We start from the raw sequence: 121,023 nt of genomic DNA, 5'->3' as shown, positions 1-121,023 counted from the left end.
TATAGGATGAAATAAAAGGAAGGTGAACGAAGCAGATGTGGAACAAAACCTGCTGGAATGTATGGTCTGTTTCAGTTCGCTAAAGTTCTAAGTAAACAGTAACAAGAACAAAATATTGATCATCAGCGCAATAATTCCATGGTAGCAGCAAATAACAAACTTGCACTTCAGACAGTAATAAAAAGAACATATTATAACATGAGCAAGGCTGTTCATGTTATAATCATGATAAACTGCAGTTAAAAAAATTCTCAAAACTTGAGCTGAATTTCTTTTAATTTAAAAAAAACACTTAAATTAGCAATTTAAAGATATTGTGGAATGCACATTAAGAATGAGATTCACAATATTTTGGTAGCATATTGAGGAAAACAGGAACTTTCCTTTCTATTAGAAGAGGTTGCTTGATAATGCATACACTACAAATAAAAATTAGCATCAAGGTACCTTAACAGAAGCAACAAACATTCACCACTAATTCAGACATGTAACCAAAATCATTACGACATTCACATCTGTCAATAACAACCCAGATCTGCATTATGGGATATTTATTTTGAACTATACACAATAATAAATGGGTATCCTTACAAAGTGTACACAGTGATTATGATATTTGTATTCTTAAAAACCTCTTGAATTATGGCAGAAACCTTGTCCCACTCCAGGTTGTCCAGCCCACATCCGATCCTGCAGAGAAAAGAATACTGCTTATTACAGTAAAGTATAACCATATCTTAAGTTACAAAATACAATTAGAATAAAAGAATGCTAAATCCATGACACTCGGTATATCATGTATAAATTGCTGAATCCACATGTGGGTTATAACAGATCCGAAAACTAGGCCAGGTTAGAATGGAATCTCAATGAACTGAGACAAAGAAAAGTATAAAGTAATGTACGGCATGCCAAATAGGTGTCAGTGAGCAGAGGAGAAAGGAAAAACAAATGCAATCAAACTGTTCCTGAAACTACCCACAGTCCAAAAGAAAAGAAGAACTAAAGTCAGCAATGGAAGTCTACCAGAAATTTAAAAAATAATCATCAACACTCAACTGCATTCTTGTGACATGGACACCAACATGTCCGTATGAATCTAACTGAATTACCTAGAGATAATAGGGACTGCCGATGCTGGAGTCTGAGAGGTAACAAGGTATGGAACTGGATGAACACAGCAGCCCAGGCAGCATTAGAGGAGCTGGAAAGCTGACCTTTTGGGTCTGGGTCCTTCTTCAGAAATGGGGAGGAGAACACGACTCTGAAATAAACAGGGGGTGCGGGGTGGTGATAGAAGGTGGATAGTAGAGATAGGTGGAGAGAAGACGGTCAGGTCAAGGAGGCTAGGATGAAGGCAGTACAGGTGAGCGAAGGTAGGGATGAACTACCTACCTCTCCCTTCTATTTATTTTAGAGTCCCCTTCACCTCCCCCATTTCTGGAGGGTTCAGATCCAAAACTTCAGTATTCTTCCTCCTCTGACGCTGCCTGGCCTGCTGTGTTGATCCAGCTCCACACCTTGTTAAATGAATCACTTGGCTTGTTCAATTATGCACATCAGTCCTGACCCACTGAATAATTTAGCTTATGCCATGCCTTCTACTGATCTAGTAAAAATTAGCACTATATTTTAATTACTGTAACACAAGTCAGCTAACATGAAAATCCACTTAAAACCAGTTATTGCTGTCGTTGACATTTTATTGAATTCTCTATCATCTCTTTTGTCTGAACTTTAGTGAAGAGTTCACAAACAAAATCAACTAATAGTTTAATTTTAAAACTAAATTTAATCACTGCCTTTAAACTTCAAAATTACAAATGACTCTTCAGAAGGCCAGTTGGTTGCACACCGGTTGTACTACCACAGTCAGTGAAGAGTCTACTTCACATCCATGCAGATTTCTCATTGTGTCTTATAAGCATTAAAAAATCCAATGTGGACAGAGCATTGTCAGCTTTCTATATTTGTGCTCTCTCCTTTTGGCTTACACTAACATGCTCCAGTAACCACAATAAAATTGTTAATGAGGCCTTCTTCATAGCTGCTACGTGTGCAATGATTAGTCTACAGGTTTGAGGTTGTGAGAATGATCTTACTCCAAGATACACATGGTTAATAAACTGACGTTAAACAACAGTGTTAATACTTTGAGCCTGATGGCAACTGATAATACTGATGTCGGTTTTCATTTTCACATCCCATTAAAAAAAAAACCTCACAGTACCGCCTTTTTATATCTTTAATACATCCTTCAAAACATTCAACTTCCATCTACATTCCTACGAATCTTAAGCCTTATTTCCCACCTTCTCGAAGCGTTGCATAAATGTGCAAGTCAGGGGATTAAAGTTGCATACAGGAAAATAAAAAGTAGCAAGAGAAGATATGAATGCTGGAGGCAATTAGGGGAAACAGAGTAAGCAAACTGTTGAGAAATCTGATCAGGATGGGGCATTAGTACACTGGAAGACAAAAAGGAGTATATATTCATTTGGACAAGGAACATATGAAATGAGACTGTGTGGGGAATGGAATACCAGAATCTCAATTCTGAAAAGAAGTGTTGGAAGTTGTGAAATGTTCACTATGATATTTTGACTTAAATCTAATTTATCCAGGAGTACCAAATAGACAATTGTGATAAAACTGGTAAAAGCAACAAATTTAAAACTTTTCCATCATTAATTACTTGGGCATTGATAATTGGAAGACTCCATTGCTCAGGCAGTGGTTCTTCATGGTCTTGAGGCTGCTCTGCAAATCATCATAAGTTGGTTTATCAGATGCCACCTTTTTAGTGATCTATAGAGGAATCAAATCATTCATAATCAGACAAAAATAGACAGTAATGACCAAGATATATTAAAAAGAGAAATTTTCTTAGGTTTGTCCTTCAATGTATTCAATCCCTCAAGTTTAAGTGAATTTCAAAAAAAAAAATTTATGGTTGCAGAACATATTTTAACCTTGTTAAATCGCATTTATAATTCAACAATAAATTGGCATCTCTTAAATAACTATAGGTGTTCAGGAAACAAAGCATTGGGTAACACAACAGCAGAATATTACAAGAAGATTACTGACAGAAAAGCTGAAGTTGATAGCTTTATTGCCAAGGCTTAAGTTTTGCACACAAGTCAACATTTTTAAAATAGAGATTGAATACTACAAGTTTAGGGAGCTTATCTTCTGGTTAACAAACTTTTCTAAAAAAAAGTAATCATGTTAAGCTCTGGGGAGTACGATTAGAACCTGTAAAATCATGCAGGCAACACATCTTAAATTTAGTAATTCTGTTGAAGTCTTGATATCAAATAATCAATTTCTATAAATTTATCTTCTATGTTATTTGGCACATTTAAATTATCTAAGTATCACGGAAGTGATAAATAACGAATCCATTATTCAATTACAAACATAACTGGTTCCAATACCAAGTAGTAAATGTATCGCTGATCTTTTTGCAGCACTGCCACCTCCCCAGTCTTCTTTTCTGAAAGAAAAGAACCAAATAAAATTGTAGCGTTAAATAAAACTAGACAGAAACAGAACAAGTTGATAATGCAAAATGAATTAACTCATTTCATTACACTAGCAAGTAGAAATCCACTTTTAAAAGAGAACAAAAAACTAATAATGATGAAGTTCATATTCAATTCGGTCGTAGGCATGGGGAATCTTCTAGTTACATTATCAGTTGGATACATTCAAATGGGTCATGGTATAGGTCATAGCTATGTTGTGCTCTCAGAAATCAGTACAGTAACAAACAAATTTAATGCAGTCAGGTAATGTAGATAAGCTGCATGACGGGCGTTTACTCTGTAGCGGAAACAAACAGGTTTTCCACTAAAAACTGTTATTTATTTCTGTGCATGTTAATTTACACCACAGTTTTCTTTTAAAATTGTCTCAAAAACACTTTCCCAGCAAGTCTCAGGGGGCAAAATTGGCCCTTCTTTTTTGTTAAAAAATTGTTTATAGGACGTGAGCATCATTGGCTTGGCCAGCACTTATTGACAATTCCTAACTGCCCTCAGGAATGTGGCAATGAACCCCCACTTTAAAAGAAAATAGTTGCAGTCTGTGGGGTGTAGATACACCCACATTGCTGTTAGAAAGATAATTTCAGGATTGTGACCCAGCAGTGAAGGAAAAGTGATCTTTGTTTCAAGTCATAGCAGCACGACTTGAATGGGAACATGCAAGTGCTAATGGCCCCATGCATCTACACCACATGACCTTCTCGGCAGTAGAGGCCATGGACATAGCACATCCTATGAAAGGCCAACGTTGGTAAGTTGAAGTGCATCTTATGGATCGCATACACCGGGCATCGTGCGATGGTGGTAGGAGTAAATGTTCGAATGACCATGGAATTCATATGACAGTTGGGTGATTATGACTAAATACTGGCAAGTCCATATGTGGACAAAACAACACTGCAATGGAGTTGCTATGGTGATGGGCCCAAGTAAGTTTTAACATTGTAAAATTCTTGCAAAAGCTAAAGCTCTATGCTATAGATTTGTTGACTTTAGCTTGATGTGTATGTTTGTGTAGCCAGCTGTTCAACCTCCCTGTAGGTTAATTATTCTTAGCATAACTACCACAAATGTCATTCTTCATTATAACTTGCGCTTCAAATAATAAAAAAGGATCTATTTATATACTGCCATCTCAATTAAGGTTAGAAGAAAACTTTTCAGGCCTGTTGACTAGGTAATGATATTTATTGATATGTAAAAGATGGCTAGCATTTTAAAAAATTATTTTCTCCATGTTTTGCTCAAACTTTACTTGCATGTATTTTACTAACCAGGGAAGTATTAATTGAGCTGCAGATTTTTATGTCATTTAGAATTCATGTATATTATTTTAAATTTTTTTTGGTTTGATGTCCAGCCTTTATAAAAGGTTTGGCTGGCAGTAAATTTATCAGCCCAACATCTTTTGAGTATTTCAAAGATAGCTGCAATTCTACTTTATAACGCTATAAACCTTTCAAATTAAGGTAATAACAGTAAAATCATGTTCCTACTATTGTTTGTCAGAAGAAATGCTGTGAAAAGGTCCTAACTGAGACAGAATGGCTTTGAGATAATGGGAACTGCAGATGCTGGAGAATCTGCGACAAAGTGTGGAGCTGGATGAAGAGAGCAGACCAAGCAGCATCACAGGAGCACAAAAGCCGATGTTTCGGGCCTAGACCCTTCAGAAAAGGGGGATGGGGAGAGGGTTCTGAAATGAATGGGGGGGGGGGTGCAGACCAAAGATGGATAGAGAAGATAGGTGGAGAGTACGCGTGGGGAGGTAGGGAGGGATAGATCAGTCTTGGGAGGACGGACAGGTCAAGGGGGCGGAATGAGGTTAATAGGTAGGAAATGGAGGTGCGGCTTGAGGTGGGAGGAAGGGGACATTTTGAAGCTTGCAAAATCCACATTGATACCATTGGGCTGCAGGGTTCCCAAGCGGAATATGAGTTGCTGTCCCTGCAACCTTCTGGTGGCATCATTGTGGCACTGCAGGAGGCCCAGGATGGACATGTCATCTAAGGAATTGTTGGGGGAGGGGGGAAGAGGAGGAGGGGCAGTTGAAATGGTTTGCGACTGGGAGGTGCAGTTGTTTACTGCGAACCGAGTGGAGGTGTTCTGCAAAGCGGTCCCCAAGCCTCCACTTGGTTTCGCCAATGTGGAGGGAGCCGCAATGGGAACAGCAGATACAGTATACCACGTTGGCAGATGTGCAGGCCAACATCTGCTTGATGTGGCAGCTCCTACATAGCCACAATGCCACCTGAAGGTTGCAGGAACAGCAACACATACTCCGCTTGGGAACCTTGCGGCCCAATGGTATCAACGTGGATTTCACAAGCTTCAAAATCTCCCCTCTGCCCACTGCATCCCAAAACCAGCCCAGCTTGTCCCCACCTGCCTAACCTGTTCTTCCTCTCACCTATCCCCTCCTGCCACACCTCCATTTCCTACCTACTAGCCTCATCCCGCCCCCTTGACCTGTCCGTCCTCCCCGGACTGACCTATCCTCTCCCTACCTATGCTCTCCTCTCCACCTATCTTCTCCTCTGTCTATCTTCAATCCGGCACCCCCCCCCGCCTCCCTATTTATTTTAGAACCCTCTCCCCATCGCCCTTTTCTGTTGAAGGGTCTAGGCCCAAAATGTCAGCAGAATGTCTTTCTTCCTAACAGCTGCTGAAATGATCTGCTTTGCAATCACAGCACTTTTTTTTTGTTTCTAACATTCTATATTCTTTGACCTCAACATCATTTTTCAGCTTCTGAGCAAAGCAACTTCCCTCCATCCAAACAAGCAATTCTTTTGTGATTTTGAAAGACACTAATCACATTTCCAATATTTCAGGATGAACTGAATCATAATGCTATGGTCTAGAATTGAAAGTGGTGAAAGAATGAGCACAAGCACATGGTCTAGCACAAGGGATTTGGAAATAAGGATCCAATTCTCAATCCTAAAATGACGGCAATGGACTCACAACTATGGTGAAAATACTAGAAAAGAAAAAAGGCTAATTCCACATTGATTGAGGAAAAAGACAGACATGTGGAAGGGTCATCGTGGAAGGTAGCATAATTGGAACAGAGCCATACGTGGCCAATTCGTAATGTTCTGTGATATTTACCTGGTGTGACCATTGTGCAACTCCAAACCCACAGCAATGTGGTTGATTCTAATCTGATCCCTCAAGCAGCTAGTCGAATCATAGGCAATAAGGAATGGCCAATAAATTCTGACCTTACCAGCAACATCCTTCTCTCACGAATGAAAAGTTTTTGAAAAGATGTGATAGAAATGGAGAAACTGCAAGAATAGAGTGGAGTTGTGCCAGGAAACAGACTCAAGGTAATTAGGTTTCGACTACAAAAACAGAAGTTGCTGGAAAAGCTCAGCAGGTCTGGCAGCATCTGTGAAGAGAGAGGAAAAAAAAAAATCAGCGTTAACATTTCAGGTCTGGTGGCTCTTGCTCAAAAATTGTTGGTGGCTGGGAAAATGTCAGTTTATATGCAGAAAATAGGGAGGGGGTGGGGTAGAGAGTAAACGCCAGGATAGAGCCCAAACAAAGAAGAACAGTTGGACAAACAAAGGAATTGATAACAGTCTGGCTGCAAGGGTGAGTAGTTGTTAATGGAGATTGTTAGTGACTGACAACAGGTGGTTTCTAATGGCAGGCTATGTGATAACAGGATAATAAAATGTGAGGCTGGATGAACACAGCAGGGCAAGCAGCATCTCAGGAGCACAAAAGCTGACGTTTCAGGCCTGGACCCATCAGAGGGGTCCAGGCCCGAAACGTCAGCTTTTGTGCTCCTGAGATGCTGCTTGGCCTGCTGTGTTCATCCAGCCTCACATTTTATTATCTTGGAATTCTCCAGCATCTGCAGTTCCCGTTATCTATGTGATAACAGGATGGTAAGACAGGCTTTGCACAGAGATAATAGGAACAGAAGATGCTGGAGAATCCGAGATAACAGAGTGTGGAGCTGGATGAACACAGCAGGTTCAGCAGCAGCTTAAGAGCACAAAAGCTGACGTTTTGGGCCTAGACCCTTCATGAGAAATGGGGGAGGCAGAGTGGGTTCTGAAATAAATAGGGAGAGAGGGGGGAGGCAGATCGAAGATAGGTGGAGAGGAGACAGACAGGTGGAGAGGAGACAGACAGGTGGAGAGGAGACAGACAGGTGGAGAGGAGACAGACAAGTTAAAGGGGCGGGGATAGAGGCAGTAGAGGTGAGTGTGGGTGGGGAGGCTGATGAAGGGTCTAGGCCCGAAACATCAGCTTTTCTGCTCCTAAAGATGCTGCTTGGCCTGCTGTGTTCATCCAGCTCTACACTTTGTTATCTCGGATTCTCCAGCATCTGCAGTTCCTATTATCTCAGTGTATACCTGATGCTTTGTTACCAAAGCTTGCTGACTGTCTGCATTCTGAAACCCACCTAGGGAAGGAGGGAATGAGTGGTATTATGCTCCGTACTTGGAACCAGCCCAGTCTTGTATAGCATCATGTCTAACACGCCAGCACAGCGACGTTGGTCAGGGGTGAGATGCTCACCAGGAAAAACACACTTGCCAGGTGGACCATTTGAATGCATTCAGCTAGATTTTATTGAATGACCATGAGTGAGATAGGAGTTGGGCCCTGAAAATTATTGAACTCAATATTTAGTCTGGAAGGCTGCAAGGTCCCCAAGCAGAAAAATGAAGTAGTGTTGTTCTTACAGCCCCTTAGCTTTTCTTGGGTTACTTGGCACAGCTCCCAAACCAAATCAATAGCTTCCCCCACCCCAGCACTTTTCAAAAGTTATGTTTGTGAAGCTGGGATTTCTCTAGTCTTTGTGCAAAGACCCAGGAATGAAAATTGGGGTCTTGAAGAAACCAAGTTCAACTGCTTATTACCAGAGTTAAAGCTTGAAGCAGGAACGATGTAAGCCTTTAAGGCATGATTATTTAAGGGCCTGAAAAAGGATTAAACAAATAAAAAAGGTCAACAAAAAATTGATATCAAAAACTGATGAATAAACAGCAACATGGGTCAGACGAAGATTGAAACACCTTGCTGCTTCTGAAGGAAATGGCTGCTTGATTTGTTTCTCAAATAGCAAGACACTGGGTGGATTTAAAAAAATTTTCATTCATTAAAATGACTTCTGAAACTTTACTGTCTTACTCTGATTCTGCAGCTCCTCAACACATCCAAATTTCTTCTTGAACAAGACTGCTATGCCTGCCTCCATTTCACAATCTTCGCTGATACAATGCGCCAGTGCATCCTTCTCTGGGCATGAGAACAGATCACCTTTCAGGTAACGAATCTCAAAGTTCTGCATAGTCAGTTAAAAGGAATCATTAGATATTAAACATACTTGAAAGGTGTGCTATTTTCACAAATCTTTTTGATAGTTGAGTATTTTTCAGTTCAAAGCATCCATGCAGTTTTTTTTTGGGGAGAAGGGCAAAGACAAAGACAACAAGAAATTGGAAAAACGATAAAAGGCCATTCACATCATGGATCTTATTCACTTATACTCGTTCTTTTTAATCACACTTTATTAATAATGGAACTGGAAGCCTTTTTTTGTGGCCACTTAAGCAAGGTACTACAGAATTGCTGTTAACTGAGCACAATGCTTATTAATATAAGCTGATAACTTGATGTTTAGACAAAGTTTCCAAAACCATTTGTGTATTAATTCAAAACACTATTAAACAAAGGATAAAAGAGCCAAATAATCAGTGACCAACACTTACATTGCCCTCTTGTGGCTTCTCTGAAGAACTAGTCATTTTTCTACTTTATTCCCCAATTTAGTTTGTCCTTCCTTCAAAACAGAAATATAATTGTTTAAAAATTGTAATCTTAATTCAGTCGTGGATGATTATTAGCAAGCTCACGATTCAGAATGACATTGATTAGAGTGTCACGCCAAAAACTTCAGCTCAAGACCTACATTACAGAAGTAACAAATAGGCCTGTATAAGATAATAAAGTGTGAAGCTGGATGAACACAGCAGGTCAAGCAGCATCTCAGGATTGCGCTCCTGAGATGTTGCTTGGCTTGCTGTGTTCATCCAGCTCCACACTTTATTATCTTGGATTCTCCAGCATCTGCAGTTCCCATTATCTCTGACACAAATAGGCCTGTGTTTGTCAAGGGTGTTACTTCTCTGTAATGTAACATCTCAACTCTGAAATACAACATGGATAACAGTGAGAAAATTGGTATGTTGTTTGAAATCACCAGGAAGGAGCTTCACAACAGCAAGAGTGAATTGTCCCATTTTCCAACTCAGTATTAAACAGCGAAGCAAGATTCTGAGCAGTGAGCCTAAGATGCCGATTTGTGTGTATTAGCATACAGTAACATCTCATTGTTACCTAATTCTATACATTTGAAGATTCTCATTCTCTCAACTACTGGATAGAGACAATAATTTCTGACATAAAAATGGAGGAGCATACCTAATGACTCTAACTTGACACTTGCTCCTCTAGCCTCCATTTTTGGCACATAGAGGCCATTTGGTCCATTGAGTCTGCACCTATCCTCAAAACAGCATCCCACCAACCCACTGCCCCATTCTATCCCTCCAGCCCTGTATTAACCATGGATAATCCACCTAGCCTACGTACCCCTGGGCACGACGGGGCAATTTAGCATGGACAATTCATCTAAACTGCACATCTTTGCACAAAGTATGGACAGTGACTGCACGCAATCCAAGCTACATACATTGGCATTCTATTGCACCACAGCATCACAACACATCTCAAGTCCACTTACAATATATGTCTGCACTTCCATATTACACTTTGAAGCATAGCAGCGTCGTCTATTGGAATGCTGCTGCTAGGGAAAGGGTGTACGTATCTCAGGGATCCTCATTCCCTTTGTGACCACTTAACTTTGTCTTTATTTTAGATGCTCACAGCACCCCAGCATTGCCCAGACGGCTAGAGCTGAATAGCCTACTGCTTCTGTTTTACAATGTTACATCACTCAGTCAAGGCCAGGCAACTTTATATGGCTGTCAGTCAAGCATGTATGATTGACATAGTACAAAAAAGCAGCCTATACAGCAAGCATACTGCACATGCTTCAACCAAAGGTCCATATCTTAATTTAAAGGGGAGTACAGAGGAAGGTGCAGCCTCCATCAGAAGTTAAGTCCAGGCACACTAATTCCAGGGCTTTGTCCAATCTCAGTCCAGGGACTGGCAAAAGCTTCATCTTGTTTTCCCTGTGCTGTGCTCAGTTCTGCAGCCCAGGCAGTAGGCTTTTGCTGGCAGCCTTCATATGCAGGGAAGATGAACTGTACATTCATGGCATTGAGGGGGCCATAATCGTAATTCAGCTGGAGTTAACAGAAAAAAAACAGTTCCATTCCATTAATGTGCAGGTCATTCATGATTATTGGTACCAGATCCTAGAACTCTGCACAGGTTCCTCAAGAGCTGCGATTAGACCTATATTCTTGAGAACACAAATTGTCAGGCCATTTTAGAGAGACAATGTCTTACAAGGATGGTTATTGGCAGACACAGACATCTTCTGTGACCATGGCTGATTACTCCATTTGGCCACCCAAGGCCAAGATTTACGTGCAGCCCATTCACGGTCCAGGCCATGATGAAACAGATGATTTCCCAATGTGATGGTAGCGCCCTGAACAATGTTAAGACATTGGGCTATGCTGGCCGCTGAGGAAATGAAAGCAGTGACAAAGAGACAGTATTGCAACATAGGACGTGGCCAAGGACGGGTATGTTGTGTGGCAGGATTTTAAAAAGTGCAGTTGTAGATACAGCATACAGTTACATAAGCAATGAAAAAAAAGTCAGCTGTGCTACTTATGTGTCCCGACAAATAATACCTTGTGCCTATAGCAGGAGAACATCCACAATGAAGGAAAACTCTGAACTGCCAATGCTTGACCAGGGGCAGTGTTAGAAGCTTTGAAGTAGCAACGTCACAATTTTAGCTTGCGACACCATTTTGGTTCTGGCTGTCACTTTGAAACTCAATCTTTCTGTCCAGCCTCACCCAACGTCCACTCCAAATTCCCTTCGCAGGATACACAAAAGTTTGCAGTCTTTTAAAATCATCCAAATTGCTCCACCTTTTGTTTGTGCCTCAATTGTTAGTTGTGATTTGAAAATTTGATACTGACATACAATATTTTCCCCCTGTAGTAATGGCAAAATGCATTTTAGATGGCTTTTGTAGGCTGCCTCACCTTTAAAATAAGCTTACATATGATCAAATGCACTCTTACTAGCAACATAGTCATCAGAATATGCAGTGCTGTACGTACAAACTGAAAATATTTTACTGCAAATTGCTATATAGATTGTACATGAATTTTGAGTTCTAAATACACAGCCCACAAACTCATTTCCAGTGTTAGAAGTTTAGTTCTGCCTTCTTTAATACTTGCTTAAAAATTTCCCACATTAATTTGTATTAGTTACCTACAATATAGGTCTTTTAGTCAACAGGAAGCAATTTTGCACCATTGTGTAGCCAAATAACATCTCCTTGGGACAGAGACAATGAAATTCCTGGAAGTACAAACAAGCCCGTTCCTAACTCATCAAGATGAAGGATAATCAGTCAAACATAATGATTAAGGCTATAGAAAATGAATGACTTTGTTACAAAAATAACAGCTGAAAAGGGAAAGCTATGCAAGTCTAGTCCTCTATATTGTCCAGAGCTTGAGTGCAAAGGAGAAACTGAATTAGTATCAACAATTTCTCATTTACTCTGTCCAGATTTCCCCATGAATTTGAATAGTTACCAGATTTCGTTGAAGGAAAACAAGTCTTACTTCTCCAGTCTGTTAAACTAAAGTTCAGCTCTGGAATCACCCTTCCTAGTGCTGTCATGTTTTGCCTAAGAGCCAAAGAGCTGAGTGCAATACTCAGTTGATGCCGATCAGTGTTCTGTACAAAATTTAAAACACTCATGTTTGTATTATTGTTGTGTTAGTCCCTACTAATAATTCCTATGACACATCAAGCACTCTCAATGTGATGTCACCTTCATTGACTTTTGCACAAAAGATCTCCCTGCTCCTGCACCGTTTTCAGAACTGTATCCTTCATTTTATACTGTCTGTCTGTATTCTTTCCTAACAAAAGGAACCCCATTTCTGTTCGTTAAATTTCACAATTTATTTGCTGATTCCAACTTATGTCCTTTTTGAGAAGTTCTACATGAATCTCCTCATTGTAAAGCTTGGAAGTATTGTAAACATGGAGGACGTAACTTCAAAGTTGACTACTACGTTTAAAAAAGGGTCTAGTCATTTTATCAAGAGCAGGGATCCTAACTCCAAATCTGCTGGAACTTTATTTAAAACTTGGAAGATTTAAAATGTTCTCCATTATTGCATCACTTTCACTTCGCCAATGAAAATGAACTGTTTTACTTAGCTCTTCTATTGCTGGGGTGGGGGAGTTCTAGCTGCTTGAACTAACTCTAACTTTGGAGAAAGGAAAACATAGCAGCAACTGAGACATAGAAAATAGGAGTAGAAAGCCTCTGGCACCATTCAATAAGGCGCAGCTGCTGTGCTTCAAATTCCACATTGGCATGCACTCCAATATTACTCAATTCCCTCTCAACCCTCATTACCCCCTACCTCCAAAACCTCTTGCTGAAAACCTTAAATTATGTACAGTGTCCAGATCTGGCTACCCAGTAATAGGAAGGATATTATTAATCTGGAGGGGGTTCAGAAGTGATTTATTAGGATGTTGCCAAGTATGGAAGGTTTGAGTTTATAAAGAAAGGCTGGGTAAGCTGGGACTTTTCCCGTTGGAGCATAGGATGTTGAGAGGTGACATTACAAAAGTTTATAAAATCATGAGGTGTATAGATAGAGTTAATAGTGAGTGTTTTCTGAAGAAGGATCTAGGCCTGAAACGTCAGCCTTCCAGCTCGGCCTGCTGTGTTCATCCAGCTCTACACCTTGTTATCCACAAATCAGTAGTGTTTAGCTAGCAATATATATTTGCAGCACAAATATTTCATCAACTAAATTATGTTCCATTTTGTTTTTACTGCTGGTTGATGCTAAAGCATTCATACCCATCAGTGGAGAGTAATAGTACAGAAAAACTTGGCAGTTGTCTGGGAGCTGATTAGAGGAAGTCTTAGTGATAGTAAGCCATATCACAAAGGGCAGGGAGCACTACAAAAACATCTGAAGCCTGGTGGACAGCTGCAGAAGCCAGAGTTTTAGCCATCCCTCAAATGAGCAATATTAAATGGAAAAGTCAGCTGTCAGGTTCTCACCACCGCACAGGACAGCCTCTTTTTTTTAGGAAAGCAATGAATACTCCTTCCTCAGAAAACAAAAGACACAAAGACAGAGCATATAAAATATCAATTTTTTTTTAAGAATAAAGGAGCACAATGAGCTCTTTCCTCAGAGTGTGGGAACAATTTCCCATTTGTGTGAAATAAAACCATAACAACCACCTTGGAAACCAGTATGGCATTGAAGATACAAGCGAGTAGAGTGATGGGACTGAGGAATTACCTGAAGCCAAGACACCAAACAGCCTTTTCTGTACGTAACAGTGATTATGTCTTAATGTGCGGTTTCAAACCACTTTCAGATATCCTGACATGGTGAAAGGCATTATACATATGCAAGCTTATAAGTTTCTATCTCAGCATGACCTCCAAAATAGTTGAGAAAAAAGTTAATTGCAGAAGGATCCTTTTTTCAGTAGATTATGAATAACATTCTTCTTGCACACTGACACTCAGACAGAACTGCTAGTTTCTATTGACACAGTGTTCAGAAACTGGCCATGGGGGAAGTTCGGAAGTCTGCATTTCCTACTTCCTCCCCATGAGCTTCTAGGTTTTGTAAAAAATTTGTACTCTACATTTCTTGATTGCTGCATTCAGGACTTCATTTGTGTATTGCTAGGTTCTTTGAATTTTCACAGGTCTTTGCACTTTACAACATTTGAAGAGGGAAGCTTTATCAGATCACTGGAACAACTATTTATATCCTGCACCTCCTAGCTACTCTCTGCCTAGAAAAGCAGGGCAAGACAAAAATTTAAATTTTGGTCCTTTAATGCACGCAAGAGGGCACACAGTAGACTACACACTTCTGCCACAGTGTGTTAACTCCATGTTATTACAATTGGCTTCTGCTATTGCCTTCTTCGCAGCTTGCTCAATGTTCTGTAGCTATCTTTTTAATCAAAAACTTTCATCTCACAGAACAGGCTGGAAGCCAATCCATTCCAAAAATTCTGCTCACATTTTAACTGTAGTTAAAAGTTCTAACAGTAGCTGAAACAATAAACATTCATAAGACAACATCAATTCTTTCCATCTCAAAATGTTAAGGATTGTTTATACAAATTCCAGGAGCCACATTTTTGCCAATTTCAAAACTGGAACCTGCATCAAGTTTTGTTGATATGCAGACATTTAGTCTGAGATGCACCATTTACAAATAGGCGAATAGGGTAAAAAAAATTAACTACACCCACTTTTGGAGTCACAGGTAACCAAGTGAAAAGAAAGTTTAATTCCCTATGTTCTATCTCTTTAACTTGACAAAAAACTGTCAGTTCCAAAGGTGGCCATTTGGCACACCATACCTGGACCAGTTCTATTACGTAGTACAAATCCTTTACAATAGCTTTTTCTGCCTTTATCCCTACACACCATTTTATCTAAATAATCATCCAATGCCTATATTCTTCAACTGAAACAGGCTCTACATTTCCTGGCTTTGCAGGATAAAAAAGGTCAGAATGAAAACGAAGTGAACATCATACACATGATCTAAAACTGGTTAATGCATCCGTGAATCAGTGCGCTCAGCTGCAACAAATGAAATACGACGCTGTTGATGATAATGCCAGGTTCTCAAAATTTACTACTAATTTTGAGGAATTAAGGAATGAACTACCACAGACAAACTCAAGCCATGTTTGTTAAATCTATGATGGAGAATCACAAGACTGATTAGACTTGAGGCATTTTATAGCTAAAATAGAATCAGTGTGATAATTACCTTGTATTGCTACTGCTACTCTGGGGCAGAGAAGTGGCAATATCATTCCAAGCCAGGATAGTGTATGCCTTGGAGGAGGACATGTGGCTGGTGGTGTTTCTATATCTCTATTGATCTTGTCCTTGTAGGTGGTAGAAGTCACAAGTTTGGAAGGCATTATCGATTCTGTTTTAGTACTTGCTGTAGCTTCTTCTCAGTAAAGAATGTCTGTCAAGTGCTTCATATCCCTGGCACAGCTGATCTGGCATGAGTGCCTCTCCTGCCAATTTATTTGTACATTCAATTTGTTATTTTTATTTCACTGCAAACTGCAGCTGGTGTTTTTGAACATTCGAAGTGTGCAATTACAATCCCTTTTGAATGCCTTTCAGCCCAGATGTGTGACGCTTTCCTGGTTAGGCGGTTCACCAACTGTTCCCAGTGAAATGCCCTTGCACGCCTGGTTTCACTCATTTCAAACCCCTCCTCAAAATTATGGCTTAGATATCTCAATTCCAACATTACTTAAAATATTTCCTTCAGGGATCAGATATTACTCAAGAGTTAAGCACTTATAATTTTTTTTTTACAAACTAAGCAGCGACATATAGTGGCAGCTCACACATAAGACATGAGCAGTATATGTATTTGTATGACCAAGTAAGGATAGCCTGCAATCCCTGATTGGACAAATGGAAGGAAATAGCTGAGTCTCTGCTTCAGCTTCCTCCATGTGCCTGTTTTTCAAGCAGATTGAGGTGTTAGGCTGCAGATACCATGAATTCACTGGGACGTGTCCTTCATCTATTTCATCTTTTCCTTCTTAAGTGCCTAATTATGACCACAGCTGTCAAATACTCCATCTCAAACATGCAATTATATTTTCAAATATGAGTGTCAACCAGCCTAACTGTCCAGAAGGCATTAAGAGTCAAGTGCATTGCTGTAGGTCTGGAGACATATGTAGACCAGACCAAGTAAGGATAGCCGTTTCCTTCCCTAAAAGGGCAGTGAACCAGATGGGTTTTTTGTCCCCCTGACAATTTACAATGTATTCAGGCACATTACAAGATTCCTTATTCCAGATTTTTACTGATTTCAAATCCAGGTCCGCAGAACATTGCTTGGGTCTCTGGATTAACAGTCCAGCGACAATACCACTAGGTACAATAATGCCTGTATCATGTTCTACAACATTATCTGGCAACGCTATAACACTTTCTCAAAAGAACATACCTTGCAAAGACGTCGGAAGCAGTAGGGGTCTCGTTAGCCAAATGATAGCTCCAACACATCCTCACATGTTAAAGCTGTCTATTGTCAAACCTTATGATTCACATGAGGTGGGAGGGCATGAAAAGACATGAAGTTAGCCTGGCTGACAACATCAAAATGATAATGGCAAACTCATCCTTTTCAACCCTGCAGTCTGGACAGCATTCTAGCATGGCACTGAAAGCATGATCCAGAACTAGCTACGTTTCTTGCCAAATTATTCCAGTATACCAACTGGAATGGCACCTGCACAGCTCAAGTAGACCTTGTCCACAAAAAGCAGGTCAGATTGCTATGTCCTTATAATCTACTTGTGATCAAAGTAATGGAAGGGGAGGTCAACAGTTCTAGCAAGTGGCATTTGTTCAGCAGTAAACTGTTTGTGAAGCATCAGGTCATCCAGCAGAGTCACTGAGCTCCTGATCTCACTGCATTCTTGTCCAAACATGAAAAGAGATGAATTCTATAGGAAGGGGAGAATATCACCTTTCACATCAAGGAAGCATGTTGGCCAAGTGAAAATGTTACAAGCAGATGAGGGTGAAATTGGCTGATTTTAAACTCCTCTTAGTCATAAGATTTTCAAACAAAGCACTTGATCATCATTTTTCAATTAAAAATTTAAGTTAACCAAAAATAGACAATTTAAAGTTTGAGACCAAAACAATGTTGAGTGTTATTACTTATTAAAACCAAAGAAAATAAAGACAATAGGACATCAAACATGGGTAATAAGCCGGAGTCTCAGGACTGCAGAAAGCATCAAAACAGATTAGAAAGATCAAGCAATTGTAGTGTCAAAATACTCAAGTCCAACGATGTAGAGATAGTAGGAACTGTGGATGCTGGAGAATCTGAGATAACAAGGCGTAGAACTGGGTGAACACAGCAGGCCAAGCAGCATCACAGGAGCAGGAAGGCTGACGTTTCAAGCCTAGACCCTTCTTCAGAAATGCATTTTTGGGGTAAGCTATGCCATTAAAGGAGGGCATTCCAGGATTTTAATACAGTGAAATTAACAGAAAGGCAATATATTTTTAAGACCGAATGGCCAGTAGCATTAGGGATGAATTTGTAGAGGGTGGCGCTAACATGTATCAACTGCCCTTGTCCTTTGACAAGAAATGATATAGGTTTTGAAGGTGCTATCTGGCTGAATTTCTGCTGTGCATCTTCAGGATGGTACACAGTGCTACTTGAGTGTGTTTTGGTGGTGGTAGGATTGAAATGCTTGATGTGGTACCAATCAAGTGGGCTGCTTTACCCTGGGAGATTAAGATTCTTTAATCTTATTAGATCCAGCAAAATGGAGAGTATGCTATCATATTTGTGACTTGTAAATGGTGGGAAGCTGGATGAACACAGCAGGCCAAGGGTCTAGGCCCAAAATGTCAGCTTTTGTGCTCCTGAGACACTGCATGGCCTGCTGCGTTCATCCCGCTTCACACTTTGTTATCTCGGATTCTCCAGCATCTGCAGTTCCCATCATCTCTGATCACACTTGTAAATGGTGGACAGGCTCTGAAAAGTCAGGAGGTGCAGTACATGATTTCTAGCCTCCAACCCACTCTTGTAACCTGTTATATGGGGGCTGTTCAGTTCAGTTTAGTTTAGTTTGTTGGTCAAAAATAAGAATCAAAAACTGAACTATATGAATATTCTGGTAAAGAAATGATCAGAAAATGGTAGATGAGAATCAAAAGCCAGTGGTGACTTACACACCTTTGAATCAAAAGAATAGTAAGTAATATTTCTCACTTTAGAGAAATGTCTGGGTAAGGGTCAAGGCAAATATGCTTTAATATTCAGACCTTGAATAATTCTGGTCAAACAGTACAGCAGCTGTACAGGATTTCACTAAGGTTGCAATTTCCCTCTCTAATAAATCTTCAACCAGCAGAAAGGTCAGTGCCCTCAATGGAGAATTTTATAAATATAAATATATATATATTTTCTAAATTCGAGAGCTATGGAGCATAATACAAGAATGAGGGACAGCCATTTCGATAAAGATACTGGGAAACATTTCTACACTCAAAAGGATGGAGAATGTTTGTAACTCTTCTGAAATAGGGAAGTGGATCTTAATCAAAAGTAGAAACCAAAAGATCTGTGGATGCTGTAAATCAGCAACAAAACCAAAAGTTGCTGGAAAAGCTCAACAGGTCCGACAGCATGTGAAGGTTAAAAACACCCAACGTGTGGGATCCAGTGACCCCAGTTTTACGTGTATTTTTTTTTGGTTAAGCAGAAGATATTAACGGAACGTGGGCCAAAAAACCCAGCAGAGATAATGGGAACTGCAGATGCTAGAGAATCCGAGATAATAAAGTGTGGTGCTGGATGAACACAGCATGCCAAGCAGCATCTTAGCCTCTAGGCCCGAAACATCAGCTTTTGTGCTCCTAAGATGCTGCTTGGCCCGTGTCCAAAGATTAAGTATATGGCTTAAGGCCACACTTATACATGATCTTTATTAATGGCGATACAGGTGAAAGGGCCGAATGGCCTACCCCTCATTTTTATGGTCCTCCATGAGGTGTGGGATTTCAAATTTATTCGCAACGCTATGCCTTTACTGAGCAGAAGCGATTTTATAGTTAAGTTTTTTAAACAAACATTCCACGTTGTTACTAATTGCGCAACGTTCCTTATTTATTTCATCATTGCCAACTTATCTTCAGGGAAAAAAAAATCATGGTATCGTTGTCTACCTACGGGACGTACGCCCTTTCACCATTAGATGAAACGCTAAAAGAAAACTGAACTTTACAATCTCCAATTTGGACAATACAAAGGCTGCAAATTAAAGAAACATCCCCATTTCCTGTCAGCGCCATTTTCTCAAATAATTTCGAGTGCGTTTTCGACATTAATGGCGTCGCTCAATTTATCTCAAACTTCAAAAGCACTGGAATCGTCGGCAAAGTACGCTTTCTTTAAGATCAAGTTGCAAACAAAAAAACCCCACCAATTTCGATATGACAAACGACGGATTAGATTTGTTGACCACACCCACGTACCTAAATGGCCACTGCACTCCTAACAATATCAGTCCGCGACGAATTTCCCCCTCTGCGCCCGCGCGCACTCTTTTATTTCCCTGCTCCTTCCAGAAACGTCCTCCGATCTTAGCCTCAACCGAACCTGCTTGCCGGAACTGGCTGACCGCCTCCTATAGACTGACGTGCCTACGAACCAATGGGAAATGGGACGCTGCTGTATTTACATGAGGAAGCGGAGCTGCCGATCAATGGCGAGTAGCCAATTGGGTTTGGAAGGGGGTGGTATTCCGTGGGTATGAGGTTAGGTTGAGGCGCGGGCGAGGGCTCATTCGTTTCCTCTGTGTAAAATCGGTAGAGAACCCTATCACCATCGCTGCACTAGAAAGCGTCGAACGCCATGTTTGTGAGGAATAACCACAGCGTGTGAAAATTTTCCTTTTTTTTTGCTATCGCCAACCAAAATCACCAAGAACAAAACCGGCGGAAAAAGAGGGGTATCAAACTCTTTAGAACCAATACGCAAACAGTTTAACCAAATAAGAATTCGCGTAAGATTGAACGCTCTTGTGTTTTTTTCTTAAAAAAGAGAAAAAACTGTTCTCATCAAATTTACCGTGAGATTTTTATTTATTTATTTTTATCAACAGTCACACCAGCAACGTCTCAGTGAGACATTCTCTATCAGTCTTGTACTGTTGTGTGGGGAAAATGGCTTTTGAAAGCCTTTTCTCCAACCCCCCAACCCCAGTTGACAAAAATGATGTTCTAAACATGACAGAGTCTGAGCTTGCAGGGGACGAAAGGTCGAGTAACATTCTTATATATCAACCATTCTAAAATTATTTTTTTAAAAAAATAAGTTTAACATTGCCATTCTTTCTCTCTCTCTCTCTCTCTCTCTTTTGTCTCTACCTGTTTTAATTTTTTAACATTTTTCTTCCGAAAAAAAATCAGTTCATGGGAGGTGAATTCTATACAACTTGTATTTCTTTCTCTCTTTTCTCTGTAGATTAAATGTTTCGCTGGGGAGGGCTTTCACTCGCCCTTTTTCTTTTTAAAAAAAATCAACAGTTAAAATGTGTGCATGCTTGGCTTTTTAAAAAAAAAGAAAAAGTCATTTGTCCACTTTTTTTATTAAAAGAACACTGCTCAACGTGGTAAGTTTTATATATCCAAACAGGGAGGAAACCATTCCTTTATTTATTTAGGAAACCATTTTATTTATACGTAGTAACGAGGTTGAATTGTTTTATTTTTCTTAATTTTCGGGCCCGTGAAACCTCTTCTCGAAGTCGAGTTGGATCCGGTTTCATGTCTCATCGAATTATAGTCTCCATTTTGGCAGTGAATCTTTATGTAAATCAATGGCGTGACCGACATGTTAACGTTCAGTTTGTTGCCACCACAGAAATACCCATGAGCACAGAACAAAGAAGTCCCTTTTCAAAAACTAATTGCCAAAAAAACAAGCACCATCACGTGGATTTTAAAAAAAAAGTTGGTAAAGCAAAAGGATTCGAACATTATCCTTTCACCTTGGTTTTTTTTTGAAAAAGTGATAATACAATGTTTGCACTCAACTGTTACATGAACTTGTCACAGTGCTATTTGTAGGAGCGCTTTAAAAAAAAGCCCCAAGAACATTACTTGGCGTTGTTGTTTCAAAAGTGAGGGGAAATTTAGGTCAGCAGACAAATACTAATTCGTTATTGAAATGGTTTTCTACATTTATTTCAAACTTTAATGCGTTATTACTTGTTTAAAAAATATTTGCAGATCTTTCGATTTTAAACTTACTCTGCACTTGTTTGATACTAATACTATTGAGTACACTTTTGTACTTGATTAACATACTAGTGCAGACAACAGTACTGGGACCTTGGCAGCATAGTCACAAAAGTAATTTAGTTTTTGTTTGCTTCCTCCATATGTGAAAGCCGTGAGGTTCAGTGAGTAATTTTAACATTAGGCAGAGATTTGGAATTTTTAATGTTTTTTTTCCCAATGGATTAGTGTTGGACCAGTATAGCTTCACGGTATTCGGTAGTTTCTTGTAGCATTTGATCATTGGCTGTTAATTTTATGTAAGGGTAGTTGATAGTTTTACTTTTTTTTGCAGCTGGCACAAAATTGACATTTGAGTTTCACCATCTGCAATCTAAAAGAATAGCCATCCATTTGTCACTCATTTTAATAATAGTCATAGAGTCATACAGCATGTCATTGAGAGTCTCACCAGCATTGAGTTACTAATTTGGAAAGATTACTGAATGATGTGAGGAGGGATTGGTGCACTGAATAAGATTCTGTTTTGATCATGAATGTACTTCGAATCTGATTATCTAGTGATAATTCAGAATTCCAACAGTTGTGTTCAGCAATTCCATTTTGTGACTGGCAGAGAATAAAAGGTATTACTTAACTGAAGAGAGAATGCTGTGGTATAGAGGGATTTTGGGTGTCCTTGTATATGAATCTTAAGTTAAAATACAGGCTTAGTAAGTAAACAGGAAGAAAAATGGAATCAACAACAGAAATTGCTGGAAAAACTCAGCAGGTTGGGCAGCATCTGTGGAGAGAAAGCAGAGTTAATGTTTTAGGTACAGTAACTCTCCGCATGGGCAAATGGAATATTGCCCATTAATTCAAGGGTATAAAGTACTCTACAATACATGCAACAACTGTACAGGGTATTTGTGAGATTGCAATTACTGTGTACAGTTTTGGTGTCCTTAATCAAGGAGGCGTATACTTTCATTGGAAGCAAATCACTGAAGATTCGCTAGCTTGACTCCTGGGACTAAGAGTAGACAAGGAGAATGCCTCAATAAGATCACAATGTAGGTGTTGAGGGAATACCCGCCCTTCTGAGGGAATCTGGAGCTTGGGGACCTAGTTTCAAAATCTGGAGAATTTTAAGAACCAGGATGAATAACTTTCCTAAGAGGGCAATGTTTTTGGAATTCTCCCCAGTTAGCTGTGGTTAATTGACCCATTGAATATATTCTAGACTGAGTTTGACAGATTTTTGATTCACAATGGTGTATTGTTTACGGTGAGCATGCAAGAAAGTGGAGTATTGGCTATGATCTTGTTGAACGATGGAGTAGCATGATGGTGCTAAATGGCCTTGCAGTTTCTTGGGATGTTTGCATAGTGAGGGCTCAAATATCAGACAGACTTTGAGTTCAAAACAGTTACTTTTGCTAGATTTCAATTTCTAGCATTGAAAGATGACCATGAAAACTGACAAACTTTGTCTGAAGAGAAACAAAACCTACCATTCCCACGTCAGATTTGCACGTGACAAGCGTCCTGCATTCCTTCTTCGAAACTTAACACCCGCTGATTTGATACTACCAGCCCTTTATTTCTCAAAATTAGTTAAGAATTGGGAAATAAAAATTGTTTCTCTCATCTTGAGTGGGGGGGGGGGGAAAGAACTCATCTTTTTTAGCTCTTTTGTTATTGACATCACTATGAGATGTAACAAATGTTCATAATTTCTTTTAATAATGTTTCACTTTTGAAGAGGAGACATTCTTTCCTATCAAATTTGATACGTCAGTGTCATTTCTGGCTCACTGTTAAAAGGCAGTAGAGATAATTTCGGAGATCATGTTCCCTCATACCGTATTTCCTCATATTTGTTGCTAAATTATTTGTGGATATATGGACATCTGAGAGGACACCATTTCTATAATGCATTGCAGTCATAGAAATAAAGTGCAGAAGAACATCATTTGTTCTATTGAACCTGTGCAGATGTTAGTTTTTCAGCGAGTGTTATCTGCCGTAATCCCTTTTCGCTGGTGATTCCCCATGGAATCAACCATAGGTAAGCTCAAAGCTAGAAATTTCTTTTCAATCTAAAACAGGTACTTGTTACATTTGGAAATGTTTCGGAAGTGCAGTGATCGGATTATGGATCAAATCCGATATGGGAATGGTATTTAGCATTTGGTTTGCTAAACAACTCTATGCCCATCTATTTAAAATTGCAGTGTCATTGTTCATCAGTAGGTCTTCACCGGCAGAAATGTCTTTAAGTTGTCTTTGGAGTAAAACGGTGATGGGAGTCTGAGAATATAGTGTGATTGAGTGATAGAATGTGGTTTTCCTTCATAAGATGAAGATGCAGTAGGCCATTTAGTCCGTTAAGTCTCTACCATTCACTGAGCTCATGGCTGATCTGATTCTCAACTCCACTTTCCTGCCTTTTTCCTATAACCCTTGATTTTTATTTTGACTGATTTAAACATCTGTTTATTTCAGCCTTGACTGCATTTAATGATCCAGCCTCTGCAGTAAATAATTCCACAGATCCTTAATTGTCCTTTGGTGGATTAGTAACTAGTGCAGATTAGTTACCGAGAAAAAGAGGAAGAGCTGCCACGGGTGAACTTGTATACCTCTAGTTTGGCTGGAGAACAAAAATAAATTATTGTTATCCTTTTGTTAAAATACTAATGCAGTACAACTTTGTAAGTTTCCAGCAAAGGTAGCTTTGCATGAATATCTGCTGTTTTTAAAAAAACTTACAAAATATGTACTTAATGTTACCTATTGTTAATTTAATAAGGTGTACTGCTACACTCAGATTGTCCTTGGAGGAAAGCTATACTTGTGTATTGAAATTAATGATGAATAAATAGCAAAAATGATCAAAATTAAGCATTCTTATGGAAAGTTCAGTAATACTTGCAAGCTAGTACAAATGGTACACTATTATTCACTACATTAATTGATTTATTTTGTAACTCAAAAATACATGATGCAATGACAGTTGTGGGCCTCAAAATGCAGTCTTAAGAATACTGTAAAAACTTTATCCTGACTGTTTATCCATTTATAGACCTTGTCCTTAACTTTGGGAAAGGGCTGTACTTCATTGTTTTAAAAGATTTTTATACAATTCATGAGCTGAATTAAAATATCTATCATATTTAGCTCAGTACTTGTGCATTAGCAAACATGGGTCTGTAAAATTTATCTGTGTGGGTGGACATTAACTTTGTTCCAGCCAAATTTCTAAATTTTTACTTTGTGGTATTGTGACATACTGTACATTAATACTGCCCACTGAAGCATAGCGTTCTGCTTGTGACATGTTCATACATGCTAATAATGCTCAGGGCCTGCTGCTGAAATTTCCATTTAATCTTTCATTTATTAGCTTCCCTTTATGAATTTTATTTATTTCCATGGTCCTGCCTTAGTTGTTTTGGTACATGTCCATGATTTCTGATATTTAAAACAAAACTATAATGCTGATAAAAATGATTGTAAGTTTCCTTTAAAAATTTAGGTTTTACCATAGTTTTCAGAGCTGATGTGAAATAGTCATCCAAGATTCTGCAATTTAACATCATATGAATGAAACTCAGACTGTAGAGGTGAAGTCTGTTAAATGAAAATTCTTCTTTCTTTCAATAATTTAATCCTGGGATTAAGATACTACAGTGGCACTTCACAGTTTTAGTTTGCATTTCTTCCGTGCTGGGGCGGCACGGTGGGTCAGTGGTTAGCACTGCAGCCTCACAGCACCAGGGACACGGGTTCGACTCCAGCCTCGGGTAACCGTCTGTGCGGAGATTGCACATTCTCCTTGTGTCTGCGTTGGTTTCCTCCGGGTGCTCCAGTTTCCTCCCACAGTCTAATGATGTGCAGGCTATGTGGATTGGCCATGCTAAATTGCCTGTAGCGTTCGGGGTGTGTGGATTATAGGGGGATGGATCTGGGTGGGATGCTGCAAGGGGTGGCGTGGACTTGTTGGACCTGTTTCCACACTATAGGGAAATCTAATCTAAACCTGTTTAGGGATTTCTCATTTCATGAGCTAGGAAGGGAGGTCTGACACCAGTGCTTGATGTGCCAAAAGCTTTTCTTCACGTATTATCTGACCTAAGTCTCTGTGGCCTTTATTACTGTTACCAGGTTGGGTATAGTATCAGAAATAGTAATGAGCTTGTTCCACCTACCTTTCTAAAAAAGCGCTGTCAGGGGACTAGCTTTCAGACTGAAAGTTCCCAGTAGCATTTGACTACAGTCCCTTAGCTGATCACAGGTGTACTTCTAATTCTTCAACAAATTAGTAAGGTCATAAACAATTTTATCTGTATGTTTTTATTAAAATTTACATAATGCATTCTTCCTTTATTACTACATTGATCAATTGAAAATGTTGTCAAAAACTGCAAATGCTAAATTTAAAGAAATGCAACTTGTTTCTCATTGGGCAATGATATATCAAATCAATCACTCAACATGAAACTTGTATCAGAGAGAGGGGAGAACCATGTCTTTTCCACCTGGTCTGTTTGAACGCAACTGAATAGTTCTTTTGGGATGAAGGGGGTTGGGTGGAAAGTCTGTTTCTAACCTAAAGAAGGGAGAAACAGCTGCCTCTTCCTGTTATCAGTGTCTGCACAGGGCCTTGGCATCTTTGGACACTCGGGACAGGATTTGTTGAGATCAATACCACGTCTGCCTCCAATAATGACTAAATTGCCAAAATCACTATGAAGATTTAATTGGAGAGAGGTCATTTGATAAGATAGAGGAAAGTAGCAAAAAGATTTGAATCCTTAAGTTGAAGCTGTGCTTCATGAGTGACTTGAGGTAGATGAATCTTAACAAATATGGTAATAATTTATCAGAAAGAAAGAATTCTCTACACAAAATGCTGCTTCAAACTGTCACACTGTTCTTAAGCCATTCACTTGTTAAATGTTAAATTTTCATAGCATAGGGAGTGCTAGATCTGGCGATTCTTGTTTTGTCTGAATAATTTTTTTTGAAAAGAATTGTACGTGAATGTTTAACAGCTAAGACATTTTGGTCATTTCTAAATTCAGTTGCAAAATATTAGGTATTTTTCATCTTAATTGTACTGTTGACCTGCTTCAAGTGTTGTTTGAACTGAGATGCAACTGATGTTTCAGCTCCCACAATCTAAAAGTAATTTGCATTTTTAGTGTAAGTACTAGCAAGTATCAGATACACGAATCCAATAATAACTGGTCATTACTGTTCACTTTTCAGTATATTTATGCAATTATAATTTATTTCTGGAGTGCAGTACACTGGACAGTTCTTGCTAGTAATGTAAGTTATTGTAGGAATGCATTTGCTATACGGTAGTTTTAAAATATACTAATTTCTAAACACATTCCTTTAACTTTGAAGTAAATTTGATAAAAGATGTTTGGCCACTTAATTAATAACCTGTCTAAAGTTCAGTTGGTATACCTCAGATTCTTAACTAATTTGTGAGTCTACTCTGAAAATCTTTTTAATTTTGAAGCTATTTGCTTTGATTTCCTTTTAGCTGTATCTGGCTGTGACACACTTGAGAAGCCATTCGCAAGATTTGACTTAGTGTGCCCACGGGCTCTTCACATAAGCATCATTACCTCTTGTCAGTCTTCTCCCTGATATTTTTATCCAAATGATCATCTAATGCTGTCTTGAACACCTCAATTGAATCTGCCTATACAGTATTTCTAAGGATTGTATTTCACTACTACTTTACCCACATTATCTTCCTTTTTTGCACATCACTTTAAATCTATGTCCCTTTCCCCTCATTCTTGTTGCTCTTAAAAACAGCTTTGAAGTCATAGCCATGTTGAAGTTGTAGACTTGCTCACTGAGCTGGCATATTTGATTGCAGACATTTCATCCCGCTGCTAGGTAACATTGTCAGTGCGCCTCCGGTGACCTGTTGGAGTTCTGCCTGCTTGTTAATTATATGCCTTGGTTTGCTGGGGCGGTTAGCAAACAGGCATATAAATAACAAGCAGGACAGAACACCAACATTTCACTGGAGGTGCACTGACGCTGTTACCTAGCAGGGTGATGAAACATTTGCAATCGAACACACTTGCTCGGAAAGCAAGTCTGTACCTTGATCCACAACCCCAGCTGCAAATCTTCTCAAAAATTTCATAGCTATGTTTTTTTTATTCATTTGTGGGATAAAGGTGTTGCTAGCTGGTCAGTATTTATTGCCTGCCCCTTGTTGCCCTTAATAAGGTGGTTGTGAGCTGTCTTCTTGAACAGCTGCAGCCCATCAGTTCTGAGGAACGGTCATTGGACCCGAAACGTTAACTGTGTTTTCTCCTCCACAGATGCTGCCAGACCTGCTGAGCTTTTCCAGCAATTTTGATTTTGTTGCAGACCGTCTGCTGTTGGTTGACCCACAATGTCAGTACGGAAGGAATTCCAACAATAGTGACGGAGTGACAGTATGGTGAGTGCCTCGGAGGCAGCTTTACAGGTGGTGGTGTTCCCACGTATTTGGTGCCTTTGTCCTTCTAGATGGAAGTGCTCCTAGGTTTGGCATGTGCCAACTGAGGATCTTTGAATTTGTGCAGTGCAGCTTGTAGATGGTACGCAACTGCTACTGAGTCTGTCGGTAGTGGAAGGAGTGGATGCTTGTGGATATAGTGCCAATCAAGCAGGCTACTTTGTCCTGGTGGTAGTTAAGTTTTTTTTGTATTGTTGGAGCTGCTCACCTATTCGAGCAAGTGGGGAGCATTCCATCATACTCCCGACTTGTGCCTTGTAGATGATGGGGCTTCAGGGAGTCAGGAGGTGAGTTACTTGCCACTAGCCTCTGATCTGTTCTTGTAGCCACTGTGTTCATGTTGAGTTTCTGGTCGATGGTAACCCCCAGGATGCAGTTAGTGACAGATTCAGTGATAGTAACACTATTGAATGTCAAGGGGTGGTGGCTAGAATGCTTCTCAGTAGTGGTGGTCAAAGCCTGTCATTTGTGTGGCACAGATGTTACTTGCCAGCTGTCAGCTCAAGCCTGGATATTGTCCAGATCTTGCTGCATTTGAACATGAACTGCTTCAGGATCTGAGGAGTTGCAAATGGTGCTGAGCATTGTCAGACATCTCCACTTCTGGGGGAGAACATCATTGATGAACAGCATCAGTATAGCACAGAAAAGGCCCTTTGGCCCATGGAATGTGCCATCCTATCTACACTAATCCCAATTTACAGTAATGGCTTATAGCCTTTAATATTATGGCTTTGCGAGTGCTCATCCACTTACTTCAGAAGGTTCTGCAGTCCGAGGCAATGCATTTCAGATTCCTATCTCTTGGAATGCATCTTTCTATTCCCTATTTTCTCCTTATCTACTCTGTCCTCCTAACTGAAATTTCTCAAACCTGGAACAATCTTGTAACTTGCTTCTACACTGTAGTATGCATCCATGCCTTTCTGTTAATGTGCTGCCAACAACTGTACACAGTGCTCTAGCTGAGATTTAACAGGAGTCTAATGTGAGTTCAGCATTATTTCCTTGCTCTTGTACACTATGTTTCTGTTAATAAATCCAAGCTTTAACTGCTCTGCCACTTCCAATGTTTTGTGCTCACATGCACCCAGGATCCTCAGCTCCTGCACTTTTTTTAGATTAGATTTCCTACAGTGTGGAAACAGGCCCTTCAGCCCAACAAGCCCACACTGCCCCTTGGATTATCCCACCCAGACCTATCCCCCTGTAACCCACACACCCCTGAACACTGTGGGCAATGATCCACCTAACCTGCACATCTTTGGACTGTGGCAGGAAAGTGGAGCACCCAGAGGAAACCCACACAGACACGGGGAGAATGTGCAAACTCCACACAGACAGTTACCCGAGGCTAGAATTGAACGCAGGTCCCTGGCGCTGTGAGGCTGCAGTGCAAACCACTGCACCACCGTGCTGCCCCTATTTTTAGCACCCTTATTTTGTAATGTCTTGCAATTTTCTTCCTACCAAAGTATGTCGTCTCTTAATTCTCTGCATTGAACATCATCTGCCACCCATTGCCATTCTCCACTGACTTGTCAATATAATTTTGCTGTTCTGTACTGTCCTTTTAGTTTCCAGATCTTCCAAGTTTAATGTCATCTATGAACTTTGAAATTGTCCCATACTTACTAACATCCAGATGAATAATATATAACAGGAAAAGCACGAGTTCTGATGCAGATCTCTACAAATCTTCCTGCAGCCCAAAAAAATACATTAACCATCACTGTCTGTTTCCATTCTGATCCACTGGGATATGTAACTTTATCTTCATGCACAATATTTGCATGCTATTTTTGCATGTGTTCTCATTTGGACTGTTTTGCTTGATAATATGGTAAGCTTTTCAGCTGCAATTGATTCAACATTGGAACATACCTTGTGTGATAATTTAAACTGTTTAGTGATCCTGCAAGTTTCTGTCAGTACTTAAAAATAGCAATGTTGCAAAAAATGTATTTTAATTTACAGTGTGCAATGATCAAAATCCCTATTGAGGCAGCCTCAGTGTTTTAGACAATTGCATTCTGGAATCGCCTTAAAATCCACAGTGGTGATAATTGATTGACACAGAACAGGTGTTAGAACTTTTTCCCTCCATCTGATCTCATCAGTCAATCCTCTTTATTCTTTGCTGTTTTACCGGTGTCCTTATGCATGTCAGTGCCATTTACCTAGAAGTCCTGTACTTGCTGACAACCTGGATTTGGCTCCTCCTTAAGCAACACCTTGATTTTTAAAATTCTCATCAAATCTCAGTCCCTCTGTGGCTTCTTCCGTCCCTTTTTCTGAATCCATCTCCAGATCAACAGCCTCCATCAGAAATCCACAATCCAGTTGGTGTCTTCTTCATTCCCTAACTTAGTTACTTCACCGTTGGTAGTTGTGTCACCAGGTGCCTAGGAATGAAGTTTTTGAATTCTCTACTTAAACAACTCTGCCTCTTGTTCAACCTTTAAGACACTATTTAAGATCTATCTTTGACTTGATTTTGGTCATCTTTCCTCACATATTTTTCCCTAATAATGGTACAGTGTCCAAGTTTGCTTTGTGAGTCTTTTATGAAGGATCTTGGGATGCTTTATTCCATTATGGATACTATACTAAATGAAAGTTTTTGTTTGTGCTTTCAGGCTCCATTGTTGCCGAAGTAGGTTCAATGCATTGAGTCTGTTCTGCTGTTCACTGTGATCGCAGCAATCTGATAATCCTTAATTCTATCTTTTCAGCCTTTCCCCCCCGATCTTTGGTTCTTTTACCAATTAAATGTCAGCCTGTCTTATCCATGTATATATTATGACCTAACCTCAATAGCCCTCTGTGTTAAAGAATACCATAGGTATACTGAGAGAAATTCCTCCTTCGTCCTGCCTTAATTTGCCAACCCCTCCCTCTGAGATTATGTCCTTTGGTCCGGGATTCTCCCTCAAGGTAAATGAACTTTCTTACCTGCCCTGTTAGGACTCCTAAGAATCTTGCATGTTTCGGTAATGTCACCTGTCATTCTTCAGTGAGCTTCAGTGATTAGTTAGATGTAGGTGAGATGGGCTTCAGATCGGTATGACAGGTTGGCACAACATTGGGGGCCGAAGGGCCTGTACTGTGCTGGAATGTAATGTTCTGTTACAGGCCAAATCTAATTAGGTTGTCATAACACAGCCCCTCTATACCTGGGATCATTCTAATGAACGTTTTCTGGACTGCTCCTACTGCTGGCATATCTTTCCATAGATAAGGCAAGCAAAATTGTTCACAGTACTCCAGGTGTAGTCTATATAGTCAAACTGGTGCCTTGTATACTTTCAGCGAGTGCTGCCTATTTTAATACTTGTTTTTTTTTTAGAAATCTGTACTCTTTGAAATAAAGAGCAACAGTCCATTTGCCATCTCTTACCTGCTGAATTTGTATACTATCTTTTTATGATTTCTTGTTAAATTCTTTTTGTTCTATTTCATAACAGTTTCATACTTTGCTTCTGTGTTGCAGGCCCAGAGGTATGTTTGAAGGGTATTCACCATTGTAATTTCAGAAACATATCAGCTATTTTCAGCTATTGTGAACCTTCACAAACTGCACGGTAGTAATGATCAGATAATCTATGTTATTGGTCAAGGATAAATATTGGACTAAAACCTGGAGCAGATTTACTACCATTCTTTGCAGTAGTGTCCGAGAATTTTTTTTTTATATCCACCTGATGCACTGAGATCCTAGCTCATCCAAGAGACGTAACCTCCAAATAGTTCAGTATTGATGGTTTATGTGGATCATGAATACCAGAACAAACCTGTTGGACAGAAAGGCCACTGTTCGTGCTGTAATTTCTAAAGCCAGGTTGTTGATATAACTTGTTTAAGTAATAGATTCTGGTCTCTTAGTATTTCCTGTTTTATGCAGTTTTATCTATGTTTTGCCATTTCACTAACTCGTGCACTTTTTTTACTCCGCCTAAGTGCTCCTCTACATTTTTGTCACAAGCTGTTCTGTCTTGATTCTGATAATACCTATGCCTTACGATTGTTCTAATCCTCATTATATTGCTCTAATCTCCCATCTTGTTTTTTTTATCTTACTTTCTACATCAGAAGTTCTATTCTCTGGTTTGAAACCAAACTGGCTGTAGTTTTAGGAACATAGCATACCAGGCTTCAAGATAGTTAGCCTGGCCTTGCAACAGTTATCCAGACTCCCTTTGAACCGTCCCCAAACTGTCCTTGAAATGTATTATTGGCATATTGTTTGGCAGATCCACTAATTATAAGATATATAGATTAATATTTCTGCCAAGGAATGCAAGACTATGGGGCCAAGTGCTGGAAAATGGAATTAGAATTCTTAGGTGGTCTTATTATGAATGGCACAGGCAAGATGGGCCGATGGGCCTTTTTGTGTGCTGTTGACCCCCCTGACTGTGAAGTTGTGTTAGTTTTAGAAACTCAAATTTAGCATATAAACATTTATTAATTGGTCATTCTATCTGATTGTCCCAGCAAAATGGGTTTTTCCCCCTTAGAATGATCATGATTGATCTAACGAATAACTTTTATTTGGTGTTTATGAATTTGTATTGTTTAAGTTTGCAACAAAAACAGGATGATGTTTTTAACATTTTCATTGGTTCGTTGGATTCTTAGTGCTGTGTTGGTTCTATAAACTTAGCATAACATCTTTGCAACCTGAGGTGTTGACTTTGTGGACAAATCAAATGTGGTAGCAGATTAGATTTTCAATGCTCAGAAGTTGTTGAATCCCTAGATTCTTTAAGAAGTTGCCTACAGTTTGCATTAAACACAGTTATTCAAGCTTTCAGAACATTTTAAATAAAACCACTGAAACAAGATCTTTCAGCTACAGTTAGATTTTTAAAAAGTTGCTGTAGTTCTTTGATCTGACATTGGAAAATAGCATATAAGTAGTACAGTATTATAAAATGGAGGTGAGCAATTTTTTGGTGGTTATTAAAATTTGATAAATAGTGTAGCAATGGTAACATAACTGAACCAGTAATCAACAGATCCAGGCTAATTCTTTGAGGACAAGAATTCAAATCTTACCATGGCAGTTGTGGAATTCAAATTCACTTAATTAACCTGGAATGTAAATTTGTCTCACTAATGCCAGTGATGAAGCTATCATTGATCCCATCTCATTTACTACCATAGTCTAGGAAAGAAAGTTTGTCTACAATACTGTGGTTAACTGTTAATTATCCTCAAATGACCTAGCAAACCACTCAGTTCAAAGGTAATTTGTATAAAGACCAGTACTTGCCTTGAATGTGAAGATGAGATGATGATAAGTGGAGACCTTAACTTGTCAGTGAAAATTGAAGTAAATAGACAAGTGAAAAGGATCACGTTCTGTGGCTAGACCATCGCAAAAATTGGGAGATGTGATTGTGGGAACTAAAGAACAACAAAGATAGCCAAGCCAGTTTTGCCAGGATGACGGTGGTAACATTGAAGAAACTGAACCTGAACCTTAGCAAAATAATGCTGAGGTCTTACATCTTATCCTTTGTCCTATATATGTCTGAGAATATTAATAAGCTGAAGGCATTTCAGGTGTTGACATGTCAGAAGATATTCTGCATATCCTAAACAGACAAAAAGATTAAGAATGTGTGCGAAATGGTCGGGGGGAAGAAAAGAGGAACTTAGTACATAACACAAAAGAAAGGAAGTTGTAGAATTTTGGGCACATTTGTCAGTGCAGATGGTAGACTAAACATGGAAGAAAAGACAATGAAAAATGTAGGCGAGAGATGCAGAGGAGAAGGCAGATGATTGGTATAATGGACTGGATGTAGCTGACTTATGTGGAACATGAAGAGAAGCACAAGGCAGATATCTTCTGGGAAGATGATGACATCAAACTGTGAACATCATAGCAAGAGCATCTTGCTGAACTTGCACTGAGCAGTCTTATGGGCATTTCTGCAAACGGCATGGATAGTGGCAATTTCTTGTCATTGAGGCCAATCCTGTGGGAGCAGTTTTTCTCTCTCCTAATAATTTTTGAATCAGGTCATTGTTTTTATTGAATTGGTTTTCTGCTTATGAGAGGTAGGGCCAAGGAACTTTTGAGCCCTCCAGTGATAGTGCATTTTAGCAGTACAAAGGTGCATTGTATTTTCTAAGCAGTTCCTTTTATGACTTCATAAATTTGATGCATTGAGACACTCTGAACCTTCATTATCTAGATGTTTCTAGGGTATACATCTTTCATTATCTGTGAAATGACATTGGGGTCAGTCTAGCGGTCAGTGCTGCACATGCCCATCCTGCCTGTTCCTCTGTCTATAACGACATAATTGATAAGATTCCAATACATAGAAGGTAGTGTACCCAGGATGTCTTTTGTGATTTAGCAGTTTAAAACTCAGGTGGTGGTTAAATACTTGTGCTTGGCGCATACCTGCAAGAGGAGACCATGGCTGTTGCAACCCTGTATTTTTTTAAAATCACTGATCCCTGGTGATGAGCAGCAACTTTTGCGTTGTAAGGCTGATCGGATTGCTTCTCTTCGGCGCGATAGTAGTCAGGGAATGGAAACCAAAATGTCGTTTATCCTTGATTTCATAGAATTGGCCATAGTCAAGGGCAAAGATACCTAATGAAAGTTATATGCCTGATGCCATGCGTGGTGGACTTAAGCACAGCATGCGGTTATTGGTACCCTTGGAAAGGCAATTCACCTTAACTGACTAGATTGTGATAGCAAAGTCTATTCCACCTTTGCATGGTTCTTATTTTCCATGGTTGTTCCAAAATAATGTATTATCTGTCCAGATTTCCTTGAATTACTCTCTTCCACTTCAGTGATACTATTCTGGTTGGGGTGCTTTTTGGGTTTTGTACCCACGCAGGGTCACCAGCAAAAGTACTCTTTTCACAGGTCTGTCCGATGTACATTGCCCATGAGTCTGCTGATGTGCTGTGCATGAGTGGTGGCTGGTGTTATCTTCATGTATTGAGATTGCCATGATTGTTTTGTTGGGATCTCTTTTGATGGGACTGGCTAGGAAAATGAAGCAGACAGTGTTTGGGCCACCTTATCTTTATTTATCCTCATATTAGAGAGATTTGCTGCGTCGTCTAGAGAAGAGTTGCTTAGATGCAATGGGGGCTGCCGAGCTCCATTTCTCACTTCCATCTAAAAATGACAAATGGCCTGAGCTACCTAAGTGCAGCTTCAAGGCTACGGATCCCAACATATCCATTCCTACGTTGCTTGCTCATTGCTGCAAAACTTGTAACTGATAGATGATTGACAGCAGAATGGCAATGAATATCCTGTGTTTAAATTAAATTATAGTAAGGGAGACGTGTGCATTGTCAGCCTCACTCTCTTGCATTGGCAGCAAGATGAGTCTAGGCAGCTTGAGACAGATCCAGATGCAGCGGGTCACTAGGAGGTCTTGTTGAGCTCTGCACTTTTCACGACACATTGACATACCTTTAGGACAGTTGAATTTTAGATTGGTCTTGTTTACCCAAATTGCCAGAATCAATCTTCACATTGTCAGTGTAGACAAATTCCTTTATTGATTTTTGTTTTATTGTCCTGGCACATAAGTACAGTGAAAAGCTTTGTTTGTGAGCAGTACAGGCAAACCATAGTAATCTAGGGCATAGAGATCGTAGAGTGATAAAAGATTTGGACAGAGAGAGGTATGTAGGATACACTGCATAGGATGTTCGTGAAACAAGATCAACATTATTTGAAGTTAGAGAGTCAATTTATCAGTCTAATAACAGCAGGGAAGATGCTGTTCTTGACTCTGGTGCATATGTTTAAGCCTCACTGCCAAAGGGAGGAGACCTATTATGACACTCATCTAATTTGGTCTGCTGATCAAAGCAGTCACGTCTCCGTAAGCTACTAATTTACATGAGCGATTATTTAGACTCATGGATGAGCTCTTACTCATAAATAAGGGCATTCCAGTTAATCGGCTCTGCATTATAGTCTCAATTAACTAAATTCCATTTCCCTTTTAACTTTGTTGCCAGAATTATGATGGGTGTAAATACAAACTGTTGTAATGTTGAATTGATACCACCTATGTTATCAACTTCTAAGACTATTATGTTGGGAAATTATTTGTCACAAACTGGTTTCTTAAAATAATTTTTACTACTAAATTCTCTGTTGGCAGGTTGAATGATTTCAGTGAAATAGTAGTTACCCCTGTAGTTTAATTCAAAATGCTCCACTAGTCCCCTGGATGTTACTTGTAAAATTGGTGCATAGTGCATCAGTATTTCTGCTTGACTGATTAGCTTAAGTGGGTCAGGATGTGGGCATCTCTGATTAAGCCAATGCATACCCATCCTTGATAACAAGGTGTAGAGCTGGATGAACACAGCAGGAAAGCTGACGTTTCGGGCCTAGATCCTTCATCAGATGAAGGGTATAGGCCTGAAACATCAGCTTTCCTGCTGCTAAGATGCTGCTTGGCCTGCTGTGTTCATCCAGCTCTACACCTTGTTATCTTGGATTCTGTAGTTCCTATTATCTCGCATACCCATCCTTAGTTGTTCTTGAGAAAATTGTGAGGCTGATGACTTAAACTGCTGAAATCTGTGTGGTGAAGATCCTATGAAAGATGTTCTTGATGTCTGAGGAGTCCTGAACTCGGGGACACTGTTTAAAGGTATGGCGGAGGCAAGTTAGGACTGAGACGAAGAGACATTTCTTCGCCCAGAGAGTGTTGAGCCTGTGGAATTCACTGCTTTGGAAAACAATTAAGACCAAAACATTGGATGTTTTCAAAAAGGAGTTAGATATCATTCTTGGGGCTAAACGGATCAGAGGATATAGGAGAATGTGGGAACAGGGTACTAGGTTGGATGGTCAAAAACGATTATATTGAATGATAGAGCAAACTAGAAAGACCGAAACTGTGATATATGTTCAAGTCTGGATAGTGTGTAAATTGGAAGGGAACTTGGATATGATGCTGTTGCATGTACCTGTTGCTTTTATCTTTTAAGGTAATGGAAGTCACAGGTTTTGCAGATAGTATTAAACCCAAGGGAGTGACTCTGATACAACTGTTAATAGTAGATTAGTGTTCAAGCAGTCTGTGTTGGCAAAATAGGGTGTCAATGTTTTAATTGCTGAGCTGAACTCCTCCATGTAAGTGAAGTGTACTCATTTACATTCCTGACTTCTTCATTTGAGGTTTTCATTTCCTCTGTTGTTTTGGAAATAGATTGCTGGCTGAGGCAGGCTGAATGGAGATATTTGCATAATGAATTCTATGGTGCTCAATGTGGAGAGGACTTCTAACCAAAAGGTTGAGAATTCAAGATTCCTGTGGATTTGATCATTTCTAGGATAACAAGTTAGCAGTACAATGCAGATTAGTTGATTATGACCATCTGTTTTGATCAAGCTGTGAAACTGGTATTGTTCCAGTATGAAATTTCTTAGCAAGATTCCATCAGTGTTTTTTTTAAACTAAAACCGCTAAGTGGATTGGTTGGGCATAGATCTTGTGATTTTTATGGGAACACAGTGCACACAGAATGGTTGCCATATGCCAGAAACAATTGGACAAGAGAAATCTTGTGCACTTATTCTTTGAAGTCATGCAAGTTCTCCTTCATTGCAGGATGCATTTATGTTCTTACATGGTACACCAAATCATGTCAATTTATAAAGTGACAGTGACTATTTTTATTCATTTAAGGGCTGTAGGCATTGCAGCCTGGCCTGCAATTATTGCACTTGCTTTGTTGTCCTTGAAACCCAAGAAGGCACAGGGAGAATGTGCAAACTCCACATGCCACCAAAGGCTGAAATTTAACCTAGGTCCCTGTGAGTGAGGCAGCAGTGTTAACTGTTGTGTCACTGTGTGGTGGTTAGATTATCTCTTATTGGAGATGGTCATTACCTGCCATTTGTGTGGTGCAAATGTTACTTTCCCCTTGCAGCTCAAGCCTGGATATTGCCCAGATCTTGTTGTATTTGAGTATCAACTGCTTCAGTGTCTGAGGAGTTGTGAATGGTGTTGAACATTGTGCAGTCATCAAATGTTCTTAATTCTGACCTTTATAATGGAAGGAAGGCCATTGATGAGTCTGCTGACGATGGTTTGACCTAGGGCATTACCCTGAAGAACTCCTGCTGAAATGTCCTGGAGGTGAGATGACTGACCTCCAGCAATCACAACCAGCTTCCTATGTGCCAGGAATGACTCCCAGCCCGCCCATACCCATCGATTTCAGCTTTGCTAGGGCACTTTGATCAAGTTGGTTGAAAGTGGCCTGTCATTCTCACTTTACCTTTGGAATTGAATTTTTTTTATTACGTTTGGAATTTGATCAGGAGCTGAGGTAGCCCAGGTGGAACCCAGAGTGGTGTCCATAAGCTGGTGCTGCTTGATCGCGCTTGATGACACCTTCCATGATTTTACTGATGATAGAGAGCAGCATGATGGGATGGTAATCAGCTGACTTGGATATGTCTTGCTTTTTATGTACAGGACACATCGGGACATTTTCTATGTTGCCAGTGTTCTGCTGTACAGAAGGAACTTGGCTAGAAGAGCAGCCCATTCTGGAGCACAGATCTTCAGTACTGCTGCTGGAATGTAGTTAAACATACAGCTTTTACAGTTTCCAGTGTCCAACCATTTCTTGATATCATGAGTGAATTGAAGTGGCTGAAGATTGGTATCAATGATGATGTGGACCACTGCAAGAGGCTGGGGTGGATCATCTACTTGGCATTTCTACTTGAAGTTTCTTGCTTCAAATCTAATTCCAGAACTTGAGTGCAAATATCAAACTGACACTCCAGTATGGTACTGTTACATAGTCAGAAGTCCTTTTTGTTTTGGATAAGATTAATGTGAGGTCCCATCTGTACCCTCAGTTGGATGTGAAGAACCCGTTGCATTACTTTGGACAAGAGCAGAGGAGTTACCTCTGGTGCACTGGTAAATATCCTTCAGTCAGTATCGCAAAGAAAAGAGTATTTCATCATTATCACGTTACTTATGGGATCTTGCTTTGTGCAAATTGGCTGGTGTGATTAATACATTTGCACAATGGCTAGAAGCAGCACTTAATTTGCTGTAAAGCACTTTTTAAATGTCTTAATTGTCATGAAAGGTGCTCTGTAAATTGATGTTTTCTGTTGCATATACTTCAGAATTGCAGCAAATATTAGGTATTCTTTACACAGAATGAGGCTCTCTTCTTCCAGTAAGATTTCTGAGATAATATAAATGAGATGAGTGACTAATTAATGAGCTTTTAAACATTTCCATTGAAGAAGCAGTGTGCTACAGATTTCCCCTTTGCTCTGTCTGTGTTCCTTCCTCAGAGGTGACTCTGGACAGTCACCATTGAAAACTTTGCTATTTTCTCCCCAACACTGTAATGCTGGAATGAAATAATTTTCTGCGAATCCTGAGCTTCCCATTGATGGAAAGAGAGAGAAAACCAGATGGCATTGAGATAAAGTAATTGCGAAGATTGCTAAACATGATGTTTGGAAGTTTGTATATCTCGTTGTTAGGATATGTCCCTGAATGTACAATGGGGCAAATTCAGTTGTTTCAAAAGACAATTGGATGATTATCTAAACAGTAGAAATTTGAGCGGCAAAAAGAAAAGGTTGAAACAAAAACAAAGCTGGAAAAGCTCAGCACGTCTGGCAGCAGTTCTGAGGAAGGGTCACAGGAACCAAAATGCTAACCCTGTTTCCTTCTTCATAGATGCTGCCACACCTCCTGAGCTTTTCCAGCAACTTTGGTTTTGTTCCTGATTTACAGCATCTGCAGTTGTTTTGGTTTTTTAAGAAAAAGTTGGGGAGTGGAGCTAGCTGATTTCTAATAGAGCCAGATTATACACCTTGGATGAGTGCTTTTCTGAACAGTCACCATTAAACGATTCTATGGTCCAGATCTTACAGTCAGGATTGGAAACTTTATTTTTATAGAATCATAGACTCCCTACACTGGAAACTGGCCATTTGGCCCATTGAGGCACTTTGACGCTTCAAAGAGCATCCCACCTAGACCCACTCACCTACCATATCCCAGCAATACTGCATCTCATATGGTTAATTCACCTGGTCTATACATGCGTGGGCACTCTTGGCAATTTAGCATGGCCAGTCCACCTCACCTGCTCAGCTTTGGACCATGTGAGGAAACGGAGCATCCGGAGGCAATCCGTGCAGACACGGGGGGAATGTACATACTCTACACAGGTAAGTCACCTGAGGGTGGAATTGAACCCAGGTTCCTGGTGCTGTGAGGCACCCGTGCTAACACTGTGCCACTGTACTGCCTTGATCAGAAGAAGATACCTGCTCACTTTCCTCCAATATTTCTATATAATCTTGCAGTGAAGGAAACTTCACATCTAACTCAGTTTGGAATTCTCCCCGGAGCAACACAGGATCTGCAATCATACTCCATTTTTATGGAACCAGCTGTTTAGTATGAATGTGTCATTGTAGAGGTGGATAAGGTAAATGAAATCATGGAGAATAGGATCGTAGAGTGTCACCTGCGTGTGGTACAGGATAGAATGGTGAGGTTAGATCAAAGAGGTGTAGGACGTCAGTGATGGTCTGGTTGGTGGAGGAGTAATGCTGGCTTGGTTGTTTAGTGACCTGGGACTGGCCATACTGTTTGTTGGGTGACTATCCAGGTAAGTAAATCAGAACACTTTGAAGTTTCCTGGTCTCATTCTGAGTTAAAGGATTCTGAGCGCAGTAATTACCAATTGAAAGTAGTCATTTCATTGGTACATTTTGAGGGGTCCCAAAACATACCTGGCAAATGTATAGCCAGTCTTCACCTAGTGACTCTGACTATCCAAAGACCAGAATATTTGGGCCTCTGTCAAGTCTGCTTTCTCTTCACTTAAACGTGTGTCTCCTATTTCGCCAAACTCTACTCTCTAAGCATTGGTCTATTTGTTATGATACAGTATTCCTACAATATTGCTGAAAGAAGGATTTAAATAGATTCATTTTGCTGAGTGAACTTCACATCATGTACATGGTCAGCTCTTCAGTAGTTTAATTTTCTTACGTAGAATTTTGGATTGTATTCATTAACAGATCCTGGTATCAATTTACAGAACAGTATTGTGAAATCAAAGTTATTTTGTGCTCACTGGGAAGTGAATTTGGTTTTACTATTATGCATTGATAGCAAGTTCAGATTTGTCTTAAGTGTGAACCTTCCACATTGAAGAGTTAGTAAGTTAACAGAACTTATCTTGTTTGTTGCCATTAGTATTGGCCAGCAAGATGCAACTGAGATTAACGAAAGGAGCAGTTTTCCATTATTTGAATGATGATACAAATTGACAAATCAAGATTTTTTTTTAAAAAGCCAATTCGTTTAGAAAGGAACATAACTTTCTACCCAGCTGAAGCTCCAGTTCAAATGTGGAAACCTTTCAGCATGATGGTGATATTTGCAATTGCAGAGAGGATGGTGAACTAGAAGATGGTGAAATAGATGATGATGGACTTGAAGGAAACCCTGAAGTGAAGAAAGATTCAAAAGAAAGTGAAAAAGAGGACAAATCATCCCATAGACGATCAAAGAAGAAGAGAAAGCGAGAAAAGGAAAGGGAAAAGAAAAAAACAAAAAGGAGAAAGAAAGAGAAGCACAAGGTAATGTGCAGAGATGACCCTGTTCAACTAGAATTTATTTAATGGATAATTTAATTATGGTAGAAAATAACTAAATATTACATCTTATTTATAGTTGGACAGACTCGGATTGTTGACGCTAGTGTGTCAGGGGCTGAGGTATAACTTGGTAATTGAATTGAATGAGCTTTATAATAAATAAATAAAGGTAAGTGTATGAAATTGAGGGGATAGCATAGATTGATGGTGTTTTTCTCTCCAAAGTCGAAATGTTACTAGGGGGTGTAGTGAGAGGTGAAAAGTTTGAAGATGTGTGAGGCAGACTATTGTTCACTCAGGATGTCAGGAGCCTGGAATGTGCTGCCCCGATCGGTTGTGGAAGCAGGTACAACAGCAATATTTAAGATGCATTTGGACGAACACATGAAGAGGCAGGGAATAGAGGGACATGGACCATGTGCAGACCGGTGGGATTAATTTAGAATGGCATCATGGTTTGCACAGAAATGGTTGGCTGAAGGGCCCATTCTTGTGCAATATTGTTCTGTGTTGTGTACCTGTATTGTATTTTTGTCTTGTTTTTTGCAGCGACATTCTCCTTCCAGTGGTGACTCAGATTTCAGTTATGACTCTGATATTGATGCTGAAAGATCATACAAGAAAGGTCCTGTTTCCTACCGAGAATATGATCCTCCTTTCTCTCCTGTAAGTAACTAAAAATATTTGTGGTACGGTCTCCAAGTAGGAAGGTTGTATTTTTGTGCTAACCTAGTACGTGTACTAATTCCCTTAACTAGGGTTGCATAACCAAACAAGCCCCAATTTGAAGAAACTTCCAAGCATGTGTAATTTTCTTTTTAATCAACTGAAGAAGAAATGTTCTTGGGTAATGTCGAAAAAATGTGACTCTCCCTCTTATTTCAAAGCGCACATATAAGCTAAAATCTTCCTAATATTTGGAATGCTCTGTTCATTGTGTGAAGTTGATCCTTTTATTTCATCTCTCAACTAGCCAGTTACTGGACTACTGTTACTCACGTTTTGACTTTGTTAAAACTGTCTCTCACTCATTTAACTTCATTTCCTTTAATGCTACTTACTATCCCTTTTTGGAGTCTACAGAGTAGTGTCACTGAGACTTTTTAAATAATCTATGCCGCAGAAATTGTGTAGACCTGTTAGGTGGTTTGATGAATTCCTTTACGTACTTTTTAAAAGTAGATGAAGAATTTGAGTATTGCTGAAAATGTGGAAGCTTGCACTCGTAGACTCCTAGAGTCATCGATTCGTACAGCACGGAAACAGACCTTTGGTCCAACTCATCTGTTGTGACCAGATACCCCAGTCTGACCTAGCCCCATTTGCCAGCATTTAACCCATATCCTTCTAAAACCTTCTATTCATATACCTATCCAGATGCCTTTTAAATGTTGCAATGTACTTAGCTCCATCGCTTCCTCTGGCAGCTCATTCCATACACACGCCACCCTTTGCGTGAAAAGGTTACCCCTCAGGTCCTTTTTAAATCTTTTCCCTTTAAAACTATTTGCTCTAGTTTTGGACTCTCCTCCTTCCCCCCATCCCAGGAAAAATATCTTGGTTAATCACCCTATCTGTGCCCCTCATGATTTTATAAACCTCTGTAAAGTCACCCTTCAGCCTCTCATGCTCCAGGGAAAACAGCCCCAACCTATTCAGCCTTTCCTTCAAAGTCAAATCCTCTAGTTCTAGCAACATCCTTGTAAGTCTTTTCTGCATCCCTGGAAGTTTAATAACATCTTTCCTGTAGAAGGATGACCAAAATTGTACATAGTATTCTAAAAGTCGCCTCACCGTCATGTTCGCTGCATCGTGGCATCCCTACTCCTGTGCTCAGCGTTCTGACCGATGTAGGCAAGTGTGCCAAACACCGTCTTTAACACCCTGTCCCAGTAACTCCCTTTTCAAGGAACAGTGCACTTGCACCCCCTAGATCTGTGTTTGGCAACACTTCCCAGGGCCCTACTATTATCTGTATAAATCCTGCCTGGTTTGCCTTAACAAAACGCAACACCTCACATTTATCTAAATTAAATTTCATTTGCCATGCCTTGGCCTATCTGAACTCTGACACAACCTTCTGCACTGTCCACTGCATTATCTACTTCGATGACTCCTGCGAACTTACTAACCATACATCCGAAATTCACATCCAGTTCACTTATATAAATAACAAAAAGCAATGGGCCCTCCACCGATCCTTGTGTTACACAGCTGGGTACAGGCCTGCAGTCTGGAAAACAACACTACCATTACCCTCTGTCTCATAACTTCAAGCTAAATTTGTATCCAGTTGGCTGGATCCCATGTAATCTAACCTTACTCACCAAACTACCATGCGGAACCTTGTCAAACACTTTGCTGAAGTCCACATAGACAATGTCTACCACAGTGCCTTGATCAATCTTCTTTATCACCACTTCAAAAAACTCACTCAAGTTAGTGTGATGTGATTTCCAATGCACAAACCCAATTTGGCTACCCTTAATCAGTCCTGGCCTTTCCGAATCCCCACAAGTCCTGTCTTTCAGAATCCCCTCCATCAATTTACCCTATTGATATAACGGTCACTGGTTTATAATTCCCTGGCTCTTTTTAAATAATGCGCTACCTCCAATCTTCTGACACCTCGCCCATAGCTGTCAATAATACAGATATCTCAGTAAGGGACCTGGCAGTCTCTTCCCTAGCTTCCCACAAAGTTCTGGGAAACATCTAATCAAGTCTAGGGGATCAATCTACTTCTATATGTTTTAAGACTTCCCGTACTTCCTCTGATGTAATAAGCACTCTCTTCAAAACATCGCTGTTTATTTTCCCAAGCACTGTCTTTTCCATGTCCTTCTCCACAGTAAATACTGACACAAAATATTTGTTTAGACCCTCACCCATCTCCATGGTTCCATGCATAAATCTTTAAGGTGCCCTGTTCTCGCCATAGTTACACTTCTGATTACTTATAGTCTCTTTGGATTCTCCTTAACTGTTCGCTATCTCATGACCACTTTTTACTCTCCTGATTTCCCTCTTAAATATACTCCTACTGCCCTTATACTTGTGTAGAGAGTCACTCTGTCTCAGCTGTCGATATCTGACCTATGCCTCTTTTTTCTCGACCAGAGCCTTAACTTCTCTAGTCATCCAGCATTCCCTGCACCTTCTCACGAAAAGGAACATGCTGTGCCTGAACACTTGCTATCTCATTTTTAAAGACTTCCAATTCCCAACCATCCCTTTACCTGTGAATGATCTCCCCCACTCACTTTTTTACTGAAGTTCCCGTCTAATACTATCAAAATTGGGCTCACTCCAATTTAGAATTTTAACTTATTGATGAATTTTCTCCTTTTTCATCACTATTTTAAAAACTAATAGAATTATGATCACTGGCCCTAAAGTGCTGCTCCCCTAACACCTCTGTAACTTGCCCTGCCTTATTTCCCAAGAGGTCAAGTGTTGCTCCCGCTCCAGTAAGTACATTCATGTACTGAATAAGAAAATTTTCTTGTACATTTTAAAGAAATTCCTCCCCATCCAAGCCCATAACACTGAGTAATTCATTCATTGGGGCAATTTGCAAGAAATACCAATACATTAAAAAAATCACATTTCTGCTTTGAGAGGAGAGTGCTGAAGTTCTACTACTACCTTATGACTAGATTTAGGTTTGTTAAATTGCTTGGAATGCACTACCTTTCATTATACTTGTCTTCATGTGGCTGAATTGCAAGACTCTGTGTTACCGTCTAAGTTATTAAAGGCCTAGTTTAATATCCTCTTATTCTATGCATCTTTGGCCAAGTCAGAGTAGATGTCCATACTTGTATCTTAATTTTCTTCCCACCCCCCCACCCCCTCATACATATACTCCTGTCAGTAAGGGATTGTTGACCTTTAAAAAATGTTTTGTCTGGTCACTTTCATCAGTATTTCCTCCTTTCTTCCTCATTTACTTCAAGATGTGTTAGGTGTCACCATGCCATTCTTTTTCTCCAAGTCCCTCCACTGTTCTTGATGATTAGTTCATAAACACAAAGGTTAATAATGTTCAAAACTCCATGAAGTCTTCAGCCCTGTGGAAAGGAAGATATTTTCCCCCCAACTTAATGTTAGTGTAAAATTTGACATAAAACTGTGTTACCAATCAGGTTATTTTGGTGATGTTGGCCACCAGTATTTTCAGAATATCATTTTTCCTGTGTTTTTCATTTGCATTGCTTTCTGTCTAATTCTAGGTGATCACTTTAATTAGTGACTGGCATTGATTTATGTTTGTCAATATAATTGCCATCACTTGGTGATCATAATTTGCAGAAATAATTAAATTTAAAAAAACTTTGAGAAGAAACCCTAATTTGATCTGGATTTAGGTTATTAGGACCTCCTGTTCTCATTAGAGTCAGAGAATTTTCTTGTTAAAGTGTACTGAGTGTTAAGGCAATACTGTTGTTAAATTTTAGAATTTCTGCTGTATGTAGTTCTAACTTTAGTTACCTTTCTTTCAGCATGCACAAGGGCCTGGAAATTACATGAAATCTCCTTCGCAGAAATGTTACAATAACAACAAGGCTGATAACCGAGATTATGCTGAGTATAGTGACTACAGTGAGGAGAAATATGATGCCTATGAAGAAGAGGAATGTGATGACTTTGCTCATGAATTAAAGCAGTACAAACAGGCAAAGGAAGCTTCAGCGGTTATGACTCCTAAAGGGTCACCAATGGGACAGATGCGAAAGCCTGGAATGAAAGGTACCCAGAAGGATTAGTCACAACTTCAAAAGCACATGTATTTTTGAACTGCACTGCATGTTGAGGCTTTCAAGAGAGATACGTTATTGCATTTAAAGTAAAAATTTTGATCATTTGTGTGTGCAAATATTTCTGCAATAATAGATTTATATTTATTTTCACCGTTACTATAATAAAATGTCCAGGGCACTTCGCAGGGGCATTTAAGCCATGTTTGATACAGTTAATGTAAGCTTTTGGACATGTTCAAATTATCAAATTTTTTTCTCAAGTGAAATGAGGAAACAGTGTTTCCACTGGCTGGGTTTCAGTAAACACCATTAGAAGGTAATTAACAAAAGAAATTAAAATTTTCTATGCAGAATGACTGCTTTTTTAAAGCCTTGTAGCATGTGGGCGTTGCTGGCTGGTTTAACGTTTATTGCCCATCCCTAATTGACCTTGAGGTGGTGGTAATCTGCCTCCTTGAACCACGATAGGCCACATTCCCCAAGTTGACTGTCAGTGCTTGTTAAGGAGGGAATTCCAGGATTGTGACTTAATGCTACTGAAGGTATGGCAATATGTGTCAGGATAGTGATTGGTTTAGAGGGGAACTCTGACTTGTTCGTGTTGCCATTGTCCTTACCTGGTAGTGGTTGTGGCTGTAGAACGTCCTACCTGATGATCTTTGGTGAATTTCTGTAATGGCTCACAAGGTATAGAGTCATACAACGTGGAAACAGACCCTTCGGCCCAATTTATCCATGCTGATCAAATTTCCCAAACTAAACCTGTCCCATTAGATTGCGTTTAGCCCATTTCCCCCTGAGCCTTTCCTATCCTTGTACCTGTCCCAAGTGTCTTTTAAATGTTGTAACTGTACTTGCATCTACCACTTCTTCGGCAGCTCGTTCCACATGTAAACCGTCCCTGTGTGAATAAGCTGCCCCCCCCAGGTCCCTTTTAAATTTTTCTCCTCTTACCTTAAAAATATGCTGTCTAGATTTGAACTCCCCTACTCTAGGGAAAAGACCTTTTGCTATTCATCTTTATCTATACCCCTCATGATCTTATAAAGCTCTAAAAGGTCACCCCTCAACCCCCTGTGCTCCAATGAAAAAAAATCCAGCCTCTCCTTATGACTCAAACCCTCCATTACCAGCAAAATCTGGGTCAATCTTTTCTGTACCCTTTCCAATTTAATAATATCCTCCCTATGTCAGGGTGACCATACGTATACAATGTACTCCAAAAGTGAACCTAACAACATTGCTATACAACTGCAACATTACATCCCAATTCCTATTCTGTGTTCTGACCTGATTACAGTCTTCAGGATATTAACAGGAAAAGACAGGGTAGATAAAAGTCAACTATTTTCACTGGTTGGGGATTTTAGAACTAGGGGGCATAGCCAGAAAATTTGGGCCAAACTGTTCAGGAGAGATGTTGGGAAGCACTTCCGCATGCAAAAGGCTGTAGATGTTTGGAACTATTTTCCACAAAGTTGATACTGTATCGCTGGTTATTTTTAAAACTGCAATGGATGAATTTTTGCCAAGCAAAGATTTTTAAAGGATATGGACCAAAGGCAGGTGTATGGAGTTGGGACACAGATCAGCAATTACCCTGTTGAATGGTGAACAGGCTCAAGACCTATTGAACAGGTCTACTGCTGTTCCTGTGTGAGTTGCAGGGTTGAAAGAGTGGCAAGGAAGAAGTGCAGGGGAATTAGGAGCATGTAATCTACTCCAAATTCTTCAGATGACCGTTGAAAGATGTTAAGAGCTTGACTTTCTACACATCCTGGAACTGTTGGAAGCCTCTCTAACTTCCTTGTCGGTGCTGTTGAGATTGAGCACCTCACTGTTTGTGCATGTCACATTTACATGTTTCCTAACACCGCAGAATGCTGATGCATTGTAGCCTCTTGATATATCAGTACAGAATGGTTTTAAATAACTCTCAAACTGCCTGAATTAAGCAGTCATCAAGAATTTGAAAAATCTTCTTATTGAATTTGTGTACAATGAGGTTACAGAATGTTTGCTTTTGGAAACTGAGATCCATCCAGTGCACTGAGTCTCTACATTTGAAATATTCCAAGCTCAGCTGCAGCATCAGGTAATACAAAGTAAATCTGATCAGTTTATGTATCCTAATTCTAAGATGAGTACCTAGTTTTTGCTTATTTAGTGCAACGACATCCCTTTGGCTTTTTTTTATGTAAGACTGGCAACTTATGAATTTGTAGATGTTTTGGACTTTGCCATCTTGACTAACAATTAATAGACAATATCTGGACCTACTTCATGTAGTTCAACAAATAGAAGAAGCTTTCATTCCATGAATCTGTCATTTTAATTTAAGCATCTTAAGTATCAGCCATCTTAAGTATCAGCCATCTTAAGTATCAGCCATCTTAAGTATCAGCCATCTTAAGTATCAGCCATCTTAAGTATCAGCCATCTTAAGTATCAGCCATCTTAAGTATCAGCCATCTTAAGTATCAGCCATCTTAAGTATCAGCCATCTTAAGTATCAGCCATCTTAAGTATCAGCCATCTTAAGTATCAGCCATCTTAAGTATCAGCCATCTTAAGTATCAGCCATCTTAAGTATCAGCCATCTTAAGTATCAGCCATCTTAAGTATCAGCCATCTTAAGTATCAGCCATCTTAAGTATCAGCCATCTTAAGTATCAGCCATCTTAAGTATCAGCCATCTTAAGTATCAGCCATCTTAAGTATCAGCCATCTTAAGATCTGACTGATTTGCAAAGATGCACTCGAACTGAAAAATGGAGCATGAGAGCTGTAGTTTTTTAGTCCAGTTTGTATGCTCCCTGGCAGGAGAAATTCACTGGTAATCTATTTCCCATAAAAAGGAAACTGTAGATGTTGGAGCTGCCAATGTTGTAGCATACAGTTCTAGAATATGCAGGATTGGCTGATAAAGGCATATGAGATTAGAGGGTACAAAAGAAACTTCGAAATTTGATTTGATGTGAAATTGTTCCAGGTATTATGCAAAAAGGTAGAGGTAGAGGAATTGGTCGGGGCCGTGGTATGAGAGGACAACCGAAACAGAAGCGCAAGGTTTGGGGTCCTGGAAGAGGAGCTGATGGTGGTATGATGGATGCTTCTGATGAGGTAAAGAGAAAGGTAGTAACTAACTTACTGTTGTGACATCCTTTGCCGTAATGTGTTAATTTAAGACATTGTGTTCTGTCACTGGAACCTGAACTGAATGGAAGAACACTCTGCTGCAAAATACAGTGGAACAGTCTCCCAAATCAGGCAGTTAAAAATCCTGTGGTTTGAGAGCTCTGTGCCATTTGTTGTGCAATGTGCTGTCTGGTGAAAATAATCTTCTTTATTGCCTTTTTAAAATTTATACTTAGTCATTTACCCCTCGTGCAAAGAATATTTCTCAAAGGAAAGGGTATGGCAGTTTTTTAGTGTGAAATGATAGTAAAGACAGTGCAAAGTTTAATGTATTAACCCGTCAGACTATTCGACTTACATGATGAACTTAGCCACTGGTTCTAGTATTTATTACTTGTAATGTATGTTCTCTAAACAATAATTCTTGGTAGTTGAAGCACCTTTGTTTTTTAATTGCGTTGTTTAAATTTTTGTGGTGTGGTTCTGCTTCATAAATGTTTCAGTCTGCCCTTCCTCTTAAATATTTGGCATTATAAAAGATTGACTTAATTCAAAACTGTTCAAAATTCTTGGATTGTAAACATAAAACGATTTTAAATTACCTGCCAAAAATTGAATTGCAAGTATAACCACTGTTAACTTGAAAAGGCTCGATTTGTTGGTTGCCCTTTTAGAAACATGGTATGACACAGCAATGCTAGAGGCTATATTGGCTCTTCAGAGTTCAATAAAATTCTGATTTCGCTGCAAGTGCAATCAGCTTCACTTTATTTACTTTGTCGAAATTGTTGATTTTTGAAAATCACAATCAATCTTCCTGTCTCTGTACTTAAAGAGAATGACCCAAGCTTTTTTAGTTTCTCCACACAAGTCTTCTATCCAGGTACATTATGCACTGTTTCTAAAGTCCTGGTGTTTTTGAATGGTGATGATCTAAATTTAGCACTACTGTAGCTGAGACTTAACCAGTGTTATAGAAAGATCTGATTTAACTTTACTAGAGGAATAGAATACAGAGTAAGTTAAGGATTGAATATCATTTTCCAGTAGCCTTCTCTATTTGTCCTGCCGCTTTCAAAGATTATCTGCTTATACTTTCAGGTCCTACAATCCTTTTAAATTTGTGCCGTTCATTTTGTCCTGTTTTTCCTCTCCTTACTAAAATGTACAACTTCATATAGGCAGCATGGTGGCTCAGTGGTTAGCACTACTGCCTCCCTGCTAGGGGTTCCACTCTTGAGTGACTCTGGAGTTTTCACATTCTCCCCATGTCTCGGTGATTTTTCTCCAGGTGCACTGCTTTCCTCCTACAGTTCAAAGATGTGTGGGTTAGGTGGATTTGCAGTGCTAAATTGCCTGTAGTATCTAGGTGGATTAGCTGTGGGAAATGCAGGATTACAGGGATAGGAGATAACAAAGTGTGGAGCTGGATGAACACAGCAGGCCAAGGAGCATCTTAGGAGCTCAAAAGCTGACATTTCGGGCCTGGACCCTTCATCAGAAACAGTTGTGGGGGGTGGTGTAAAGAGTGTTCTAAAATAAATAGGGAGAGAGGGGGAGGCGGATCGAAGATGGATAGAGGAGAAGGTCATTTAAGAGACTGCTGGACATGGAAATGGTCACAGAAATTTGAGGGTGCATACATGAGGATCAATGGTCGGCACAACATTGTGGGCTGAAGGGCCTGTTCTGTGCTGTACTGTTCTATGTTCTAGCTGGAGAGGAGACAGACAAGTTAAAGGGGCGGGGATGGAGTTTGTAGAGGTGAGTGTAGATGGGGAGGTAGGGAGGAGAATAGGCCAGTCCCGGGCTTGAATGTGGACTGTAGCCCATAATCATCCCCAGTGGGCTACAGTCCACATTCAAGCCCCGGACTGACCTATTCTCTCCCCCCCCCCCCCCCCCACCTACACTCAGCTCTGCAGGCTCTATCCCCGCCCCTTTAACTTGTCTGTCTCCCCTCCACCCATCTTCTCCTCGATCCATCTTCGTTCCACCCCACCCTCCACCTTTTCCAATGAAGGGTCTAGGCCCGAAATGTCAGCTTTTGTGTTCCTAAGATGCTGCTTGGCCTGCTGTGTTCATCTAGCTCTGCACTTTGTTCTCTTGTAATGTCCAGCATCTGCAGTTCCCATTATCTCTGATTACAGGGATAGGGTTCGGGATGCTGTTTGGAGGTGTTGACTCGATGGGCCGAATGGCCTGCTTTGCACTGTATGGATTTTATGATTCATTCGTTTACAAAGCACAAATGTGGAGCAGAGTATGACTATTTATCTGCGGATGCTGTCAAATCTGTCAGATTTCTGTAGCATTGTTTTTTTTTATTGAGGAGTGTGATGGAGTGTTCTTCACTTATCTGCATGTATGATTCAAGAAACTTGACCTGCTGGGCTTTTCCAGCAATTTTGTTTTTGTTCCTGATTTACCGCATCTGCAATTCTTTCAGTTTTCATTTAGATTTTATTTGCGTCTGAGAAGTTTCTAAGTATGTAGCTTCTTACTACAAGCTACTGCTACGGTTCGCACCCTGTTCTCAAGCTGTGAATGCATATTTTCAAGTTTGTTTGTTGTGTCCTAGTCCTGATGAGTGCAAGACAAAAAGGTTCAACTTGTCTCCTTTTAGCAATGCGTAAGTTTTGTACAACCAAGTAAATACCAATAGTTAGCACTGTAGGCTGAAAGCAAGAGGTGACATACAGAATGACCACTATGCACCACACTTACTACATTGCATCAACAGAATCAGTAAGAGACACACCTCTTGGTCTTTTATCTAGGGTCACTTTCCTCAGTTACCTCGATATGTGGACCTGGTAGCTTCTATCCTGGGAACTGCCAATCTTTTATATACTTCCTAATTTTCATCCAGTCAGTATCACTGCTGTTGCCTTTTTTACTGCTACTTTGAAACATCCTGTTGTGAACATTCATTTACACCTGTATGCCATATGTAAACACAAGCTTCATGACATTATTTTTATCATTATAGAAATGATTTTATTTATTCTAAATTTTTTTCTTAAACTGACACTTTGGGTAGGGACAACTTTGGGATTAAATGATTAGGAAGGTGAATTATAGGTTAATGTATCAACAATTCTAAGAATTTTAAGAAGTTGTACGAATTAACCTGGATTTAGTAGCATTGAGCTACCAGTTTTGCACACTGGGGAAAAATGTTTTCTTGTTTTAAGCAACATTAGTGATATAAATACCGTATCTGGCAGGATGGTTATGGAAATACAAATTTTCCTCGGAAGAAGAAGAAAAATCAAGATTTTTCATTCCATGGTGAAAAGATTAGAAAAGGAGGCATATGCAAGTATTTTCTGGAGGGACGCTGTACAAGGGTAGGTTCTGTGTTGTAAAATTTGTGTCTGTCATGTTATCTTAATCATCTAGGTAAGCTACTGGGATACATCAGCTAGAAATGCAATTAAATGTAATACAGAATTTCCTTCTCATTTTCAGTCTTCCCCTCCTATTGCACCACATTCCCACCTCATCCACTGCCGTTGTGATTGTGAATGTAGATTGTGGGTGGTTGCCGTTTTCAGGCTCTTGTTCATACAAGTTGGATTTTTGTTGGTGAACCCATATCCATTGAATAGAAATGTCAAGTTTAGACATGCATTGAACAGGAATGGTTTACAAACAATTAGCAACATGTCTTTGCTGAATTGGAAGCAAATCATAAATGATGTTTGCCAGACATTCATGAAATTGCCCAACTGCTGTAGTCACTGTTCAGGCAAAAACAATTTACTGTGGAGTTTGGATATAACATGCGTAAATATATCTCCCAAATTCAGTTATGGCGTGAAAGTCTCATTGTGTCCAAGTCTTATTTACCGACGTGACTAGGCCCAATCCAACATTGTGCTGACTCCCCCACTGGCATCTGCCCCAACCCCTACCTCTGAAGGCATATACTTTTGCTCTGTGATAGCTAGTGATTTGATGATGTAGTAGTCAATAAAGCTGTTTTAAAACAGCACTTCATGTGAGACTTTATGAAAGTTGGGCATGGTTTCTGTGTAGATTTTCTGACTCTTGCCTCCACCACAATGGAAGTTCACCTATAATGTGGTTTCACTTCTTGGATCCTGACATTTGTATTTTAACAGACTTTTACTGTTTTAATTTGGATGAAGTGAGTTGAGGAATATTTGTTACAATACAGAATGAGGCATGTGTCTGTCATTATTTTGTTGTAGAATAGAAACTTTTTAAATCACTTCATACCGGAATACACAAATCTTTAGTTTATTCACAGGCATAAGAAAACCTACACAGAGGATTGCATACATAGATGTACCTGCGTAAGTCAGATGCCCACATAGATTCTTGTCAGTTCTTAAGCTGAGAACTGGTTAACACCTATAATATTAGCCGCCTTACTTGATCATTTCAAGGTACACAAAAGTGGTAATTTTTCACTTTATGTTCCTGAGAAGAGTCGAAGAATTGCAATTTGTAAAATAAAACTTTCAAAAGTATTGTATTTTTTAGCTGCATCAAATTTGCCATCTTTGATTTGCAAATGGAATGGATTTTTTTTAAAGGGGGACCAGTGCAGGTATAGTCATGATGTTGTCATACAGAAGAAGAAGGACATCTGCAAATTCTACCTAAATGGGTTTTGTACCAAAGGAGATAACTGCATTTTCATGCATGATATCCTTTTTCTTTAATAGTTGTGTATCTGTGTAGAAGCATTCATTCTCTAATTTTGGCTTTCATTAGACCTTTTGTGTTCACGGGCTGATCCTCTTCTTTGAAATTTGTCTCATTTCAGAACAAAGCTGTGAGTTTCATTGCATTGAATTGTTCAAGTAGCTGCTTCCATTGAGCTTCAAGAATATTTTGATGTCTGTACTGAAAATAATTGAAACTAGTGATTTCTTGATGATTCTATAAGTTTTAGAAGCCAGTCCAAGCATTTAATACAGCCTTTATATGCAGAAATGTTAATCCTCAGAAAATACAAATTAGGTACAGAAGAAGGCCACTAGGCCCTTTTGAGCCTTCTCTGCACTTGTACTCCACGCTGCTGCCTACCCTGCTAACCTTTTCCCTCTTTATTCATCTAAAATCTGTCTGTCACTATTTTAAAAATATTCAACAACTCTGTTTCCACAACCTTTTTGAAGAAGAAAGTCCAGGTGTTAGTCGAATGACTTGGAGTTTGAGGATTATCACATCAACCATGATCTCATTGGACTTGATGAGGTTAGATAGTCTCAACACTTGTTTGAGAAACTGGTAAACATCTAAACTGAAAGCAAAGTTATTAAAACCTGACTGAATGTTAAATGCACCATTAAAGACCTTTATGAAGGTCGTGGTAGATAGTGAGAAAATTTGGTAAACCATCTTTGAGGCTTTTGCTAGAGCTTAGTTATTTCAGTAAGAGATTTGAATTATTCATAACACAATGAGCTAAGAACAACTTTGGGGTGTGGGCGAGGGTGTGGTGAGGATCTTGATTACCCTATCAAGTGATGCCAATCATATCCATAATCATCAGGGAGGATGGTGACATGATGACCTCTTATGTCACTGGACTGGTAGTACAGAAGCCCAGACTATTGTCCTCGGGGTGTAGGTTGAAATCCCATGGCAGATGGTAGAATTTAAATTTGATCAATATATCAGGAATTGCTTTTATTGATAGTAATCATGAAGCCATTGTCAGTTTTAATGAAAATAATTGTATTCACCTTTCTTTTGGGGAAAGAAATCTGTATCCTCTAGCCTATGTGTGACTCCCGCCTCTCAGATGTGGTTGATACTTTCACTGATTTTTTAAATAAGTTTAGCAAACCACTCAAGTCAACGGCAATTTGGCATTACCAGTCATACACTTGAAGCTTGAAAGAATATAAATATAGTTGAGGATATATTCATTTCAGCCACAGAATCAAACAATAATTTTGAAGGCAGGAAGTAATTAATTTTCTGTTTGGAGCAGCCCAAACCATATCGCATTGATGTGAAGGTGGACTGTGGAGGTTAGGGAATAATCCTGTGTTTTGGTTTATCTGGGTGTTTTCTCTCACCACTAAAAGGGCCACATGCAGTTAGTTTTGAAGCAATCAGAAACAGAAATACTGCATATGCTGCGAACTACCTGTGAGACTAGGAGTAGAGAAGCCACTAAGAATTGGGTGTATTTCCGATTTTTAAGTCAATAAGCAAGAAGGCAAGTGAATCTAGTCCTTGAGCTGACAAGTTATCAGCAATGCGGTCTTAAAAGAAAGTTAGAGAGTTGCCTAGCCATAAAGTCAAGTTGCTTAGAATAACTGGAACACTGACATGAAATCAAAATGAATTCTTGGGAGCTTTGACGTACTTCTTGGGCACTGAAGGAATCTCAAAATATAAGGGAACTTTTTATTTCTGGGGCGATAGTGCAGTTGAACTGGATTTATAGTCTTAAGATTATATCAATACCACTGGCTTTGTTTTTAAATCTACAGTTTGTTTAAAAAAAAGGGGTAAATCATGGAAAATTGTTTGATCAAATTTGGTTTTTTGAATGGTTTGTGTTCTCTATGTAACATGTTGCATTTCATTAATTGAAAAACATACATGTATGCTTAATATTTTGTGAACTTTCTGAACATTCTTTCCCATAGACTGCCTTGTTCTTTTCAAGTTTTTAAATGTTTATATTCCTTAATGTACTTTTACGTGAATACCCATGCAAGTTCTACCACACCGGAGCAAAGTGCTATCAAGGAGATAATTGCAAATTCTCTCATGCTCCACTTACTGAAGAAACAAGGGAACTATTAGACAAGGTTTGTCAACAACTGCATGCAATTTAAAACATCATTTATTTCATATATAACCATATTGAATGCTGTGTGGCAAAAATATATCATATTGTGTCTCAGATGTTTGCTGATCTGTGGTGTATTAGCAAATCTTAACACATGTAATACTGAAGATGCAAAGTTGACTTCAGCATCCTTGTTACTTCCTATTTCAGTGACCAACCACAGCTTGCAGTGAGTGTCAATAAGTGAGATTTTAGTATCTTGGATGCTGTAAAGTCAGAAGTGTTGATTCTTTTTGAGTAGTGCTGAAGTTTATTTTAAGACTTTTGAAGAACCATCACTTAACGCAGATGCTGGACTGAATGAAATATTGATTTTGTATTATCATTTTTAATGAAATTGGGAATTAGATTTGTGTCTTGGTAATTGCATCACAGGTTTACATTGCCTATGAAAAGTGATGCCATTGACCGTTTCTGGGTGTGGCCATTTCACCTAATTCCTGAGAGCATTATTGACTTAACAAGCATTGGTAATTCTGTATTTGTATTGCCAGTAATTATACAGAAAGTGTGTTCAATTGTTTATGCATTTTTTTCCTTAAATTTGAAACCATGTTTAGGTTAAGTCCTAAACTTCGAAACAAGTGTTTGTTATCATATAGCATGATACTTGAGTTCTGATGAAATGAGGAAATGGGATTTGGGTGTATTACTTAATTGTTAATTGGGTGTGAATTGGTTGTATAAATATGGTGAGTTAGTAATTAGTGGGATAAGAGTTCTATGGATTGGTTAAGTGAGTAAGTGCTCTCACTAAAAGTGTACACTTGGACTTCAAAGACAGTTCACCGATGAACGTCAACGCTTTCACACATTTTGCAATTATTTTGTTATATCCATGCCTGTTTCACAAATCGAGTCATTATATTTTATCAGGTGCTGAACAATGAAAGTATAAATTACGACAATAACAATGATCACAACAGTACCAATGATTTTGATAATTATGAATATGATTATGAGTATGTGTATCATGAAGATGATGATAAGCTTGAAGTTGAAGAACTTAGGAAACAAGGTATAGCTCCTCTTCCGAAGCCACCGCCAGGAGTTGGATTATTACCAACTCCTCCACAACCACCAAACTATCCTGGTCCAATGCCAATGGGTCCTCCTGGCAATCAACCACAACCAACTTCACCAGGGAGGAAGATTCCCTCTATATTTGATATTGTTGTACAGCCAACGAGTGTTTTTGTTCACAAGATGGGACGAAGGTATGTTGATTTGCACATGTACTTTTGGAATAAAAGTCAGTAATCAGGCGTTAATTTGATGGGCTCCCAACACCATTCAAAGCAAATTCAGTAAAATATCTGTGTATATGTTGCACATGTATAGCCTTTTCTGATTTGAATAGATACATAATATGGTACTGCTATGTACTTATTGCAATTGTTTGCACAAGTCGGTGCTTTCCTTGTTTACTCACATTATCTAACTTAGACTTGATATAGATCCATTTGCACTAACAGCTGTTTTCAGTGAAAAGATATTTCACTTTGTACTGATGCTTGGCTAGGTGCAGTCTATTTCTAATCTAGAGTTGAGACTATCCTAACTGCAGTGAAATTATAACAAGCCTCAGTCCAGTTTATATTGCAGCTAAACAGGTCACAAGTCTGCATTTATATAATGGGAGTTTTGTGCAAATATAAGCCCAGACTAGGCTAAACTTTTTGTTGTGCAAATGTACCATAGACTAGAAACAATAAGCTTAATTTCTAGATGGTTTATTTGTTTTCACAATGTGGTAACGGTGTTGAAGGTATTGATATTCTGTTTAAAGAACCAGTGCTTTGAGTTAAATGCTGATTTTTTTTTTCGATTGAAAGCCGAGTGTGGTCTATTGTAAAATCAGTGATTTTGAAATCTGTGGGCATTTTAAATTAGTTTTCTTCATATTTAGAACATGAGTGTTTTACGGTCCTCAACAATTGCTTTGTTCAGAAAGTGATAGGAAAAAACCCAGCAGCGCAATATCGTCTTTCTGCCAGGTTTTATTACAAAATGACTTTGATTTTGTGGAGTAATAATGGGAACTGCAGATGCTGGAGAATCCAAGATAATAAAATGTGAGGCTGGATGAACACAGCAGGCCCAGCAGCATCTCAGGAGCCCAAAAGCTGACATTTCAGCGTCAGCTTTTGTGCTCCTGAGATGCTGCTGGGCCTGCTGTGTTCATCCAGCCTCACATTTTATTATCTTGATTTTGTGGAACTGTCTTAAATGACAACAAAGATTTTGCAAATTTTAATAAATGGTACATTACTTTTGAACAGCAGTGCTGTCAATGCCATTATATTGATTTGATCAGTCATTTGGGAGTAGGAGTTTGGGGTTAAAGACTTGGGTAGAGGGATGACAGATGGAGTTTAATCTATAAAAATGTGAGGTAATGCATTTTGGGAGTTCTAATCCAGATAGAAAATAAACAGTATATGGCAGAACCTTTAAGAGTACTGATAGGCAAGATGGATCTGGGTGTACGGGTACACGGGTCACTGAAAGTGGCAGTGCAGGTGGAGAAGGTAGTCAACAAGGCATACGGCATGTTTACTTTCATAGGCTGGAGCATTGAGTTTTAAAATTGGCTGGTAATGTTGTAGCTTCACAGAACCTTAGTTAGGCTGCAATTGGAATATTATGTTCAGTTCTGGTTGCACTATCAAAATGATGTGGTGGCTTTGGAGAGGGTATAAAAAAGATTTACCAGGATGTCGCCTGGTATGGACGGTATTAGCTATGATATTGGGGAAACTTGGTTTGCTGTCACTGGAATGGCAGAGGTTGACGGGCGACCTGATAGAGACCTACGAGATTTTGAATGGCGTGGACAGAGTGATAGAAGCTTTTTCCCAGGGTGGAAGAGTCAGTTACTAGGGTGCATAGGTTTAAGGTGCGAGGGTCAAGGTTTAAAGGTGATGTACGAGGCAAGTTTTCTTACACACAGGGTGGTGGGTGCCTGGAACTCATGCTGGGGCGGGTAGTGGAAGCAGATATGGCAATGACTTTTAAAGGGCATCTTGACGAATACATAAATAGGATAGGAATAGAGGGAATATGGTCACCAGAAGGGTAATGGTTTTGGTTGTCACAGGCAGCATGTTGGTGCAGGCTTGGAGGACCGAAGGGTCTGTTCCTGTGCTATAATGTTTTTTGTTCTGTTCCCTTTGTAGGAAAACAAGAAATCTACATATAATGCTGGAGGCTAACATGTGGGAAATTTTCTATTCCAATTTGAAGTTTTTACAGTAATACAGGGTTTCATGCATGGGCTTATTCTTTCTACAGTCATCTGCGGTCATAATAACCTGTGGTCAAAAACTATGCCGTGGTCGACCATTCAGATACAGAATAGAATTAAAGGGGTGGGAATGCAGGATTTTCTCAACTGGAGCTGATGACCTCCAAAGAAATGGGAGAAAGCAGAACCTTGTATAACACACATCTTGAGGCATTAATTATAGATTTGATTGAATTCTACTTAGAATAATGACGGTATTTAAAAAATAATTGAGCCTGACTTGGAGAGTGTGGAGTAGCAAGGACATTAACTGGTAGATTAAATTGCCTCTCTGGTTGGCTCAGAAAAAGAGATGGCTTTCTGTCTGTTTTTCATTAACCGTTTACTCTTTTGTAGGCCGCAGATTTGTAATTCACCATCACCTCCACACCCGCCATTTGAAGAAAACCAACTGCCGCCTCCCCCTCAGATGTTTGGAGCAGGTCCAGGTCCAGAACAAAACATGATGCCTCCAGGACCCAGTGGGCCTTCAGAGTCTCCTGGTAGTTTTGGTCCTCCTTGTCCTCCACATAGTATGCCAGTTCCACATGGTCTACCTGGGCCAGTCATGCCTTCAGGCTTACCTGGACAGCAAGTATTACAGGGCCAGCCTGGAACATCAGTTCCTCCAGGACACCCTGGTTTACCACCACCTCCCGGATTTCCTGGTCCACCAGTGAATGCAGGACCAAATGAATCTCCAGGTCATATGGGATTTCAGGGAGGTATGGTGAACATGCCAATGGAACATCAGGTGCTGCCCTCTCAAAATCAGGCGCACCCACAATTCACAGTTGATGCATCTCAACAAATGCAACAAGAAGGTTCATACCAGCAAGACATCACGTACCAGCAAATCCAAAATCCAGTGGACTTCTATAACTCCTACTATTCCCAGAAAATAGTGCATAGTTTGGAGCAAGAAAATCATATGGGAGGTATGAAATGATTATCACTCAATTAAATGAACATGTTTGAAGATGTTGCTTAAAGGTACAGTGTGTCACATTTAAAATAACTATGGTTCAGACACATGTTCAACATCAAAATAAGTATTCACATTTTTAAGTCAGTCTTCAACTAAAACTAATCAGGTTCTTATCATACAGTTAGGAAAACATTCCCGTATCCGCTGATGTAATAAATAGTTTCAAGTGACCAGAAGTTAATGGTCCACAATATTGAAACATGCTTTATGTCAAACAGAAAAGAGTAGAAGGCAATGCTGATAAGTTTAGATGAGTAGTGGTCGAAAACCAGCATGAAACAGATGAGCCCACTTTTTTTTGTAGCAATGTACTTAGTTTAACATGCATACAAGGCTACTCCAATATTGCAATACAGTGTTTTAAAATTATTTGTTATTTTTGTTGTGCCCATGTTATCCTGTGCCAAACCAGATTTCTTGCTTGTAATCCTCAAGTTGTGAATTAGAAATCTCAATAGGATTTTGCATTCCAGTCAGATGAGTGGGCAAACAATTTAATTTGGACCAGTCTGGCTTATCTCTGAGACTGTTAATGCATTGGTCATTATCTTCTAAAATTCTATAGATTCTGGAATTATTTCCATGGATAGAAAGATAGCAAATGTCACTCCACTATTTAAGAAGTGAAAACCGAGAAAGCAGGGAACTGTAGATCTAGATAGTGTTACATCAGTAGTAGGGGAATGCTTTAAGCTGTTTTAAAAGGTGGGGAAAACAGGCACCTTCGTGGCATGGTACTTAGCACTGTTGCCTCAGCACCTGGGACCCAGGTTCGATTCCAGCCTTAAGTGACTGTCAGTGTGGAGTTTACACATTCTCCCTGTGCCTTTGTGTGGTTCTGCTAGGTGCTCCAGTTTCCTCCCACAGTCCAAAGACGTGCAGGTTAAGTGGATTAGTCATGGTAAATGCGTGATTACGGGGATAAAGTGGGGTCTGGATCTTGGTATGATGTCACTGAGGGTCAACACGGGCTCACTGGACTGAATGGCCTCTTTCTGCACTGTAGACATTCTGTACTATGATTCTGTAATGATTTGATAGAGGATAATAAGCCACGCATTTGTGGTTGCAAGGTTGGTAGGAGCAATCGATGTACAGAGCATTTATAAAATAATGAGGTTAGAAAGAGTATTTGTAGAAAGGATGAACTTGTTGATAAATCGCTAAAGGCTGATGTTCAGGTACAGCAAGCTATTAGGAAGACTAATGGAATATTAGTTTTATTGTAAGAGGATTTGAGTACAGGAGTAGTGCAGTCTGTTATCCATTATAAAAGAGCTTTGTTCGACTGCACTTAGAGAACTAAGTCCAATTTTGCTCCCTTCATCTTGGGAACAATCTATTGCTGTGGTGGGAGTGCAACTAAGGCTTGTCAGATATATTCCCAGACAGTGGCACTGTCCTATGAGGGACAATAGAAAACTATTATCTGTAGTGTTTTTGAAGAGTGAAAAGTGATCTCGTTGAAACTTGAAGGAATAGACAGGAAAGATGCATGTAAAATATTACCCCTGGTGGGTGAGTCGAGAACCTGGAGCACAATTTAAAAATGGTTTGGTGGGGGAATGTCACAAAGTCCAAGATGAAGAAATTGTTTAGTCAGGCTTGTGAACTTCTGGAATTCTCTGCCGTGGAGGGATGGGAAGCTTAGTTTTTAAGTATAGTTAAAGTAGTGATTGATTGCCAGTGGTGTACAGAGTTATGGGGATAGGGTGGCTAAAAGGCATTGAAGTTTGGATCAGCTAATATTGTGTTGAATGATCTACTTCTGTTCTTTTATGAATTTATAATTAACAGGAAATGATTCTATACCTACGCCAGGGCAAGAGAAAGAGAAATTAATCTGAACATTGCAACTCTTGTCATAACATTTTATTGTAATTTCCTTGTAACATCCAGTTTGTAACCCATTAATGTCATGCTGGATTAAAAAACAAATATGTTTTATTTTGTCTTTTAAATATGCAGATGGAATATCAAATTTGACATCTGAGCAGAGGGATCATCAGTCTTACTTGGGCACAGATGATTCCAGAGACAGTGACACTGAATCAGATGCCAGCAGTTCAACAGGTCGTAAGCCGAGTGTTACTGTTCCAGACTTCCTCCCAGCCAAACAAAAAGCTTTATTTCTAAGAATTAAGCAAAAGCAACAAGAAGACGGAGGATCAGACAATAACCAGTCACAGCTGCTACAGAACCGGGACGAAGGTTGGTCTTTAATGCTGTTAATTTGATTGTTTTGGCACTAAATGGTGATTACTGTCTTTTATTTCCTAAATTGTTTTATTTTAGTTGCACCAATTTTTAACCACCTTGACCTGAAGGTACAGACAGTGAGATGGTAGGGTGGCTCAGTGATTAGCACTGCTGCCTCTCAGTGCCAGGGACCTGGGTTCATTTCTAGCTTTGGGTGACTGTGTGGGTTTCTGTCAGCTGCACCACGCATTCCATGCTTGGGTGGATTGGCCATGTTATAATTGCCCTGTAATGTCCAGGCATAATCTGGTTACGTGGATTAGCCATGGAAAATGCAGGGTTATGGGGATTTGGGGGTGGCTTTGTCCAGGGGGGGATGCTGTTTGGAGGGTCTGTGAAGACTCAATGGGCTGATAGAGGCCAATCCTCGCTGTAGGGATTCTGTGATTCTGTATAAGGTCTTTTTGGAATTTGTGTGCTGTAAGCGTCACAGTACCAATTAATCGGTTCTTGTGAGTGCATTAGTCGCCTAAGTATTGGTAGATTGGAAACAAAAGATCCAAAACTAATTCTTCTTTATTCATTTGGTCGTTATGTAGAAATAACTGCAGTTTGTTTCACCTTTGGAATGGGGTAGAACGTAAGCAGCATTGGCTTCTGCTTCAGTAGTCTTGTGGTCTTCCTGCTAGTTGTTCTGTGCACAGCCCATTTGGACAGCTGTTTGATAGATTGGAAGAAGCTTACTCTCTCTTTGATTAAATGCCATTTAATTGCGAAGTAACCTTTTCAAGTACTCCAGGCTCAGGAACTTTAATCTTGAGGGTATAAGGAGAAATGCCAGCATCACATTTTTGTATGTATAGGGCGTATACGTGGGAAGGGTCTTATTTGCTGTTATGGAGAGTATGTGGACTACTCATATTAATGTGCATAGTGAAGTCCTGCCATTTGCATGGGAAATGGAGTATCTTGCAAACAGTGAGCATGTTTGCTTATTGGAGTAAATTAGGTAGCTTCTGACCATCCATAACTTTGTGATCTACAAATACCATGACTGCAGAAAAGTAGAATTTTGAAGTTCCAGAAAGTCTCTTCTCCGATAAAGTGGCCAATTTTGGGAAAATAAAAGTAATGAATAATGGTAGAAAAAGATCATTTCAGTGATGCGGATTGGTAAGATATGACTGTCATTAGTCAGACTAAAAGGTACATTTGCAAGGTGATGGTTATGTAGATACAAAAATTAGACGAGAAGGTGAGATCATATGGTGCATTCATTTATAAAGGCAAACATGAATTAGTCATGTCTGAGATCAAAACGATAGCGGATTTAAACATCTCATAACAATGCAGCTGGGTGGAACCTATGTGTAGTACTGTATCCCATGACAATTGTGAATGTGTAAACACTGATGCCATAGTCATGAAATGATGCGCAGAATGCCTTATGTGGGTGAGCAAATTTGCAAATGACCAAGACACACATAATGAGGCTTTACTGTAATCAAATGTCGTTCAGTTACTGGATTTGTCATGTATCCAGTTCCCCAGCTCAATGTTGGACACTGAGTTTTTATTTAAAAGTGTAACATTTAAAAGTGAGGACGTCTCTTGATTTTTTTTGTTAGATGGTCAGAAGATTTTAGTATGAAACAACAAGAAAATCTATAGTTTTTTTGAATAAGATTATTAAGAGGATTACTAGGGAAAGATTGGGACCTATTAGAGACCAAAGGGGCAGCATGTGATTGGAACCACTGGATGTGGATGAGGTATTAATTGAATACTTCTCATACGTATTGGCAGGGAGAAGGACATTGTAGCCAGGGATTTCAGTAGGTATGTTGAGCTTCTAGAATCTTTTTAATGTTAACAGTGAGGAGGTATTAGATATTTTAGTGGGCATAAAATACTATGGGAAGCGAAGGGGGAGATTGCTGGGGCCCTGATGGCTATATTTAGCATTTCTGTGGCCATAGTTGAAATGCCAGGTGGCAGAAAGATAGCTGATGAGGTTCCTTTGTTAAAGAAGGGCAGTAGGGATAGCCCAGGTAATTTAGAGATGAGTTAGTCTGATGTCAGTGGTAAAGAAATTACTGGAAAAAATTTCCGAGGGACAGGATTAATAAGTATTTTTTGGTCCAAGGCTGGGTTTGATCAGGGATAGTCAGCACGAATTTGTTACAGGGAGATCCTGTTTGATTAGTTGAGATTTTTATTTGAAAAAGTAACTAGATTATTGATGAGGCAGTGCAGTTGATGTGGTTTATTGGATTTCAGTAAGGCTTTGGCAAGGTCTCGCATGGAAGACTGGTCCAAAAGCTAAGAGTTTATGGGATACAGGGCAACATGGCAAACTGGATCCACCATTAGCTTGAAAATAGGAGGCAAAGAGTGATGGTGGAGGATTGTTTTTTGTGATTGGGAGCCCGTGACTCCACGTTTATCACAGGAATTGGTGCTAGGACCCTTGTTAATGATTTGTATGTGAATGTAGAAAATCTTAGCTGCATATTTGCAAATGACACGAAAATTGGTAGTGGTGTTGTCAGCGAGGAAAATGGTCTCAGGCTACAGTCTGATATTGATCAGCTGGTAAATTGGGCAGAGCAATGGCAAGTAGATCTTAATCTCAATAAGTATGAGGTGATGCATTTTGGGAGGTTTAATAAGGGAAGGATATACAGAATACACGTTTGGTCCCGAAGGAGTACCAAGGAGCAAGGGGATCATAGTATACAAGTCCACAGACCCCTGAACGAGTCAGCATAGCTAGAGATGATGGTGAATAAGGAATACAGGATGCTTACCTTCATTAGCTGAGTTGCAGAATACAGAAGCAAGGAAGTTTTTTTTTACATCTTTATTAAAACATCTTTGATCACAGAGTCAAACAACATGGAAACAGGCCCTCAGCTCACCATGTCTATGCTGACTAACAAACACCAAACTGGGGTGGCAATCAAATGGGCTGCTGTGTCCTGGATGGTATTGCACTTCTTGACAATTCTTGGAATTGCCCAAGTTCGGGCAAGTATGGAGTATTCCATCACATTCCTGACTCTGCCTTGCAGATAATGGACAGGCTTTGGAGAGTTAGGTGGGTTAGTCAGCACATAATTCCTAGCCTCTGAATTACTCCTGTGGCCACATTATTAATATGACTGATTCAGTTAAGCTTCTGGTTATTGATAACCCCTCAGATATTGGAAGTGGAGGATTCAGCAGTACCAATACCTTTGAAGTCTAGGAGAGACTGATTGCCTGGCAGATTTGTGTTACAAGTTTTACTTACCACTTATTAGTCTGCAACTTACCTTGTTGCAGCTGAGTGCTGGTGAGGAGCGGAATGTACCAGCACATCTTTGGACTGGGAGGAAATCGGAGCACCCAGAGGACACGAGCTCTGCACAGACAGTCACTCAAAGCTGGAATAGAACCTGGGTCCGGTGAGGCAGCGGTGCTAACCACTGTACTACCATGCTGACTGCAACTGTGCCACTGTGTAATTTGGACCAAGTCTGTAATGAGAGAGTCCACGGACCTAAACTGAACATCAGCGAGTAGGTTATTGCTAAGCAAGTCATGTTTCCAACCCCTTCCATTATTTTGCCGATGATTTGAGATAAAGTGATGGCCCAGTACTTGTCTGGGTTGGATTTGCCCTTGCTCTTTGTTGACATGATGTTTGTGGGCACTTTTTCACAGGGGTTCCCTGCATTTCAACAATGAGTCCTCTTCAGAAGTGCTGTTTTTTTTAAATTCATTCACGGGATAAGGGCATCACTGACTGGGCAGCATTTATTGCCCATTCCTAGTTGCTCAGAGGGCAGTTTAGAGTCAACCACATTGCTGTTGATCAAGTCACATGTAGGCCAGACCAGGTAAGGATGGCAGTTTCCTTCTCTAAACGACATTAGTGAACTAGATGGGTTTTTCCAACAACACTATCTGGAAGTCAGTGGTGAGTGGGGTTCCACAGGGCTCTGTCCTTGGGTCTCTACTGTTTGTAATTTTTATTAATGACTTGGATGAGGGGATTGAAGGATGGGTCAGCAAGTTTGCAGACGACACAAAGGTCGGAGGTGTCGTTGACAGTATAGAGGGCTGTTGTAGGCTGCAGCGGGACATTGACAGGATGCAGAGATGGGCTGAGAGGTGGCGGATGGAGTTCAACCTGGATAAATGCGAGGTGATGCATTTTGGAAGGTCGAATTTGAAAGCTGAGTACAGGATTAAGGATAGGATTCTTGGCAGCGTGGAGGAACAGAGGGATCTTGGTGTGCAGATACATAGATCCCTTAAAATGGCCACCCAAGTGGACAGGGTTGTTAAGAAAGCATATGGTGTTTTGGCTTTCATTAATAGGGGGATTGAGTTTAAGAGTCGTGAGATCTTGTTGCAGCTCTATAAAACTTTGGTTTGACCGCACTTGGAATACTGCGTCCAGTTCTGGTCGCCCTATTATAGGAAAGATGTGGATGCGTTGGAGAGGGTTCAGAGGAGGTTTACCAGGATGCTGCCTGGACTGGAGGGCTTATCTTATGAAGAGAGGTTGACTGAGCTCGGTCTCTTTTCATTGGAGAAAAGGAGGAGGAGAGGGGACCTAATTGAGGTATACAAGATAATGAGAGGCATAGATAGAGTTGACAACCAGAGACTATTTCCCAGGGCAGAAATGGCTAGCATGAGGGGTCATAGTTTTAAGCTGGTTGGAGGAAAGTATAGAGGGGATGTCAGAGGCGGGTTCTTTACACAGAGAGTTGTGAGAGCATGGAATGCGTTGCCAGCAGCAGTTGTGGAATCAAGGTCATTGGGGTCATTTAAGAGACTGCTGGACATGCATATGGTCACATGAATTTGAGGGTGCATACATGAGGATCAATGGTCGGCACAACATTGTGGGCTGAAGGGCCTGTTCTGTGCTGTACTGTTCTATGTTCTATGTTCTACACTAATCCCATTTACTTGTACTTGGTCAATAGCCTACTATGACTTGGCATTTTAAGTGCTCACCCAGATGCTACGTTAGGCCACAGATAGAATATTGTGTGCAGTTCTGCTTGCCCAACTATCAGAGCGATTGTACTGGAGAAGTGCAGAGGAGGTTCATCAGAATGTTGCCTGGGAAAAACATCGAATGTAGAACATAGAAAAGTACAGCACAGTACAGGTCCTTCGGCCCACGATGTTGTGCTGTGGACTAATCCTAATCCAAAAATAGAGTAACCTAACCTACATTCCCCTCAAGTAGCTGCTGTCCATGTGCATGTCCAGCAGTCGCTTTAATGACTCTGCTTCCATGACTACCACTGGCAAAGTATTCCATGCACTCAACTCTCTGGGTGAAGAACCTCCCTCTGACGTCTCCTCTGTACCTTCCTCCTAACACTTTAAAACCTTAAAGAGATACTGGATAGACTGGGCTTGCTTTCCTTGGACCAGAGGAGGCTGAGGGGCATCTGATTCGTGGTGTACAAAATGAGAGGCATAGATAGAATAGATTGTGGGAATGTTTTCCTCATGGCAGACATGTCTTAGACCGGAGGACATAATACTAAGGTGAGGAGTAAGCAGTTTAGAGGAGATCGAACAAACATTTGTTCACCTACAGGGTGGTAGAACTATGGAACATACTGCCTGAGAAAACAGTGGAAACAGGCACTCCTGCAACATTTATGTAGCATCTGGGTGAGCACTTAAAATGCCAAGTCATAGTAAACTATTGACCAAGTACAAGTAAATGGGGTTAGTGTAGTTTGGTGTTTGTTAGTCAGCATAGACATGGTGAGCTGAGGGCCTGTTTCCATGCTGTTTGACTCTATGACTAACAGTTAATTTCTAATCATTCCAGGACAAATAGATTTCAAATCTTTTAGAATATTTTCTTAAGTTTTGGTTGATGTGTGTTGGGCAAGCATGGACCACCACTGTGTATGAATCTTGGCCACACCAATAATTTTGCTTTCAAGGGGGACGCTTGAGGAGAATAGAATTGCCGTGATACATTAACATGCGGAAAGGTGGGGCAAAGTTCAGTAAAGCAGACTTTGGACTGATTGGGCCCAATTGCAGGATTATTATAGTGCAGAAAGAGGCCATTCAGCCTCACGTGCCTGTACTGGTAGTGTTATCTGGTGCCAATCTCTTACCTTTTTTCACCTTATCCTTACACACTATAAGTATCCAAAAAAAAAATCCACTGCCCTCTTGAATACCCCAATTGAATCTGCTACACCACATTTCCAGGCAGTGCATCCCATATCCTAATTTACTCTGTGAGAAAGGTGTTTTTTTTTTCTCATATCACCCATGCTTCATTTGTGTGTCATTTTAAATCTACGCCCTCTCATTTTGTTCTTGTTTCTTTTATAAGATTACACAGCATCACACTTTGTAATCTGTCCAGCCATCTCATTGTTCTGAAAATCTGTCAGTTCCCCTCTCAGCCTTTTCTTCCACTTCTTCAATCTATCTTCATAACATAACCATTCCAGTGAATTGCTTTGCATGCTCTCCAGCGCATTTGGTTTTCTCCTATAATGTGGTGCCCACAACTGTATACACTGCTACAGTTGAGGTCTAACAGGTGTCTTGTACAAGTTCATGATCGCATCTTTGCTGTTGTATTCTATACCTCTGTTTTATATTGTATGAGTTCTTCTGATCAAAGTTCGTGTTATTTGTCTGCATTGAACCTCAACTGTCACCTATCTGCCCACTGCATCAACTGTTGTCTTTTCAGAGTTCCACAGACTCCTGCTCATAGTCTACAGTTCTTCCAAATTTTGTGTTATCTGCAAGCTTTGAAATTATCTCTGCACACCAAGATCCAGATCATTAATACATCTCAGGAAAATGAAGGGGTACTCCACTACAAACTTCAACGTGAAAAATAACCGTTGATCATTATTCTGTTTTCTATTGTTGAGTCAGTTTTGTGACCACGTTGCCATTGTTCCTTTCATACCATGACCACAACTTTCCTCATAAGTGGCCTTCTGTAACAAGGAGATGCAGAAACATGTATTTGTTAATGGGGGTAAACCAAAACAGATGGTCATGAATGTAAGATGGTTTCTTATAAATCTAATGAGTAACTGAGGGGAAACTTGCTCACTGAGAGAGCTTAAGAGTGAGAAATGTGCAACAGTGGAGGCAAGTTGCAGAAATGCCTTTAAGGAAGAATGGAAAAACGCATGGAAGAGCGTGCAGATCAACCACATGGCCTGTGTAATTCTGTGAATTGCCTTCTATACAAGATGGTGATGGACTTAAATGAAACTACATCAGCTTGCTTCATGGTGCCACATTGTGGTCAATGCTTCAAACTGCAGCAGTGAGAATGTTAGCAAAGTAATGAACAAAAATTGAGATACTGGATGCAGTGTTTGTGGAAATGTGTGTAAAGTGTAAGATATGATAATGATTATGATCTAGATTATAATTTGTTAACACTAATTCCAACCCTGCATTTTATCCTTTAGGTTCGCTTTTAAGCCATAATTTTAGCTTAAAGATGAACTTGGTTTTGTGATATGGTCATTTTATGTAGTGCATTATTTGTAGTACTTGGCTAAAAATTGCTTAGAAAACTGAAGCAAAACATCTGTTTCTGTGCTTTACGGTCCAACTCATTCATGCCAACCGGATATCTTAGATAAATCTAGTCCCGTTTGCTTGCATTTGGCCCATATCCATCTCAACCCTTCCTATTCATATACCTACAGTAGTAACTTCTGTTGCTTCCCTAAAAGTGTTCAGAAATATCTATATACCTTCTTTTCATCAATGTTCTAAACTGATTGTTTGCTTTTAGTGACAGATTAGATCTGTAATATTTTTCCTTCATTTTTTGTAAACCAAAGGAAAAGGGAATCTTGCTTATCTTTTGTGCTAATAACTTTGTTAATGCTGAATTATGAGACTGCTTTTACAATGTGGTCAAATTCATCTATAATTGGTAAAATCATTTTAAGAGACACCTTTGTTTTGATTCAACAAATATTGCAGCAGCACTTGTGATTAAATTTTGCAATTGAATTTTGAACTGCTTATATCGTGCTCCACCTCCTAGTGATTATATCCAAAGCTGTATTGGTAAAGTCCTTGGGAACTAGCTGCCCTCCAGCGTGTGGTGCTCAACACTGAAAAGGGAAAAAATGTTCACATTTGTTTGATGTTTGTAGACCAGTCGATTATGCTGGTGTGATTTTTTTCAAAATTGGTATTTAAATTTACTCAACTTTTGTTATTTTCAGATGAGACTGTAAATTGGTATTCAAGTGATGAAGAGGAAGATGGTAGTAGTGTAAAATCAATACTGAAAACTCTCAAAAAGCAAAGTGAGACAATGAAGAACCTGCAGCCTTCTGTAACTGAGCAGACATCATACACCTATATGGACCCAAGACTTGTGAAAGAAAAACCCCCTGAAAATAAACCTTCAGATCTTCGATTAAGAGCTGACTTGAGACAGGGTTCGACTGGAGAAGTCAAAAAGCCTTCAGAGGTAGTCTCTGCTGATCCTAGATTAGCAAGAGATCCCAGAAAGATGAAGGTACATGAGAATGCTAATGCAAGTCTTTCTGTGAGTGAAAGTCCTAAACATGATTCTCAACCTATCTCAAACACTAAGCAGCAAGGACTGGATGATGATGAAGAAACAGAACGAGAACTGAGGGAAAAACCAGCTATTATACCTTTAGATACATTACCCAGTGTGACCTTGAGGGATCCACGTTGTCAGCTGAAGCAGTTCAGCCACATCAAGATGGACATCACCCTTTCAAAGCCTCACTTTGCAAAACTTGTTGTTTGGACTCCTGAGGATCTCCTTCCACTGCCATTGCCAAAGCCAGATCCAGTGTCTTCAATAAATTTGCCTCTCCCTCCATTAATAGCTAATCAGCGCCTGAATAGAGCTCCAAGTATTGTAAATGACCCTCGTCAGATTGATCCACGGTTATCTTTGCGGTCTAAAGAGAGTAATGCAGCGAAAACAGAAAAGAATGCCGATTCAAGAGTTTCTTCTGAAAGACCATTGGACCCACGATTGCAAAAGTCATCAAATCCTAGATTGCAGAAAAGCAATAGTACAGATATTACTTTGAGAGAGACCCATGTTGCACGGCCAGATCCTCGCTTATCAAAAGTAAGCAGTGGTTCTACACAAGTGTCGGGCGTCACTGTAAAGATGGATCAGTCACTCCCTCCGTATGCTCCCAAATTATCTTCAAGTGGTATGGGACTTGGATCCCCTAGCACATTGCTGAGTGGCATCAGTTTGTATGACCCACGAACCCAGACTTCACAGAGTTTAGTGACGTCAGTTTTAACTACACAAGCAGATTCCTCTAAGGAAGGAGAGCAACTAAAGAAACCTCTTGTACCAAAAAATCCCACAAAGTCAGAAAATGTTCTCTGTGACTCAGTACTAACATTTAAATCTTCATTGGTGCAAGAAGATAATATTGCAGAGAATGCAAATGATCCTGCTGCAGAAAAATCAGACATTTACAAACCACAATTAAAACCTGAAGCATCCCAGGCATCAGCTACCACTTCTGCGCCTGCAGTACATAATCTACCAATCCAGGCTTTAGCTGGCTTAATCAGACCACAGTACAGTGACCCGAGACAAAGTAAACATTCTGGACCTCCTAGCCAAGTGGATGAAGAGGATATAAACAGTAAAAAGGATAAAAAACCACTGAAAGAAATGTTCAAAACTTTTGACCCAACAGCATCTCCATTCTGTTAGCACTCACATTGAGAGACTGTTATTCAGTCTGTATAATGTATCTTGTCCTGGTTCTTTAACTTATTTGGCTTGTTGGTGGTGTTTTATTTATTTTTTTTACTGTGTACACAGTCTGTTTAACTGTTCAACAAAATGCATGCAGTGGCACATGCAGACTGTATGACTAATTTTCTTTTGGTCTGAGTATGTAAGAACTACATTTTGAATGAATAATTTTTTATGGTAATAGAAATATATATATATGTATAGAGAGAATATACCTGTGACCACATTTAAATTTCTTCCCGGTGAAGTAATTGTTTTCTCGTGTACTGATACTGCTTAAAAACCTATTGTACAGTTCTCGCATTCTAAGTTATTTCTTGCTTGGCTATTGTGTGATTATGTATTATTGAAGTAGTACATCGAAAAATTGTATATTGTTTTTAGTACTTTCAAGTAACTACTTTTTGTTGTGAGAGCTAATAATAAGAAAAATGACTGCCACTTTTATACTGTACAGTTTCAGTAATATCACTCCCAATGGTATACTTAAAGTCAAGGTTCTAACCAGTTTTGAGTTTTGTTGTTATTTGATGCTGTCATGTGTGCTCTGCAATTTTGTTTTAAATTAGTTGCTTTAATATTTTGTCGCAATCAAGTGTGGAACCATTTGCAGTTAGACACTGTCGATAGATATTGCACTGTATAATTTGTTAATGTTTTTTCAAAAATTATGTGTTTTGTTTACTACATGTAACCGCTGATTATCTGTTTTTGAATTGAAAAAAATCAACCAGAATCATGCTATGATTTATTCAAGATCAGTGAACACATTGTATAAAGCATTTATTGTGAAGATGTTTTTGTTTGTCTAGAATAAGTCTGAAATTGTGAACCACTGCTTTATCCATTTAATACAGGAACTAGCGGTGGATTATTATGAATTAATAAAAGTTTCTGAACTTGTTCTTTATGTATGACACCATATTTTCATATTGAGCTACTGAGAGTTAGCTTTATAATGAAAACCTAATGTAAAAGCTTTTTGTACAAATGTATTAAACTCTTTTAATGTATATTTTATATGTATGCTGTAATTTTTAGTTATTTACACAGTTCTGTGTATAATACTTAAGCCCCACCTGCAATTATTTTAACTTTGGTCTCTTTATGAATGAAAAGATTAAAAATAACAAGTATGCCACTAGGATCACTGCTGGATCCTCAACTGTTTATTATTTACGTAAATTACCTAGATGAAGGGACAGGAGGTATGGTTGCCAAACTTGTTGATGATTTCACTGAATGGTGTTTAAGGGGCTAAATGGCCTACTCCTGTAACTATATACCATCCTCTACTACCAATGAAAAGAGAGATTTAATGAAATACTTAATCATTAGTTTAATAAATGATAGATAATTCATGACATCATTAGTTTTCTTTTACTTTTGTTCAGTATCAAGTAATTATAACCTAGTTTTTGGAAAATCTGTTTTCTCAGTTTGAGCCCTTTGCCCACAGTTCTAACAGGAGTTACTCACCAACCAGTCAACTCACCTTTTTTTAAAAAAAAGCACAAAGATCTGCAGATCTTGGAAATCAGAAACAAAAGCAGAAGTTGTTGGAAAACCTGGCAACATCTATGGGAAGAAAGCAGCATCAGCATTTCAGGTTTAGTGACCTTTAACTTGAATTTACTATGTTGTCACTTTTTTAAAAAATCCAGGATATTTATATTGCTTCTTGCATTACATATCTCTTACAGGTCAGCCATGCTAATCCTCTCCCATTCAATAACCATGCAGCTTTCTTGTGGTCACATTCTTGTCAGAGTGTCTGTCTCAGGGTTTTCTACTTGCCTGTTCTTCTGTCATCACCTACTGTTAAGTACAGCTGACTGCTGGTCTTGAGGTTCTCCTCTCGTCTGCTCTGTGTGTTGACTGCTTGTATTGAAATCCTAGCATTTGCTTCTTTGGGTGCTGCTGACTATAATCTCGGTACTACTAAAATTAGATTCAATTCCCTACAGTGTGGAAACAGGCCCTTCAGCCCAACAAGTCCACACCGCCCTTTGGAGCATCCCCCTATAACCCACACACCCACAGGTCATCTATCTTGTACAGGTCACATCTTCATCAGAACTGGTCCCATTGTCTCAGAAATCTGAACCTCCTACACCAGTTGTCTAGCCAAAAAGTGTTGGATACAATGCCACACAACAGAAATGTAAAAATTAGGAGTAGGCCATTTGACCCTTCGAGCCTATTTCACCATTCATTGTGATCGTGACTGCTAATCCATCCCTGTTAGTACTTCCACCCTAAGTGTTGATCCACTTAGCCTTAAGAACTATATCTTAACACCTTCGGGAAAAAATTTCAGTGTTTTTCCCTCAACTGCTTTCTGTGGCAGAGAATCCCACAGACTCATCACTCTTTTGGATGAAGAAATTTCTACTCATCTCAATCCTACATGGCATGCTTAGACTGTGTCCTGATTGTGGATTACCTGGTCATCAGGAAACATCCCGGATGACTTTTTTGATAGACTTAGGGAAGTTATTAGATCATGGAAGGGGTGGTAGAAATGTGAATATAAAATTGGATGAAAGATAAGGAACAGAGAGTAATGGTTGGTGTTTCCTGGCTGCAGTAATGTTTGTATTTCAGTTCCCCTGGTATCTGAGAAAGCATTTTCATACAGACTCCTGAAATGTGCTGCCTGAAAGTATGGTTCAATTGAGGCAAGAGAGCATTGAATGATTACTAATAAGGAACATTGTGTACGGTTATGGGGAGAAGGCAGGAGTTTGGCACAAAGTAAAAATGCTCAGAGAACCAGTGAAGACATAATGGGCTGAATGGCCTCCTGTACTGTGATAAATCTGTGTAGTATTCAATCATTCTGTTCTCCTATTTCTATGCTCACTAGCATGTGGGACTGGGATTAAACTTGACATTACTGATTTTCTTTTTAATCTCTTTACTAGCTCCCTAAAATCATCTTTGACTCCTGTTCCCATTATACCACTGGTACCAAAATTGATCACAACTTCTGGCTGTTCACCTTCCCCAAGAAGATTGTCCTGCAGATGCTCCATGCCATTCTTCACCCTTGTACCAGAGAAGCCACATACCGTTGATGAGACACTGCTACGGCTAAAGAGAGTGACTTTGTAAGGCAAGAATGCAGAAGAAAAGGGGTAGAAGTCGATGTTTGTAATGAATTGTATTTTAACAATAGAACAGTTATAACCTCAGTATGTATTCTGACTGATTCAGTGCATGGGTATTGCAGTATTAAACAACACTCCTCCATTGCTGAACTACCTGGCTCTGGCTGCACTCTTCGCAAGAAACATTGCAATCACAAGTATCCAGAATGGAAAAATGATTTGAAGTTAGATAATCACGTGGGACTTATGCACTACCTGACTATTTCTCTTAGACTGCTTCACCCATTTCTCCATCTGCCTTGCACATGAACCGCAGACTCACACCACCATTTAGGTTCTGAAGGTGTTCAAGCTTCTTTTGGTTTTGACACTTCCTGTTTGTCTAGGACAGAGCATCCAAGTCTTTGTTGGCCATAAGTTCCATTCAGCCGAGCTGCCCTGTTATATATTATAATGTAACAAATTAGTATAATTTGAATGGTTTATCCGTTACCAAGTACTCGCCTTCCACTGTCCCAAAAAAAGACCTAATACTGGAAGGTGAAAAATGTTCTAAGAGAGAAGTACCTTCAATAAGTTCCTGAGATGCCAAACTCTTACCTGCTTACAATATGAATTGTTGCAAACAAGCTGGTTAGTCTACTTATTCTTTTTTGCATGCCTGTATTCTGTTGTATTCAGACTTCATTAATTACAGAAATACAAGTGTTGCTTGAATCCAAGAAAAAGAAACATTATATGAATATAGTATTTCTTACCTGACTCTTGCTAGAGGGTTTCAAAGTTGATGAGGAAAATATGTTGCGTAGTCTATTGGTACTTAAAGTTGATAAGGCACTGAGATTGATGAGATGCGTCCTAGATGTTGAAGGAAGTGAAAATGGACATTGGGACACTGGCCATACCTTTTTTTTCTAGACATAGGAAGGTGACAGAGACTGGAGAATAGTTAACATTCTGGTCTAATTCAAGAAAGATTGTAAAATTAAGTCAGCAATTACAGAACAGTCAATTTAACTTTAGTAGTAGGGGAGTTTCTGGTAAAGTTTGAGGTAGAGGTAGGAGTTACATGATATAAGGTACATAATTTAGGAAGTGTCAGCATGGATGTCTAAGGGGAAGTTGTGTTTTTTTTATTTTAAAAACTAACAACTGATTTAATGTCAACTGCCATTTATGCAAGAGTGTTGCAATCACCTACCACCCTGTGTGTAGAAGTGTTTGTTAATATCTCTCCTGAATTGGATTGCTCCTAATTCTTTGAGGAAATAATTCCTCTTTATCCACACTTTTCCTTTTGATGCTTTGAAGACTTCAATCAAATCATCCCTTTAACCTTACAAATTCTAGAAAAAACAGGCCTAATGTGTATAATCTCTCCTCAAAAAGTACCGTACATGAATAAGCCCTCAATCTGCCATTTCTGTGCAAACCATGATGCCATTCTAAAGTAATCCTATCTGCATATTATTTGTGTCCTTTTCAGGGCCCATATGTGTCTGTCTTAATGCCTCTTGAATGTTCCCATCATATTTGCTTCTACCACTTACCTTGGCAGTGTGTTTTCCTACAAACTTCTGTTTAAAAAAACCTGCCTCTCACATCTTTAACATTCACCTTCTCACCCTAAAACTATATCTCCTAGTATTTAACACTTGCACTATGGGAAAAAGACTCACTATTCATTTTATCCATGCCTCGTAATATGATATACTTCAACCAGGTTGCCCCTCAGCCTGCATAAGTAACAAAGTCAATCCAAGTTAATTCCAACCTCTCCTTGCAGGTAGTGCATTCTAATCCATGCAACATTCTGGTAAACTTGCTTTGCACTTTCTCCAAAGCCCTCACAGTATGGTGACCAGAACTACACACACTACTCCAAATGTTGCCTAAGCCTTACACAGCTGCAACCTGACTTGCCAATTTTTATACTCAATTTCCCAAAGAAGGCACGCCAGAAGATTTTCTTTTAGAGCACCTTATCCATCTCTGCCACTTTCAAAGAGCTTTGGACTTAAACTCCGATATCCCTTTGCATGTATTCCATATGATCTAACCTTGGTCATGATGGACTGGTTAGTGAGGTCAGATCACATGGAATACAGGGAGAAGTTGCCCTTTAGGTACAGAATAGGCTTGGAAGAACAAGACAGTGAGTAGAGGTTGAGAGCTGCTTTTCAGACTGGAGGCTTGTGGCCAGAGGTGTGCCCCAGGGATTGGTGCTGGGTCCAGTTTTTTTAAATTTATATAAATGATTTGGATGTGAACATAGGTATGGATAGTAAGTTTAGAAGATGACACTAAAATTGGAGGTGTAGTTGACAGTGAAGAAGATTACCTCAAGAGTACAACAGGACCTTGATCAGATGGGGCAATAGGTTAGGAGTGGCAGATTAATTTTAATTTAGATGAATGTGAGCTGCTGCAATTTGGAAAGTCAAACCAGGGCAGGACTTATAACTTAAGGGTCAGGTCCTGAGGAGTGTTGCTGAACAAAGAGACCTTGTAGGTTCGTAGTTTCTTGAAGGTGGAATTGAGGTGGACAGGATAGTGAAGAAGATACTTGGTATGCTTGCCTTTATTGGTCCGTGCATTAAGTATAGGAGTTGGGAGATCACGTTATGTCTTTGCAGAACGTTGGTTTGGCAAATTTTGGGACACTTCAATTTTGGCCTCCTTGATATAGGAAGGATGTTGTGAAACTTGATAGGGTTCAGAAAAGATGTACAAGGATGTTGCCAGGGTTGGAGGGTTTGAGCTACAGGGAGAGGCTGAATAGGCTGGGGCTATTTTCCCTGAAGCGGTCCGAGGCTGAGCGGTGACCTTCTAGATGTTTATAAAATCATGAGGGGCATGGATAAGGTGAATAGCCAAGGTCTTCTCCCTAGAGGGGGAGAGTCCAAAACTAGAGGGCATAGGTCTAAGTTAAGAGGGAAAAGATTGAAAAGGGAGCTAAGAGGCGTCTATTTCATGCAGAGGATGGTGCATGTATGGCATGAGGTGCCAGGAAAAAGTGGTTGAGGCTGGTACAATTACAACATTTAGAAGGCATCTGGATGGGTATATGAATAGGAAGGGTTTAGAGGGATACAGGTCAAATTTGGCAAATGGAATTAAATTAATTTAGGATATCTGGTTAGCATAGATGAGTTGGACTGAAGAGTCTCCATCTGTACAACTCTCTGACTCTATGTCAAAACTTCATTCCTGAAGTCCAGGTATCATTTTTATAAATCTAAGGTGAACTGCCCAGATTTGCTCTCAGTACTCCAGGTGGGGTCTAACCAGGATTTTGTGTAGCTGCTCCATAAACTCTGCATTCTTATACTCCAGAATTGTGGATATAAGAGTTAGCATTACCTTAGTCATTTATTTTCTGCACTTGTTTGTGACATTTTAAATTTCTCTGCATCTGACCCCCTAAGTCTGTTTGGACATCTGCTGTGTTTAACATCATAATGTCTTGGAAGTACCCTGATCTATTTGCTTTTGGTCCAAAATGGATAACGTCAAATGTTACATTGAACTTCATCCATAAGGTTGTAAGAAGTTAAAACAAGAGTAGGCTTTTTAGCCACTCAAGCCTGTTCTGGCATTCATTACGATAGTGGCTGATCTGACACTTGTCATATCCACTTCCCAGGTTTTTACTGCTACAGTTTTGCCTATTCACGGAGCTTATCAATATCCTTTTGTAATTTTATGCTATCATCTACACTATCTACAATGCCACCTAACTTGCGTCATTAGTAAATTTGGATAAATGACTTCTATGCCATTATCCACATTCTAAATAAATAATGTGAATGTCAGTAATTTGTGCTCAGTTCCATGGGGTCCTACCTTCATTCATAACCTCTTACGCAGGACTTGATCAAATGCCTTCTGGAAGTCCTTATATATGACATTTATGGACACTCTCCTGTCTTCTACCTTAGTTACCTCTTTAAAAAATTCAATGAGGCTCATCAGGCATACCTTGTTTGTCTTGAAACCATGCTGGCTTCCACTGATTAATTGAAAATCTGAGGTGTTCAGTTATACAATCCTTGATTATACGCTGCAAAAATTATCCTGCCACAGACGTTAGTCTAATGACTGTAATTCCTGGTTTTCCTCTTCCCTCCCTCTTAAAAAGGGAGTGACATGCAATTCTCCAATCCAGAGGGACGACTCCAGTATAAAAGGAAATCTGAAAGATAATGGTGATCTCACGAGGATTTTAGTAATGAGTAATGATTAGTCTGTGAAATATTTCTACTCACTGTAAACTGAAGAAGTTTCCTGAGGTTCAGTTATGAAATTTGACTCTCCAAACTGGATTTGCTTCAAGGGACTATTGACTCTACACACTAGGTTAAACTAAGTGTTTGAGTTGGACTAAGTACGAGACAACGTATTATAAATATTCAGTTCTCTCCAGAATCTGATGGATATAGGTTTATTCAATGCATGTCCAGGCTATAAGGTATTAAATAATTACTTCACTAAATTCTTAAATAGTGTTGAATTTTATATACTTACTGTTGACCCCTGGCAAAAATGGATGAATATTCAGTGCTCCTAGTTGAATTAAGTATTGTGAACTCCGATTCACTCTTGAGTAGGTCTTCCTGGTAGAAATTCTGAATTGTTTGTACAAGGAATTAAACATATTTCAGAAATGCAATCAACTTTGTATTTTATACAGTAAACCTCACAGCTATGAAGCTAATTGCTGACAATTGCATAACCACTGAATTTTACAAATAGATTTTAGGCTGGGTAGTTCTCTGACTCGTGACTGGCAAAATCTTAAAATCAGATACTCTTAGTTTTGAAGCTTCATGAACACTGTACTGAATTAACCTCTCCCTAGACTGAATACGCAGGACAGCAGCCTAAGTTTTGTCTATAATAAAACAAGTACTACGGTTGCTAGACGAAGTTATGATGAAGAGCCACTGGAATCGAAACATTAACATTGCTTTCTCCCAACAGATGCTGCCAGACTTGCTGAGTTTTGCCAGCAATTTCTATTTATGTTTCAGTTTTGTCTGTGCTAGGTGAGAACTGTTTTAGAACGTTGAATAAAACAGTGGTGCATCAAAATGACGCACAAACAACCATTCTTTTATCTCACATCAGTAGCGGATTTGCACATTGAGTTTATCTTGATGTTGAGCAGCATATAAGAATTGATAGCAAAATTGAGGATGTTTAACCTTAGGAAAAAGTACGCTAGCATGCGAAAACAGGAGTTAACTTGTATGCGTGTGGCAGCAATGAGACTTATCACCCTATGTTGTGTGGGTTTGAAGGGAGGTGATAAATGGCTGGAGGTGAAGGAGACAGTGCCTGGAAAAAGGTGAGCTAGCAGCATTCAGGGGTTGAGCTTGGTTCTTGTATGAGATTGGAAAGCACTTCATTTTGGATGCCAAATCTGGAAGTTGCTGCAAATTCTCAAAGAATAGCTCTCTTTATTCAAACTTGACAAACACGACATTACTATCCCCCACCTACCCTGGCCTGGCAACAAGTGTCTCCCCCCAGACTGGCACCCTATATCCCTTTCTCACTTGGCACCATAACCACCTGGCACACTAACCCCCATCACCCACTTGGCATGCTTCCCACTTGGCACATTATATATCTCGTCATCTGCAATCCCACTTCCTCATGAATGCTGGGACAATGTTTTCTTCTTCCTCTATCCCTAGTTCGTGACAAGAGTGTAATTTCATCTGGGAATCCCTTCGTAGTACTCCATTCTGTATGTGCGTAACAAGAATCCACTTAACCAAATGGAGCATCGAAGCTGTGTAATATCTGTTCTTCTCAATATGTACACATTTGCACTTTCATTTGGATGGGGAGAAGGGACACTGCAGGATAGCAGCCAGGAGCAGGAGCTACTGTCTTTCTACTTCAAGCATGCTAATGTCCATCATGACATTCCTCACCAAAGCCTTAGCTGAGTGGCTCACTATCACTCTCTTAAGAGGTAGCTTTACCCAGCAAGACATTGAGAGAGTTTCACAATCAGAATGCTTGATGTGGGATTAAGCCTTTTTGTTACATTTGTGAAGCAGATCTAAATAACACAACAGGTGACAGATTGAGAATGGGGAGATGCAACAAGACTTGGCTATCCTTATACACCTGTCACTGAACGTAAGCCCGAAGCTGCAGCAGGAAGAAGCCAAATAATATGCTGGCCTTCATAGCAAGAGGGTTTGACCATAGGAGCTGGGATGCCTTGCTCACATACCCTAGTGAGACCACACCTGGAGTCCTGTTGAAGGATGTTCTCACTCTGGAAGGTGTGCAATGAAGGTCTACCAGACTAAATCCTTGATGGAAAGGACTGATGTACAAAGACATACTGGATCATTTAGGATTATATTCATGGCGTTCAAAAGAATGAAGGATGATCTCATAGAAACCTATAAAATTTTAATGGGATGAGACAGGGTAAATACAGTAAAGATGTTCCTGATGAGCTGGGAGTCCAGAACTAGGGGTCATGTTTGAGGATATTGTATGCAATAGGCCATTTAGGAATTAGATGAGGAAAACTTTCTTCATCTAGAGAGTGTGGAATTCTCTGCCACAGAGAGCAGTTGAGGCCAAAACATTGAATATTTTCAAGGAGTTAAATACAGTTCTTAGGGCTATAGGGGGAAGGTGGGAACAGATACTGAGTTGGATGATCAGCCATTATGATGTTGAATGGTGGAGCAGGATAGAAGGCCAAATGACCTACTCCTGCTCATATTTTCTATGTTTGTGACTCTGGCATCTACAATTTATAGAATCATAGAGTCGTACAGCACAGAGCCAGACGCTTTGGTACAACTTGTCCATGCCAACCAGGTATCCTAAACAGTTCTAATTCTATTTCCCAGCATTTGGCCCTTATCTCTCTAGACCCTTCAGCATCTGCAGTTCTTTGTTTTATACTATTTGTTATGTAATCAACCTACCGGCCATTGGGGAGTGGCAAAAAATACACTCGAGTTTTGAATTTGAAGTGTGATTATTTCTACCTAACTTACTGAAAAAAGAAAGCATAACAGACTGTCTTCTAGATGAGGGAGTGGGGAAAAGAGTTACTCTTTTCATTGAGGTTTACCCAAAATCTGTACTCATCATCAAACCTGGTAGTAAGAAAGCATCCTTTGTCTCTTAGCAATCGCCATTCATCTTGTTTTGTGATTCTGAGCTTCTGAGTGTGGCAACATTCAGCACAGCAGAAGGGATAACAAAGTGTGAAGCTGGATGAACACAGCAGGCCAAGCAGTATCTCAGGAGCACAAAAGCTGACGTTCCCATTATCACAGCAGAAGGGAACTGTGTTTGTTGGGGATGGAAGGGTAATTTTTTCCCACCATAATTGGTTAGAGACTTCAATATGTCACAGCTTGAGTTTGTTCACCTCTGACACACACAAGTTGTATTTTTGACCTTTGTAGGATTGGATATTTAAATAACTCAGGAACTTGACAGTTCTAAATACGTTTATTTACCATTCATGAGCTTTTCAATCTGCTTCATAAATTTGTGATTCCCACATTAAGGATTAAGTTCCTAGCCACTCGAAGAATACACCTCTGTGACACACCAACAAGTTAAAATGGCTGCAGAGTGTGGATTTCTGACATCTGACAGTCACACCCCACTCCCTTTCACTTATCAGTAAAAATAGGATCTGATGGAGATGGGGCATGACTTTTGGATTTGAACATACTCCATTCTGTCTGCAGAGACATCAAAACACTACAAAAATCTGACCCATTTCTCTGTTAGTAGTGCTAGCTGATGCTGACCTGCTGGGTACTTCCAGCATTTCAGGATGTTGCTTTGTACTGTTGTAGAGTAACGGTTCCCTGTTACCGTCTTGGTTAAAACACAACCACATAGTTAATGTTGAACAAAAACAGAAATTGCTGGAAAATCTCAGCTCATCTGGCAGCATCTGTGGAGAGAACTCAAAGTTAATCAGAGTTAATGTTTCAGGTCCAGTGACTAGTCTTCAGGACTTTACACGCAACTTCTTTTGTTTCAGATTTCCAGCATCTGCAGTTGTTTCAGTGTTTGGATTAAAATATTTAATGGTGTGACATTCCTCCTGCAGATTGCTGCAACCAGCGTTGGCAGCTCCTAGAGAGCAATCCTTAATTTTGGGAGATTAGACCACCCGTGACAACTTTACCAGTGCTCCCAGAAGCAATTTCTGCTGAATATTCACCAAACAATTTGCATTTATATTGCACCAGTTAGAAATCCTGTGCACAAGTTCCATGTAATTTCCTTGGGAACATAAAATAAGCATCTGCTACAGTTCCAAACATCCATTTGGGGTGGCACAGTATTTAATGGTTATCACTGCCACCTCACAGCACTAGGAATCCATGTTCGATTCCACCCTTGGGCAACTGTCTTGAGAAGAGTTTGCATGTTGTCCCCATGTCTGCTTGGGGTTTCCTCTGGCTGCTCTGGTTTCCTTCCACAATCCAAAGAGGTGCAAGTTAGGTGGATTGGCCAGGCTAAATTGCCCGTAGTATCCAGGGGTGTGCAGGTTAGCTATGGTGGATGCAGGGTTACAGAGATATGGGTGGAGATGGGCCACGTTTGTGTGGGGTGTCCTTTGGAGGGTCAGTGTGGACTTGATGGGCCGAATAGCCTGTTACCCCACTGCAGGGATTCTATATAAAAGTGGCAAAATGCACTCATGGTGCAAAAATGGTGACAGACTTGAAAATATTAACTCTTGCTTCTCTATCCACAAAGATGCTGTAAGACTTTTGTTGAGCATTTCCAGGTTCTGCTTTTACTGTACGCCAACATGAACTTGAACAGAGATAACAAAGTGCAAAGGCTCCAATGGGTCTAGGCCCGAACACGTTAGCTTTTGTGCTGCTTGGCCTGCTGTGTTCATCCAGCTTCACACTTTGTTATCTCAGATTCTCCAGCATCTGCAGTTCCCATTATCTCTGAACATGAACAGAACCTCCTGCAACCTAAGTGGATTAGCCATTAGCAACGCAAGTTTACAGAAATAGGGTAGGGGTCTGAGTCCAGGTGGGAACTTCCTCGGAGAGTTGGTGCGGACCTGTTAGGCCAAATGGCCTGTCTCTTCACTTGAGGTATTCTGCAATTCCCCTCTCTCCAAGCAGAACCTGGGGGAGCCGTTGGGTTGTGGGAGTTGTAGTTTCCGGAGGATAAAACTACAATTCCCAGAATGCCGGCTGGGCGCAACGTTACGGCCACACCTTTTTCCTCCCACTCGCATCGAGTCGAGGTGTCAAGCGGCGGCGAGGAGAATGAAACCGGGAGGAAGGGAAAAGGGAGAGGCAGGAGCGGGAGCGTTCGCCTGATCGAACTCGGGTCAGGACAACAATCGAGCTCCGGGGGGAATGGGCCCGGCGCTTGCTGGTGAACGGGCCGGAGCTGAAGGGTCGAGAGGAGGCCGCGGCTCCGCGAACAAAGAGGTGTAAACAGACCAAAGAGAAGACACCCGTTCCCTTCCCTTCTCCTCCCCTCTGGAGGAGTCAAAGCTACTCCTCCCACTGCCCGAGCCTGGCACGTCCGTGTCTCAGCCGCGAGACGCACAACAGCCCCCGGGGGCTCGGCAGCTGCTACAACACCCGCAGCTCGGGCTGCACCGCTTCCTGCAGGGGTCGGGTGCCTGTTGGAGGGTGACTGGTTAGTGGGGGTTTAACTAGTTTAATGCCCAGTGCGACAGGGATATCGGCTTGGGCGGGTGGTGCAAAGTGCCCTGTCTCTTTCCCTGTCCCTATTATGTACACCTTTGTGGTCCGGGATCGGAACAGCTCCATCTACGCAGAAGTGGGCAAAGTGCTCATCTCCACGGGGCAATGGCGAAGACTCAAGAGGGACAACCCCAGGTTCAACCTGATGCTGGGGGAGAGGAACAAGCTGCCTTTCGGTACCCTGGGTAAGACTTGCCCGCGAAGTGGGCTTTTAGGGGTAGGGGGTGGCAGAGAGACATCTATTTGGAAAACATTTGCTTTCCAAGTGCTGTCTTTTTAAAATTAAGGGACTTGCGATCTGTCATCTCGAGACCAGCGCAGGTTTGCACTGCAGATCTGGGCGTGTCCTGCTATCTCCAGCACATCTGTGAGGTGGCCTTAATGTTTATTCAATACATTATATCCAAATCAGGGTAGAGTTAAACCAAATCTATTTGGTCATGCTTTCAGTAATAAATTGTCGGGCCCCAGATAATTTTTTTTCTGGAACATCTAGTAAAATATTTTATTTGATTTTCCTGGAAGAAAAGTCAGATTTCTTCTTGTACTTTTAAAAATCTGAAAGCAATTTGGAATAGTTTTACGATTATTCTTAACACGATCTCTGCTGTACAATTGAAGCACGTAATGCTGTGATACTTCTTGAACTGTCGCTTCTTGGTCTGCCAGGAACACTATTTGCCCTTCCTTTTGGGCAATTTTTGTCTCCCTGCTAAAAGCTTTGACCCTCACTGGGCGTAGAGGTGAATGAGTGAAAGTTACACGTCAGTGCTGTACTGGAGTGTCAGCCCTTCATGTATCACCTTCGGTGCATACAGGCTGTTGTGGTGACACCATATCCCCCTTCTACTATTAAATGACAGGTTCAATGGGTAAATTTAACCCTTTCCAGACCACAAATAATCAGATCATTGTAAGCAACATCACTACTGAAATTTAAAGAAGACTGAAGTGCTGCTTCATTTTGACACACCTCACCCCCCACTAAATATCATCTCATTCTTAGTTCACATTTACAGGGTCTTGAATTTTGAGTGTGGATTGTGTAATTGAGAAATTAAAGCTAACAGGGTTAATGAAGAATGTAACTCCAATGTAAAAAGCTGCAAATGTCAGTTAGGGAGAGATGGGTCTCATTCTTCAAATATGGGCAATGAACTTTCATACTTGCAGTGTAAAACACAAGATAGCCAAGCAGATGCAGAATCTGTGCTTTTGTCTGAATTTTGCTGGAAAATTGGGAGGGTCCTGTGTGTAGTTATTTTTCTTAGAGAGCTTCAGTAACCTCTTTCTTGTCCTGTTGCCTGTGAATTGGTAGTTGCGGATGTTTAAATATTGTATTGAGTGCGTTGCAGTGCACCAAGATGCTGTATCAGGGCTGTCTAGCGTTTTACCATAAATGTTATGTTAGTGTAGCTGCGCTTTGCAGACTCAATGACATCAGATCTTTTATTGATGCTTGGTGACTAGGCAACAGTGCTGGAAAGTCTCATTTTACCCAACTGGGTGGGGCAGACAACTGATGTTGCATTGCACTCCAACTGGAATGATAGGACTTAGATTTTCATCTGAGCAAATTTCTGGTGTCAACGCTGTAGTTGAAGAGGTTGGACAAGGAAAGGTTGGGAGAGAAGAAAGTTCCTCATCGAGGGGAACAAAAATTAACTGAAGGGTGTGTTTATGTTAACTGCACTTTCTAGCAGCTGACAAATGCAGCATTGACAGAATGGGTCAGCTGCTCAAGCTTTACTGCATCTAAATAAGCAGTTGATATGCAAGTCAGTTAGCTTAGCATCTGTTAATGGGGAAAACGTTAGAGTTTATTATAAAAGATGGAATAGCAAAGCATTTATTAATGCATAATATGATCAAGCTGAGTCAGCATGACTTTGTGAAGAGAAAAGCCATACCTGACAATTTTACTAGGATTCTATGGAGAAACACCAAGCAGGATTGATGAAGGGGAAAGCTGTGGATATTTGGATTTTCAGAAAGTGTTTTGTAAGGTGCTACATATTAGACAACTTAACAGTGGAGTTCATGATGTTAGAGGTAGTATATTAGTATGAATAGAGGATTGGCTAACTACTAGAAGACAGTTGGGATAACGGGGTGGGGGGGGGAAGGGCATTTTCAGGCTGGCAACCTGTAACTAACAGAGTGCCATGTGGATCAATGCTGACGTGATAATTATTTACAGTACATACTAATGGCTTGTTGAGGGAAGTGAATGTACTGGAGCTCTTTTTTTTTTCTTTTCTTGACACACAAATAGGTGGGACGGCAAGTATTGAGGATGATACCAAGCCTTCAGAAGGGCTGTGAGTGGGCAAGAACTAGGCAGGTGGAATGTAATGTAGGAAGTTAAGATTTTCACCATGGCAGGAAGAATTGAGGAGTTGAATATTATTTAAATGGGGAAGGACTGCAAAACGTTACAGAACAGAAGATTTGGAAGTCCTCGTCAATGAATCACAATAGATAGTATTCCAAGTTCAGCAGATGATAGTGAAAGCAATGGAATGGCCTTTAGTTCAAAGGGAATAGAGTTAAAAGTGGAGGCTTTTGCTAAAAATGTATGAGGCACTAGTCAGGCTGCAGCTGGAATACCACTATTGAACAGCTTTTGGCCCCTTATTGGAGGAGAGATATACTAGCGTTGGAGGTATCCAAAGAAGATTCACCAGGCTTAAAGCAGGTATGGTTCCAGTAGGTTGGGCCTGTACTTGTTGGAGTACAGAAGTAAAAGAGCTGACTTTATTGAAGCATGCTAGGCTCTTAGATGAGTTGACCCGGTAGATAGCGGAACAATGTCCCCTTTATTGGAGAGTCTTGTGCTAGAGGGTGTAATGTCAGAATAGGGGGCACACATTTAAAACAGAGATGAGGAGGAATTTCTTCCAGGGTTGTGAATCTGTGGAATTCTTTACCACTGCTCTTGAGACTGGGTCATAAGTATAATCAAGGGTGAGAGATTTTTAATTAGTAAGGGAATTCACAGTTATGAGTAAAAGGAACGGAAGAGGAGTTGAGAATGATCAGACCAGTCATGACCTCATTGAATATTTGTGTAGATTCGATGGGCAGAATGGCATATTTCTGCTCTTACGGTCATCTTATGGCCATCCTAAGTCATTACTTTGACAGGAAATGAAATAAGACCCAATCCCATTCCTATAAACTGGAATTTCTCATTTTACATTTTCTCCTCCCAAGTTATAAGAAAATCAGCTAAGAAAAGAATTTCTCCTACCTTTTGAATTGAGATTTGTTTTCAATTAGCATAGATTCTCCAAATGTCTGGTGAATGAATTATAGCCGTACAGCTTCCACCCTATCCTTGATCTCTCCTGAAACAGTGAGCTCTCTGCAGTAATCCTTTGGAGTCATTTGGTTCTCGATTGCGGCAAGCTCAAGTATGGCAGTCTCGAGAATTCTGTTATTACTTTGGCTGCATAGAAATCAGTACAAACCTTTTGTCACCACTAAGTTAAGAAAGAACATCTAATTTAAGTCAGTGCAGTGCATGGATTTTGTCATTTTTTAAGTATAATGCTTTGTATATGTGTGAATGAGACCGTAAAATATGGTACTGATATTGAAAATATTAAACTGGGGACCAGTCAATAGGCTCAGTTGCATTCAAAAATCCCAGGGCATTATTCAAAGCACAACAGAAAGTTCTCCCCTATCTTTGAACAACTACTTACCTCTCAATTAATATTAGAAACAACAAATCATCTTTCATTTTGCAATGTCTACAGCAAAGTCCCTCAAACAGTAATACAGTAATTGCCAGGCCTCTCTGTTCAAATAGAAGCAGTATTTTTAAAAAAAATCATAGACTGTGAATTGCCTTTTGGGGTGTCGTGAGGTTATGAAATGTACCAAAGAAATACGGGGTTTTTTTGTTTAGTTTCCACATAGATGATCTTGTAATTCACTGTATAATTTTGTTTTAAGCATCTCACAAAACTTTCAGTCATTAGTTTCCTTTCTCTTTTTTTTCATTTCTGGATAAGAGCTATAGCTGGAGGTTGTGGCAGTAGAGGGCATTGCTGCCACTTTTAGAATACAGAAAACGATTTAGTTGTCTTCAGGAGGAATGATGTTGTTATACTAGAGGGTTCAGAAGAGATTTACAAGGATATCGCCGGGACTGGAGGGTGTGAGTTACAAGGAGGGCCTGGGCCTTTTTTCACCGGAGCATTGCAGGCTGATGGGTGACCTTATAAGGATTTATAAATTCATGAAGGGCATGGATAGGGTGAATAGCCAAGGTCCTTTTCCTAGGGTGTGGAAGTCCAAAACTAGAGGGCACAGGTTTAAGGTGCGAGGGGAAAGATTTAAAGGGACCTGAGGGGCATCTTTTTCATGCAGAGGGTGGTGTGTGTATGGAGCAAGCTGCCACAGGTGAAGGCACCTGGATGAGTATATGAATAGGAACCTGTAAGATATGGGCCAGATGTTACCAAATGGGCCTAGATCACATTGGGATATCTGGTTGGCGCAGATGAATTGGACCCAAGGCTCTGTTTCTGTGCTATATAACTTGTATGATTAACTTGTTTGTTTGCTATATGGGTATTCACTGATTTGTGTAATTACATTTTCTGTTTTTGATTGCCAGGATTTGTGATTCATCACCCCAGTTCTACATTTACGTTGGCTGCATCGTGCCTAGTTTAGGACAGTGAGCTGAGAATTGGAATGCAACTTCCTAGCTTTAATAGTTTAATGTCATACAAAGGCATGTTCCATGCAGAACAATAGATACAAAATAGCCCCTTTAAGTAAGTGTGAGGTATGAATGTTGTGTGTTGCCAAGTTCAACAATGCCCATTCTAATAATAGTGTCTTTGCTTACTTGCAGGTCATGAACCAGGACTTGCACAGCTTGTAAACTATTATAGGGGTGCTGACAAACTCTGCCGCAAGGCTTCATTAGTCAAGTAAGTACATTGCTAGATTTGAGTAAGAAAGCAGACCAGGCTACTGTACTGTGTACACAAAATACTGAGCACTCTTGAAACATGTTTACTGAGTATACACTTCATTTCCAGTGTGGAGGGCATTGATGAAAATGTTATTTGATTCACTAACAGGAAGTGGCATTGCTGACTGAGCCAATATTTGTTGCTCAACCCTAGTTGCCCTTCAGAAAATGATAGTGAGCTGCTTTGTGGAACCATTGCAGTCCATGTGGTGTAGGTAGACGGACTATGGCCAGGTTGTCTTCAGGGAGGGAATTCCAGGATTTTGACCCTGTGACAGTGTGGGAATGACATTAACTTTCCTAGTCAGTGTGGTGACTGGTTTAGTAGGGAAATTAAATTGGTGTTGCATATCATATGTCACGGAGCTGCTGCGAACAACAGGAATATCTTTCCCAGTTTACAAACCTTTTCAGGAGCTGAAATGGTTGTTGTACTGATTGTGAATGCTGCTGGAACTGTCAGCATAAAATCTTTAATAAGCCGATTGTAGTCCTTTGCCTTGTTAAGCTTTGCAAACTATTTGCCATAAGAACTTGGGCATAATTGAATCTGGCCAGTAATTTAATTGCTTGATTGATTTGATTTATTGTCACGTGTCCCTAAGTACAGTGAAAAGCTTTGTTTGACAGCAGTACACTCAGGCCATAGTAATTAAAGGCATAGAGATCATAGGGATCAAAAAAACTTTAGACAGAGTAAGGCATACAGGGTTGCACCATGTGCTAGGCAAGATCAGCATTATTTGAAGTTAGAGAATCCATTCATCAGTCTGATTTAACAACAATGTGTTAAATAGCACCCTTAATTTAACAAAACATCACAGGCCACTTTACGGGAGCTTAATGAAGCAAAATTAAACATGGAGCCATGTAGGAGAACTGGGAAGGGTAACTGCTAGTGAGGTCAAAGAGTAAGTTTACAAGGGGGGGGAAGTGAGGTGTGGAGTTACAGAAGTTCAGCAAGGGAATTTCAGGGTTCAGGGCCAATGCACCCGAAGGCACAGCAGTTAATAGTGGAGCAGTTAAAATTAAGGATGCTCAAGATGCCATCATTGGATGAGCACCAGTATCCTTGAGGGTTTTGGACATGGAGGAGAAAGCAAAAATGGGCAAGGTTAAGACAGTGTATCAGAAATAATGGGAACAGCAGATGCTGGAGAATCCGAGATAACAAAGTGTGGAGCTGGATGAACACAGCAGGCCAAGCAGCATCTCAGGAGCATAAAAGCTAACGTTTCGGGCCTAGACCCTTCATCAGAAAAGAGGGAGAGGGTTCTGAAATAAATAGGGAGAGAGGGGGAGGCGGATCGAAGATGGATAGAGGAGAAGCTTGGTAGAGAGGAGACAGACAAGTTAAAGGGGTGGGGATGGAGGCAGTAGAGGTGAGTGTAGGTGGGCAGAAAGGGAGGGGATAGGTCAGGCCGAGGAGGACGGCCAGGTCAAGGGGGTGGGATGAGGTAGGTAGAAAACAGAGGTGCGGCTTGAGGTGGGAGGAGGGAATAGATGAGAGGAAGAACAGGTTAGGGAGGTGGGGACGAGCTGGGCTGGCTTTAGGATGCAGTGGGGGGAGGGTAGATTTTGAAGCTTGTGAAATCCACATTGATACCATTGGGCTGCAGGGTTCCCAAGCAGAATATGAGTTGCTGTTCCTTCAGCCTTCGGGTGGCATTGTTGTGGCACTGCAGGAGGCCCAGGATGGACATGTCATCTCAGGAATGGGAAGGGGAGTTGAAATGGTTCGTGACTGGGAGGTGCAGTTGTTTATTGCGAACCAAGCGTAGGTGTTCTGCGACGTGGTCCCCAAGTCTCTGCTTGGTTTCCCTGATGTAGAGGAAGCCACAGCGGATGCAGTATACCACATTGGCAGATGTGCAGGTGAACATCTGCTTGATGTGCAAAGTTTTCTTGGGGCCTGGGATGGGGGTGAGGGAGGAGGTGTGGGGGCGTTGGGGAAACCAAGCAGAGGCTTGGGGACTGCTTCATAGGGTAAGGTTAAGACAATGGATAGATTTGAAAACAAGATTGGGAATTTTTAGTATTACTTGACTGGGAGCCGATGTAGGTCAGTGAGCAAAGGGCAGTTGGGGAACGGGACTTGATGCAAGTAAGAAGATGAGCAGTAAAGCTTTGGATGAGCTCAAGTTTATGTAGGTAGAATGTGGGTGACCAACCAGGAGAATGCTGGAATAATCAAGTCAAGGCCTACAAAGGCCTGGATGAGGTTGGGCCAGGGTTGACTTAAGCTCATGTTATGGAGATAGGAAAAAAGCATTATTGTTGATGGAGTGGATCTGGGTTTGGAAGCTCAGCTTGGGACGGTAATGACACCATGGTTGCGATCAATAAAGTAGCAACACGGAACCAGTCAAGAGAGGTGGTGGTAAGGTACAGCTGTGTGTTATCAGCATACATGTGAAAACTGAAGTGTTTTTGGATGACATCTCCCAGGAGTACATTTAGATGAGAAATAGGAGGGTGTGCCTTTTCCATCTTGCTATATGACAGTGGAAAGATTAGACTCCCTACAGTGTGGAAACAGGCCCTTTGGCCCAACAAGTCCACACCGCCCCTTGAAGCATCCCACCCAGACCCTTGTTGAGAATGTTGCAGTCAGAAACTGCAGGCAACACAAGAATGATAAGGAGATATACTTCATTCCAGTCATAGGAACATTGCATTGTAACGTTGATAAGGGTAGTTTTGGTACGCTAATGCAAAAAAACTTAATTGTAAGAATGTAACTGTCTGTCTAGACCTTTGTTCTTGCTGAAGTGTGTAATATTTTTACTTTTGCTCACCCCAGTGATCCTGTCCAGTGGATTCTCTAATGTGAACATGACTGTGTCCTTCTACTGTTGGCATTGTTTTTGATTTGTGCTGAGTTAACCAGAACAACTATGAATTTGTTACAAATTCCCATGTGCTTGTGGGTCTTGTGTTCCTATTCTTGGGTCCTATCCAGTGAATATTGGAAGGCTTTTTTGTGTGTGTGTATGTGTACCTCTGTATCCTTCATGTGAGGACATATGATGCTTGCACAGTCAAAAGAGGTAATAGTGGGACATCTTGAAGACTTCTTCAGACGTGTTTAGAGTCATAGTATTCCTACAGCGCAGAAAGGAGCCATTCAACTCATTTAGTCGTTGTGACGTCCAAAGAGCATCCCACCCAGACCTAGCCTCCTACCCTATCCCTGTAACCCTGCATTTGCCATGGCTAAATCGTCTAAGGAGAGCGTGGACGCTCCACACAGCCAATTTCCCAAGGCTGGAATTGAACCTAGGGCTCTGGTGTTGTGAGGCAGCATTGCTAACCAGTGAGCCACCATGCTGCCCTTAGATTCAATCATTTGTTGAGGACTGGAGTCACATATGGACTAGATTTGCTGGGTTGGTGCATTTCTTCTGTGAATTTTATTGAATCAGTCAGTTTATTTTTGACGTCTTTGACTACTTTTGCTGGTAGGTCACAAAGCACCAAATTTATCGATTTGTGTCCTGCACCTTCTCACGGTGAAATTTGAATTCTCCATTTTTGGTTGCTTTTCCAGGACCATAAACACCAGAGTTTGCACAAGTTAAGTAACACATCTTCAGAATTTATTAAGTTAACAACTTTGTTGATTTTTAATTTCCAACATGTACATCATCTCACCTTTTTCAAGAGATGGGGAGGTAAGTATCAAAAACTTTGTAAAGCTTGTAAACTCATCAGCAAGGAAGCACCAGTTGACATGAGTTTTTGTTTTGACTGCTAAGAGTTTTGTGTTTGTGCAGCTCCAGAGTTTGTGGAAAGTTTCTCTTTCTGTACTGAAGCTTCCTTGTGTTCATGGTTTGCTTTTTCAATGAAGCATCATGCTCTTTCTAAATTAGACTCATCAAGACAATCCCAGAGCTGATGGAATCGTGCACCTGGTTTCCAGAATCTTATGTGATCTATCCCATGGGCCTCCACAGTACTCTGATACCTGTGAAAAATGGCATCAAAGCACAAAGAAATAATGTGAGAACAGATGATCGGGAAGCATTTTTGGAATCCTACCATAAGAGAAATGAAAATGGAGAAAGTAATGTGTGGATAGCCAAATCTTCAGCAGGCGCTAAAGGTATGAATTACCTTTGATACTTGCATGTTAAATCTTCAAATGTGTGAAAGGCAATGGCCTAGAGATATTATTGCTGGACTGTTAATCCAGAGACGCAGATAATATTTTGGGGACCCGGGTTTGAACGCCACCACAGCAGATGGTGGAAACTGAATTCAATAAATATCTGGAATTAACAGTCTAAATGATGGCCATGAATCCATTGTCAATTGTTGGTTCACTAATGTCCTTTAGGGAACGAAACTGCTACCCTTACCAGGTCTGGCCAACATGTGACTCCAGACCCACAGCAATGTGGTTGATTCCAAACTGCCCTCTGAGCAATTAGGGATGGGCAATAAATGCTGCTTAGCCAGCGATGCCCTCATCCTGTGAATGAATAAAGGAAAAAACAAGTCCTTTTGATACTGTTGCTTGAGAATCAGGAGGAGCCCTGGATCCCTCAAGCAAATTTTCTGCCATCACAGAGGATGGTTTGTACGTGGAATGAACTGCCAGAGGAGGTGGTACTTGTAAGTGCAGCTACAACATTTAAAAGGCATTTGGAAAGGTACATGAGTAGGAACTGCTTACAGTCTAAATTACCACAGAATCCCTGCAGTGTGGAAACAGGCCTTGTGGCCTAACAAGTCCACACTGACCCTCAGAGCATCCCACCCAGACCCATTCCCCTATAACCCACCTAATCTACACACCCCTGAACACTATGGGAGATTTAGCACAGCCAATCCACCTATCGACATATCTTTGGACTGTGGGAGGAAACCGGAGCACCCATTGGAAACCCTTGCAGACACAGGGTGAATGTGCAAACTCCAGGCAGACAGTCACCCAAGGGTGGAATCAAACCCAGATTCATAGCGCTGTGAGGCAGCAGTGCTAATCACTGAGCCTCCATGCCACCCCAAAGAGATAAAGAAATTTGTTATGCAATCACCACATACAGATAAAACTCCCAATCTTCACGTATGTCAATAATACTTATACTGTACATCTACAGAAGAGTAAAAACAGTATCTTTTACCTTCAACTGCCTTCCTCCACCACTCCACCAACATGTATCCATATTAAATTTCCTACTATTTGATACAGCATCCAACCACTATTTTCGGATTAACAGTTCAAACAAAAAGCTGTTGTTTTCACTCATGACCAGTTAATATGTTCTCAAATCCTACAGAAGACCGAGACACAAACATAGTAACTAGTTGTCCATTGATATTTCCATTCCAGAAGGAACAGTTCGTAGAATGCATTCTTTAAACCATTCCATTAACGAGCACTCACTATGTGCTGTATGCCTCTATTTTGAGATGTACTTTAATTGCCAGCATTTGGAAGAATGATTTTGAGGTCAATGGGCAAGGAGTATACCGTTAATCAATATTCCAAATATCAGCATCAGCAACAGACATATCACTTCTATTAGTCACGAGAATCTCAGTCAATACTTATTCAAGAATCTCAGTTACTTTTAATGTTGAAAATCACCACAAATTAGGAGAGACGTCTGCTAATATATGGACAGATATTGCGCCTGCTTGCTTGTTTTCTGATAACAGATTATGACATTTCTGCAAATCAGAAGTTTTCCAATTTGAGACAGCCCATGGCCCTTAGGAAAAAAAAAAATCGAATTTGCCTTGATGGTAGCAGAGAATCATAGAATGGTTTATAGCACTGAAAGAGGTTTCTCAACCCATCATGCCTTTGCAGCCAAACCCACGACACTGTCTGTTCACTATAACCCTGCAAATTCTCTCTCTTGATACTTATACAATCACTTTGTGAATACACTGATTGAATTCACCTCCACCACACTCACAAGCAGTATATTTCAGATTCTTACTACTTGCATAAAAATAATGTCCCTTTTGTCACTGCTGGATCTTTTGTCAATTACATGGATTCATACAGGCTTACAGCATGGAAACAGGGCCTTTGGACCAACTTGACCATTCTACCCAGTTTTCACAATTAGTCTCGTCCCATTTGCTTACATTTGGTCCATATCCCTGCAAACCTGTCCCATCCATGTACCTGTCCAAATATTTCTTAAATGACAAAATTGCACTTGCCTCCACCATTACCTCTGGCAGCCTATCCCAGGCACTCACTACCCTCTGGAAAAAATTCCCCCTCTGGACTTTTTTGTATCTCTCCCCTCTCACCTTAAACCTACGCCCTCTAGTTTTAGACTTCCTTACCATGGGGAGAACCTGCTGGCTCTCTAACTTATCTATGACTCTCATGATTTTATAGAACTCTAAGGTCAGCCCTTGGTCTCCTACGCTCCATTGAAAAAAACACCAACCTATCCAGCCTCTCCTTATAAGACAAACCTCCAGTCTAGGTAATATCCTAATAAATCTTTTCTGCACTGTTCCTAGTTTAATTGTATCCTTTTTATAGTATGGCAACCAGAACTGCATGCCGTATTCCAAATATGGCCTTAGCAAGGTCTTGGACAGCTGCAACAAGACAGTCCCAATTCCTGTACTCAATGCATTTGGAAGCAAACATGCCGATGGTCTTCCTCATCACCTTGTCTACCTGTGATTCCACTTTCAAGGAGCTATGAACCTGTACTCCGTATCCCAGATCTCTTTGTTCTATCATACTCCGCTGGGCCCTTCTAATGATTGTGTAAGTCCTGCCCTGGTTTGATCTACCAAAATGCAACACCTTGTTTTTATCTGAATTAAACTCCATCTGCCATTCCTCAGCCCACTGACCCACAGTTGATCAAGATCTCACTACATTACCAGATAAACTTCTTCACTGTCCACTATGCCACGAATGTTGGTGTCACCTGTTAACTTACTAATCATTGCTCCTAAACTCTAATCCAAGTCATTGATTTAAATGATGAATAACAGTGGATCCAGCATCAATCCCTGTGGTACACCACTGAACACATCAACTTTGTGTCCTCTGGTTCTCAACCTCTGTCACAGGGGCACTTTTTTCTCTCTACCTAATCTGTATACACTTTCCACAGTGGGAAATAGTTTTCAGTCCATGGGGCACTGGAATCAGTACTGGGGTGTTTTGGTGGGATGGGAATCACTTAAGGCAATGAATAGTAGGTGCAGAAGTAGTCCATTCAGCCCATCAAGTCTGCTTAACCGTTCAACAACAACATGTCTGATCCACTTTCCTGCTTTCACCCCCACAATCCTTAATTCTCTCACAGACTTTATATCTGTCTATCTCTGCCTTGAATATACTTAATAATCTAGCCTCAACAGTCCTCTGCAGTAGTGAATCTGTGAAATTCTTTATCCTGAGAAGAAATGCCTCCTCATTGCTGTAATAAATGGGTGACCCTCCCTTTTGAGTGTATGCACTTTGGTCATTGACATTCGCACAGGGGAGAACAATTTTTCCATATCTACGCCATCAGATCTCCTAAATACCTTACACATTTCAATTAGGTGTCAGTCTTCTGAACTGCAATGAGTACAGATGCAACCTTCTCAACTATATTAGATCCACTGCTTCCACTTTATCTATTCGGTTTGTTACCTCCTCATGGAATTTTATGCAATTGTCAGGCATGAATTCCCCTTTGTTTAACCATGCTGATTGTGCTTGATCATTGTATGCATTTCTAAATATTCTGCTATTACATTCTTTAAACTCGAATGTTTTCCCAATAACAGTAACATGTGGGCCAACTGCAGGCAAGTGGGACTTAGTTTAGTTTGGACGAACTGGACCGAAAGGTTTGTTTCCATGCTGTATGGTCCTATGACTCTACAATCAACCTTGCCCACAAGTCCTTCACCACTTCGATCTCTCCGTCCACCCTCATTCTTGATTGCTAAGCAGCCTCTCTGCTCATCAGCCTGAAATGATTCCCTGTTACAAGGGAGTATGTTGCTGGGGAGCCCAGCAGTCCCTTGCTGTCTATTGCTGGATTTCTTGTGAGAGGGCCAGGAACTGTTAAATGTGGCTGGCTGGCTGCTTGCCAGGTAAAGAAACATGGAAAACAGGAGCTGGAGTAGCCCATTTGGCCCTGCAAGGCTGCTCCCCCAGTCAGTATGATTGTGGCTGATAGTACTGCCCTTCCCACTGTTTCCCCATGCCGTAGGAAGTATATCCATCTCCTTGGAAAGATTCTATATTTTGGCCTTGATCATTTTCTGTAACAAGAATTCCACAGACTCATCACTCTGCGTGAAGAAATTTCTCCTCATCTCAGTCCTAAATGGCTTACCCCAACTCTTAAGTTATGATCTTTGGTCCTGGATTCCCCAATCATTGGGAACATCTTCCTGTCTTTATCCCAACTAGTCTAGTTAGACTTTTGTAGGTCTCTATGCGATCCCTTTCATTCTTCTCAACTCAAGTGAACATTATCCTAACTGATCTAGTCTCTCTTTTCAAATATCATCCTAGGAACCAGTCTGGCAAAACCTCCCTCCATAGCCAGAACATCTTTCCTCAAAAATTGAGTCAAAAGTTGCACTCCAGTTTGGTCTCTCCAAGTCATTGTACGACTTCAACAAGCCATCTCTGCTCCTGTACTTAAATCCTCTTCCAATTAAGGCTAGTGGATGTTAGTAGCATCCTCAAAGAGTAAGGCTGTGCAGCAGGTAGTGTGCAAAACTCCTGGATAGCTGTAGTTGTGCTATGGTAAGAATTGATTTAATTATTTTGATTCAAGTGTCCCAAGCCCCTGTGTGGATCCTCCATCCTTCCCGAGCCCTGTTCCCCCCTCAACGCAGTTTTAACATAGCAAACCATATACCCAATTATCCTCACACTGTAGAATCCTGCCTGCAGTCTCTCTGACTGCATCACTTTGCCCTCAAAAACGTTTCACATCTAACACTGCTCAGTGCCTTTGACTACATTCTGTTTGTCCTTGGGCTTGCCCTCTGACTGTGAAGTGACTTGGGTCTTCTTTTTTCCTGTGTAGAAGGTCTTTATAAATGTTTTGCAGCATTCACAATGATGCACTAATAAGTGATAGTCTCTAATGGTTGGTCAGGGATTAAGGCCATGGCCACCATTTCCCTCTAGCAGGTCCTGATGTATCAAATCTAATTATGGATGAGGTTGGCTAATTGCATCTGACTGTGAAACTCTGACTTGTATAGCTCTTGTATTTTAAATAATAGTGTAGTTACTTAGCTATCAGGATTACGTCTTCTATTTTAACTATGGGATTTTTGAGTTGGAATACACTTGAATAATTTAGTGGTATTTCAATATTAATGTACTGCTGAAGCATCTTCCTCTCGTCTGTGGTGTTCCTTTTAAAGATGATACATGACAAGTTTTAGTAGGTATTCTCCTAACCCTGATTTTCATTGTCATAAAAAGCATGTAATGCAGAACTAATGCATTATGCTATTTATGCTCTATAACTATGGGATGTCTCCAATTTCAACATGCACTGTCAGTCCAGATTATATTACTGATGGAGTGCTGCATTGTTAAGGGACTTATCAGAAGAGACGTTCAGCAGGAAGCACACTCTGACTTTGCGCAAATTGTGTATCATATGTATACTTAGTTATTTGAATATGAAGTGCTTTGAGTGATCAGAAGGCCATTCTCAAAGACCTAAATAATTAAAGTACTTTCCTTACTTAATTGCAGTTTCCTGACTCTGCAAGCAGCATATGTTTTTGAATTTGTATATTGATATCTCTTATAGGAACTGGAATTTTTATTTCTTCTGACGCTAATGAATTGATGGATTACATAGATAGTCAAGGTCAAGTTCATGTGATTCAGAAATACCTCGAGAGACCTTTACTATTAGAACCAGGACATCGCAAATTTGACATCAGGTAATGTAAAACTGTTTATCTGTTTGTTTATGGTGCGTGAAATCTTTTGGTCCTTCAACCTGTAAGATCATGCCTGATCTGCATAGGGCTACAACCCCTCTTCCATATTAACTCCTCATAGCTGTAAACTCCCTGATATTTCAAAAACCTATCTACCTCCTTTTTTTAAAAACTTCCAATGATCTGGCCTCTTTACTCCCTGGGATAAAGAATTCCAGATGTTCACGACCCTGTGGGAAAAGAAATTCCTCTGCACCATTGTTATGAATGAGTGTTTCCTAATTTGACATTCCACCATTTGTGGAAACATCTTATCAACATCTACTTTGTCAAGTTTCAATAATATCACCCCTCATTTTTCTAAACTCTAGTGAATAAAGGCCTTAACTCTGAACTGTTCTTGATAAAGACAACCCCTTCATTCCAGCATTCGGCCCAGTGATCTTCTTTCAAACTGCGTCCAATGACAGTATTATCCTTTATTAAATATGGGGCCCAAAACTGAATGTACTGTTCCAGGTGCAGCCTCACCAACGCCCTGTACAATGATAGCAAGATTTTCCTATTTTTCAATTCCAACTCCTTAACAATAAAAGCCAAAATTCCATTTGAACCTTAATTATTTGCTGCGCCTATGTGCTAACTTTGCATCTCTTGTACAAGAGCACCCAGATCCCTCTGCTCTGTATTTTAGAATCTCTCTGCATTTAAGTAATAGTTCTCCTTTCGATTCTTCCTAACGGGTAGGTGTAGGAGGTGAGAAACTACCTTCCTGTCTTAACACTGAAGTTCTTAATAGCTTGCATTCTGAACTCACAACGTTGTGCCAGCAATTTTCCTTCTATCTTCTGGTCTGAACTTTTTCTGTATTTTTTCCTCTGTTTCAATGGTTTTATGGTGGTGAATAGACCTTGCCCTGTGATTAGGAAGCTTACTGTTCCAGAGTTAACTATTATGGAGAGGGTGCAAAGGAGATTCACCAGGATATTACTTGTGATAGAGAATTTCAGCTGTGAAGAGAGGCTGGATAAGCTTGGGTTGTGTTAATTTTTGGAACAGAGAAGAGTTGGGGGTGGGAACTAGAAAGAGGTATATAAGATTGAGTAGTAAGTTAAGATGATCAGAAAGAGAAATGTGATTTCAGTACATTGTGATAATGAGCAATGATATTTGATGTATTGCAAACAAGAAAATATTTTCTTGATTTATCAAAACAGAATATAGCTTCTCATCAGCTCTCAGGCAGGAGGACACCTCCAAATCTGCATGCAAAGAAGTCTCTCTCAGTGATTGTTATTCAGTGAACATAGCTACGAGCACCTGGGTTCAGCAGTTAGCATTTCCATTGAAAACTCTTAATTAAATACAAGATGAAAGACCAGTTTCAATGTGTTTCTCAAGGTTACAACGAAGGATTCCCCTTTTCAAAATCTTCCCTCACCTGATGCATGATGATCCTCTGGTTAAACTATGACCGGTCATCTCTACCTAATGAGAGAGCAGCCTCATGACTATAGTGACTTCACCTTTTAGTTTTACAAGCAGGTTTAGTGACCTTAAAGATGGATAAACTTGAGAAAGAGGAATGTGCAAAGAGATCTGGGTGCCCTTGCACATCAGGTGCTCAGGTAAAGCATGCAAATGTTGGAGTCCCTCTACAACAAGAACATCTTCCTTCCGATATGGATACCAAAACTGGGTACAATATCCCTCTCTGATGAAGGGTCTAGGCCCGAAACGTCAGCTTTTGTGCTCCTGAGATGCTGCTTGGCCTGCTGTGTTCATCCAGCCTCACACTTTGTTATCTCAGCAAAGCAGTATGTTGCTTTGAAATTATTTTAGACTGGTATTTTCAGACTTGAAAGTCTTAATTAGCTACTTGGGTCCTGAGGCAGTAGTGAGAAAGCAGGACACATCCAGAATGTGTGTCGGCTTCCTTCAAGCTGACACAACTAAAGTGCATGAATCTTTCAGATGCGAGCAGCAACTTGTAGTTGCACCTTTACACTTGGAAATTTGTTCTGCATTAATTAGATAAAAAAGAACGCAGCACCAAAGGAGAAATGGGGAGTCGGGGTGTAGAAGGAGTCATCAAATTATTCTAGGACATGATTCAGAGAAGAACATAAGGTTTCCCAATTGCCTAGGCCAATATTTATCCGCAGTCAGTGTTGGTAAAATAAATGATGTGATATTTTGGTGCAGCCCATGGGATCTTTGTGTACAAAATTGGTTGGCACAATACAACAATTCAAAGTATTTCATTGGCTGGTATGTACTTTTGTCATTGCATCATGCAAGTTACTGTATAAAACCTTCTTTCTGAAGAGGTTGAAGATTGGTAAAATAATAGATTGACATACATTAGAATGGAATTGGCAGGTGAGAATGACTGGGCAGCTTGTTTTGTATTACAGGCCTCTGCTCTCTTGCAAGTACTTACTGTATATTTCTTTCCTTGTACTTCCAGAAGCTGGGTACTTCTTGATCACCAGTATAATATTTACCTCTACAAGGAAGGTGTATTGCGGACTTCCTCTGATCCATACAATAGCACCGATTTTCAAGACAAAACCAGTCATCTGACAAATCATTGTATTCAGAAAGAATACTCCAAGAATTATGGGAAATATGAAGAAGGCAACGAAATGTTTTTTGAAGATTTTAATCAGTATTTAATGAACACTCTCAATGTTAACTTGGAAAACAGTATTTTACCACAAATCAAGCAAATCATAAGGTGCACTTTGAAGTTATTTTGAATTTCTGCATTGACTGACTCTTGTTTGGGCTCGCTTATTTGTATTTAATCGGCATTCTATTGATTTTAAATGAATAACCGGTGCATATTCTCTGCAGGAAGACTGGGAGGCTCAGAGACCAGTATCTGCTGAGGGTAAGGGGCACTGGGTTGTTTATTGCTACTTGATGGTTATTGTGAGTGTCATTGGTTGTAAGCGGGTTTTTCTGCCCCCATTTGGTGTTGGTACAAGTTCCTGAACTCACTTCGTTCATTGACAAATTATTGACAGACAGCTGGATTATGACTGGTTTCTTTCTGTTTAGTTGCTAGTTGCAGAATAACACCCATCACACTATTTACCCTGAAATCTGTTAGTTTTCTCCGTATGGTGTAATACCCATGTGTTTCTGGGGAATCTTGTCCACACCCCTGTAATACCTCTATTTCCTTTGAACAGGACCACATTGCAGGAGCTTCTCAGTGTAGTGTTTTAGGCCCAACTATCTTCAGGTGTTTCATCAATGACCTTCCCTCCATCATGGGGATATGTACTTCTTGTTGGACAATTTTCAGCACCATTAGTGACCCTTCAAAAACTGAAGCAGCCCATGATATTTCTGAGCTCAGCAGTGGACATTTCGTTTATGCAAGTGAATTTTTTGTACCGTATGAGTGCAAGTCAATGACCCTTTTGAATAAGAGATTATTTAACCTTCACCGCCTGTCATTGAGTGGCTGACCATCACCCTCCAAGAAAAGAAGAGCTGTATCCTGGGAATTACCATTGAGCAAAGAATGAACCGGACCAGCCATATAAATAAAAGCAAAGTACTGTGGATGCTGGAGACCTGAAATAAAAACAGTGAGTGCATCTTTGTGGGGAGAAACAAATTTTAACCTTTCAAGTCTGATATGACTTTTCTTTGAAACTCGCCGTGCAAATACTCTGGTTGCAGTGAGTAACTCATTTCTTGCCTCCCCGGTGTATATCCACCATCTACAACGCACAAATCCAAAATCTGATAGAATTCATTCCACTTTGCTGCATGAGTAAAGCTTTGATGAGAGCAGAATCGAGCTATTTGGCCGATCAAGTTTGCTGTATCATTCAGTGAGATTGTGGCTGATGATAACCCCAAACTCAACTTTCCTATCTTTTCGCAATAACCCTAGATTCCCTTATTAATTAAGAATACTCACGTACCTTAAACTCATCCAGGATGAAACATTCTCCTTGACTAGCGCCAATGAACAATGGCAGTGGTGTCTACTATCTGCTAGATGCACTGCAGTAATTCGGCAAGGCTCCTTCAATAGCACCTTCTAAACCTGTGACTTCTATGACCTAGAAGGATGAGAATAGCTGATCCATAGGAAAACTACCATGTACAAGTTCACATAAAGTCTCACACCGCCCTGATTTGGAACTAAATTGCCATTCCTTCACTGTTGCTGTGTCTAAATCCTGGAGCTTCCTTTCTAATGACATTATGATTGCACCCACCACCCCCCCCCACCAAAAAAAAACTGCAGTGGCTCAGGAATGTCACTTGCATTATACTCCAGGGAAATTGGGGATGGGCAGTAAATTCCAGCCAAACTAGCATTGCTCACATCCCATGAACAGATTTTTTAAAAAAAAACATCAGAACTGCATCTGGTATTCTTCAGCGTGGTCAAACCTGGGTTTGATTAGGTTTAGGAATTTGTGAAGATTTCTAGCTAGGGTTGTTGATGCGGTTGTTGCCGAACTGAAAAGTTTGTTTGCAGATGTTTTGCCGCCCTATTAGGTAACATTATAAGTGTGCCTCTGGTTAAGTGTTGGTGTTCTCTTCTGCTTGCTATTTGTGTCTCGGTTTGCTGGGGTGGGTGGCATCACTTCTACATTTATTTAGTGGTTGGTATATGGGATCCAGCTCTACATGGTTGTCAATGAGTTCCGGTTTGAGTGCCAGGCTTCTAGGAGTCATTGTGCATATCTTTCCTTAGCTTGTCCTAGGATGGCTATGTTGTCCCAGTCGAATTGGCGTCTGTCTTTGTCCATGTGTATTGAAATGAGTGATAGTTGGTCATGTCTGTTGGTAGCTAGTTGGCGTTTGTGAACTTTGGCTAATTTTCATACGGTCTGCCCAATATAATGCTTTTGGCCTTTTTTGTGCGGTATCTAGTAAATAACGTCGGTTTTGTTAGTTGTGGTTGTCATATCCTTTATCCTCATCAGTAGCAGTCTTAGTGTAGCTGTTGGTTTGTGGACTATCATGATTCCTGGGGGCAGAGTAATCTAGTAGTCATTTCAGATATGTCCTTAATGTTTGGTAGAGTGACTAGTGTCTCTGGACATGCTGTGTCTTCCTGTTGTGGTCTGTTGTATAGTTATCAGCGGATTATGCTTTTTGGGTAACTGTTGTTTCTAAAGATGCTGTATAGGTGTTCTCCCTCAGCTTTGCACGGTTCTGGGATGCTGTAGCGTGTTGTGGCTCGCTTGAACAGTGTTTTGATGCAGCTCTGTTTCTGGGTATTGGGATGATTGCTGTTGAAGTTGAGTACCTGATCTGTATGGGTGTCCTTCCTGTGTATGCTGGTCTGGAGTTTGCCGTTGACCTTGCGTTCAACTGTTATGCCCAAGAGGGGAAGTCTGTTGTTCTCCTTGGGTAAGGATGTAGTTTATGCGTAGGGTTTCCTCCAGTTTAGAGCATTTGATAACAACGAAGGTGTCATCCACGTAGCGGATGCTTAGTTGGGGTTGGATGGTGGGGAAAGCTGTCCATTCCAGTCTTTGCATTACAGCTTCTGCTATTAATCCTGATATCGGTGATCCCCTGGGTGTTCTGTTAATTTGTCCTTTCACCTTGCCATTGAAGGTGAGGTGGGCTGTGAGGCACCGATCCAGTGGCTTGAGGGTGACGTCTTTGCCGATGGTGTTGGTGTTGTCAGGTGTCTATATCCCTGGACTGTTTAGTAGTGAAGCTAGTGCTTCCTTAGCTGGGGGGATACTTGTGGAGATAAATAGTGCAGTCATATCAAAGGAGACCATGATCCTGTCCTCATCTATTCTGGTGTCCTTGATGATGTTGAGGAATGCTTGGGCGGAGTGGATGGAGTGGTTTGAACCGCTTACTAGGTGTTTCAGTTTTGCTTGTAGTCTGTATGTCGGTATACCCAGCAGTGAGACTATGGGTCTTGGGGGGGACCTCCAACTTGTGTGCCTTGGGGCGTCCATAGAAGCGGTGTGTGTTTGATCCCTCTGGTTTCCTTCTCTGGTAATCAAATTTGCTAATTTCACCCATTTTGTGCAGATTCCTCTGGGTGGTTATAATACCATTTTCCAGTTGTGATGTTGGGTCTGTTGCCATCTGTTGGTTGGTGTCAGTAAGTGAGTAAAGTGTTCACTTTCTTGATGTTCTTGTGTTCTGTTCAGTCTGACAATCATGCACCCTTTGTCCACTGGTAGGATTACAATGTTCCTGTATCTCTCGAGTTCTTGTAGGCCTTTCCTCTCTAGTGTGTTGAATGTGTTCCCTTCACTCCTCCTGCTTAGTATTGGTCCCGAAGGTACACAATTTTGCTTTGCTCCCGTTTTCTGCTTTCTGTTAAGCAGCAAGTAATTCATTTTTTGACTTGTCCCCTGACACCACAACTGCTGACCTGATTAGAGATAATGGGAACTGCAGATGCTGGAGAATTCCAAGATGATAAAATGTGAGGCTGGATGAACACAGCAGGCGAAGCAGCATCTCAGGAGCACAAAAGCTGATGTTTCGGGCCTAGACCCTTCATCAGAGAGGGGGATGGGGAGAGGGAACTGGAATAAATAGGGAGAGAGGGGGAGGCGGACTGGAGATGGAGAGAAAAGAAGATAGGTGGAGAGAGTATAGGTGGGGAGGTAGGGAGGGGATAGGTCAGTCCTGGAAAGATAGACAGGTCAAAGAGGCGGGATGAGGTTAGTAGGTAGATGGGGGTGCGGCTTGGGGTGGGAGGAAGGGATGGGTGAGAGGAAGAACCGGTTAGGGAGGCAGAGACAGGTTGGACTGGTTTTGGGATGCAGTGGGTGGAGGGGAAGAGCTGGGCTGGTTGTGTGGTGCAGTGGGGGGAGGGGACGAACTGGGCTGGTTTAGGGATGCTGTAGGGGAAGGGGAGATTTTGAAACTTGTGAAGTCCACATTGATACCATATGGCTGCAGGGTTCCTAGGCGGAATATGAGTTGCTGTTCCTGCAACCTTCGGGTGGCATCATTGTGGCACTGCAGGAGGCCCATGATGGACATTGTCATCAAGAAAATGGGAGGGGGAGTGGAAATGGTTTGCAACTGGGAGGTGCAGTTGTTTGTTGCGAACTGAGCGGAGGTGTTCTGCAAAGTGGTCTGCAAGCCTCTGCTTGGTTTCCCCAATGTAGAGGAAGCCACACCGGGTACAGTGGATGCAGTATACCACATTGGCAGATGTGCAGGTGAACCTCTGCTTAATGTGGAATGTCATCTTGGGGCCTGGGATAGGGGTGAGGGAGGAGATGTGGGGGCAAGTGTAGCATTTCCTGCGGTTGCATGGGAAGGTGCCAGGTGTGGTGGGGTTGGAGGGCAGTGTGGAGCGAACAAGCGAGTCACGGAGAGAGTGGTCTCTCCGGAAAGCAGACAGGGGTGGGGATGGAAAAATGTCTTGGGTGGTGGGGTCGGATTGTAAATGGCGGAAGTGTCGGAGGATGATGCGTTGTATCCGGAGGTTGGTAGGGTGGTGTGTGAGAACGAGGGGGATCCTCTTAGGGCGGTTGTGGCGGGGGCGGGGTGTGAGGGATGTGTTGCGGGAAATACGGGAGACGCGGTCAAGGGCGTTCTCGATCACTGTGGGGGGAAAGTTGCGGTCCTTGAAGAACTTGGACATCTGGGATGTGCGGGAGTGGAATGTCTTATCGTGGGAGCAGATGCGGCGGAGGCGGAGGAATTGGGAATAGGGGATGGAATTTTTGCAGGAGGGTGGGTGGGAGGAGGTGTATTCTAGGTAGCTGTGGGAGTCGGTGGGCTTGAAATGGACATCAGTTACAAGCTGGTTGCCTGAGATGGAGACTGAGAGGTCCAGGAAGGTGAGGGATGTGCTGGAGATGGCCCAGGTGAGCTGAAGGTTGGGGTGGAAGGTTTTGGTGAAGTGGATGAACTGTTCGAGCTCCTCTGGGGAGCAAGAGGCGGCGCCGATACAGTCATCAATGTACCAGAGGAAGAGGTGGGGTTTGGGGCCTGTGTAGGTGCGGAAGAGGAACTGTTCCACGTAACCTACAAAGAGGCAGGCATAGCTGTGACCCATGCGGGTGCCCATGGCCACCCCCTTAGTCTGTAGGAAGTGGGAGGAGTCAAAAGAGAAGTTGTTGAAGGTGAGGAAGAGTTCAGCTAGGCGGATGAGGGTGTCGGTGGAGGGGGACTGGTCGGGCCTGCGGGACAGGAAGAAGCGGAGGGCCTTGAGGCCATCTGCATGCGGAATGCAGGTGTATAGGGACTGGACGTCCATGGTGAAGATAAGGTGTTGGGGGCCAGGGAATTGGAAGTCCTGGAGGAGGTGGAGGGCGTGGCTGGTGTCATGGACGTAGGTGGGGAGTTCCTGGACCAAAGGGGAGAAAATGGAGTCCAGATAGGTGGAGATGAGTTCGGTGGGGCAGGAGCAGGCTGAGACGATGGGTCGACCAGGGCAGGCAGGTTTGTGGATTTTGGGAAGGAGATAGAAACGGGCCGTGCGGGGTTGGGGAACAATGAGGTTGGAGGCTGTGGGTGGGAGGTCCCCTGAGGTGATGAGGTCATGAATGGTGTTGGAGATGGTGTTGGACCTGATTAATTGGTTTATTATCGGACATCATATTGAAGGCATTTTGAAAATCCAGGTTAATTAAACTGACTGCTTAACTGTTTAAACTCTGTATTTAACAACTTGCCACTGTGGTTGGTAACTTAGCCACCTGTGTTTCTTTTTGGGGTGGGTTGTGGCATTGATGGGGTTGCTAACTCTAGTTGGATCTATTCCTGGAGATATCACATGAGTGCATCACATCGCTTGAGCTACCCTTTCTCCTATGTGTTTACTATAGGTTGATCCTCTAAACACACTAAAAATTACAGGCCAATTGGAAGAGAAATTTCTTATCCAATATATTGGATTGATTACTTTGTTAGATTAGACTTGGCTATTCAGAAGACTTTTTGCCATTTCCAAACTTTTTATATCTGTCAAATGGAAGTGTTGGTGGGAAGTGGCATTAGCAGCAATAAAGTAAAATTGATATGACATTTCCCTGGGTGATTGCAGCATTGCCGTGAGTATTAAGCTTGAATTCTTGAGTCCAGGGCTATCCTGTAGGGTTAACAACACTAGGGCTAAATGCGAACTTGCACCATTGTCTATATGTAGGTGGGAAAATTAAAGGATGTAAAATGTGTGATTAAGGAGTCATAATGGAGTATCTGACAGCTTTAAAAATTCATCTGTTTTCTGATTTTCATTCTCACTTGATCTTGCTGATCCTTGTTAACTTATGAAACCTTCAAGTCCTGTCTTTGTTTTACTTTTAGAAGCTGCCTCATGTGTATAGAACCTGCAATCGGCACTAAGCTGCTCCCATACCATAGCTTTCAACTATTTGGGTTTGACTTTATGGTTGATGAAGATCTTAAAGTCTGGCTAATTGAAGTGAATGGAGCTCCTGCCTGTGCTCAGTAAGTTTGCTGTTTGGTGCTTTATGTGGCAGTTCACTAGATGTTCTGACATGGCTTAATTTTATTGTGCTTGTAGGTGTTTCAGTATCAATCTGCGAATACTTAACAAGTCATTTTCTAGGTTATTCCAAAATAAAGCCTTTTAATTGTATGAAATAGTAAGAACTGCAGATGCTGGAGTTAGAGATAAAAGTGTGGAGCTGGTGGAACACAACTGGCCAGGGAGCATCAGGGGAGCAGGAAAACTGATGTTGTGGATCAGGACCCCTCTTCTGATGTTGTGTTCCTGCTGCCTGGCCAGTTGTGTTCCTCCAGCTCCGTACTTTATCTCATAATTGCTTATTAGTGTTATCAAACACTTCACAAGAGAATTGTGTTAATTCTGATAAATGGATCTGTTTTTTTTAAAACCTTTATTCTTTCCTGGGATAGGAGTGTCACTGGCAAAGTCAGTGTATTTTTGTCCATCCGTAATTGCCCTTGAATTGCTGGACCATTTCAGAGTGTAGTAAAGAGTTAACCACGTGACTGCATCTGGAGTCACATGCAGACTGGATGGATTTTTACAACAATGGACTATTGTTGGTATGGCCACCATCACTGAGATTGGCTTTGAATTCCAGATCATCTTAATTTAAATTCTAGCAGTTATCAAGTTGGGATTTGACCCCATGCCCGGAGAGCATCAGTCTGGGCCTCTGCACTACTCGTCCAGTGACGTTGACCTCCACAGCATTGCCTCCACTATTCCATTATGTTCATTAGAATTGGATAAAGAGGGTTAGTAAGAGTTCCATGGGCCTCAGGGTCTATTTTGTGTGCTGTACTTTGTGTGTTCCTTTGCCAAATGTATTTTTAAAACAAAGTTCATAATATGCTCTAAATCATCCAATTAAAGTCATTATATTTTTTATTTCTGCCAACTTTTATCCCCCACTGTGGTGCTGTGGCGACACATTTCCTCTGTGCTATGCATATTGAAATTCACTGCCTGTTATTGATAAAATTAACAAGGTTATTGCATGAAATGCACAGAAAAAATTAGTGAAATATCACAGTATATATCGAATCGAAATAGGATATTTAATCCAAAAGGTCTGTCCTGATGCTTAGGCTTCTTATAAGCCTACTCCCATCTTGGGTCTCCATTTTTGAAGGATGAGTGCAAGCCAATTGTGAAAACAAGTGGCTGTAAAGTTGGGCTTAAAGTTAAAGCTGTAAAGTGGCTGTAAACAGTCCCCCTCCACCGACATCCTCATCCGCCTAGCTGAACTCGTCCTCACCCTCAACAACTTCTCTTTCGATTCCTCCCACTTCCTACAGACAAAGGGGGTGGCCATTGGCTCCCACATGGGTCACAGCTATGCCTGCCTCTTTGTAGGTTACGTGGAACAGTCCCACTTCTGCACCTACACATGCCCCAAACCCCACCTCTTCCTCTGTTACATTGATGACTGTATCGGCGCTGCCTCTTGCTCCCCAGAGGAGCTTGAACAGTTCATCCACTTCACCAACACCTTCCACCCCAACCTCAAGTTCACCTGGGCCATCTCCAACACATGCCTCACCTTACTGGACCTCTCATTCTCCATCTCAGGCAACCAGCTTGTAACTGATGTCCATTTCAAGCCCACCGACTCCCACAGCTACCTAGAATACACCTCCTCCCACCCACCCTCCTGCAAAAATTCCAACCCCTATTCCCAATTCCTCTGCCGCATCTGCTCCCAGGATGAGGCATTCCATTCCCGTACATCCCAGATGTCCATGTTCTTCAAGGACCGCAAGTTTCCACCCACAGTGGTCGAGAATGCCCTGGACTGTGTCTCCCGCATTTCCCGCAACACATCCCTCACACCCCGCCCCTGCCACAACCGCCCTAAGAGGATCCCCCTTGTTCTCACACACCACCCCACCAACCTCCGGATACAACGCATTATCCTCCAACACTTCTGCCATCTACAATCCGACCCCACCACCCAAGACATTTTTCCATCCCCACCCTTGTCTGCCTTCCAGGGAGACCACTCTCTCCGTGATTCCCTTGTTTGCTCCACACTGCCTTCCAACCCCACCACACCCGGCACCTTTCCCTGCAACTGCAGGAAGTGCTACACTTGCCCCCACACCTCCTCCCTCACCCCCATCCCAGGCCCCAAGTTGACTTTCCACAATAAGCAGAGGTTCACCTGCACATCTGCCAATGTGGTATACTGTATCCACTGTACCTGGTGTGGCCTCCTCTACATTGGGGAAACCAAGCGGAGGCTTGGGGACTGCTTTGCAGAACACCTCCGCTCGGTTCGCAATAAACGACTGCACCTCCCAGTCGTGAACCATTTTAACTCCCCCCTCCCATTCTTCAGACGACATGTCCATCATGGGCCTCCTGCAGTGCCACAATGATGCCACCCGAAGGTTGCAGGAACAGCAACTCATATTCCGCTTGGGAACCCTGCAGCCCAATGGTATCAATGTGGACTTGACCAGCTTCAAAATCTCCCCTTCCCCCACCGCATCCCAAAACCAGCCCAGCTCAACCCCTCCCCCCCCACTGCATCCCAAAACCAGCCCTGCCTGTCTCTGCCTCCCTAACTGGTTCTTCCTCTCACCCATCCCTTCCTCCCACCCCAAGCTGCACCTCCATTTCCTACCTACTAGCCTCATCCCACCTCCTTGACCTGTCTGTCTTCCCTGGACTGACCTATCCCCTCCCTACCTATACTCTCCTCTCCACCTATCTTCTTTTCTCTCCATCTTCGGTCCGTCTCCCCCTCTCTCCCTATTTATTCCAGAACCCTCTCCCCATCCCCCTCACTGATGAAGGGTCTAGGCCTGAAACGTCAGCTTTTGTGCTCCTGAGATGCTGCTTGGCCTGCTGTGTTCATCCAGCTCCACACTTTGTTATCTTGGCTGTAAACAGTCATCAGTAGTAATATACCAGTAAACTACATGGGAAAGAAACCAAGACTTAAAAATAGCAATATTTCAACATCAAAAATGCTCAATCCCCTCATTCCCTGACAATGTTGATCCTTACGTGGGCCGTTTAGGATCCGGAGATTCCAGAAGGTGAGTGTGGAGGGGGCGTGTAGTGTATGTGGGATGTCAGAGGAATTGGACATAAGCACTGTCCACAATGTGGGGATGTGGTGTGCACTGCCTGTGGTGTGAAGAAGGTGGCTACTGTCTACATTTTTGGCAGTAGGGGTGAGGGTGGGGAGGGGGGAGATGACACAGTTGCAGTACTGGATGGCTGGGGAAGCATTCAGTACCGGGGGGCCGGGGGGCGGCGGTGGTGGAACAGGGGGATGTTGATGTGAATGTTGCTAGGGGTGGTGCTTAACTTCACTACGTTTGTGCACTTCAGCTCATTTACTTAAAAAGCTGTGTTCCTGTGCAGGCTTGACCCTGGCTATGAACAAATATATGTAAGATACAGGGTAAGTGTAGGGCAAATAGCCCAGGTTCCTGAGATCCCGGGCACCTTATTCCACTGTCCTTAGAGTCCATGAGCAATCTGGGCAGAGTAAAACCAGCAGTTGGTATTTTAAACTTTCCGTGTAACTCTGCACAAGTGCACACATCCGGACTTTATCCGGATCCTGATATGCGTTGTAAACATAAATTGAGTTGGATTCCTGTCTCCCTTTTGGTCATTGGGTCACTTCTTACAATGTAAATCCCACTATTTTGTTTTTAGTGGACCTGATGATTTCAGACTGAGTTAGTTGGGGTGGATGAGCCTTGGATTGTATCATTTAGAATCTTTTTCTTTCGATATGCTGAAAGATTTTTTAAATCTGTAATTTGTGTAGAGTTACAGCTTTTCACATTGTCAATTACATAATGTGCAAATAGAGTTGACTGACCTGTGCAATTTGTTCTGAAAGTTAGATGGGTTCCAGTCTAAACATGGTGACAGAAATTAAACCACACACGATCTCCAACAGACTGCTGATTGGCGCATGTCACCCTCCGATTAAATAACATCATTTGTAGATGAACTGAACAGCTCATCTCTCTGCCTCATCCTGAGGTTTGAATACAACCAGACAGTTAAGTTTATTCTATGTAGAAAGAAAGAACTTGTACTACGTAGCACCTTTCACGCCCTTTAAGAAATGCGCAAGTGCGTTGTGACCAATCAAGTAGTTTTGAAGTGTAGTCACTTATGTAGTTTAATTAGCCAACTCTCAGTCACTAACTTTAACCCTTTGTGTAAAGTGTCTAGCGTGAAAGAATTTATTGAAGGGGGTGCTGAAACAGGATGGATGCACGAAGCATGATTTTGTGGGTAGTTAGTTTGATTTTGATTTGGAGAAAAGCTATATCTACCCTTGTCTCCTCATTCTACACCATGATAGTGACAATTGTCATGTGATATTCCAATTCAGCTTTTATCTTGAGAGGCTATGTGGACCTTTTACAAATGGAATTTCAGGGTTAGGGTTCACTACATTCCTTGTGAAGCTCAAGTTTTGTGAGACTGCCTATCATAGGCCATTCTCCAGCTGTCACTTCATTGGCTCTGATTGCCAACCCAAGTTGTACTGCTAGCGTTCTGTCACAGTGTCTGAAGCAGTCTGCCATGGACATTGTTGTAGTATGACTACATCCATACTACCGATGATTAGTTAATTCCTGTATTCCATCATGCTTATATATTCATTGCAATTCTATAAAATAATGATAGGGAATATCAACAACTAATTTGATCAAAATTGCTTTAAGCACAAGAGGCACTATTCTGATAAATGACCTTTTTCTGTAAGTGAAGAAAATGTTGGCAATGCTCAGTACATCAGGCAGTGTGTGTGGGGAGACAGTTGAATGTTTCAAAGTCGATGACTCTGTTTCTGTCTCTGCAGATACTGTCTAGCCGATGATTTTTCAGTATTTTGTGTTTATTTAATATTTGCACTCTCTGCAATATTTTGGTAATGTTTTGGCAACCGTAATTAGGTTATGAAATATTTTATATTGAACCATGTTTTGCTGTTTTCAGGAAACTCTATGCTGAACTTTGTCAAGGCATAGTGGATGTAGCCATTTCCTCAGTCTTCCCATTAAGTGACTCATCACCGAAACCGAGCCAACAGTCTGTCTTCATTAAATTGGGAAGTTAATATAGAGTATTATTGCTCCTTCTCCCACTTCCACTACATTTCGTAATCCGATTGTCTGTACGTATTAGTATCAACTGAGCACTGTGAATCATGCATACAAACTCTATCCATAGTCCCCAGAAGTCTATTAAAAGACCATTGTATCCATGGTGAAGAATAATTATGAAGGCTGTGGAATTATTTATGTTGGTTACTTGTATTAATCAACAGCTTACATGATGTACATCATTAAGAGTCCTTTTGGAAAATTACAATCCGAGCATGACAATGGCAATTGCTGTAAACTGATACATGTCACTTCAAACTCTGCAGGAATGCTACAAGAATATTCTGTTTATTACAAATGGATAGCAGGGACTGTGCAGTAAATACATTGACATAATGATTATGCGATTAGAAGTACTGATCTGCATCCTGAAAAGATTATTAAAGTACTGAATTGTGTTTGGACCTGATTAAAATTTTGGCACTATCCTTAAAATATGTGGCGAACTTTTATAATGTATTCTGCTAATATCACTTACATAATGGTGCATAAAAATGGATATCACTGTGACCTGGCACAGCCCAAGCCAACTCCTTAATATACATTTCATGCCATGTATAGTAGTACGTTTACCAATAGTGAATGCTAAGTGCTTCAGAAACCACGAACAAAAGCAGTCATGCACTGCTTTCATTCTGATTGTCTCTATATTCTGAGAGCTTCTTTTTGAAATGCCAATGATATTGTGGATGTGAAGAAAGCAAAGGATTCTGGTTATTGTTTGTTTTTATTACATTTGCAAACACTTAATCCTCTGAGAGGAGTTTTTGGGGTGGGGCAAACTTATTGTATTTTAAAGATGCTAATTTTATGAAGGGGAGGAATCCTTTCCTTTTTTTTTCCTGTGTTGGGAACTCTGCAGAATGAAATACACTATTACAAACACAAAATCGGAAATTGCTGGAAAAGCTCAGCAGGTCTGGCTGCATCTCTGGAGAGAAATCAGAGTTAATGTTTCGGGTCTAGTGACCCTTCCTCAACTGAATTTTATGCACTACTGAAAAGTTTAGTTCATTCTGTTTGCGGCCTAAATATGGCCTGCATAGAGCTGATGAGGATTAATAAGACAAATTGAAAAATGGTAGCATGCACTAAATGCATTTTGTCTTGATTCGCATTATGTATGTACATCACAGAAACTGCCCTCCTGTCTGAAATTTACTTTTCTGATCTTTTGTTCTGGAAGCTATGAGATAACAGTTTATTTTATGTATGGTTTTTAATTTGTTTCCTTGCCAGTTCACCATCTGAATAATCAGCTTGCTGCAATTATCTTATTGTTACCTGCTAAATGCATGTTTTTTTTAAAATGGATCAACTATTTTGCTGTTCTGGTATTTATTGTTCTGTTTCATATTTAGTGAGGAAAAATTCAGTGCACTGAGGATGGAGACATGTTACTACTAAATGTGTTAACTATGTGGGACAAATTGGTTGGTCTCCCCAGGGTATTTTGTGGAATGCTGTTCCATTTTAAGGTGTTTTCTCCCAGAATATTTGCTACAGTTTCTTGAGAGTGCACTGTAGTGTCATCTAACTCATCACAGGCAGATTATTGTGATGACATGTTGCTATTAGTGCATGTTTCTCAGTATCTAACTTCAAAACAGTATCATGAAAATAAAGAGTTACCAATGATCTCCTGTCTTTATTTTAATCTCCCTAATTTTAACTAAGTATTCTCAACAGTACTTGGAAAGTAACATTTTGACAGCCCAGTCACCCTGATCTCATGAGAATATTGTTGTAACAAAGAGCAAAATGCAGAAGCATCATTAAACCGGTAAGGACCTGGGAATATCATAACCCAAGTAGACTTCAATTACAATTTTAATACAAGCTATTTCCACTTGAATATTACAGAATTTGCAGCAAAATTCAACTTGTTTTCATACATCACGTTTCACTGCTCGGTGTCTCTATACAAGTGTGATGGTCTCAATATGAGTAGTCTTTGAGGTGTGAAAGGGTCTAGAGTCTGTTGGCAACTCGATTTGTATGCAAGTCAGAACACTATGAAGGACAACGTAAAACAGCCATTTGTCAGTATAAACGGTTGAATGTTGAGTCATGAAAATTACACCCTGTATGGGACAGCGCTCATAAGTATGAGCGTGTGTTCATAAATTGGGGATCCCTTGTACTTACAGTAAATGTTCCATGTTAGCATATAGCCTAATGATAAGATATTTCAAATTGAAAATGATGGAAAGTGCAATTGAAATAAATTATTCACTATACACCAATTTCTACGAGTTTCTGGATGTGAGTTTGCTCGCTGAGCTGGAAGGTTAGTTTTCAGACGTTTCATCACCATTCTAGGTAACAGATGTTACCTAGAATGGTGACGAAACGTCTGAAAACTAACCTTCCAGCTTGGGGAGCAAACTCACATCCAGAAACTCAACTTGAGCTACAAATCTTCTCCAAACTCGCTACCTTCTACTGAGTTATCTGAGACTGCATACTTATTCATAAAGTTTGTTTTTAAATAACTATAAATTATATCCACTTGACCATTACAGAATTTGCAACAAAATTCAACTTGTCTCTATTATAACATCTTCCAGTCGATACTGATCCATGAGGCAGGTGCATGCTGAGTTCCACCTTCACTTTTATGCTGAGTCAGCCAACTCTGAGCAGATCCATGTTAGAACTTCCCTGATATGTAAACTGTGTCAATTGAGACTGTGTTCTTGTGATAAATATGGCCTTGATCTATACCCATGTGGACATTGTTCTGACTCTGCAATTGAATGGAGCAAATTTTCCCATTTTCCCACCTGAGGCTTTAGCCACACAATGTCTGATGTCTGGAATTCCCTCTAAATTGCTCCACCATCTTTAAGATGGCCCTTTTGACCTACCTTTTGGTCACATGTTCAGGTATCACCTTATGTAGTTCAGTATCAAATTTTCTTTAATGAAATTTCTGTGAAGTGCCTTGGGATATTTATTACATTCATGTTAGCACCTTTAATGGATGTTATCAAGCCCAAATTAAACAATACTGAATTAATGCAATACAACCATTTACAGAAACGATCATGAACAGCCGTAGTGAAGAGAGGAACATCTCCCACCTGGTGCAGATAATTGAATATTTACAAGTTTTACTTCTACAAATATTGTGTAGAAATTCATCACAGACCAAGTACCAAATGATAAAGGAAGATAAAAAGATAACATCTGGTGTAGAAAATCTGTCCGTCAAATGCTATGGTATTGGAGGATCCAGAGTAATGAATAGTGTCGATCTTTATATGAGTCTAAAATAAAACAAATCACCACGGGGAGCACAAGTAATCAGGAGGGGTCGGAACATCAAGTTTTATTAGATACAGGCTGTTGAATATTGGTGTCCCTTTAAAACTAAATTTTCCTAGTATTTGCTGTATATAGCACAGGGTTTCATTTAAAAGCTAGGACACCTGTACCTTCAATTTCAAAGTTCTCATATGAAATTAAAATGAAAAATTACAAAAAAGGACATAATGCCATGAATTAGCATCAACAAGTATCTGGTACCAAACAAACCCTGTTGGTGGAAAAGCTCGGCAGATCTGGCAGAAACTGTGGAGAGAAGTCTGAGTTAACGATTTGGATTGAGTAACCCTTTCCACAGATTCTGCCAGATCTGCTGAGTTCTTCCAGCATTTTCTGTTTTTTTTTCTAATGTACAGCATCTGTAGTTCTTTAGGACCCTGCCAGTATATTGTTTTTGAAAATAAGTATTTATTCTCAGAAAGAATCGTAAACAAACCCTCAGGTTAAGGTGGGCAAGGGGACAATAGTCATGTAATGTCATGGATAGTTGTTCCATGGCCATTTGCTAAAAAGGTTCAGATTGATGGGCACATAGAAAATAATGTGTACCCTAACATGGTAATTCAGTTGGGTTGCTCTTATAAACCATGGCAACAAAATGGTAGATTGTGGAGAGCATTAGAACTTTGTTCTTGAATTAATATCTTTAAATTTAAGGCCTAGGCTATTGCTCTTTATAATCGGGAAAGATGTTCACATTTTGAACTTTATGACCTTTACAACAATGGAGAAAAATCTGGGATATATGTAATTGTATTTTAAATAACTGCACTGGTTTGCCTCTACTACATTGCTTGGTAGATTATTTTAAACATTTTTCATTGGGTAAGAATGGTTCTCCTGATACCTGTACCAAATTAACACTGATTTATAACTTATGTCCTTTACCTCCTTTTTTGGCATAATTTAGAGTCTTTTTAAGATAATATTTATTTTTTGTGATTTTTCAAAAAATTTCTTAAAGCACACAAGCTTTAAGCCTGATTAATGTTTCTTTGTCATTTCTCCCTTCTATGCTGAAAGTATCCTTTTCTAACGTGTAAAACTTTCTTAGTAACAGACAAAAGTGAACAGTTTTCCAAATGGATGAGGGATGCATGTGGATCAAATGCACCAATGTAACACAGATGATAAGATCGAAGGGTTTGTTGCATTGTATAGCCAACCTTGTACTATGATTTGTACTGTTAACAAATCTTATCAATAAAAGAAAGGACAGGGTGAAATTCATGATAACAAAGTGTGGAGCTGGATGAACGCAGCATCTTAGGAGCACATAAGCTGACGTTTCGGGCCTAGACTCTTCATCAGAAAAAAAACCATGGATTGGCAGCAACAATAGAAATTGCTGTCGAAACTCGGCATGTTTAGCAGCATCTGTGGGAGAAAGCAGAGTTAACATTTCAAAGCCATTGTCTCTTAATTGGAACTGCGCCAGATCTGCTGAGTTTTGCCAGCAATTTCTGTTTTTGTTTCCGATCTCCAGAATCTGCAGTTGTCTTTTTTTATTTTGTGGATTTACGGATTGAATTACATTCGTGAATGTAAAATGAGGGAGAGATTATGGTCTCCATAGGTTGACTCAATAAATACCATCAAAAAGTGCACAACATATGGAACTGTGTTTACAGATTATTTTTAATTTACACGACACCAGGCTATAGTCCAACGGGTTTATTTAATATCACAAGCTTTTGGAGCGCAGCCTCTTGCTCAGGTGAAGTGTGAGCAAAGAGCACACAGACCAATTTAGACAACAGAAATCAAGGGCAGAGAGTTAGAACTGGTGTGAGTCCAATGATAAGTCCCTGCAGGTATCCGAGAGTGATAGATGGTGTGAATAAAGAGTCGACAGCTGAATAACAAGTGAAGGGACGCCTATAATCCGATTATGAGGCAGAGAGATAATTACAAAACAACTAAACTAACTGGAAATAACAGGATAGGTATGGCAGTCACATGCTGAGGGTCTAAGCAAAATAATGAATATTTCCAATCTACAAACTAATTAAGGTAGAGATGGTGGCTCAGTGGTTAGCATTACAGCGTCAAAGTCATAGATTTGATTCTACCCTTGGATGACTGTGTGGGTTTCCTCTGGGCGCTCCAGCCTGCACCCACAGTCCGAAGATGTGTAGGTTTGGCCGTGCAAAAACTGCTCATAGTTTGCAGGGAAGTGCAGGCTCGGTGGGTCGGCGATGGGGAATGCGGGGTTACGGGGATTGGATGGGCCTGGGTGGGACGCTGTTCCTGGGGTCCGTGTGGACTCGATGGGCCGAATGGCCTGCTTCTACACTGTAGGGATTCTATGATCATAACACTTTATCAAGGTGATGCTGTCAACACAGGACAGTAAGGAAGCACTCCACATCATGTTTCTGTTCGACGATTACAACAACTACATTTATCTTTTGATTTCGGCGAAAACA

At 40.6% G+C, this 121,023-nt stretch overlaps 3 protein-coding genes across 6 annotated transcripts; 2 read left to right on the top strand and 1 right to left on the bottom strand.

Moving 5' to 3' along the window:
* Positions 1-518: 518 nt before the first annotated feature.
* LOC125452179 (ADP-ribose glycohydrolase OARD1-like) lies at positions 519-20,018 on the bottom strand. 3 transcript variants are annotated; one of them, XM_059645198.1, is made up of 7 exons: positions 19,873-20,018; positions 16,811-16,900; positions 9,290-9,360; positions 8,709-8,862; positions 3,441-3,499; positions 2,696-2,808; positions 519-690 (listed from the first exon to the last, which is right to left on the bottom strand). In XM_059645198.1, the coding sequence occupies exons 3-7, from the start codon at positions 9,323-9,325 to the stop codon at positions 588-590; spliced, it is 465 nt and encodes a 154-aa protein (XP_059501181.1). In that variant the 5' UTR covers positions 9,326-9,360; positions 16,811-16,900; positions 19,873-20,018; the 3' UTR covers positions 519-587. The 3 variants fall into 3 exon arrangements, with proteins under 3 accessions (XP_059501181.1, XP_048386225.1, XP_059501182.1); XM_048530268.2 differs by lacking the exon at positions 16,811-16,900 and having other exon boundaries at positions 19,873-20,017; XM_059645199.1 differs by lacking the exons at positions 16,811-16,900; positions 19,873-20,018 and adding an exon at positions 15,596-15,761.
* Positions 20,019-20,180: 162 nt separating this feature from the next.
* Positions 20,181-72,866, top strand: LOC125452367 (zinc finger CCCH domain-containing protein 6). 2 transcript variants are annotated; one of them, XM_059645197.1, is made up of 13 exons: positions 20,181-20,348; positions 20,502-20,657; positions 41,639-41,828; positions 42,396-42,512; positions 46,352-46,598; positions 49,602-49,732; positions 52,978-53,100; positions 54,316-54,427; positions 56,447-56,556; positions 57,474-57,814; positions 60,241-60,821; positions 62,840-63,082; positions 71,332-72,866. In XM_059645197.1, the coding sequence occupies exons 2-13, from the start codon at positions 20,563-20,565 to the stop codon at positions 72,831-72,833; spliced, it is 3,792 nt and encodes a 1,263-aa protein (XP_059501180.1). In that variant the 5' UTR covers positions 20,181-20,348; positions 20,502-20,562; the 3' UTR covers positions 72,834-72,866. The 2 variants fall into 2 exon arrangements, with proteins under 2 accessions (XP_059501180.1, XP_059501179.1); XM_059645196.1 differs by having other exon boundaries at positions 20,181-20,402.
* Positions 72,867-85,240: 12,374 nt separating this feature from the next.
* ttl (tubulin tyrosine ligase) lies at positions 85,241-116,902 on the top strand. Its single transcript, XM_059645195.1, has 7 exons — positions 85,241-85,934; positions 90,623-90,701; positions 94,618-94,850; positions 100,522-100,657; positions 103,128-103,397; positions 109,946-110,089; positions 115,098-116,902. The coding sequence occupies exons 1-7, from the start codon at positions 85,706-85,708 to the stop codon at positions 115,216-115,218; spliced, it is 1,212 nt and encodes a 403-aa protein (XP_059501178.1). The 5' UTR covers positions 85,241-85,705; the 3' UTR covers positions 115,219-116,902.
* The last annotated feature ends 4,121 nt before the right edge of the window (positions 116,903-121,023 follow it).

Source organism: Stegostoma tigrinum, chromosome 4 (genome assembly GCF_030684315.1).
Source record: "Stegostoma tigrinum isolate sSteTig4 chromosome 4, sSteTig4.hap1, whole genome shotgun sequence".
In the NCBI taxonomy this organism is placed as follows: domain Eukaryota; kingdom Metazoa; phylum Chordata; class Chondrichthyes; order Orectolobiformes; family Stegostomatidae; genus Stegostoma; species Stegostoma tigrinum.
Note: the sequence above shows the minus strand (reverse complement) of the source record. Positions and strands in the feature narration are given on the sequence as shown.

What these genes read in the sequence shown, in the direction of transcription:
- LOC125452179 (XM_059645198.1), bottom strand. Translation starts at nt 9,325, where the DNA reads ATGACTAGTTCTTCAGAGAAGCCACAAGAGGGCAAT. An exon ending in AGAAGCCACAAGAGGGCAAT is followed by an intron (nt 8,863 to 9,289) that starts GTAAGTGTTGGT and finishes CTGACTATGCAG; the next exon opens with AACTTTGAGATTCGTTACCT. An exon ending in TTCCAATTATCAATGCCCAA is followed by an intron (nt 691 to 2,695) that starts GTAATTAATGAT and finishes TTTTCTCTGCAG; the next exon opens with GATCGGATGTGGGCTGGACA.
- LOC125452367 (XM_059645197.1), top strand. Translation starts at nt 20,563, where the DNA reads ATGGCTTTTGAAAGCCTTTTCTCCAACCCCCCAACCCCAGTTGACAAA. An exon ending in GAAAGAAAGAGAAGCACAAG is followed by an intron (nt 41,829 to 42,395) that starts GTAATGTGCAGA and finishes TGTTTTTTGCAG; the next exon opens with CGACATTCTCCTTCCAGTGG. An exon ending in TGATGGATGCTTCTGATGAG is followed by an intron (nt 49,733 to 52,977) that starts GTAAAGAGAAAG and finishes CGTATCTGGCAG; the next exon opens with GATGGTTATGGAAATACAAA.
- ttl (XM_059645195.1), top strand. Translation starts at nt 85,706, where the DNA reads ATGCCCAGTGCGACAGGGATATCGGCTTGGGCGGGTGGTGCAAAGTGC. An exon ending in GCTGCCTTTCGGTACCCTGG is followed by an intron (nt 85,935 to 90,622) that starts GTAAGACTTGCC and finishes GCTTACTTGCAG; the next exon opens with GTCATGAACCAGGACTTGCA. An exon ending in CAAATCAAGCAAATCATAAG is followed by an intron (nt 103,398 to 109,945) that starts GTGCACTTTGAA and finishes TTTTACTTTTAG; the next exon opens with AAGCTGCCTCATGTGTATAG.